This window comes from Chaetodon trifascialis, chromosome 17 (genome assembly GCF_039877785.1).
Source record: "Chaetodon trifascialis isolate fChaTrf1 chromosome 17, fChaTrf1.hap1, whole genome shotgun sequence".
Taxonomy (NCBI): Eukaryota; Metazoa; Chordata; class Actinopteri; order Chaetodontiformes; family Chaetodontidae; genus Chaetodon; species Chaetodon trifascialis.
The window spans coordinates 7,938,302-8,082,480 of NC_092072.1; the positions used below are offsets into that span (position 1 = coordinate 7,938,302).

The following is a 144,179-nucleotide window of genomic DNA, read 5'->3' on the forward strand; positions in this document are numbered from 1 at the left end:
CATAAAGAGACAAGGGTTGTAATTGTTCCGCTATGATAAGTTCAGCACAGCTCCCCCCCCCCCCGAAGCATCTAAAGAGAAAACTTTGTTTCTCATCATCACCACACCTTGCGATCTTGCCTCTCTTTACGTGAGTCCCAGCACAGGTGGATGCCGGTGTGGTGCTTCTTCCACTTGTCTAACTTCTGACTCATCTCCCAGCTGCATTATGTAGATGCATGTTTCCAGAGCAGTACACAGCACTCCTCTTTGTGAGTTAATGGGCTCTCAGCATCTTTAAGACTCAGGGTACAATTAAGAGGTGATAGTTTGATCTCCCACCTCGCAGTTCTATTTCTGAGCTGCCGCGTGATCATGCCGGAGGTTGATGGGCGGGTGAGGAATGGGCTCTATTTAAGGGACAACACGAGTGAACTCTTCTGGAAGAACAGACTACTTTTGCTGTTTGCACCTGACTGATTTCCATTCCAACCGTATTGTACTCCACCGCGGTTAAATTTATGACACGATCACAATGTGATTTTGTAATAGGCTGGTGCACATGACTGAAGGTGTTTACTGTAATTATATCAGAAGTTAACTTTCTCTTTTTCAGAGTCTGTGCTAAACCCCACTGATGTGAAAGAAAGCTTGTCTTGCCTACAGTTACTTCCTGGTCTAGGTCATTGAAGGTAACTGCAGAGGTCATCATGTAGCCACACTAATCTAATCCTAACCTATTTACTCTGGGGCTCAAAATACATTCTTCCATCTAAAGCTTGGTTTGTGATCATCAAGCGTGTTTTTGATGGTCTAAAATGTGTCCAGGCTATAACAGGCCAATTTACATATCATGTAGCCTAAATGAGCATAAATAAAACAGAACTGAAGGTAATATCCCCGAGGCGTGAATTAAATATGTTCATATCTTGCAGCCAACTTCTGTTTTAACTGAGTCGGGAGAAATGGCTGATACGGCACTGCCATCTGCTGGTGAAAATACAGTATTACATGTTTTGAATACGTTAAAAGAAAAGGTGGTTTTGTACTGCAGGATGACGCGAAGGATTTAATTCAAGTATGTGCAATTACATTACATGACCTCATTGATTAACTTCAGGTGACAAAACATCTGCATACTTTCTATTGCCTGAAGCGATTTCTCTCAACTTCTTGAATACTTAAAGCTCAAACAGTCGTATTTGACAACATAAATTACAGCTCTATTTTATATAAGCTGTTTTACACGAAATTCTTTTTTTCAACTGCTTGAAAAGTTACAAATGAGAACACATTTTATTACTGTGTTAATACTGCTTGAGTAAATACATCTTTAACAACATTTGATAGGATGCATTTGGTTGTTTTAGTCATTTCAGCCTGTTGAGGAACAGTGTGCCTGCTTTGGTTTTCCATCACAGACTTTGTCTTTCAGGAGCTTTAAAGTTAAAAGAAAAATACTTTTCATTAACGCTCTACTGTGCCCAAAAAAATTCACATATATTTCCATACATGACAAAACTTAGGCATCTCGTCTAGAGTTCAAAAGTTTTATATGTTTTAACAGTTCACGTGTGTTCAACCGAGGCTCGTGGATGTATAATTATAACGCTAAGGCCACATTTGAGATGATGGAAACTCAAGTCCTCCCAGCACAGTGAAAGAGGTTTAGAAAAAAAAAAAAAAAAAAAAAAATCATAACAAAAAAGCCCGCTTGGGACTTTGAGGCGACAAGGAAACAGCCCCCGCCCTCATCGTTGCGTTCTCACATTTGATTGGTTGAAAACGCCGGGTATTGAAGACGAATTGGCAATCAGTCACTGTCAATCATTTTAGAGGCGTGTCTACACCTCGTCGTTAGGGAAAACGCAGCCAGTCCCTAGTACACAGAAGTGTCACCCAACCCGGTCCCCTCCACACATCAACTGGGCAGAAATAAAAAAAAATAATAAAGTACTAACGATGTGCACGAGACCGGCCGCAGGTGAGATGGACGAACCTTCGGAACAAATGAGGCCCCTCTTGAGAACAGTAAGTACCCGCCCTACACAGTTAACCGCTGGCCCACCATTATATTTGTACGGCTCTTTGTCCGTATGCGTCCCCTGTTTGCCAAGCAGCCGTGGAAGTACGAGGGATGCTTGGAGTCAGATTCAGTGAGGCACCATCCGGCGGCTGCTATTGTTAGCCGGCTTCTACTTCTGACACGTGGCATGGGTACAAGTTGTGTTCAGGTCTCTTGTTAAGTCAGCGAAAGCGTTCATTCAGATATATATTTGACAGAAATTCGATTTTCTGCCCAGTTTGACCGCTTGGTTCGTCTTCATTTGTTTTCTGTTAGTAGCATTACTTGCTAACGTTAATGAATTAGCCGGGCACGAGCAAAGTACAGCGACATTATTAGCCGTACGTAACGTTAAATTAATGTGTCCTGTTAGCTTGCGAGTCCGGACATCAGTGTATGTCCAAACTAAAACGTACACATAATTAGCGTTAGTTATACGCTTTTGGTGTTGCCAGAGTAAGCCTGACACTAGTTTATAATGTCTAATTAATGTGACATGGCTTCGCATCAGCTTTGAACCGTTTTCCCCTGATGTTCAACAGGTTTACTCGTTCGTTACTGTCCCAGCTCGTCAGTTGATGAGATCTACTGGTACATTTGCAAAAATGAGAGGCTCATTTGCATATCAAATATGCCCAAAATAGATCAGCTTTGTGACATTTCCAAGTCAGGATATGCTGCTAATTTTACTGTGAAAGCCTGTGCGCAAGTGAAAGGAAAAGCAGACATGGAGCTGGAGGACAAATTAGCAGGCACGCACGCTTCAGCAGGTTACGGCCAACAGAGCCTCTTCAGTGTGATGTTTTAACAGAGTTATGGGTGAGAGTATGTCAGAGACCCACATCCTGTCTGTTGGATGTAACTTTAGTCTCAGCTGGGTTGATGAGCATCAAACACACAGCGGCGTGAACACGCCCAAATAAAGAAAGTGGCTGCAGTGCTAAGTTTAAAATGCATGCTGGCTGACATCAATGCTGGTGTAGGGTTGTCCACCACTGTGTGTGTGTGTACCTAGATGTGTGACTGTATGACCATGTACATCAGAGGAAACTTGACTCCTCGCTGCCCATTGGAAAGGTTGCAGATGACTTCTTCCTTGGCCATGAAAGTCAATGCATTCACTGTGACACACGACCTTTCAGGCAGTAATTTCACTGATGGCTAATTTCATTTGATGCCTAAAAATGGGCAAATTAACTGCAAATCCCTAAAACTGCACATCCCAAACAACACACCATTGTTAAGCTTTGAGTCTGACATTCAGCTTGTGCATGCATGTTTAAAAAACTAGTCTGGGTTTTAACAAGAGGCTCTTGTCATTTTCAGGCTTGCTTTTTGAGCAGTGCTATTGCTAGGGGTCTTTAAAAAAAACGTCACATTCAAAGAGAAACTTTGCTGTTAATTCGGTTGAGAATGAGAAGTTCGAATCAGAATGCATGGAAATAAAGCCAGGAAAGTCCACTCCTCAAAAAGGTTTATTTTTCTCCAAAAGGAATAGCATTAAGGAACTTAAAGGCTGTTGAATCTGAAAGAAAATATAAATACACAAAAGTTAACACACTAAATCAAATTAGCCTCACGTGTCCCTCTTAAAGCAATAAGGATAAAGTTCTCTATTAATCTAACATGGACATTGGACAGGAACTGAAGATTAAGATAAATTCCTCCTACCAGAACTGCCTCTCCATGCAAAGGTGACCAGGTGAGGGAGTGGGCGTGCAGTCTTTAAATAAGGAGGGATCAGGTGAACTTAATCAGGTAAACAAGGGGTGATTAGTAACGAGGAAAGGAATTGAGATAAAGGAAGGATTGCAGTAGGTGAGGAAAGATGTGAAAAAATAAAAGAACATGTGCATCTTTACTAGATGCCATTGATCTAATAGGCTTGAACAATGAGAATCTCATCTAGAAAAAGAGTTTAAGAGTCATACCAAGAATGAACATACCCTCACACCACCTGAGGCTGTGTTTGTGGTGTTGTTTAAGAGAGCTGCTCAGAGGACTCGACTTTTAAGTGACCTGTATTCGTGTTAACCAGTGTAAGGCTGAAGTTACACTTGCTTTTAACAACATGTTTGCATGCACATGATGGCTGCTTAGTTTATCCTGCCTCTGTTGAGTGTGAACATCCTCTGAAATTAACACCAAATGTGCTTGAAAGCAGAGGGTGACAGCAAGCCCCTCTGGAGAGCTGACTAGCTCACTGTGTGTTTTTTGGTGGACATTTTATAAATTCTGGTGGTATTTCTTGTTAGATTCTCACATTTGCGGTGAGAGAAACATACTGGCCATTGTCACGATATGCTTCAGGGCCTTGCAGACCATCTACAGTGGCGCCACTGTGGCTTTTTCTGCCATGATATCAGAATTACCAAAATAATAACCTCCAGTATCACCATGTTTTTTGTTTCCATCATGCAAATCCAGAAGTTCTCTACGGTCTGGTGTGTCTAGTGGTGGCCTCCAGTAACCTGCTTGTACAGAGGCAAGCAGGTGAGCAGTTATGTTCATTATACAGCCAGTTGTCCACACGAACGCATGCTTAAAACGTATTATAGTGTGATAACAGAATGATTTTAATGTAATACTCCTTCTTCAGCTATGTTTTTCATGTTTGACCTCTAAGATCAGGCCTGTTTCAAAAGTCTAATGAATGGCAGTCGTACGAAAAGTGCCATACCAGCAAACATCTTGAGGTTGATATGTGTATTTCATTTAAAAACAGCAACAAAAAGCCATAAAGTGATAATGATATTCAAAACTCACACACACCAATGGCTTACCGATGGACCACCCTTTTTTATGTTTGGTCCACGTGTTGGTCCATGTTTTATTTTGACAATCATTATGCACTTCCTGACATTCTGAACTCTGAACTCCCCTGAACTCTGTTTATCAGCTATACTAACTTGGTCCAACAGTGTCCAACAGAATTTTATCTCAGGTGTTTGTCGGCTTGCCAGGAGACGAGGGATTTGAGCGTCCTGTTGTTCCACAACTGAAAGAGGGTTTTAGTCCAGCCAGTGTTATTGGCTTAGCACTTACTGCCGGCGTTACTGAGTGTTTTATGAAGCTCACTCACTGCATGCATTATTGCTTTTAATGGGTAATTACACAGAATGAGCCTCTTTGCCAGTCTTACGGTGCTCTGTTCCGTTCTGCTCAGCTATACCATGATAGTGTGATAACAGATCCCTACTGAATCAGCTATAGGCTAATTGGTGTGCACAACGGAGAGCCTGTTGGTTTATATTGTACCCAATCTAATTTCTGTAAGACTGAAATGTACTTTCAGAAAGTAGGATGCGATTAAACAGTACAATAGGTCACAAGCTTTTAAGGGTTTTTCTGAGGTAATGATGGAGTCCACTAAATAAGAGACACAGTTGTGTATCACTGCGAGGTGGTTTGCTTTTGATTCAAAGAAAAAGTTGAATTTAGAAATTACTTTGCTTCGACACAGGAAAGCAACACAGATGGCAGCCTTTTCTGACTTCTCTTTGCCTCACACACTCATTTCAATGCATTTACACTCTGGAGCTGCTCCGCCGAGCTACAGACTTCCAGGCAACCAACTTGCCTTTATTTAGTTGCTCATCAACAGTAGCTGTGTAGGTTGGAGAGACTATCTTTCGTTTACCTTAGCCACCCACATTTCTCCAACTAGTGAGGGGATTCAAAGCAGCAACATTTGATCACAACCCTCCTTTTGTAGCCTCTAGATTACTGCTGGGCAATCTTTGATTTGAGCCCCACTGACTGCGGTTAAAACACTGACATTTTGAAGCTTGTGTGTAGACAGAACATTGCCCTAAAGGCCCATTTATAAATGTAAAAGACAGATCAAAGGGCCAAAGACTGCACTGATCTAAACGATGTTATACCGTTGTCTGCCATGTGTACAAAGAGGATTTGAAAGCTCATCCAATTAGAAGAAAACGTATCAATCCAATAATGCGTCTAAGTGTTGTCTGAGTCTTGATGGTTGCCGATAATGGGAGCTTGGTTTTCTGTTGTGTGGCGATGCTGTACAAACTGGGATGGATAATGGATCTAAAACATAAGAAGTAATCTTTGTTCCCTAAGCCTCTTTCTTCTATGTTAACAGTGGGAGGTGCACACGCAACCCAGTGCCAGAAAAATCTTTGTCTTACCTCACAATCCTTATTGGATGGCTGACTGTATGTATGAATGGATGTGCTTAGACGTGAAGCAATAAGTCAAGTAATTGAGAGGTACATTGACAAAAGAATAATGCAACTATTTTGGTAATAATTTGAGTCACTTTTGAAGAAAAAACGTTAACCTTTTTCCTGGTCCAGCTTCTAAAATGTGACAATTTGCTGACTTTTCTGAATGTCTTTGGGTTTTGGACTGCTCATCAGCAAAACAAGCAGGTTAATGTCTTTCATCTTTGGGTTAAAGAAATTGTGATTTTTAACATTTTTCATTGGTCAGACAAGTTCTTAGGCCAAACAACTACAAATATAAACTGGCAGATTAGTAGGTAATGAAAGCACAATTTGCTGCAGCCGTCCACATTGTATATGGATTTATAATGGGTTTAACTTGACACAAAGGAGCATTTTCATGGACAACATGAGCTCTTAAACTGATCAGTACTGTATATGTTAAGGCCCCAATGTGCTTCATCAAGACTGCTTGTTGGCTAGTTGAAAGGCTTTGAAACCCCTTCCTCCTCACACCTTTCTGACTGAAGATTTGGGTGGGGTTTCTTGCTGACACTGTCAACTGGACATTCACAGTCACTCTATGCAGTGATTGGTCAGGTGTGTGGAAGTAGGAAAGTCTAGCTTAAGTAACAGGATGCAACACTATGAATGCCTTCCAGGAGAGACTGAATATTTGCGCCATCCTCCCCATAATTAAATATCCCCCTCTCTATGATGGCCAGCTATTCATCCAGCCTTCAACTGTTTGGAACCGCTGCGTATAAACACTTTCATTTTCCGTGATTGTACAGCAAAGTCATGTTGTACGAACCAATTCTTTTCAAGCATAACCTGGCCCTTGCTCTCGTGAACAATGTCATGTGGTTTCCATTACAAGTTCTGTTCATTACAGTTACGGTAGGGAATGCGTTTGGTTTGGAGGCAACATGCTTTTCTTTTTTTTAATGGAAAGTGGACGCCTCATATGTTAAATATGCTTGTGGCAGGGACTAGGAATGCTCTTGGAAATATTTTATTCATGCTGTAGATGAAGAGAGGCTGTCAAAATCCTGTCCACAGCTTCCCACCACAGCGCGTCCACATGACACTTCTTTCTCTGCACATACAAAATAGGATGGCGGTAGTAAATCTTGCCAAATAAATTTGTCCCATAGATCTCCAGCACTCACACTAAACAGTGCACATCCTTGGGTCTTCAGCAGTACACCCGCCAAGTGAGTAGTCAATCGGATGAACAGCTGTTGAGAAAGTCAAAGGACATACAGACAGACTTCCATTTTACTTAGATACAGTTTGCCAGTATACAATACTGTAAACAGCTCTATAAAGAAGAGTTGTAAAGAGACAGCTGAAAGAAGAGTTCATTCATTTATCAAGAAAAATTGTCAAATATTTGTTGATCCCAGATTCTCAGATGTGAGCATTTGCTGCTTTTTTACTATTAATTGGCACTTGACACCAAACATTTAATTGATGAACCTAGAAAATTGTGAGATTAATCATTAATAAAAAGTAATGGTAAGATGCAGGCCCACTTTAAAGTTAAAGCTGTATAATGTTATGTAAATCCTTATTTATTTTAGTTTTCTGTAACATTTAACTTGGAGGTGTTTATGGCGATAGGTGATTGATAGTCATGCAAAAGGTCTTGCTTTTTTTGTTCAGTCTGCACAAGATCTCAGATTGCTCTGTCAAATCTGCCCGATGCCACAACTCAGCCTTTAGATGTCACTCTTGCTATTGAATTTCATGCCCTCTTTATACCCCTCATTGCTAGCTGTATCTTCATTTTGGGTTTGGTTTCACCTTTGACGTTATGGATTTGTGGTTCGTCTATTTGGAACTGTCTGGCGCTGTTTCGAATGCCATGACCACAGGGTATCTATGGACTGGACTGGGATCCACAGTGTCTCCTTGAAGTAAAAATTATTTACTGGTTAGGTTTCAGGAATATGTTATTTTTGCCCTACTCATGTAACTCGTTGTTATGGTGAGGAAACAAACGACCCACAGTTCTTTGTAAAATTACAGGTTGTTGAATGACAGGTCCAACCTTCAGGCTGCGATAAGGACTGTGAATGTCGAAGTCATTTAGAATTTGAATCAATACACAGATATCTGTTCTTTTTCAATTCATTGCACCCTCTGAGGAATGCCCAGCCCTCACGTGTGCTTCTATTTATCTGTGTTGGTGGGTGGTTCTTCATTTGTGACCTGAATACCTCAGCGGGTGAGCATTTGAATGTCCTCCAAATGTGTGTGTCTGTGTGTCCTCTGTGTGGCGGTGTGTATGCGTGTGTTTTTAGGCTCTTGGCTGGGCAAATGAAATATTCATGGTGGCATGGTGGGATTGGCTGCTGAGCAAAGAGCGGGCTGACAGGGTAGAGCAGAGCATGGTGCGTTCTGAAGCAGCCCGCTCCCTCTCTCTCTCTTCCTCTCTCTGTATAAAGAGATGAGCGAAGGAAGAGGTAACAGACAAGTGCGACAGGGTCTCTGGTAGCGTTTAGCTCAGACACACACACCTTCTGCAACAGATATAACCAGCAGAAAGAAGGAACTGGCTAACATCCCTGCTGCATTTGCTTTGATGTTTTAGTCTAAATGGATGAACAGAGCGAAGGGGAGCATGTGCTTACGGTACGTCTGGTCCTGTGCGTGTGTGTGTGTGTGTGTGTGTGTGGCTTTACGTGTGCTTGACTGTCGTGGTGCACTCGAATACGATCAAGTGGCTCTGTGTGTGCCGCTTTATTGGTGTGTGTTTGTGTTTATATTGGCTTGTCCTCTTGTGTTCTTCTATAGCAGAGTGTAGCCATGGTCTGTGCTAATGAATAGGGCAGGTGGTCTGTACATTTGAGGATGAGGGGGATAAGGTGAAAGAGGGGTGGGAAGATGTTGCCTTATTGGACATGCCTCTTGAAATGGAAACGCTTCCCTTGTACCCTTTAATCGCCTCGAGGAGCGGGACTGAGAGGAAACCGACACAGACAGTTATGGCTGCTCGAAGCAGTGGGACAAGGAGAACAGGAAGGAAAAGAGGAGAGAGATGAGGAGTGTTAGGGAGAGGAGGATGAAAAATTGGTCTGCCAAGGTAGCTGAGTCCAAACAAGGTGCATGCTGTCCATAAAGATGATGTTTATTGGCTGACGTGAGTGAAATTGTTTCCATTAAGACTAGCTAAAAGCATAAAGTGCAACATTTTCTGTGCCAGAGTGGGAGCAATGGCCAAGGAGACACAGTCAAAATCAAGTGCACATGGAAAGAGGAAAATATTTTGAGGCAGAGAGAGGGGATGGTTTCCATCTTTGTGTTTGTCTATGTATGTCTGCAAGGTGTCTGCATGTTTGGAAGTGTTCATTACATCCAATGGAGACCATGGTTACCAGTTTGTTTTTGTTTTTCAATGTTTCTGCAGGATGAAATATCTTCCCAGCCCTTAAAACTAAAAGCTAAATAGTTGAATGGCTAGTCAGCAACAGTCAGCTGCCTGATCAAATTCTATCATTATTTTCTCTGTATTGACATTTTTTTCTTACCCAGCACCTGCTAAACACCATGGATGTTTGTGGCTTTCTGAAAAGACATTGACCAAATTGTGTAAAATGCTTAATATGTGTACATATCAAGTAATGTACTCAACCACTTTATTAGCAGCCGTTTATAACCTCTCAATTGTCTGTCTCCATTATCTCTCTGTTTTCAGAAATAATTTAATTGGTTACATAATTTAACCTCAATTGGCAGGAAATATATGTCAATATTCTCATCCGTAATATGTAATTGTGCATTTGGCAGTGTGAAACAGAGAGATAAATAGTAATCTCAAGGGACAGGTCTCTCACTATGTAACACATCTCTTACGTCAGTCTCTATCGATTGGACCAGGTCCCAGTAAAGCAAGGCTGGCAAAGAAGTGAGATTAGAGGGAACCAGGCCTGTTGGCTTGTTGGGTGGCTGGTTGTTTCATTCACTGTCTGGTTGGCTGAAGAGGTGTTTGGCTGCTATGTGGTAAAATCACTCCCACACAAACATGCATCTAACAGAAGTGAGGTTAAGCTGCATGCTGTCAATGAATAAGAAATTTACTTAGTGTCAAAATGCAAAGCTGACACGATAAATTGGTCTCTAGTGGCACTGTAGAGCAGTTTATCTGTGTGTTGGTCCGAGTTTTGTTTATCTAGTCCGCTTGCATGAGGTCGTGGGCGACGTGATACACATTCCTGCCAATGTTGTCACACTATTCCGCTGATCTACAGGTGACGGAAATGCACCAAGTTATGCAGCAATGGAGAAGAGTGCTTTCTCACAAGCATGGATGTAAACAATGCTGGATTCAGGATTTTAAAGATCCTATGTGTGAGATAGTAATGGCATCCTGAACAGAGAGTGAAGTCACACTCCCTTTGTGTGCGTGTAGTCTAAGCCTCTCTGGTCTTTGTTTTGATAGTCGGTCTGGCCACGTGTGCATGTTAGTGCATGTGAGTCCTTCCATGGCAATCTGTTGGCCCTCCCCGTGATTATAAAAAGACCAAGAGAGTGACCTCTCACACAACATTGCGAAAGCAAGATGGCAGCGTGCAGTTTGAATCGTTCAGCTCAAGTGGCAGCCTCAGGCCCTGAAAAATTAATATTAACATGCCCAACTTTACAGCAGAGACAAACATGTTTACAACCTTGAAGGAAATGCCTTCATCATGTTTGACCTCATGGATACACGCAGTGCACTCTAGTGAGTGAATGTGGCCAATCAGTAACTTAATGTTTGTTTGCAAGAAAACTGCACATGGCACCTTTAACTGATTAATTGAACAAATACTGAGCATAATCATAGACATTGCTTTTTAAAGTATTTAAGGTCTTACATTGTGTTAATTTGAATATGTAAAGTTAAAAATGTTTTCCTTGGATGAGCGCATGCTAAGCCTTGTGTTTACTCTTAAAGGTTCATGTGAACGATAAATCCCAATCCCTGCATAAAACCCAACACATTGGTGATTTTACCACCTAAGCTGCTGTAAAAGCCAGCGAAAATCCTCACATGCTGACACACTTAACACAGTAAAATTCTTTCCAGCCCTTCATGGATACAGTATAGAAGCTATAGTATGTAGAAGAACATTTTGTATTCAGATTTTTTTTGTAAATATCTTTCCATGATGTTTTTTGATCTGTGTCGCTTTTGTATTAGTTAATGATAGATGGCGTAAGTCTGGCTTTCCACACTGTTTTCGCTGTCTCTCTGATGTCCTACCTGTTTCTCGCTCCTCTCCTGATTCGTTGAATTAAGGGTTTATTTCGACTAGAACCAGAGTTGCTGGTGATTGTTGGAACAGTGAAAGATGAGCCAAGAAGTTACACAAGACATGTCAATGTTGTAATAAATATACCGGTACAAGTAGTATGTATCTTGTATTGGTTTGCCCTTTTATGATTATAATGTGCATAAAGGGTTATTTGAATGGTTCAGACCTATCAGAACAAATAATCAAAAGTCAATTTTGGCCAGTCTTGAAAGCCCTACTACCGTGGGAAGCAACTCATGTCATGTCACTGAGGTGGCGTGCTGCAGACACAACTCCTGCATGCCCTCCTTCTTATTTCCGGTGACTTTAATCATGCCTTTCTGTCCTCCACTCTGCCCACTTTCTCTCAATATGTTACATGTTACACCAGAAACACTGAAATACTGCGTTTATTTTTTTGGCAGCACCAAGGAGGCATATGATGAATCACCTCTCCCTCCCCTGGGAAGATCTGATCACAACCTGGTGCACCTCCTGCCTGTGTACAGACCTCTCATACATAGGCAGGCAGCTGTCACTTGTGCAGTGAAAAGATGGTCTGATGAGGCTTTCTAGGCTTTGTGGGGGAATTGAGGCTGTCAAAATTGGCCAAAAATGACATTGACGACCATTGAATATCTATTTTTGACCATTATGGAGGGCAAACCATTACAACACATACGACATACTCCGCTATTTATTTCACCATAAGCATGTCTTTTAAAATATCTACATACTTACACATTACAAAATGAACAAGTAAAATGATGCCCCATAACTGTGTTGTTGAATTATTTGCTCATATCAGCTTGACCTACATTATATTTTCAAATGAGTGAGAGCGCTGCATCCAGCAGCCACAAAACTGACTGCAGTCTAACCTCTTTGCCTCTGACAGGCTCTGATTGTTTAACCAGAAACAGTTGATAAATTGTGCTTGTCAAAGCCACCAAACTCCGTTTACAGAAACAGTAATTTTATTATTGTAAAACAGACTTCATTCAATCTCGATAAGAAGCAAAGTGTGCAAGGAGTGAGAGAGAGGGCGGACATCGGAGAAGCAGCGGGGGAAAACAAAATATTCTCACATCTAACTTGGGAATTATTTTCCCGGGATATTATGACTGAAGGGATTCAAATATGTCAGATTTTTCTGGAAAAAAAACCCCAAAACAAAACCGTAATTTACTGCATAAGAGAAACTCTGTTTGTGTGACCCTTGTCCATCATGCAGTGCATTCAGTACAGCAGCCCAGGCCCACGCAAGAACAGCTGTTGGAGCAGTGCTGCCTTAAAATTGAATAGTAATTTTCACAACTGAGTGTCTGTTTTGTTTTTACAATTCCATTATGTTTTTTTGAAATATTCGTGGACAGCCTTACTGGAAAGTACTGGAGGACATTGACAGTATCACAAACTATATAATGAACTATATCAACCTCTGTATGGAGAATGCCTTACCCACCCTGGATTGCCCCAGTTTAAAAGCTCTCCTCAAGGCAAAAGGGTCTGTAAGTCAGGAAATAAAGAGGAGCTGATGAATGTGCAGAGGGGGCTGAGGAGGGGTATGAGGGAGGGAAAAAACAGCTACAAGATGAAGATGGAGGATCAGTTGGTGCAGAAGAAAGTCAGTGGAGTCTGGAGGGGCCTTAAACCCATCTCTGGTATCAAGGAACACAACTCCCAGCCTGTGGGGGACCAAAAGTGGGTGAATGATCTGAACATTTTCTTCTGTAGATTTGATCAGTCATCTGCCCCACCCCCTGTCCAGTCCTCCCTGCTGCAACCCCCTGCTGCTGCCCCCCCCCCCCCCCTTTTTTTTTACAACATTTACATCGACTGCATTTCCTGTCCAGTGCCCTACTCCCCCACCCGCAGCCTCCAGCACTTAACCCCCCTGGCCCAATTTGTCACCCACAACAAACCAGGGGAGGAGGGTTGGATGGCATGGCATCTGCTCAAGGCTACGCAAGTCCTGTATGGGCCAGTTGTGTGGTCTATTTGACTATTGACACTGGTACCAGGATAACATCCTGCCAAAGACTGCACCCAAAGGAGCTACACTGGCATTGACATGACACCAGTTGAAGACCCTGGAGAGGCTGGTCCTGGTCCATCTCTGCCCTGTGGTGAGCCCATCAATGGACCCACTACAGTTTACATATCAGTCTTGCGTTGGGGTGGTTGATGCTGTCATCTACCTCCTACGTAGATCCCTCTCTCACCTAGAAAAGGCTGGGAGCACTGTGAAAATTGTGTTTTTTGATTTCTCCAGTGCCTTCAGTACCATACAGCCCACGCTTCTCAGGGACAAGTTGAAGCACACAGAGGTGGACCACCACCCCACAGTGTGGAACATGCAGTATTGTTACTGCTGTAACACTGCAAATTTTCCTGCTGTGTGATTAATTAAAGGATAGTCTTATCTTATATACTATCTGAAAAGCACACAAATAGGTCTGCCAGTGTTTAGTAGCAGCTTTATTAATTATTAAGCGACCACCACCCACCAGTATTAGCAGTCTGAATTCAGCATTTCATGCAGCTGGCTGGTTGACCTTGTTTGCTGAGTGATTTGGTTGAGAGCAGATAAGTTTGCGTGATTGTAAAAATCCCATAGTTAAATAGATACAAAATATATTGAGAGAGCAGTGTTTGATATGTTTTCCATGGATCTGTCCACATTTTGTTATTGTTGTCAGGGAACAGCATTCCCACAAGGCACCCATGTGAAAGAATAGAGGATGAGGGGGCAGCAGGATTACAGAAAGATGAGAAATGATGAAGCACTTGTTGGCACTGTTGGCACTTGGCAGGTTGCCTGTTGGTGTTGTCTACCTCCCTTTGATTGTCATTTGGAGCCCACTCTCTGCTTGTCCACATTTGTCCCCTCTAAAGTGAACTGATCCAGGCAGGGCTTATGTTGTACCAGACACCATGCGTGTTTTCAGTTCTTCTGAACTTAGACTAGAGGTGACATTACACTACCCGGTGACATCGAGGGGCTTCTGATCAGAACTCCCCACTGTGCTCGACATATGTTGTCAGTAGCAGTGGGAGCAGAATGTGGCACGTGCTTTGAGTAATGCCTCTGTCGGGTGGCAGCGCACACGTCTCAGTGGGCACTGACAGGCCAGGAAACGCTGTGCTTACATTCACGTCTACAGACTTTTCTAGATTAAACTCGTACCACGGTTATGTTTCAATTTGTTGTGTCCATCTTTGTATCTCGGTTAATTGTTGGCATTTATTGTATAGTTTAGATGTAATATAAAAGACTATAGAATCATGATGGTTGCCACTAGATGCAAATGATTTCTGTGGATCCACAGGAAAGACAACAATGCGAGGCACATAAAGTCTGGCTTTCTTTACTGTGTAGATATAATCAGACACGCATCTGCCTTCTGTCGTTGATGTCACTATGTGCCATGTTTTCTTACTCAGCTGGCATTTTTTTCTGTGCTCCAAGCCCTCCCCACTGGCACAGCTCCTGCAGCCTAACTACAGCTGTGCTTTGTGGGCATAATGCCCCCCCCCCCCCAGCTTGAGGACTGCAGGGTTTATTTTGGACAGAGCTATGTGGCAGGTTGCATCATGCGTTCTCAAATGTGGGGTCTGGGGCACAACAGACTTTAACACGTGCAGATACTAAACTGGCATGACGACAACATATGTAGAATACACGATCATGGATGTTTGCACATGAACAGGTGTTTCTACAGTAAAATTAACAGATTTGTAGAAGTGGTATTTTAAGAAGCTTAAGAGTAAGACGATAGTCATGAAGCAGGAATTGTTTAACACTAGCTTTGTGTGCCCTGCTAGTAAACATTGGTTCATGTGATTCCTACAGAATGGGAAATCTGGCCAGTAGCCAAACTCTCCCTCTCCAAACTCTCTCCAGTAATTGATTTGTTCCAAAGGTCTTGTTCCATTAAAAGAAAAGTGGTATTGACACATCACAAGACATTTAATCTTATTTTAACCCTTAAGAAGGCCTTTGTTTTACACATACAGTTTAAAATAAAAGTAGTTCACTCACAATCAAGAAATCAAATACAGATGCCTGTGCCTGAACATACTGTATGTAAGATCTGAAACCCTAGATGGTGTTCAGCCCCCCTCCATCACTAATGACCACGAGGAAACAATCCAGTCCAGTCACTCTTGGTCAGTTTCACTCGCCCTCGTGGTGGGAGGGAAGAACTGTAGTTACTACAGATAGATTAATGTCTCGCTGCTCTTCTCCCTCTCTGCAGCTGAATTATTACTCTTCCTCATCAAGGCACTGTCAGAGAGCAACGTGCTCATTATCATGCAAATCCACCAGCAGCTGAGAAACACACACACACACACACACACACACACACACACACACATACACACAGGCTTAGAAGTGCGCACACAAGCACAGTCACAGATGGCATCATTCATTGCACGTGGGGTTCTAACAGGAGAATGATTATGGTAATATATGTGTGGAAATCTGAATGTCAGTGAGTGTGTGCCTTCCATCAGGATGAAACTTCAGTGTGGTCAGTGGCAGTGGCGGCATGTCTGGACTCAGATCATCCACATATCACGTATCCTTTCAGTATGTGCCTAACATTATCACCTTTTGTTTCCACTCTCTCCTGCTTGGCAGCAGGGCCTCTCTGTGATTGGTTGGAGGGATTGAAAGGATCCTCCAGTTGGGTATTGTGTAGCTTCAAAGTGTTTGTCCATGAGGCAGGAGAGCAGCACATTTGCATTTGCTGAAATGCAGTGTGTGATCATGTTATATTGCCTGTGTAAAAGACTGAATGTTAGATATTTATAGATTCATAGAAGTGTATGTCTTTGATTACTTTTTAGCTGTGTTGAAATACACGGAAATTCATTTTTAGTATCATAGAGTGCCTTCTGCAACGTGTCCCACCCTGTTATTACGACACAAGCTGTCAAAAAGCTGGACCAAAATAAACTCAAAGATCGGTTCCCTAAGATCATCTGTAACTTTTGCAAACTTACTCTTATATACCCCTCGTTCAGTCTCAATTCAGTCTTTTCAGCGTGGCAGTCAGGGCCAGCATCAGCCCACTGTGACCCTGTGGTATTTACACACCCTATATGAATGTGTGTCTAAAATAAGCTTTTCCATCCTGGTCACAATACATCATGTGTAGTTAAAACAGATACTAATCATGGAGCCAAGGTGGCCTGACTTCTGTTGATTCTGTTTGTGGTCTGGAAGCATTACTGTTATGTAAGGTGCGAAATTCAAATTTGTCACTGATAGGGTCTGCAGTGTCCCACAGGTGTACTGGTTGAAGTCATTTGACATGCAGGATTTATTTAATGTAATGTATTTGTAATCTAAGGGCTGGTTTGGGGGGTTAGGTGCTGTGATGTAATGATGTTAGCAGAAGTTAAAGATTCTGTTTTTTTCATTATTGTAGTGGTTGTGGCCTGGAGTAACATCAGTATCAGCTGCTGGGTGGAACCAGTGACTTCCTCCCGCACATTTAGATTTGACCACACATGCAGCAGTAATTGGAGACAGTGTCTCTGTGGCTGCTTTAAATGTTCTGGCACTTAAGGGCAGGGAGTCAGGGACCACTAATAACAGGGATAGCAATGGACCAACCCGAGTTTGGGTTAAGGAGGTTTATTTTGTCTGTGTGTGTGTGTGAGAGTGTGTCTGTGTGTGTGTGTGTGTGTGTGTGTGTGTGTGTGTGTGTGTGTGTGTGTGTGTGTGTGTGTGTGTGTGTGTGTGTGTGTGTGTGTGTGTGTGTGTGTGTGTGTGTGTGTGTGTGTGTGTGTGAGTTATGAGTTTGAAACGGTTTAAAGCTGTTCACTTTTTAAATTTAAATTTAAAGGTTAGATTTAGGACTGGACTAACTTCTGCTTAAATGTTGAGGTTAACTGTGTACCGCTGATGGTTAAAGCTGTGGTTTGGAGCTGGGGCATGAGTGTCCTCACAAGTAAACCAATTGTATGTGTGTGTTTGGGTACTGTAATAATTGTGTCAATGCAGTCTAATTTGATAGAAAATATTACTTTGCTGTTACATATCCTGATGCCTTTATGTCTCCTCTAATTAGATCTTTCTATCTGTCTGTGTTTCCATGACAGTGATATCAGGCTCATTACTTTCACTAAGGTCACAACCTCTCTTTTTAATGAATGTAGCCAGCCTCTTAATGTTGCTATGAAACTTGACCTTTATCACATGGACCATAACCAAATATTTTCTGATACAGACAAATTATCTTATGGAAAACACCCCACTAATACCTTGGTGCATTATACAGTACTTCAGGCTATAAAGGAAACCCTCAGCACCTTATCTGCTAGATAAACTATGCTGTTATCATTAACGTCTTCTGCTAGATTTCACCTGTTTGTCAGAGTGTGTAATTTTGCTCTGGACTATATTTCAAACCAGATTGATTAATTGTTTCCTAAATACACATAATACAATTTTATCCAGATATTGGTCTAAGCTGTCTCTATTGACTGCCATGTTTACGTGGTGTTGGGCATGTGCAGAACCAGAGTAGTTTGTTTGCTTCACTCCCATGCTTAAACCCAGAGCTACGGAGTGAAAATGGGTAAAAGAAACAGACAGGCCTCCCTATACACCTGTTAACCAAAACTACAGGTGATTAGCATATCTGGAGTGGAGGAGGAAATTGAAGCATCTCCATGCTGTGTTCCCACCAGTCTGGTCACAGCCAAGCCAGTCTTTGCCAGTCGACTCTGCTTCGTGCCAACACTATTGGAAAAGCTAAAGTCTGATAGAGTCAGGGTCTTTTCTCTGCCTGTCACTTCCCCACATTCCTCTGCTGCTTAACGACTCACTGCATCTCTCTGCCTCACCAATCATATATCTGCCACTGTTGTTCCGACAGGTGATGAAATGAACGAGATGTCATCAACGCGCAGCAATCTTACCAACTTTGATATCTATTTCTTTGTGCTGGCAGCTTGTCAGAGTTCTTAGAAGTTGGACTAAAGCTGTACTCACATATATTTTCTGTCATTGCACTCATGCCACATCATATTGAATGTCTTCTGTATCTGTTATTATTATCAAATGCAAGTCAGACATGCTTTCAAGGGGGTTTCTTTCCCCTTCGTCCACCATTAAAAAAAGACACCTGGAGAAAATTGGAAAGAAAATCACTTTGCACATGATACTCATGCATCTTTTCTCGCTTCCTCTCTCTCCTCTTGTTTTTTTCAGGGTCTAGACGAGGAGGCAATAGTTGACCACGGGAAGACCAGCTTCACCACTCACACAAACTATGAAAAGGAAGATTTGGAAAGTAAGTTTGTAGCCACTGAGACTTCAAGTGCTTTTTTTTAGTGGAAAGGGAAGGCTTCTAAGCTAGCGCACAGTGGGATTGCTTGCTTGCTCGCTAGCGAGATTTTGTTGCCTATTGCTGCTGATCAGGCTAAGTCTGAGACACCAGGCTAAGTGAACTTGAGACAGTCAGGGCCCTTACGATGGGATTTTGTTGCTTTGGATATTTTGTGATAGGACTGAGGAATGGTAGTATTATCATTTATTGACTGTCAGTACAATCACATTAATGGATAAAATGAGTTGTTGAAGTTTGTTATTTATATTTGTGAGGAAGTTTGGATTTAACTGCATTGAACAAGTTGATTTTGTGTTTTTATATATATATATATTTGTCTTGTTATGGTGTGCAAGGAAAATATTAATTTTGAAATATTGATTTGTAAGTCTGTGCTTGCAATAATAAAATAATTGGTCAGATGAGATAGTGGGTTGAGTGTAATGTCTAATAAGGTGTTCGCTCGTAGAGAAAGTGGCAGCACCACAATATCTCCCTCAGGTCCTCCTCCTCCATCTCACTACTCTGTCTTTATGTGGGTCCACTACACTTTATATCCTCATTCAAGAATTCCCCCTCTCTCCACTGGAGTCCTCTGCTTTTTGTCCAGCTAAGCTGTCAGATTTTATCTCTCCACCCTCTTTCATCTCCTGTGTCTTGTCTCTCTCTTCCTCTCTCTTCCTCTCTCCCCCTCTCCGTTTCTCTCCATCTGCTCATGTATGTCACTTGTGCGTTCCTCTGAGTGCTGCATCTTGGTTCCATTCCTCCTGGGTTCCCCCCTCAAATCAAAGAACGATGACTCATCTGTGAAAAATGAGTATTGGCAGAGAATGTAGGGCAAAAATAGGGCGTTTACATCTCAGAACAGGGTTCCTGTGTGGCAGTAACAATAATGAAGGGAAGTGGATAAAACACAGGAGGGGAAACAGAGGGGTGAAAAAGTTAAATATTGTACTCTGCTTCCCTTCAAGTAGGTTATCTAGAGCGCTCAGATGAAATGGAAAGAAGTTCTTTGTCTTCTGTCTCAAATGTTAGTGTGTGACTGGGGCTGTGATTCTGTTCTAATAGGCTTAACTTGTTAGTTGTACAATGTGGCCTATATATTCATTAAATCTCCTGCATTTGAAAATTGAATTTAATCTATTGCATTTGGAGTTCCGCTTACGTTATTGGTGTCCATCTGGGAACAGTTTGACTTAGTGCTTGCTTTTTCAGTTAATTAACTGTAGCTGTTAACAGAGGGAGAAATCTGCCGTGTGTGATTGCTGGGCATGAAAAAAGCAGGAGACTTTTTAAGTGACATTTTTTCCTGTTGAAAATTGTCAAAATTCGCCCTGCAGATTTCACAGCGTTTCTGGAGGGAACCTGTTGTAGAGCGGTCAGGAAAGGTGTCTGAATTGTAATTGCTTTTTTCCTTTTCTTTTCAACAGGCCACAGAGCGGTGTACGTAGGCGTCCACGTTCCTTTCGGAAGGGAGAGCAAACGGAGGCATCGCCACCGCGGACACAGACACCACCGAAAAAGGAAAGAGAGAGACTCTGAGGAGGGGAAGGAAGATGGCAGGGAATCCCCCACTTACGGTTGGAAACTCTCTCATCTCATCCTAAATGTCTTAATGCTCACATTTAGTACCAAACCCTACTCCATTTTTTCCCCTCTCTTTATGGATTTTCTATAACACAGCACTCTCCACCATGCAGTTAATATTTACATTTGAGAGCCTTCAATTGTGTTTATTCACACACTCACACATGAAAAAGCTCAGCAATGGATAAATGTCGCTTTTCAAATTCAACCTTGGTTGGCAAAGCAGTTAGAGGGCAGTTTTCTTTAACAATGCACAGATTTCCAGGTTAGAGCACCACTCTGCTTAAGCCCTCTGTGTGTCTCCACCTTTAAACAGTTCTGAATAAAACATTCAGCTCTTAATGGCATTAAAGGCCACAGGGAACCAGCCTCTGACACTGACTGAAGGCTATGACATTTTCAGCGATGTGTGAGTGTGTTTGTGTGTGAAGTTGCTACATCACCTCAACTACAAGGGGTAATCGCCCAGACAAAGCGAACCGTACAAGGGGTTAACTCGTCCTTTATGACAACAAAAACATCAAAGAAGATGCTGTCAGTCCTGTTATCATGTTAAGCATTGACTGAGGACACATAGTGTGAATTAAAAGACAAATATTCTGAATCAGCACTTTGCTCATCTCCACAGTTGGACCTACTGCTGATGCTTAACATTTTCATCACATATCCCACTTGAGCAGAGACACTTGTGCTGTAATAGGTCGCTTTAAACAGGATGAGGATGGCAGATGATGCTTTTTGTTGTGAATGATGAAAAGCTGTGAGTGTGCAGGTTTTTCCAACTACCTATTATCATCTACCCTTTTCATACACTCCATACATGAAATATTACAATTGGTTGAAGAATAGTCTGCCATCGTGTGTGTAGTAGTTCAATATGTACAACACTGTAAGGGCTTGGTTGGATTGACTAACTTTTGAGATGCTCCTCAGTTGAAAAAAACAAGCATGAGCAACTTTTGTAGTTTGTTTTTCAAATGAAGGGTCACTGTCAAATATTGTACCCAGGTTTCTGGCTGCCGGGTTTGACAGGGAGTGGACTTTGGAGAACAAAAAATAATGATTTCATATTTTTTTCATTTAGCCGGAGAACGTTTTGGGACATCCAACGCTTTATTTCTGGCAGGCAAGAAAATTGCCTTCTTTGCTGCCTCTTAATGGGAAATAAATTTGCATGTCATCCACGTAACACTGTTCCTGACTTTTGTGGGTCAGTAATGAACTATCAACCCAGAAAAATGTTTGATAGACAATCTTCATGCTCAGGTATTGGCGTGGAATAGCAGTAAGCAGATGCAACATCAGTTTAAGTGTCCGCACATGTACTTAATACACACCACAGTGTCCCCATGTGTTAACAGAAAATAACCCCCCCTTTTGTGCTTCCAGTCAGTCTATTTCTGCCTCCCTGTGGTGTTTAGTGTCATAATCTGCCACATCTATTTCCGTTTTCTCTCTGGTTCCAGATGTCCTGATATCTGCCCCTCTAATTCAATCAGACATGAAAAGAAAATTGCTGGAAAGCATTTACGTTTTCATTATTCTCTCCTGCACAGTTCTCCTCAAGATTTCTCAGCATCGAGCCTGCAGACGTGTTCCTTCTCATGTAGCAGAGTGAAAAGTCGTTACAGTGATGTACTTTTTTTTTTGTTGTTTGAGGTGCCCTGTGGAGTTTTCTTGTAAACAAACAAAAGTTATGTTTACGTTCAGCCTTACTCACCAAAATGCATTGTGTGTATCTCTGAGGTCTAGCCAACAAAATGCATTTCCTTCCTCTTAAAACACTTTCCAAGCAGATTTTCTGAACATTTTGGAATCTGCATAGTTTACACCCATGTTTACTAGCTTGCAGTCCTCTTCTTTCCTGCCTTGGCTGGCACATGGCTTCATTTCTTGGCACATTACAGCCACCTGTAGATCAGTGTAATAATGTGTTTGCAGGAATGTGTCGGGCCACCCGTGTGCACATACGTGGAGAACAAAGAAAACCATCCCTTGAGAATTTTGCTGTTATCACTGTAAATATTTTAACTTTGCGCACTCTTTGTGCAGACACACCATCCCAGCGGGTCCAGTTCATCCTGGGTACAGAGGACGATGACCTCGAGCACGTCCCCCATGACCTCTTCACTGAGCTGGATGAGCTCTCCTTCAGAGATGGCAGTGCCACTGAATGGAAGGAGACTGCCAGGTCAGAAAGCAAGTTAAGAGGCGAACAGCATGGTGACAGCCACATGAAGGGAAAGCAAAGCAGAACTCCAGTGTGTTGGCTTTTGGTAAAAATATTACTTTTCAGGGTTTAGTGTATCTCTGTGATAGCTTTGTAGCATAATCATAAAATAAAATCATCATTTTACTTCCATTTTTCTGTCTCAATTGAAGGTTTGGAGAGACCGACTGGGCTCTCGCTCAGCCTCAGATCACAAAACTTCTAAAGGGTTATTTTACTAAGTCCTTGGAGTTTGAAATTGTAATGATGACTTGGCTTGCGTTTTAAAGATTTCCCTCACTGATAAATGTTAAGGGACAGATTAAGAATGTGAATTACTGAGTTTGCACTGTTTCAGCGTGCACTCTGAGAAGTGAGATCTGAATTTGTCCAAGGAAAAATCTAGCCGGGAGATATGAGCAAGACCAACATGTCAATGAAATGTAATGCTGACAGCCATAACTGGATGTGCTATGTTGATCGGGGTGTCTGTCTGTCTGTCTGTCTGTCTGTCTGTCTGTCTGTCTGTCTGTCTGTCTGTCCGTCCGTCCGTCTGTCCCATTCTCATGAACGCAATATCTCTTAATTCTAATTTGTGGATTAAAGTAAACCATCCGTGTGTGTATCTGGTGTTCATCTACAGGTGGCTGAAGTTTGAAGAGGATGTGGAAGATGGTGGGGAGAGGTGGAGTAAGCCCTACGTGGCTACGTTGTCGCTACACAGTTTATTTGAACTGCGTAGCTGCATACTCAACGGCACAGTCATGCTGGATATGAGGGCCAACAGTATTGAGGAAATTGCGGGTAAATACTGCAGTACTCATTTAAATAACTTTTTAAGATACATGACATATTCATACCATTTCAATGGATTTCTTATGTGGCATTGTGGTGAAATATATGAGATAAATAAGACAAATGTGGTCCATACATGCAGTCATTTTTGTTTTTCTTGCTGTGTTTATGTCCCTGCCCCTGCCTTTGTATAAACCAGACATGCTGATAGACAGCATGGTAGCATCAGGCCAGCTGAAGGAGGATTTGCGTTCCAAGGTGCGGGAAGCCATGCTGAAGAAACACCACCACCAGAATGAGAGAAAGCTCAGCAATCGTATCCCTCTGGTGCGCTCCATTGCTGACATAGGCAAGAAACATTCTGACCCACTCTTGCTTGAAAGAAACGGTGAGATCCTGCGCACTCGTATTTCTTTTTCCTCCATATTTTCCACCACTGGGGAGCTGTTCCTAAAAATCCACTGTTCAAATCCCTCAATGCCAGCGTAGAAGGTGGATGGTAAAAGTGAGTAAAATCTAGGGAATGATCTCCTGAAGCAGCCGGTCCCCCTAGTGAAAGAGAAATCTGGGTGCTAATGACTGTGCTAACCTGTTTGGCTGGCCTGGCTTGGGGTTTGAATTAATGATTGTTTTCACTCCATAGGGTGACGTTCAGGAAATATTGCTTTACCTGCAACTGGAGTCAGCATTGTGTGGTTCTTTTTTGACTGGGCATGCCCACAGTGGTGTTAACGTATGGTGTGCATTTTATCTTGAAGCATTTCTTCTGAGGTTCTAAGAATGAAAAAAACATCACTTTCTCCACTTCTGTGCTTGTGGTTCTTGTTGGGCTTGCATTTCCGTATCATTAAAGCTCAAATGCAAATGTTAAAGGTCAAAAGTGTGTGCGTGCGTGCGTATGTTTGTATTTGTATATATATATGTGCGTGTTTGTACATATATACATACATTAGCTTTAGTGTGACAGACGTATGTCCTGTGTGGGATTTATGACTGGTAAGTTGTGATTGAGCACATGTTTGCTTACAGCGCACATCGTGCTAACTCATCTTCTCCTGCATGCGAGCCTTTTTGAACTCAAGCCTTTTGCCTTACCTCAGTCAAGCTGTGTGATTGGTTTGTTTGGTGTTGAATGAGACAAGTTGTTCGGCCCTTGCGGACCCTCCTACACGCCTCACTGAATCATTCCTTGTGTCTTCTGCACACAATCATGCTTTTTGCTCACGTTCTGCAAGCACGAATCTCTCTAACGACACCTCTGCCACGCTTTTGCTGCCCACCCCTTCTGGCTGCATCTTCCTCCAGATACCATCTTCGTGATGTACTCCTACTTCATATGTTTTTCCTCTCTGCTCCATCCCTTATTCCTTCTCCTCCTCCGTCTTCTTTCCCTCCTTTTCTCTCTCCCTTCTCCTCTCCCCCTTTTGCCTTTGTCTCCTCTGTTAGGAGAGGGCCTGTCCTCTTCACGTCTCTCTCTCCACAAGCCAGGGGCAGCTTCCTCTGTCTCCAACCTCTCCCAGAGACGAGAGTCCAGAGTCTCCGTCCTGCTCAACCATCTCCTGCCCTCTTCTTCCTCCAACACTGGCCCCTCATCCCTCACCATCCCTCAAAATACCCCTGATTCCTTCCGGTGCTCTTCCCAAAGCCTGTCACGCACCTATGGCGCGGGCCCTGGCCCTCAAGGCATCCCTGAGGTAGTGGTATCGCCTCCTGAGGATGACGATCCACCGACCTCTGCAGAAGAAGAGGCAGCATCACCACAGCTCAGACGGCGAGCGTCCTCGGCATCCCAGGGCCTTGAGCTGCTGCCCTTAGAAGGCAAATATCTGTGTAGCCTGCCAGTGTGAGTCACGGCTTGAACAGAGAACACTAGCACTAGCATGAAAGCTCTGCTCCGTTAACTTCCAACCCTGCGGCCATCTCATCTGTAACCCACAGCAAGGCTCACTCGCTAAGACGCTTTTTCCACTGTATTTATCCACAAAGTTTTTGACAACTACTCCCTTCTCCGCCTCATGATTCTTGTTTCTCCCCTTTCTCTGTTGCTATCTATTCCACTGACCCATTCTTCATCTACTAATACCTCTGGTTTTTGCCACTTTTTGCCATTCAAACTCTCCTTCTCTGCCTCCTTACACATTTTCAAGTCGTTCCTCAGCGTCTATGCGTTGCTTGGCCCCGAAACCTCTTTCACACCTCCTTCATTGTGGTTGCATGGCCGCCTTCCACAATGTTTGGGTCTGTCTTTTTCTCATTCTGCATCATGTGTCCAGTGATGTGTTATTGCCACATTTAGCAATCTACCCCATCTCACTCTTCTCAGTCGAGCTGTTTCATGTAAGATCTATTAGAAGGGATGTCTCGATCCTTTTTATTTTACCTTTCGACACTCACCGCAGTCTGAGTCATTAAGCCTTGGGTGTCTGCTACTATGTACAAGACAGCTACTACATACAACTTAAGCTCAAGGAAGCCTACATTAAAATCAGGGAAGTCAATCCAGATATGTTTAACAGCTTTATGTCTTCACCAAAATGTAACCTGCATCACTGCTTTCCTTTTATGGTTTCCTGCTAACATTCAAATGCACTTTGAGGTGCAATATGATAAAACCTGTAAAACGTTGCTTAGTTTTTTGTTTTCTTTTTACACCAAAGCCGCAGTTAGTTTTACTTTTCAGTTTTCTCTCACATTAGAAAAAGGTGCCTTCTGTTCTGTTCAGAATGCCTTGGTCTCCGATGCCGATCTCGCAGATGGGCTCAGCGCATCCCTTCCTGTAAAGTCCCTGTTTTTTTTGTTAAGGTGTATAACAGAAACTGACATAATGCTTCCTAAATCCTTTCGGCTATTGCTTGTTGTATCCCTGGGTAACCACCCCATGTCGAGTACATGCAGATATAAATGTCATGCAACTTGTGCTTTTCCCATTGCGTAATTTGGCACCCATGCTTTTCCTCCTCATCATTTCCTAAGTATAAACGTTCTTTTACCCGATAAAGTGACGGCAACGTGTGCCAGCAGAATGGCTAAATATAAGTCTGAGACCAGGGTGGGTGGTTTGGTACTGTATGTACCATCATATTGGCACCTACAGTGACTTTTTGTTCTTCCCGAACCAAGCCTTGTCAGTTTATTATTAGACCGTGTGTGCGTCTGTGTTTGTATCACTCTGGGAATGGCTCCATTTCAAAGTATGGGTCATTGGAACCAGCGATCACTTGAGGGAGCTGAATCTGAAAGGTTAGGGTGGTCTTATTATAGCTGACTGGCTTCTGTAATTGTACCCCCTTCTAGGAAAATATACAGTGTTTCCCAAGAAGCAAGCGTCTTGACATCAGTCTATGAGTTATTGTTCAGAGGGGGGTTTTAAGCCTTCATCATTACAGTTTAATAACACTGCAGGTTGCAGAGACTGCAGCTGTAATGTTGTGTTGACTTAAAATAGATGAACTATATCAGTGTGTATTGAACAGAGAGTTGGTGTTAGACTGTAAAATGCCCTTAATGTGTCATTTAGAGTCATTTGTTTGGACGCCAGGCTGATAAGGAAATAATTGTAGTCAATGATACACTGATATAGATGCTCTCACAACACACATGTACTGTAATGGTATTAAGTTGACCCGAGGCTATTTATACACATACATGGCACTGACCCACTGAGTATGAAGTCATGGGTGAAATACACATAGCATGCAGAGCATCAGTGTTACCCTCGATCCGTGTTATTCTAGGCCGTACTTAAGAGCTTTTCAGCTCTTCTCCGTGTCATTTAGCATCAACTGGGCTACCATTGATCAGTTTTATGACACAGAGGACATTAGAAAAATGGCTGCATCTAGACTCATGGTAATCTATTTTCATTACATGATTCCTGTATGTAGACATCTGCTTTTAATCTGAGTTTTTGTACAGAAAAACGTAAAATGTGGACAAAACTATAGGTTAGCAGCACTAGACCAAGCAATGCACACATACATCTGTGCAGAAAATCTGAACTGCTTAACATAAGAGTCAGAAAATCTTTGTAATTTCAGTTATTTATGTTCCCGTTTAGCATATGAATGAGGTCGGGCTGTGACGCCTCTGTATAAAAGGCTAGTATGGGGGAGCATTCCAGTGCTTAGCCTTCCTGAATGAAGTGTGTTGGCGGACGCAACCTAAGCTAATCCCTCCCTTATTCCAAGAGGCTTTGTTGGGTATGTGAGCAATCATGCTCCTGTTCAGCAGTCACAGCTACCCAGCATCCACTGGGGTTACTCCAGTGTACAGTTCAAGGATATGGATCACTGGCCAAACCACACGCTGATAGAAATGGCATAGAAATGCTGTTTATAAATGCGTTTTTATTTGACATTGGCTTGATTTCTTCCTGATGGCAAAATGAGACATGTGTCAATGTGGATAAAAAAAAGAAAAACCTGGTAAAAGAAGTGTTGCTTCATAATTTCAGAGGGTGGTATGCATAATCCCGTCCTTTGATTCAAGCACATTACTCCTTCATTTCATCTCCCACTCTCATGTCACCTCAAGTGCTAGCGTTTCCTGTATCTGGTATGGCTCAAATCACACAAGCAATGTTGAAGTGTGCTGCCAATTATGCACAGAAATACCGGGGCTTCAACACTTGAAAGTGCTGAAGTCTGAGGAAGGTGAACTGTCAGGCATATCAAACACATCCACTCACCTTTAGCTCAGAGCTGACATGAATTCAATCTAAGCAGGACTGACTTAAGCCCCAGAGTAATGAGCTCAACAGACGGGGAGCAACCAGCAACAGCGCTCTGTGAAATATATCGTCTTCCCTGTGGCGAGACATCACAGTGTTGCAGCTCTGTACCAAATCAACACATCCTGCAAGTAATGGTTGTGGTGGAAGAAATCATTTCACTTGCAGCTAAAAATGTGAAACATTAAACAGCAAATCCAACTGTTAAACATTTCAGCTACTTTGTATATTCTGAGCTCCATGGCCTGTCTGTTCTATTTTAGTCATTTTAGACCTGTGTGACTTCATTATTGTGTGTCAGGGTTGTTTGCCAAGAGCTGACCTCTGCTCCAAAATGAGCAAAACGCTTGTGGAATTGCCTCTCGTTTGATGAGCCCATGCCATAAAGTAGCAGTCTGTCACAGATAATAAAACAATTTTTCTCAGTTCTTCAAAGTGAAAATCTGTGTATGCAAAAAACAGACAAATGGCATTAAATAATGACATCGAAAATAGCATCTCATGGTGAAACCACACTGCTGCTCCGACCGGTCTTTGCTTCCCAAGTACTCACACGGTGTCCATCACTGCTTCGTCTCCTCTGCCCTTCCTCTCCCTCTGTCCCTCTCAGGGCCACTGGTGTCTCCGAACTCTGTCCCAAACAACCTGGATGGCAACAAAGCAGCGGAGAGGAGGCCGTCCAAAGCAGGGGTCAGTAGAGAAAGCAGCAGTGTCGACTTCAGCAAGGTAACCTAACCACAGTACTGAGCACAGAAACAGTCCATCATGGTGGAAGGGCCCATGAGTTCATCAGTGTCTTTCCTCAGTTGCTGGACTTCCGCAGACATGTCAGTGGTCTGTGTTGAAAACCGCCTGTATGAGAGCCACCATCACATACCCATCAGCCCTTTTTCTCCTGGGCTCAGTAAGAGGCATCTTCAGCCATCGCTAAAGGACTAAGAATTGATGATCAAAGTCTAACGTAGTTATGTAACTGTGTTTAGTTTTGAGAATTCTTACCTCGCATGGCCTCCATTCATCCCACCATTTTGTGGTTCCTCATCCATTAAATGAAATGGCAGGCCGCCATAAGTAGTTATCATTATAAAACCATCCATTATGACTGCCAGAAACTAAGGTGCAGTGTTTATATGAGTCACAGGACACAAAAGAGGGATGAAGGCACAACGTTTCGACACAGGGATAAGGAACTGTTGCCGTGCTCAGAGCTGTTTTAGGCAGAAATGCTTCACAGCAATGGACAATCTTTGCTCAGTACCTTGTAGTTGTTCATGTAGCTACTAACTTGCCTTTCATTTGTTATCATAGCATCCAAATGACCTGCTGCCATTTCTTAGACACACTATGCTTCTTCATCGCCGTTTGCATGTGTGTTCTTGTAAACTAGTCCCTCAGTCTATCTCACAGCTTTCTCTTTCTCCTTCCTGTTCTCTATTTGTTTGTTATTAGCAGTTTCCTGTATGTCTGATTCTTCAGTTTCATTGGTTCCGTTGGTTTCAGGTGGACATGAATTTCATGAAAAAGATTCCCCCGGGTGCTGAGGCTTCCAACGTACTGGTGGGAGAAGTGGACTTTCTGGAGAAGCCCATAATTGCCTTTGTACGACTGTCCCCTGCAGTCCTCATCACAGGCCTCACAGAGGTGCCTGTGCCCACGAGGTACAATCATTAGGAACTGAATAATATCATGATATTCAGTAAAAGTTGTTAACTTTGACAAATTATTATACTCTGGCAGCAATATACATTAAACTGACAAAGTCGTTTGTAAGCCCTTCTCTCATGGGACTTATCTAACCTGGGGATTTACTGTGGATCTGATGGTGGTCGTGTGTCAGCGTCCCTGTCTTTAATCTATTAAGTAACACTATCTATAGCCGCACGAGCTGTCATGTGAAGCTCTAATGCTCGTTGCACACCAGGGAACAAGACAACTTTGGTTTTCTTTTATACTTAAAAGATATATGTTTTTATCAGACAGTAACGTCAAGAAACACAGAGTTGTACAAAGGCAGTGAAGAAAACTTCTAGACTTTAGGGATACACACATTTCATTTTAGTGAGAAGCAATAAATGTTGGTTTATCTGTTTACAAGAAAACTCCCCAGGGTATCTCTAAGTGAATACAGTTCAACAGTGAGGTCAGTGTTATTCGTGGTGGATTTCATGAGTGCTTGTCTTGTTTTAAAGGTTTCTTTTCCTGCTTTTGGGTCCTCATGGCAAAGGGCCCCAGTACCATGAGATTGGCAGATCCATGGCCACACTAATGACAGATGAGGTGAGGGAAGGAAAGATTGATCCTTGGTGTAACTAATTTCAGCATGTCCTAAAACTGGAATGAAAATGATCTGGTTCAGGTTGAATTTAATCTGGATTTAAGATGCTTGCTGGGTACCCTCTCCTTGAAAATAAGGGGAATTATTGGCCTTGCTGTGAACAGTTGAACATTATATTGCAGAGACATTTAATAACTCCCAATTTTCATTACGTAGATTTTCCACGATGTAGCATACAAGGCTAAAGACCGAACGGATCTCCTCTCGGGGATAGACGAGTTCCTCGATCAAGTGACTGTCCTGCCTCCTGGAGAATGGGACCCTACAATCCGGATTGAGCCGCCCAAGAATGTCCCATCTCAGGTTCGTGATTCTCTTATTATATAATGTGTACTTGGTGACTAGTACAAAAGGTGTGTTGTTGTCTTAAACTTAATTCATTTTGTGTGTTTGACATAAGAGGAACACGTAAATTGCCATGCTCAACAAATATACAGAAATCTGTCTGGAGATGTTCGTGCACAGATCAAAGTCTAAAATTTGGGTTTTACAAACTGTAACAGAGAATTTTTTATTGGCATCAGTGTCTTCTCTGTATGTATAATTCTATATGCCGCTATAATCACACTGAGAGTGCCCCCTTATGGATGTAAAGCATCACGACAGCAAAGGTATTGAAACCTATGCAACTGTATTACATTAAATGTCCTTTGACCTGCAGATGAAGAGGAAGAGGCCATCTCATCCCAACGGCACTGCGTCTCCAGCTGGAGAGCTGGAAAAAGAGGAAGACCATCACGCAGGGCCTGAGCTGCAGAAGACCGGGAGGTGAGTTTTGCACCTTTTCTTGATGGACCATTGGCTTTAAATACTTATTGGTGAGAACATCTTTCTGATAAAGCTCTAAAAATTTGGTTTGATTCAATTACACTTTAATGTCAGAATATTCTCCTGAAATTTGACTTTCATCTCAAAAAATACACTGTTTCACATAAATAACAAAGCACAGCATTTAATTCATGAACAAATGGAGATGAGATGAATTACAAGACACCATATAAAGTATTTTGACAGCATGTGATGTTTCCTGAAACAGCAGACAGCAATCGTGCTTGATTTGTAAGTGAGGGCTCAGTGAAAGTACACGTGTCATATCATTAGTGGGCCACAATTTAAATAAGATTGTAAATTGTGAAATGAGCCGAACACTAATATATGTTTTCGCAGACACATCTCTGCTGCACTCTGTGAACCTCAGATGCTGACATTTATGGATAGCTCATGCTGGGTCTCTAGAGTGTGGGCCACACAGCGAGGAGAATGTGTTTATTTGAAACCTCAGACAGGCACACACACACACACACACCCTGCGCACATACACATCAGTTGGGAGGTGCTGTATTATTTACAGATTCACTCTCCTTTTCACCGCTACTATAAAAGGCTCATGCGATGAGTGAGCGACTGGGGGACAGAGGAGTGTATGAAAGTGCAAGAAGCTAACGTAAAGAAAGCTATCAGAAACAGGCTGAAGAAAAGAAACAGCGGGGTTTGTGGAGCCAGGGAATAGAGGTTATTCCAGAGGTGTTGGGGAAAAGAAAGAATATATATAAGGTGAGAAATAGAATCCTTCAAAGACAAAGTAAAGGCAGAAACAGAGAAGAAGGCTGTTTGGAGGGGAGTCGTTCTGAACAACGTCTGTATGAAGACAAATCCTGCACCTGTGGAAAAGATTTGGACTCAGCAGCAAGATCACTGTGCAATCCCGGTTTTGGGGTTGAATATTATAAAGATACACACTCACAATTTCACAACACTTCCTCAGCATTCACACTGCCAGTGTTCAAGCAACAAACATAGTAAAATGGCCTCAACACTGAGTAAATAACCATTATTGCAACATTACAGTTTTAATCACCTTCTAATCACATTTAAGCTGTTCCAACTGTAAAAAGAACAGATAGTGGTAACAGGCTGTGAGGATTATGAAGTGAATAATGAAAATAATAAATGTTTGCAGCCATTTACTCAGTTATCTTGATCACTGTTGCCTTTGCACATCTTTTACATTGAATACCTGAAACAGTCTCAGTGGAACTGAAAGATAAATAACTGCTTTATATTAATAGAGTTTATGTGACACTAAGTTAAATGTGTTTACTTGACTTCAGAATTTCAAAGTAACCATATCACTACTGGTTTATAATACAATCATGCACTACTACTAGAAAAATCAAACATTAACTGCCTCTCTCCTCTTGCAGGATATTTGGAGGTCTGATCCTGGACATCAAGCGCAAGTTACCGTTCTACTGGACCGACATCAGGGACGCCCTCAGTCTGCAGTGTCTAGCCTCCATCCTGTTCCTCTACTGCGCCTGCATGTCCCCAGTCATCACATTTGGAGGTCTGCTTGGGGAGGCAACTAAAGGCAACATAGTGAGTCAGAAAGCTTGGCACTTTAAAGTCAGTCACTTGTGCTTTTCTTGAACCCAGTGGGAATGAAGCCCCTAACCCCTGGCTGTCTAAGTGCCATGTTGCACAAAATCAGATATACAGAACATTGTACCATTTGGCTGACACGCAAGAGAATATGAATTGTGAGTTTTGTGCTGGTACGTTAAATGGGCTGACAAAAGAGACGTAAAGTCAACATAATCTTTCCCCCTCTTAACCGTGCCTTTACATACTCATTAATGTGGATATCTTCCTCTGTGGGGTCTTTATTCACTTTCCAAAATAAGATCTAATGATTATTCAGCCTCCCATGCACCAATGTGTCATCGCACTGCAAGCTATTCTGTATATATTGACTCTTTTGATTGCTCCTGCTTGCTCCCTGTCTGTTTGGCTCTCTCTCCTTTTTGCCCAGATGTCCTCACTAGGACAGCAGCCTGTTGGCATGGGCACAGTCTGTGTGCTGGTGTGTGTGATGCATCTGACTAAACTCAGCAGGCCGGGGCTAAACAGAGATATAACTTCGGACAAGTCAGCAGGGTGGAAACATTCAAATCGTTTGTCTAGCCTCTCAGACACGGCCCAGGCTGTCTGTTTAATCAAAACTCTCTGTGTTCTGGTCGGGGGTCTCTTCTTCGCCTCTCTCTTTTCTCCTGCAGCCTTTCCCTCTCTATCCTCCTTTGTGTGGTTTCACCTCCTCCATCCACCCTTACTCCTTCCCTCTCTGTGTCTACAGAGTGCCATAGAATCTCTGTTCGGGGCCTCGCTGACAGGAGTGGCGTACTCCCTCTTCGCTGGACAGCCCCTCACTATTCTTGGCAGCACAGGCCCTGTTTTAGTGTTTGAGAAGATCCTCTTCAAGTTCTGCAAGTAAGTTTCAGCAAGTTTGCTTTTGCTGCAACATGATGAAATAGTCAAAATATTGCTAAGACTAAATAACTGTATCCATGCTCCTCCGCATCACCTTTGTCTGTCTTTTCCCAGTGACTACGGCATGTCGTACCTGTCGCTGCGGACCAGCATTGGACTGTGGACAGCCTTCCTGTGCGTAGTCCTGGTGGCCACAGATGCCAGCTCCCTGGTCTGCTACATTACCCGATTTACAGAGGAGGCCTTCGCTGCACTCATCTGCATCATCTTCATCTATGAGGCTCTCGAGAAGCTCTTTCACCTGGGAGAACACTACCCTGTCAACATGCACAACAACTTGGACAACCTCACCCAGTATTCGTGAGTACTGAGGTTTAGCGTAGGCATTATCTTGAATTTGGAGGAAGTGGGTGCTCTTATTGTGAAGAAATGACAGGCTCTTATTGTTGTATGTCCCTTTTTTTAATACACTCTTCAGGTCAACGTGACATGTTAAGTGCCAAAGGGTTACATAAAGTAGTGTGTAATGCCCACCATTCTTAGTGCTGAAAACTGTAATTGCAGTGGCTTCAGCTCTTCCCCACCACTGAAGTGAAAATAATCCCCTTGCAAAATACCACTTTTAAAAACAACTGATTCCACCAGATTTGCTGCATCCTGTGGATTTAATTAACTTTAAAACAAACACAACCCTTTTTTCAGTTTAAGATAAGCATACATTCTTTGCTTAGCATTTGTTTTCTTGTCCCCAGGTGTCAGTGCTCTGCGCCAGTCAACGCCTCAGATAAGATCGTGCAGGAGTGGAACCGGACAGGATACAGCCCAGACTCTATTCCGTGGAGCAGCCTCAATGTTTCGGTGAGACCAGCGCACAATGATCTCCATTGTGATACGTGGGAATCACACCCACGTTCAAATGTGTAGGACGTGTTGAGCAAACAGACATCATCAGCCAGCTTAGTACATGCATTCTTGCACTCACGCAAACTCACTACACAACACATTAACACTAATACATTAATCTGCCACCAATAGAACCATGACAAGGCTGCCAAAAAAACCCAAAACTACTGTCAGTAGTGGAACAGCTTATCAAAATTCATATCACAGTACTCACCTAATGCTCCTGTTTCTCTAGATGTGTAAGACGCTCCATGGGGAGTTTGTGGGTGCTGCCTGCGGTCATCATGGGCCCTACATCCCAGATGTTCTCTTCTGGTCCATCATCCTCTTCTTCACCACCTTCTTCCTATCCTCCTTCCTTAAGCAGTTTAAGACAGAGAGATATTTTCCCACCAAGGTGAGATGTTTGCTGGATTAGTTATGTGTGCTCTGGTTATACTGCTGTTTACACCACAAACCCCAGCCTTTTAAGGAACATAAAGTACAGTAACTTCATATTTCAGGTTAAAATGTAAATATCAATAAATTCACATCTGAATAGGCGTTTCCTCTATGTCTCTGTATATGCAATAGTGTGTACATCTTGCTGAAAGCTGCTTACACTGTATAAATGTTTACACTAATATGCACTGTATGCATGAGCAAACTCATGTACAGAAAGAAAAGCTTGCTTCCTCCCACACAGCACCCGCTGTCTGTTATCACTTGGTGTTCTGTGTAGGCAGGTGCTGGTATTGTCTGAATTGTTATGCTTTTACTGTTGACACAAATGTAATTATTATCTACAAGAAGGCTACACTCCTCTGCACCCCATGCAATTTGTGGTCCGTATCCACCCTTTCACAGAATCAGCAAACTGTGTTCTTAGAAAAAGTCGAATGCTTACTGGGTAGGAGTGCCTGTGTCTGTGCTGTCTTTCTAAACTTAACGAAGGCAATTGATGCCTTCAGACACCGGGTGCCTTTATCTAAACTGACACAATTTTTCTGAAGGAGAAAGCTATACTATGGATGATATCATATCTATCCAACAGAAATCAATGTGTGTGTGTGTGTGTGTGTGTGTGTGTGTGTGTGCGTGCGTGCGTGCGTGCGTGCGTGCGTGCGTGCGTGCGTGCGTGCGTGCGTGTGTGCGCGCGCGAGTTCTAATGGGACCAAATTTCCTTTGCCTGTCCTGTAGGCGTCCCACAAGGCTCTATTCTTGGACCAGTTTTATTTACACTATATATTAACAATCTACGTAATGCATATCAAAACATCAGTATTCAAATATATGCAAACGATGCACTAATTTTTGTAAATGTGTAAATGATGTGATCACTCTTTACTGCATTCGTTGCATGATGTATTTTGTCTATCTTGTCTACATTTTATACTTGTATCTGTACATTGTTACTTGTAACGTCACTGTTTTAGTTTCCTGTCTAGGCACTACGGATGTAAATTAGCATTCTTGCTGAAATCCAACTTTTATACTGACGTTCATTAATGTGCACTATCCCTATCAAACAAACAAATAATAGATATTACTGTGATGGATCTCAGTAGCCTCAAGTGAAAAACTGTGGTTGTACTGGAGCAGCTTCTGTTTTGTGGCTGCGCGTGTATGAGTGACAGTAGAAAATAGCACGCGTGCTCAGTTGCAATTCATAATACATAAAGAAATAAAACTGTGTCGCTCTTATGTGTATGTGTGTTTTATAGGTGCGCTCCACTATCAGCGATTTTGCTGTGTTTATAACCATCATGATCATGGTGCTGGTGGACTATCTAATGGGGATCCCCTCTCCTAAACTGAATGTCCCTGACCGCTTTGAGGTAGGCATCTATTCAACATGTCTTCTTTATGTATGAATGTTCATGAATGTATTTATATATTTATATATTGATAATTGTATGTGTAATATACTAAACGTAGACCATTTCTGCCTTTTTCCTGCAGCCAACTTCAAAGAACCGAGGCTGGCTGATGGACCCTTTAGGAGAAAATCCCTGGTGGACGCTGCTGGTGGCGGCACTTCCTGCCCTGCTCTGCACCATCCTCATCTTTATGGACCAGCAGATCACTGCAGTCATCATCAACCGCAAGGAGCACAAGCTCAAGGTCAGACCTGCCTGCGTGCTTTTTGGCAGTGCTGTTGTATCCTAGAAGTCTTTGCTATTGCCTGAGGTGTCTATCCCTTCTTTAATATCCAGCAGTGCAAACAAAGGTTTTTGAGAAATAATCAGAGTTGACCTCCTGGAGATTGGTTTTATCCCAAATGCTGGATTGTGTTTCTTTACTTCCAAAAAAAAAACATCAAGCGATTGAACATGTCAGTGTAGAGATAAAGTTAGTATTGTAGTCCTTGGATGTAAAACTCGATGTCTGACTGCTCTGTTAATGCAATGAATGGACATGTAAGATTGACTCTGCTCTGAGTTTCCCTGCAGCTTTTGACCTGCATAGACTTGTTGTGTAAAACCTCACGGGCAGAGAGTCTGTTTTTTTCCTATTGCTCATTTGTGGCGCCTCCGGCTTGCTCTCTTTCTATCTAAACATTCAGTTCTTTGCTCCCCCTACACCTGTTTTCCTCTGCAGCTCACTCCCTCACTGTTCTCTCTCTCCCTCTATGTCATCCTTAATTACAGTCTTGTCTGTTCTTCTGCTGTTTTCATCTCACAGAATTGCTTCAGCTATAATCTGTTTCAGCTTTTTTCTGAGGTATTTTTATGCCTTGGGGTTCTCCACTGCTGCTATTTTAAAAATAAATTCAGTCCGCCTTAAAAATTCATAAGGCAAAGATTTGCAACTCAGGAATCCAAGTATGGAAGGGCAAATGAAATTATGTTAAGATTATGCTCCTGAATCTTTTTCTCATGACTGCTTGGCTGAATCTCAAACTTACTTGCTGTCTCTTGTTTCACTCTGTGCCCTGCAGAAAGGCTGTGGCTATCACCTGGACTTGCTGGTAGTGGCACTTATGCTGGGCGTGTGCTCCGTCATGGGCCTGCCATGGTTCGTGGCTGCCACCGTCCTCTCCATCTCCCACGTTAACAGCCTGAAGCTGGAGTCTGGCTGCTCCGCTCCAGGAGAGCAGCCTAAGTTCCTGGGCATCCGGGAGCAGCGGGTCACTGGATTCATGATCTTTGTCCTCATGGGTTGTTCTGTTTTCATGACCTCAGTGCTCAAGGTGAGATATGGGAAACGCTGGAATAATACTTGGGAGAAGAAATGACATCACGTTTTAATCACCCTAAATGAGAAGTTCATAGTAGGCAGTGTGTGCTGATGGGGTAATCTGTTAAATATATTGCACATGTTTTTAATACTGGTGCAACAAATGCTGGGGTAGCCTTTTCCTGAACTGTCAGTTGGCTCATTTATCCTGTTCTTATATATTCTCTGTTGCTTCATTTCTGCTCTTTACAGTTTATTCCTATGCCAGTCCTGTATGGAGTCTTTCTATACATGGGTGTCTCTTCCCTCAAAGGCATTCAAGTAAGACTCTACTCTGCTGGTCTTTGAAGATGATATGCCCTTTTATTCCAAACAGAATCGCAGTCATAAGCTGTTCAGTAAAGATAAGTTTTACCCTTGTAGTTCCAAACCTTTGATCATAATTCAGAATCCTTAAAAGCTTTTGTTAAATGAATAATGTATTGATTTTTGCCCTTTTCCTCCTCACCCTCGTCTTTCCAGCTATTTTTATTTGCATGTCTTATCTCTCTCTCACACTGCGCCGCTTTAATCTTGTTTCCTCTTTAGTTCTTTGACAGAATCAAGCTGTTCGGCATGCCCTCCAAGCACCAGCCTGATCTGATTTATCTGCGCTATGTGCCGCTGTGGAAGGTCCACATCTTCACCCTGGTGCAGCTCACCTGTTTGGTGTTGCTCTGGGTCATCAAGGCCTCCGCAGCAGCTGTTGTGTTTCCCATGATGGTAATGACCTCGAACTACAAAGCCTGTCGCACATTTCCACACATCTACATGATATGCTGGAGACATAGATTCAGCTGCACTCATTCAGTGTAGCTGGATGTAATTAGATAAAATCTCTATTATCACTGATACATATTAATATGTAATGTATTAATGTTCATCATGGTGTCAGATGAAAATAAGATATTTTCACTGTGTAATAAGTGTCTCATGAGCTGATTTTACTCTATTTTGATCCTATTTTGTGATATTAAATCTGTTACAATAGACTCTTTGTCTGTGTGTCTCCAGGTTCTGGCGCTGGTCTTCATCCGAAAGCTTCTAGACTTTTTCTTCACCAAGAGAGAGCTGAGCTGGCTGGATGACTTGATGCCAGAAAGCAAGAAGAAGAAAGAGGACGACAAGAAAAAGAAAGCACGTGAAAAGCTGGTAAAACTCATTTCATGTTTGTTCGTTTCTGTTGGCTTTTCTTTGGAGCAACCTGACAGTCGCAAGTCAGACTGGAATTAAAGCAGCCGTTTCATGTTCAAGTGTTTTTGTACTTCAAAAGAAAGAAACACACCGTGCTTAATGTTCAACTCACAATAACAGTATTTCTCTGATTTGCTCTGCATACACGTGTGTGCTCAATCAGTAGATGTTCAAAAATACTGTGGTGGCTTTTGTACTTGCAGTCCCACAGTGAACTGACAAACACACACACACACACACACACACACACACACACACACACACACACACACACACACACACACACAAACCATAAATTACAGAAGGCATCAAAATCCTCCATTTCTCTCTGTCTGACTTACAGTAAACAAAGATGGTTGAGCTTCACAAATCACATTATTTTCAGTCTGGTGACTCAGATTTCAGGTCAGTGTGATAATGTCACAATACAAGTGGTAGGTCTGGGGATATAAACAGTTAAACAGTGGATGTTAAGCACATTGCTGTTGGATAGTAAAAAAAAAAAAAAAAGCCAAACAGATGGCCAGACTTGCAGTCCCTCAGAGACATTTGTAATCAAAAGCAAGGCGAGTCTCAGAAAACCCGACTTAAAGAGTTGGCTATTAAAAATGTCGTGAATGAGAAGATATGAAAAGGACAGCAGTAGTTTTCCAGTGCGGTGCCTCTGCAGTCACGCCTGTTTGGTGGTTTAGACTTCCAATACTGTTTTCGTGCAGGAAGCAGAGTCCCAGCTGCAGGACGAAGAGGACATGGAGCTGAAGGTCAGCTTTGAAGGCTCGAACCAACTCAACATCCCTGTGAAAACGCTCTCAGGGAGGTGAGTGGTGCACCCCACAAAGCACACTTTGATGCCCAATTCTGGGATGAAAAGCACCTTTTTATAGCAGGTTCATAATAGTAGTGCATCAGGTGTAATCTATTTTTAATCATGCAGTCGTGTATCGTAACAAAAATCTGGTCTCTTCTGATGATATTTTATTTATTTTTATGATGGCTTAAAATGCTTCACAGACTACGCTTATTGTAAATAGTTCCCAAGTCGACTTCCTCCCCAGTCAATGTCTTTCTGGCTAACATGATCCAGGAAAGCAGTCCAGAAACGCTGAGAAAGAATGCAGATGTAGTTCATAGTAAATAATAAACTTTATTTTCTGCTGCATCGCATTGTCATGTACTACATGGAATGCTGGGATTCCGACCCTGGAAGTCAGCTGTGTGTTATTATGTCCATCTTGAACAGATCGTACAGAATAGGACTAGTGACCCACAGCCTCCCAGTGGATGACGAGGTAGCAGGGCTGTGTGTCTGATGCAGAACATCTGACCCACACGGCTGCGTTCTAACCCTGCTCACTGATACTCGGACAGTTAGCGCATGGCCCAAACTGTCAGTCCCAGAAACAGAAACCCTGGCTTTAAAGCGCTCTGCTGTGGGTGTTGTGTTTTCTTTTTATTTTAAGGGTAAATGGTCTGTGATTAGAAGTGTTTGTCTTGTTGAAATAATTGTATCCTTGTCTAACTAACAAATAATGTGTACTCAGTCAACTCATGCCAACTTTTGCCTCTGATGCAAAAGGCTCACGTTTCTTGATACGTGCTAACATGGAGCATACTGTGTGTGCCCTGTCTGGTGGGCCTTTGCGTGCTGTTAAGTTGTTTTAACCTTTCATTTATGTGCATGTTTGTGTCTCCTTGTTTGAACTGTCCTGCACTGAACCTCTCCTGCTGATTTGTTGTCTACATGCCTGTCTTCTCTTTGTGTTTCTGTCTGTCTGTGTGTGTGTTTGCATTTTGGCATGTAGTTCTGATTCTGACCCCTTGGTTGTAAATATCTCTGATGAAATGGCCAAAACCGCAGCGTGGAAGGCCGTGAATTCCAGTGCAGAGTCATGTGTCCAACCTGTGAAGCGTAGTGGAAGGTAGCTATGCCATCTCCTGGAGTTTCCCAGAGCCCCCGCTCCCAATTGCATTACTTTAATATGATTATCTGATGTTGAGAGTAAAAGATGACTTAAATGTTCTCTGAGAGGGATTAAAGTATCAAAAAGTAAGTTTCAAGAAAGATTATTTCCTACTGTAGTGAAAGAAATAGGAGATCAGTTGAAGTGCTTGTGAGTGTAAGTCCATAGAAAAGTGTTAGGTATCACAGTCTAAACCTGTACATGCAAAGATAAGGGTTTGTTCTCGTCTCCTTTAGCAGCTTAAAGTGTTAATTTGAGTGTCGACAGCCACACTTTCGTTCCAAAATCTAATTAATCACATTAGTTTGACTTTAATGTAGAATTGTCCCGTATTTTAGCGCAGTCCTCATCTACAAGGTGTACTGTAGGTGGTAAAATGTTGATAGTTGAGCACTGTCACTCCTCTGCCTGACAACACCCTCACCCTGGCTCTCCACCCTTTGCACCACCATGAATTTGCACCAGCGCTCACCTCGTCTCTTGTCTTCTTCACTCCTGTGCAACAGCCAGGAGAAGGTGGCCTGCGTTAGAGTCGACGTCAGCCCAGACGCGCCAGGAGGGGGCTCCACTTCCGAGACCTTCCTGTGATAAAGCGAGGCCCTCCTTACCCTCCTGATACCTTCTCCCGCTCAACACCTTCCCCCGCTGACGGGCACCATCTTAGTGGCGAAGGGGACATAGAACTGGAGCAGCACGACCTGCCTGCAGTGTTCCCCTCTACAGGCCAGCAGGCGAGCTCCCCCAGGGCTGTGAGTCCTACTCCACTCGAGTCTGGAAGCGTGCAGCACATGTACGAACGGCTGCCGCGATGCTCTGCACAGCGCACGTTCTCCGAGGAATGAAGGAATTCTGCTGTTATTGCCCACCGACGCTCATTGTTAAACTCTCTCAGTCTAATAATTTGTCAACCATTCAAACCACAGATGCCAAAGGAACGGGCCTCACTGGTGGGGATCTTGGACTGCTTGAATTGAATTGAATTTTAATTTTAATCCACTGCGTATTTTAATTTCAGTTTTACCGTCTTAGCTGGTTACAGTACTGTACATTTTGGATTCTTCGCAGCTCCTACGCGTGAGCTGCCCTGCACTGTCTGTTTCCATGTGTTTTAGGTCGGACTGCGACCTTTCACCTAACTACACCAGCTTCAAAAACTCATTCGATTAAAGCCATTCAGGTATTGTCAGTGTCAGGCGATTAGATTGCGTAATCAGTCTGGCACAGTAAATGACACAAACCAAAACAGAGGTACATTCAGACACTACGACACCACAGTTCTACTGCATACGTGCATCTATGTAGAACCTGCTCATGCATCATCTCTGCTGTCTGCAGGGGAACACTCAGTATTTATATTGCTGCTCATGAGTCGGTCAGTTGTTTTCACTGTAAACCTCACTGTTCGTATTGTATGTGATGTTATAGAAATATTGTAACATTGTAGAGAACCTACTTCAGAGGCCATATGAAGTCTGTACTGTACAGTAAGCACTTTGCCAGTATAGTTTCTTACTTAAGATGGATTATAGTGTATCAGTAAAAAGGTTACTCTCCCTCCCACCGTATCTGTAGAGCTGTTGTTCAAATGTCGGTCAAACAACTCAGGAATCTTGAAAGATTTCTGACTGTGGTCACCTGATATTTTTCTCACAAGGCAGTGATAATTAACTATCCCACTGTATCCCTCTCGTCGCCGGTATCACCTATTTTAATAAACGCTCTGAATCATAATCTATAGTAAGGTGCAAAATAGAAAAGAGAATATTCATGACCCGGTTAGCTGCACCTGTTTTTATACTGTCTGTATTATTGCTGGTAGTTGTGTGTGTGAGCGTGCGTGCGCGTGGTGTAAAGATAACTTGGTATGTTAAGCGTTGCAAATCATTTTATGCAAAATATTTCTACAGTAAATGTAAAAACTATTATATTCTATGAAGTTGTTCTTATTTTGCTAAGTGCGGTCTCTGTTTTAGCAATAAACATCCCATACCGTGCAATGTACGGACCCATGAACCTAGCTAATATTCAGGCAAAGAGTAACTCGTGGAATGGTTTTCGTGTCTGTTTCATTGGCGGTCTGTGTGGCTACAGTGACTCTGCGGACAATAGCTTACGTGCCTTGTCGACGCTCTTTATGTGCAAGTCTTGTACTGATAAGTGTTCAGAAGAGGTACACACATACACACATGGTGGCACACAAATCCAAAGTCAGACCATCAGAGTGAACCAGAACACGGCTCATTTGCAGAGGCTTGCGTCTGTCGCAGTGTTATTCCACACCTGTGTGAAAGTCAGCCTGAATACCGTGTCTGTGGGTGTGTGTGTGTGTGTGTGTTTGCTCACGGCATTAAAGCTCTGTAATCTGTATTAAGCTACTGCTTTTTTCAATGATCAGTGAATGTCAAATTATTGTACCGTCAGCATCAAACATGAAGTCCGTGACATTTTGCCAAACTTGTATTTTGTAAAATCGAAATCGTAAGTTTGAATGGAGTCACAGATGTGTCACACGTTACTTCCCTACACATGCTGTATATTTGATATAAAGGTGTGAGTTGTCTGATCGGTGGAGTCATCACAATAAACTGAACATCCACCAACTAGGTACTTAGAATGTCATAATAATGTTTATTTTGATGAAAAATACCCTATTTTCACATGACATCAGTTTCAATATCAATATATATATATATAGATATATGTGTGTGTTTTCAAGGTGGATAAACTGCCAACAAAAAGGTGGAGGTTTTACCCTCCATCATCACTACGTAAACATGCATTCGTCCTGATGTACAGACACGTGACATCAGTGAGGCATCGTGTTGTTAGCTTGAATGATGACTCTTCTGTCATTGCCGATTGGTGCAAAGCAATAAAAGTGGATACATGGTGATTTTCTTCTGTCTTCATTTTACGTCACTCACGACGCTCAGACTGGAGTCTAGAGGGTTCAGTAGACTGTTAGTCTGCTGCTTTCTCCACCTTCTTCATCCCAGGGAGACCGTGCACTCACGCAGGGGCAGAAATTAAGACTGCTGGGTTTGAAATATATGAAAAAATCAAATAAAACAAAAATGTTTATGTGATTACTGAAAAGGGAAAATATTGATATTGGTATCAGCCCTTAAAACTCCAGTGTTGGTATAATAGACATAATGAGGAGGTCCTATAGCTTTTTAAGAAGCCAGGGGTGTAGTTCACGTTAAAGACAACAGGTGGCAGCAGAGATCCGTGTCGCGCCCTGCATCGTTCATTCTACAGACGTCTCAAGTTTCTGTCACCTTCACTGCCTGGAAAAGCCTTTCATTTTACATTTAAATCAGGATTTTGAGGAGCTTTTTTAAAGCCTCGTTAGACAAAATGGTTGACGTGCAGGTATTTCCACTTGATTCATTGGACCTCCTCAGGAATGTGCGGCCATGAGTGTGTTTGATTGGCATTTCACTCAATGTTCAGATCCTAAGAAAGTTGGCACGCTGTCTAAAACATAAATAAAAACAGAATGCAGTCATTTGCAGTCAAATTGTGTTTACCGACATCACTTTCACAAAGTGTTCCTGAACTTATACAATCATGTGTTCACAAAGTGGTGAACCTCGCTCGTGAGCGACTGAGCCTTTCCCGGAAGTCCCTTTCATGCCCAATCACGATACTCTCACCTGTTACCAATCAACCAGTTTACTGTACCTGCGGAATGATCCAAACAGGTGTTTTTGGAGCATTAACCATCTTTCCCAATCTGTAGTTGCTCCTGTGCCAACTTGTTTGAAACGTGTTGCTGCATCAAATTCATAAAAAGCAGATATTTACAAAAATCAATGAAGTCGATGAGTTCAAACATTAAATATATTGTCTTTGTGCTGTTTTCAGTTGAACATATGTCAAAAGGATTAGCCAATTATCACATTGTTTTAAGTTTTACACAGCATCCCAACTTTTGTCAAAGTTTCAATAAAGATAATTATGGCCAAACTTTCACTTGTATGGTGATGTCAGCTTTGTAATATACTTCAGACTTTTGTCAGACTTAAGTTGTTTGATGCTCTTGATTGCTCATTATCTCTGAGCATGTGATCTCATTTGGATGAAGCTCTGGCTTCACCCTCATGCTTCCTCCGGCTCACACAGCAGAGCCGGAGGTAAACTGACTGTTTTCCTTCCACACATCCACGGCGTGAGTGCTCTTTGAAGTGAGAATCAGGAGGAAACTTGTGTAAAATCACGTGACTCCATTACCACGAGTGACGTTTTAATAAACATGAATATTATTATTGGTACACAACATGTTAAAGGTAACAGCAGCAGCCATTCTCAAAAGTTTCGCCCTCTGTGAACTGAATCGTGGCAGTGCTTCATTCAACAGTAGGACATTTTAAAGCGTCTCTCGCGCGCTTGATGCAGCACGACTGAAATCCACAACACCATCCGTCCTGTTTGATCTTCCATTAAAGGCGCAAGATCAAAACTCCAGCCCGGCTCCGTTCTTTCAGGCTGTCAGAGAGTTAGTGGTACATTGTTTCACTTCAGTAAAAATCACACTTCTGTCAGCCGGCGTCACTCTGGGTTACACGTCAACGCAGTACAAAATGTGTTCAGACACATTCTACGAGCTCTGAGGCCAAAATCACTCATGTCACTTATTGCAGACTCTACATGATTCAGCATTATTCTCTGGTGCTCAGCTTCTGGCTGAAATGTCTTATTTGGATACAACCACCATTACAAAAAACATTACAAGTCAAAGAAAACTATTTCAACAAATATTACAGCTTTTTACAGAGAAAAGGTTCAGGTTGTGAAACACGAGTCGAGCTGTGGTTGTTTTTCTTTAGAAACGTGCCTGCTGTCCTTATTTTATAAATTACAGAAACAATGCATTAGCAGACATTATTATTATTATTATTATTTGGGTTATAATTACAAGGTATCACTAGCAATTCTTGTATATAGCAGTTAAACTAATGTTCCTGTCATCTGACAGCTTAAAACTTTTAAACTTAAAAAAAAAAAGCTCCATACAAAGTGACCCATCTTTCTCTTTCTGCTTCAGTCTTCTGTGTTTTGGCTCAAAGTCTTTGATATGTAGTAACGTAGACGAGTGGGAAACTATAACACTGCAGTTTCCCTAAGCAGGCAGGATGTTCGTCCTCCTCTTAAAGAAAGGGTGCGCTCCTGTGGAGAACTGCGGCCCGGCTCGTGGGTCAGTTAGCAGCGTTTGGTGGTCCCTCTGGGATGAGTGACATGAAGAAGGTTATGATGAAGGACCACGTGGAGGACAGGAAGCCCGTGTGGGGGGCGCTGTTTGGATCCTCTGCCCCTTCCTCTCCGCTTTCCCCTTCATCATCCGAGCCGTCGTCCGCCACTCCTTCCTGTGTGGGACAAAGTCAAATTAGGATGGGGAGGCTCATTCTTCTCGTTCTACTCTGTAAAAATCCTGGAGGCATCTGGAAGCTGGTGCTTCAGCGAACGGCTCGTACTGCAGACACAATCTTTGCTACGCATAAAATCAGCCCATCACGCTCATGTTCTGGGTTAAAAACAGTGACGGATGAGAGGCGGCTACCATTTCTTGTAAGTCGTGGTTTTGCAGCTCCCCCTCCACGTCGTCCCGATTGGCTCGGTCTCCGGGAAGCTGGAGCTCATTCTCCAGGTTGAAGGGAAACCAGCCAGCCTGATGCCTGCAGACAGAAACGGCAAAGTGACACTACAAACCTACAAGCCTGCCAATAACAATTATCAATATCTATTCAGTCAATTCTGAATAATCTGCAATCTAATCACTTTATCCTCAAATCCAAGTGGACGTTTGTGTCAGATGTAACGGTTTTACATCCATCCTCCATCATTACGGGAGGTGGATGAGATGATGCAGCAGAACTCCACTCACAGGTAAAGCACCAGCATGGCCATCATCACCATGACAAAGCGGCTGAAGGAGGAGTAGAAGTAGACGACGCTGAGTAAGATCGCGGCGCGTGAAAACGTGTACACCCAGTCCAGCCAGTCCCGGTTCAGCTCCTCCTCGTTCAGGATCTCCCCTCCCTGGGCGTTCATCTGCACTTCCGGGTTGCCGCGATGATCCGCCTGAGGCCGCTGGCTCAGAGGATCGGGCTGGTTAGACTGAGTCGGGGGCTGGCCTGGCCTGAGGTGTTGAGAGGAGGCAGCCAGTAACTGACTGGAGGGAGAGGGAGGCACAGAGAGGATGGATGGTGACACCATGGCTCTAAATATTCAGCAGACATGAAGAGGCGGAAGCATGCAGGGACTCACTAATGCATGTAGTACTGTCGGGCGTACAGCTGCTGCCACCACATTACAGTCATGGGGTTGTAGTAAGTGGGCATCATGTTTGTGGGAGGTGCCGACTGTGAGGAGTACTGGTTCCAGCTGGAAACAGAGAGAGTGCATCCAGAAACAGTCACATTAAACTGTAAGCTAACGTGAACCACACAGGAAAGAAGTCCTGTACCTCACGTCCTCGTCAAAGAGGCTGTGACGTACAAAAAATCTAACTTCGCAAACAGACTAAACTTAACCGAACTAATTATTTCAACCCAAGAGGGAGCGGCGAGCTGACAACTCATGATACGCAGGCGGAAGATTCTTCTGCTTGGGCTGCGTCACTGATGGCTTTTGAAACGTACTTTTTCATTAAAGCTTTAATTAACGTCCAGTGTGAGCGCAAGGGATGCTCGCCCACTCCTCTGTGAACGATCTCCTCATTTATTAGATAGAGAATCCTGCAGCACAGCAGTTAATGATGTCCCACAGTGCACAAGCATCACAAGTCATTTATTTGGGACTCTCGTTTACTTCCCTTTTGCTCACATGCTGCATAAGAGCCTTTTGCTGGATACTCAGGATTTTTTTTTTTAACTCTTTTGTCCCACATCAGGTACTGATGTGGCTTTCACCAGTCCAAAAAGCTTACGTGTGCATAAACTGTAGATACGTATGGTGGTCAGGGAAGGGTGCAGGTCGCTGTCTGAGTCCATCACCGGCGTCTCCTGCAGATGACTGACTATTCTGACCAGTGGAAGGACTGACAGAGGTTTGAAGAGGCTGTAACCACACAGAAGAAGTTCAGAGGGTTAGACATGATGGTCCATCTTGAAAAAGAGGCAAGCAATGTTTTGTTTAAATCCGCAGGGAGGTGCAGATTGCAGCGGCAAGCCGGATGATGAAAGGAAATGTGCTGCTGATGAAATGAATGGAAAGGTGTGAGGAGCGCGTGGGTGACCCACCGAGGGACCGGCCGAGCTCTCCTGAGGCTTGTTACTGTGGCTGCGGGGGGGCTTCGGGGAGCTGGGAGGAGTTCGTGAGGCGCACACCAGATGGAGCATATGGTACTCATCCTGCTGTGGAAGCAAGTACAGCTCATTATCAAGCAGAGTTTACGTACTGCATGTTCAAAGGAGGACAAGAAGGTTCTGAACTTCATGGATGTGCAACGCATCAACAAATCACTTCAAAACGTTTCGAAATCTACTTTTTGGACACCTGCTTTAATAAAATAAAGTGAGTGTTATATTATATATTGGTAAATGCTACACTGATAAATAGGTAACAACACGCCCAATTGATTATCTCAATGAAATAACACCCAATAACTGGAAAACTTGAGATCCCATTTTAAAGTCATTTACTTTGATGGTGAATATTGCTGCGTCCCTCAGGCGCAAAACAAGCAAGACATTGGAAAAAAATAACATTTTAAGCTGAATCAATACAAAGATAAACAGATAAACTCCTCTCTTTATGCTTGTTTGACTCATGTTTTCTTATTTTTGTGCTGTAATACCACTCGTCACTCTTGATAATAACTTTTGTGGACAGCAAGTCTGCATCTATCTAACAGTTAAATACGAAGTTACAGGAGCCTGTCATGGTATGTGCTGCATTTCAAAAGCGAGACAAATGTTCTAAACTTCACGCGTTCCCAAAACAGTATGTAGACACCTCTACTTTACACTCCTACGTAACCGAACACCTCATTCCTCAAACCATAGCAACTCGTATGTTGATATAACTCTTCTGGGAAGGCGTTCCAAGAGGTTTTGGAGCCTGGCTGCGGGGATTTACACCCATTCAGAGAGCATTAGTGAGGTCAGCAAGTGATGCTGGGCGATAAGACCTGGCTCACAGTTCACGCTGCACTTCCAGAGGTGTTGGATGAGGTTGAGGTCAGAGCTCTGCGCAGGCCAGTCAGTCTACTCCAGACCAAACTGGGAAAAACATTTCTTTGTGCGCAGGACCTTTTCCAAACTGTTGCCACAAAGTTTGAAGCACACTGAAGCAAAATATGAGTTCATACCATGAGAGGTTCGCACGCTTAGAGCCTCGTGTGCTTCTTGTTAGCTTTACAATTATTAAACCAGAATTGTTCTAAGAAATACAAAGTCTGCAACAGAGAGAACCTACCTTTCTGAGCACATCTTTTAAGGTAAAGTGATCCAACAGCAGCTTCCCAGAATACACCAGCCTCTGGTCTTTGGAGCTCTAAAAATCCAAAATTAAAACGATAATGGGGTCACAGGAGAGAACAGTACATCAGGAGGAACGTAAAGAATACAGTTTGCCCTTCTTAAACATTTTTTGCCAGTGTCAACAATGACAATACAACAATAAACAGGAAATAGGGCTGTGCAATATGACCATAGATCGTAATCAGACTCTTTATGGCTGTATTTTTCATCGTTTGGATGATGCCTTCTTTTGCACGACGCGGATGCAAGCAGGAAATCTGCATGAAGGCAACACAAACAAACCGGCTGAGACAACATGAGGAGCTTGTACCTAAAAGAGGGGCCGCTTCTATCGGATGTGGTTTGAGTATGAAAAGTCTGATATGGGCCAGAAATCTGTGCTAACTGCAGACCGGTCCCCACAGCAGACTCAAACACCACTAACCTCTTTTACCACTTACGCAAGCTTAAGTGAAAATCTGCACAGACGCTGCGCAGAGACTTGGGTCATTTGGCACAGCCCGAGCAGGAAAACAGCAAACTCAGAAATGTAGATCACGACACCAAAAGACAGAGATTTTGTGTGAGTGAATAATGAGGATGAGATCATAGTAACCTCAATCTGTATAAGTGGGTCTTAACGGTGGATTAAACTAGCAGTGCAACAAGGTCAGAGTGTGTCCTCTTAAAACCTACACTGAACGTGCGACCATTCAGGAATCTAAATATTCCAAATCCTGGCCAACTTGCCACTGCGAGCCTTTTAATCTAGGTTCAAGGTGCTTCATTGTTAAATATGCCGCAGTTAATGTTTGCTAGATTACGCTAAGTGCAGCCCTTTCAGAAGTTTCACAAGGGAGCAGTTTGTCCCGGCCTGCGTTTACAATGATTGCATCAGAACAAGTCCCGAGCAGAGAGGAAAGGGAACAAAGTCAGCTTAGCAGAACAATACAGCAGGAATCTAAATGCCTTCCTTTCACTGTGACGTCAAATGCACAGATACCGAGGCTCTTTCAGCTACTATGACTCTGGAGACACAACGTCTTCCACCTCAGAGGAGAGATCAAGGTTAACGGTCTGCACCACTTTTATGACAGTTCGACAGTAATGTGATTAACAGAAGACGCTTTGCAGAGTTCAAACAGCAAGAGTTCAGCTGGAAAATGTTGGCTGTGTGCAACTCCTGGACTCAAATATAGTCTAAAGCAGCAGCCATTTCTTCTGCACAAGCGGAACCTTAAATCTGACATCAAACACCAGAAAGCAAAGTTTGATCCTGTATCGCAGGGCATCCTGGTGAGCCAGCTCACCATGTGTACCAAGTACATGATAGTCTTACATGTTTTCACCATCACTTTCTGTCTTCCTGTCACACTATGCAGCCAAACAGGTAAAAAAAAAAAAGGAGGAAAGCAGGCAGTAGCAGCTTTAAGTAGACTGGAGTAAAATACTCACTGGTTTGCTCGGGTATACATCTGACAGGTGTGCTTTGAGCTTCTCCACAGTCCAGTTCTGGTAGCAGTTGATGGTCTGGTCATCGTACTTCTGGTTGGGTGCCCTGATGACAAGGGTAACAGGACTGTCCACAACACCCTGATCCATGACTCAAAACCATTTGTGTCCAGTGGAAAGCTAAAGGAAGAGCTGGACTGGCCTGTCGGGGTACTGGCTGCAGCCCTCCTAACACTCTTCTAGTGGGTTCTTGGCACCATCGGGGCAAAACTTAAATGTCATGTGAAGCTTGATGTTGCTAATCTGCAGCTGCAAGGTGTTTCCTATAATTTCGCACAGAGCATGAGGAGAGACAGGAAAGCATAGGGTTAGCATGACCTTAGTAACATATTAATTGGATATATTACGGACGACAAATTTGCGCCACAGTCAACCGAGCAGGGATTTGGCGTTGCATGTACCGTTACGATAATATTTCACAGCTAATTAACCATTACTGGGTTGAATGCGGTATGTAGTGTGACACACAGTTAACTAGCCAAACGTTTAATGACAGCCAGTGTCATACTATTATCACGTTATAAAGAGCTCGTACATACAGGGACATAACGGCACGTATGGGATAAAATAACATTTGGACACAACTCGCCCTGGTTAGGAGTATTTAACAACTGGCTAAGCTAACGTTAGCCGCTGGGTTTTAATAGCTACTAATGTCAGTCAAACCAGGCAGGAAAAGTTGTTAGCTAGCATTCTTAGCTAGCCGAATTAAAACGATCCAGTTTTATAGAGATAGGTGTCTCCAACAGAGGACATTATATATTGTTTACTCACCAAGTCCACTCCCTGTGACCGAAATACACAGCCTACTTACAACTCCAATCCCTGACTGAACCTGTCTGTCCGTCTTCTTCGCTGGATGTGAGCATGCCGTCGACATTCAATGTTTATGGTTAATTACCGCCACCTACTGATAAACGTGTTCATTACAGCAAAGACATGATAATAAAATCCAGTGTGGGCTATAACAAAAAGATATCTTTATGTACAGTCCGTGGCCTTGACAAATATAAGAAATAAGCAATTAGAAATATGATAATAAAAAAGAATAAATTGTTTCTTAGTATACAACCGAAACAGCCTCCAAAATAACCATGACATTGTATCAACACCTCTAAAAAACAAGTCACTCAATTACAAAGACCCAACTTTATGAAGGTGAGACTTATTGTAGGGCTGTTGTGTTAGACTGTATTCATTTCAGCTTCTGTATCTGCACATAAACTGGCAGCTGAGTCTGTTTTCATAGGCAATTTTTGGAATATATTGTATGATTTTTGCCATAAATCAGGACCAAAAAAAAAGAAAAAACAGGACAGAAAACTACAAGCATGTTCATAACTATGTTAAGATTTGACCAGTGATTGAATGAGTGGTTCACTTTGTAGTACTCAGGCCCATTGAAGTGATTCCATTTGACTGCCATCTGGCGGTGGTAGCACAGTATAACACCCCTGTTTCACTGTAGTTTCCTCTGATTTATCAAACTGACAAAACCTTTGGTGGCCTTTGGCAGATTTCTCTGTTTGTTTGTTGTTTTATTAGTTTTGTCCAAATGTTAAGTGGCACTCATTCCTTTAAGAATCAAGGCCAGCACTGCAGCAGAAAAAAATTTAAATAAAAGTCCAAAAAATTGGAAAGCATTAAGTGTTATGCCTTGGTATATCAACAGATTTGTAAAGGACAGAAAAAGGAACTTTTCACGCAAAGATGACTCAAGTCATTGGTGCTATGTAACGAAAATGTCATTAACTGACCAGATGAAGTAAGCACACATTTGTTTTACTTACTCTTAGTGTTCATTTTCATTTTTAGTGTTTTGCCTTATTATTATTATTTTTTATTGTTTGTTAATTTATCTTTGACATGTCAGCAATGTACAGTGAGTGTTTTTGTGTGGTTTTGTGGTATCATTTGGAAAACCAAAATAAAATGCTCACAAAAAGTGAGCAAGCAACAAACAGCCTCAGCATTAGTGTAGGGAGAGCATGACTGAATAAATGCAGATTTTTTTCATGTTTCATTACAATTTATTGTACAAATGGTTAGCGTAATTATATGCACTACAACATTATGGAGGTACACATGACAGTGGGCTGCTCTGCATGGAAACATACAAACTCTTCATCAAAACACACACTATCACCTGAAAACATGCTTGATACATCGTATTACACCTACACCACCGAAGCTACAGAAAAATACAAGCAAACTGATCAAGTTGAGGCAGAACATGAAGTTCAGCACAAAACTGTGCATGAATGTGCTCAGCCTGCTCTGAAAGTGGGTTAACCTACTTCTGCTTGATTCATAAAACTCAAGAGACCTTGCAGGATCTTGTGCAGACATTGCAGGCTTCTGTACTACTTCGTGAGTAGACAAGAGCATGTTCATCCTGTGTGTGTGTGTGTGTGTGTGTGTGTGTGTGTGTGTGTGTGTGTGTGTGTGTGTGTGTGTGTGTGTGTGTGTCTCATCCAAGTGACCGACCAAAGTGACGACCTGTCCTGGGTGCGCCCCAAAGGATAGCAGTAATAGATAATAATGTGATGGATGGACCCTATGAATCATATCCTACTTCCTTCACGAGGTCACCAACCATATGAGGACTTTCGGCAATAAAAGCACCTCTCACACAAGAGGAGCACTCTCCCCGTGACGTCCATCATGCTTGTTTCACTGTTAATACCTTTGACTGCTCATGTTAACAAGGTGATGTACAGTATGGCAGCAGTACGCATGTCTCCTTTAATGGCACTGCATTAGAGATGTTTTTTTTCCATTTCCCTCTTCCTGTGTGTTCATCCATCTATTACCCTGCTTAACAAATGATAGTTTTTCACATCCTGCCTCAATTTAGCAGAGGCTGATATTGTAATATGGGACACTTCCGACCTGCTGTCACTGTTTATGAGATTTTAAAAGTGGAAGAGGTTGAAATGAGGTCAGCGTTAACCTCAATTCTGATGTAATTCTCCATCCCCATAGAAAATGATGTTTTCAGATATCTAATTAGTTGCCTCATTTGATTCAGTACTGTGCTATCATGAGTTTTTTGGGGGATATTTTTGAAGATGTGTCTTCTTCTGCTCATTAGCGGTGTCTCTGTTCCTGCTGTTGTCATCATGTTTACACTTGGTCTATTCAATGGGCTCTTGGTGCCATCACACTTCCCTGAATGGATTTTAATAAAACCTGCATTGAAGTGGGTTGGTTTTCATGCAAAGTAAAGATTTGTTTGTACGCTTGCATCAGAAAGGGAAGTGAAAGAAGGCTGCAGATCAGTGATGCTCAGGGATGATTAATATCTTGTGAATGTTAGCTGTGGTCAGATTGGACATGTGTGCTGCTACACCAACTGAGTCGCTCAAATCACCCAAAGACGCAGGTCGAAACTGCACAAGAAATCCAACAAATTATTATTTCCAATCATTTTATTTCCTTCTTATACATTCACAGCAAGTCTAACAGCCCTTAGTGGCCATTGGGGGTCATGGCAGTGTCTTTATACACTGAGCTGAGAGAAAGTCTTCCTCCTGCAGTACAATAAATAAGCCTGATAAATGATGCTGTTGTATGAAAAGTTAAAGCTGCAGGTTGCACATTGATGAATGTTAAAAAGAGAAAATGCTGAGAACTTTCATCTTCTCAAATCCAAAAAGTTGTTTAATTCAATAAGGCCTCTTTCTCCCTTTTACCCTTTGACAAATCAATAGACAAAGCAAATTAAAAAGCTGTTATTTATTAAACAATGCTGCGAGTTTTCCTTTTCTCTTGAACTGAACAGACTCAGAGGCCCTTGTGCCGCCTCTCTTCATAATGAGTGCCTACATTAGTGACGCACTAGTGTGAAAAGGTCACTGCCTGGAGGAGGTTTTAATTAAGCAGTAACAACTAGGGGTGTAACACAGTTTGTTTTTGTGGTCGGGGTGCAATTTGGTGTTCTTTGTGTGCTAAATTGCATTCATACTGCAGAGCTCTATCTATACATCTATGTATCTGAGAAACAGTCAAAATCCCTGTCCCATTAAATTGTTCATCTAGTGGTCGTCTGCCAAGATACTGAACCCCAAAACTGCCCCCGATGCTGTGCCATCGTTGTGTGAATTCGTATGTACATCGCTTTGGATAAATGCATACATACATGAAGACTTTTGTTGAACAGTGTGGAGCTTTGACGCATCATTTAGAGCTTGGTTTTGGGGACTTCGGGTCCCAACCTCAGCTTTTCTAAAACCCGGCTGAAGCTATACTGAATGTGTAATATGTTAATATTTTACATAGTATCTTACAAATAAGCTAAGAAATAAGTAACATCTGAAATATGCTCGGTAAAAGCTCGGTCCTCTTCCTAGTTTCACAGCATCTGTACACCTCAGGTATTCTGTCTGACTCTAGCATCTCAGCGCCGTCTTTTGCCATAAAATATTAAACAAGGACGACTTACTTACACTTTGGCTGCTTTTTCTACCTGCAGTGATCTTCAATGTATTAGAATAGCAGTACACACAGACACGCCAGCAAGATTAAGTTTTAATGTCGGTATGCTTATGCGTGGTTTAATTAGATAACTGGGATTTATGTTTTACTACTGCGGACGATAAATTAAACCGACTCGTGCATGTATCTATATGTCTACACAGGAACTTGAAGCTAAGCTCTCGCTCAGTGTTGGAAAATCAAAATGAAATTAATGAAACACTGACAAATCCTCTGTTCAGAGCTGGAATGTTTATTTCACAGCTCTACTGTTTTCTTGACACTTGCCCTTTGAAATATCATTAGTCATAATAAATAAAAGAAATCTATTGGTCAATGCTGTCAGTTTGTGTTTTCATTTTTATTGTGATGAATAGATTCTGAAGCCCTTGTGCCCCCTCACTGTAATTCATGATGGGAACTTACAATTAGTGACTCACTGTTGGCTGAGGAAGGATGAGGCTTTAACTCCGGTTTGACTGCGTTAAGGACCATGTCAAGATCGTTTAACCCTCAATTATGCGATAATGATAAGTAGAGCTCCTTCACACTTTGGGGCCATTAAGAACATCCTGCTGCCTGAATGAGTCACCTTATCATTGAACATTGCCTGAACATGATGGAGTTATTCGCACGCTATATGTTTAAATCGGTAAACATATGAATTAAAGTAATTGACAGCACACTACCAACGATGTAAAAGCAAAATTTTACAAGTACAGATAGTTATGAGTCATACGCTGACACTGTTCCACACACCTGGTGCCAACACTGGGTGGCAGTATGCATTCATTTTTACAATGAAGTCAAGTTGAATTACACTAAAATGAACATCATTTCTGTACTCCCTGCACCTAAAGCTCCAACATGATCATGATGATATTTCAACAAATATACATTTAATGCTCACAACATTTGAAAAATGCAAATGCGCCCAGTGATCCGGAGCCTGACACCTTTCCCACGGTGGTCCACGAAACGTGACTCAGCGGAAAAAGTGCTGTGACTTTCTGCAGCAAACACGTGTGCTGCACTTCAAAACATGCCACCACAGTGCCGAGCTGTGTCACTGCCAATGCAAAGTGCAGCACTGCTTTCACATACACATGCACGCACAAACCTGAACTTGGCATCAGTGAGTCCAGAGATAGGGTTCAGAGAAGACCTATTGCTCAGTCTTGCGTGGAGGTACCTGTAACATTGACACTTTACTGTATCTCTGATGCAACAGTTTGCTTAACGTTGTGCACTTTGATCCACTCTGCAGCTCTTTGCAGTAAAGCTCTACAATTTAAACTCTCAACTGATGCTATTACACTGGAACAGGCCATTGATTAATTGGGGTGAAATTTGAAGATTGCTTTCAGCAATTCATCTTGCGTCAGTAACTAAAGATATCAAACTGAAAACTTTTCTTTTTGAGCCGCATGACTGTCTTACGCACACACGTCTGTCTAGCCAGTTTAAAAGACAGCAGTCCCCATGGAAACAGGTTTCCTATCTGCGGGAGCTCCATAAACAGATTTCCTGATAGAGAGGGACGGGAGGGAGGGAGAAAGAGAGAGGGTGAGAGGACAATACTCAAAATGTGAGGTCTGTAATATCCATGGCTCAACTGTGAGCAGGACATATAGTATCTGGAGACACGGTACAACCCCGATTTCAAAGACGCTGTGCAAAAGGTAAATAAAAACAGAATGCAATCATTTGATAAAGAACTGTGTTTACTGACAGCAGAGTTCCTGAGCCCATGTAGTAATCTCCTTTATCCAATCATGTGTTCACAAAGTGGTGAACCTCGCTCCATCCTCGCTTGTGAGCGACTGACCCTTTCCAGGAGGCTCCTTTCATACCCAATCATGACACTCTCACCTGTTACCAACGAGCCCGTTTACCTGTGGAATGATCCAAACAGGTGTTTTTGGAACATTTGGCATCTTTCCCAGTCTTTAGCTGCTCCTGTCCCAAGTTTTTTGAAATGTGTTGCTGTCATCAAATTCAGAATAAGCTTATATTTATAAAAACAATGAAGGTGATGAGGAAAAATATTAAATACATTATCTTTGTGCTGTTTGAGTATATGTCAAAACGGATCAGCAAATGATCACATTGTGTTTCCTTTATCTTGCACTCAGCATCCCAGTGGTTTTGAAATTAGATTCATTTATGGGGAGCTCCACATGCCACTTGTTCTGGTTCTCCCCTTCTCTGTATTATCAGGTACTCATGACTCACCTGCTAAGTTGACGCAACTGAGGTATTTTCTTGCAGTGCACCATTAGCCTTAAGTTTTCCCTGTGAACCAGCATGAAGTATGGGAGCGGATGAATGAAAGCAGCCATCAGACAATAAGGATGACTCAAACCTTTCTCTATATATGTCAGTCCTCTCTGCCCACAGGATGGAAAAATGTAGAAATTAGGAAAGGTCAATTGCACTCTATTTGGCTAATGAAACCCCTTCCATTAGTGCTAAAAATTGATGTGAAGTTGGGATGGTAGATCGCCTGTGTAGTTTCCTTCACAGTATTTGTCTCCTCTATCAGCTTGTGGTGGGTTGTTAGGTTGCACACATCATGATGACCCCGTGCCATGTCTCCACAAAGGGCCCATCACTGATGCATGTGCCACCTGTGGGTCTGTAACACTGCGTTGTGTAAGTTTTATTTCTGGCGAGCTCCTAATGGCCCCATACAAACCATGAATAGCATACTCAGCAGACACTGCGCATGCATTGTTGAGGCAGAAACATCTTGGCGGAGGCATTGTGATTAATGATGGTTCCCCATGTGGGTTAATTATCTGTTGCATCAACCAAAAATAGTTCCTTGGATCCACTCCAGAGCGTTAAAGATAGTTACTGGTGGTGTACAACCAATGGCTGGGTTTAAAGAGATGTATTTATAGGAAACTGTGATGTAAAATGGAGCTCAGGAGAGCTGGAAGTAGTACTTTGGAAATCTGTAATTTAAAGAAAGATTTATTTGCCACACAAGAAAGTGTATGTGGAAAGGAAACAAAAATGACTTGTTGCATATGACCTCCAGGAAAGAGAGGTTACTGTAGATTGATATGATCTCCCTGCTCCAAACCAAATGAAGAAAAATAACTATTTGTTCAAGATGTTTTTATCTTCCCAACAGGTGGAACAATTCATCCATCCATGTCTCCTCATGTTTAAGCCAAGGAGCTGCAGCACTTTTACAATTAGTTCAAAATTCAGTGAAATTCTCTGAAGCACTTTCTAACCCTGATTTAAAAAGTGCTATGAGTTTTACTGTTTTACAAGAAGTGTTTATATTTAGATATTAGTAGATCAGTGATGGTTTGACATACTTTCAAGCACTGACAGTTCAGCCCACTAAAACACAATAGATGTTCTGTTCTCCCTGACGAGTGCCAACTTCTGTTTACCACCCACCTTACAACAAAACCAACAGCAAAACCTCTACTTTTTTGACAGACTTAATGATTGCCTAAAGCTTATCCGAGACTAATTTTGATAGATTAACATAAAGTAACTAACTTAAAAATACCTTTTTCAAACCTCAAAAAAAGTTGAGGCGCACCCAAGAGAGCAAGCGTGACAGCTGGTGTGACTGTAGGGTTAGTTTTGCACAGAAAGCTTTGGTAGAAGAGTGTTACAGGTTATTTTGGGGTGTTTTTACCTGAACACTTGACTTGCATACATACTATTCTGTATAATCACGGCCCCTCGACTGGCCGATGTAAAGTCATTTTTCCTTTCCAGACCTCATTTGTTCTCGGCAGGGGGGTTTGGTTTGCCAACACTCAGACATCACAGCAGTTTAGTTCGGTTTTAGCACTTGTGGTTGACCCGACAGCTTCGGGGGGACACTGAGTTACAGTTCTAGAAAATACCATATGGGAGGCAAAGGAATGTAAATCACAGACATCTTAAGGAATTTCTGCAGCTCTGCTTGCATTGCATCAATCATATTTCCCTTTTTTACTTTTGGTTTTTCAATTCAATCAAAAAACATATTAAAAATGCACTTACACCCTTTAAAGGAAACAGTAGGTAACTGCTGAGAGAATATGTAAACGTGTATGTTTGAATAAAAGGTGCCATGCTTGTGCAAAGGTTGCCCAGAGCTGCAGTTCTTGTGAAACCGTATTCTGTGTGAAATCACATCCCATTCACGCTATCTTCCTCCTACAGTTTGACTTAATGAATAACATTATTACACAAATAAACGTGTTTACTGTCATCCCACTAAAAGGCAAAAATAAATCTTAAAAGAAGCAATAAGTGCGTTGGTAGTGTGAGGCTTGACAACCAGTAGACCTTCCTCTTCTTCATCCTCCTCCTTTCTACGAGCCCAGAAACAAAACATGAATGGAGGTACAGACTCAGGCATGTCAGCACTGTCAATGGGTTTGACTACTCATTCAGAAAGAAAAAAAAAAAACAGCGTATACAAAGTGTTGAAAACGGACTCTGTGTCTATCATTTTACTGTCTATCAACATTGGGATAATGGGTGCAAGGCCTCTGCAATAAGCGAGTCAAGCGGAAAGCTGCACTTAAGTAAAAGTGCTGTGCAATGCTCAAAGTGTGTTGTATTGAACAAGTTGGCTCTCTGGGATGAGTTTCCATAGCTACGGGTTCATCAGCATGCAGGACACGTATAGTCTAACTCCACTTGAGATGTGAGAGAGGGGACAAGCAGGTTGAATTGATGCACTCTGTAGAGTCACAAATGGTACCATTAAGTTCAATTAGCAGGCGTCCATCCGATAACTTCAGGCTGTTGTCTGGATAGTTACTCCAAAAGGTCTTTTATACCAAACAACACTGTATGACTTCTGAAAGTTAACTACATGCTATATAAATCATTTATCTGTAGCCAGAGGTGGAGGAAATGTTCAGATCCTTCACCACCACGCTCTAAAATCTGCACTGTATGCATAAAAAGTTCTTCAAGCACTCCACTACAAACAAGTCCTGCATTCAAAACCTTTACAGAAAAGTATCAAACTATTATCAGCATCAAGTATTAAAAGTAAAAGTACCCATGATGCAGTAAAATGGTCGCTATCAGTGTTTGAACTGTGTTATTTAATCTACAGCAATGCATCATATTCTGTAACATCACCATATGTTTGCAGCGCCGCTGCCCTGTGAGAACCACACATCTCTAAAAAGTCAACCTTTCACGCTCTCAGAAAAACATGCTGTTTTCAGCTTTGTGAGCACTTACCAGCTAATCCTTTCAGTAGTTCCTTTATCTTCAGAAATATCCCATAGAGGAACGCTTAATCCTTCAGTTTATCAGAACCATTACAGTCAAAATCATCAAATTTTAAGATATTAGGCCATCACTGGACAGGAAGGGTATGAAAAATGCAGAGGGGTACGAAGTACAATATCTGCCTCTGGGATGGATGTTACGGAGTAGAAGTATAATTTATTAAGCAGGATGCCACCATATGGAGGTATGACACACGTTTGGGGAATAAGCATACATTATGTATGCAGATGATCCTAAATATTTTGTTGCACATTTGCAAATAAATACCTGAACATAAACATATATGTGTGCGTGTGTGTAGTTTGTAGAGCAGTACTGTAGTAGAAGGTGTGTGTTTGGATCTCAGTAGGAAAAATGTTGTTTACATTTCTAAAACAATGTGGCCGAGAACTAATTTATGTGTTTCTCTCTGTCCTCCGTGTCCTGCTGTGTGGGTGAGGGAGGAGTGGGTGGAGGCTAACAGTCTACAGCTCTGCACATAGACTGCATAAAACAGGAACATAGCCTCCGTGATGTCCTCCTATGTTTCTGAAGAACCACTGTGAAGGTCAGACTTGCAGACCCACCCATCCCCCACTGTGACCTCCACCTTCACCTTCACCTTCTTCCTGCATTGCACGCTGACATTGGATGCAAATCGCAAGATATGGAATAATCCAATATTTGTAATTAGGCTGACCAGTTGCATAAATTAATAGCCTTTTACCACTTGGATTGATTGATAAAAAAAAGTGCTTTGTGCTTCTCCAAGTTGCATGCTTGTCTCAGTTTGCAGAAGAAGAACACAACTTTTCTTGTTAGATTACATATTCTGACCGCAAAGGCAGGGTCAGATCCTGCTAGGACAGCATTTCAACAGAGGTGGGAACATTCATAAGTGGTTCTCCTGATTGTCACAGGGAAAGCCTGTAATGATCCTGCGGCACTTGACCTTGACATGTCCCTTTAACCTCCCCCTCCCTGTAGCCATGTCGGTCAGTGCAGCCCTCAGCAGTGCCCTACTGTTCCAGTCTTCCTCTCAGGTCTTGGCAGAGAGCCTGAGCCACCTGACAGCAGCCACCAGGGCTTTTCAGTATCAGAGTGATGTATTCAGCTCCATTCTCTCGTCTCCCCTCAAGCGCAGCCAACTTCCTGTTGCTGGGTTACACTAATTGCAGCATTAGTATTCTGTATTGAGGTGCTGCCGGAAGCTGAGTTTTCACCAGACACCGATGGCCAGTGCAAGCCATTGTAATTACAACACCACAGAGACCCTCTGTCGTCTTTGCCTGAGTTTCTCAAACCCATGCAGCTTCCGCTTTGATTGCCTTTGTTTTGCTTTTTCTCCACGTCTTATCCTGACCTTTCAGTTAAATGGGTCCTGTTTCCTTCTTCAGACCACATCTACACTGGAGGTGTGCCTTTTGATGCAGGACCTCCTGTTGATCTCGCAAGCCAAAAAAAAATTATTCTGCAAATTTTATGTTTGTAAAGTGCCATCAACCAAGGAAATAGTCATTTAGACTGGCAGAGTTTGAGCAGCAGGACACGGCTGTGCCAACCGCAGTATGAACTCCCTTTAGTTACGACGATTAACATGTGCGTCTTGTCACATTCAGTGACATTCTGTGTTTGTGCACCAGTGCTGAAAAAATTATGTTAACCAATGTTCATTTCATTGCCACGCTGCCTTCACTGTTCACACTCTTCTTGTCCAAAGTAATTTATTCCAGGGAAAGACATCACCACAGCAACACGGCCATCGCAAGCTCAGGGTTCCTCCATATGTCGGGCTCAGTTACCGTGACAACATGTTTCACGGTGAAGTTCCAGTACAGAGGATGTCCCTGCATCGTGATGAAGAAAACTCATCGTGCAGTCTAAATAAGAAAACAGGAATTACTTTTTGTGCGATAAACATTTTTTTAAATTTGGTATTTACTTCCGGCAGCTGCTGTGTCAAACAGGGCACGCACGTGCTCGTGCAGAGTGTGTGTTTGTGTGCTCCAGCATGCGCCTGTGAGAGCATGAAGCATGCAGAGGAGTGGGCGAACATTCAAAATATTGGAGTTGCTGGTGCTCACTTAGTGACGCAAGAGATCTTTTGCAGGCTGCGTTCATCCCTGACCTGGCCAAAGGCAGATGGAGGATTTGTGTCATGAGTGTGAGGTGCTCATCAGACATAAACAAACCTTGTTTTTTTTGTTGCTTTTCTTTCTTACGTGCAGTTTAAAACATTGACAGTGTGCACAGAAATCTATCGCAGCTGAACCTTGAAAATTATTGCTCTTTTGTAATTTTGCATGCAGACCATGATTCTGCCCTTCTGCACAGATCGAAACAGAAGAAAGCTTCACTGATCTGGCATAGCATAGATTTCACATTCCTGCTGTTCACCTGCCTTTCTCCCTCACCCGGCATGCTTCTTCTTTTTTTTTTCAGCCTGACGTGCGTCATTAGACCTGTGTGAGTCTAAGCTCTCTGCAGTAACATCTGTGTCTCTATCAGGTGCAGTCACTACGTTCCTATGACACTTAAGCTTCTGCATCTCAATGGGAATGAAAGACGCAGAAACATTTATAGGTGAAGAACATTTATATTTCTTCCTGAAAGAGAAGGTCAACAATTATGTCATCGACAGCTGACAGCAATAAAACAATAAACAGAGAAAAATGATTCAGTTACAAATTACAGACATTGCAGATTTCAGCACCCCAGGCAATATTAGTCCTGTGCAAATAAGGCTTAAAGCTGCATTAATGTGCACTTACTTGTACTTGCTTGCCCTGTCAATATAGCAGTGCTTTCAGTGTTCTAAGAGGAAAATCAAGTTCCCTCTATCTTTTCTTAAAATTGAAGTCAAGTGTACTTGTGTCGCCCAATGTCTCCATAGGGCTGAAATGTCTAGAACAGCTTCTCAAGGAAGAGACTTCAGGAAAAGCAGCTCAAGGAGGGACCCTAAGTGGCTGCAGGTAGGAAAAGGACAATTATGGTTATAGTTAGTAGAAACACAAAATTCTATCCTATAATCCCAGAAAAGGTTTATGGGCCCAATGCTAATGTTGAGCAAGGATTAAGTTCCTCAACTTTCACGTCAGTGGTTACCCTGTGCAAAGGTACCATGCCTTTAACTGAAACTTGAAAATCATGACCATTATGCAGCCTGGCAGAGCACCGAACACACAGACTCGCCCTCAGGAGACTTTCCCCACCATTTGTTCTCTCAGATCTCCGAAAATCAATGCAACTCCACCAGAAGGACTTCAAAGGACGTATTTTCAGGTGAAACAGCAGCACTTAGTCTTTTCCAGAGAGGAAACATAAGCATTCAAATATAATTTCTTGCACTATTTGAAAAAGCTTCAGACAATGTTTGTGACATTTATTGTGCAGCGAGGCGTTCAAACAGACGGTAAAGGGTGTGCTTATCGAGAGCGACACCTTATGCTTCTGTACACATTGAAGCCACATTGCGGGGATTTCTGTATTAGATTCTCTCATTGTTCTTTTCCAGTTCAATTAAATTCAGCCCCTCGTTTGGCTGAAGACTTGGTGTGCAGACATGGTTGCCTTTGCTCTCGTTTCACACTTCCTGCAGAGTAATGAGGGCAGTTTTATCGACATAATTTTAAGAGTTTCATCAATCGTCTCTCAGTGCACATTTTGCATTGTACTCGTGTTTGAGATCCTACCTGCACTGACAATGAATTAAATCTACCATCACTTTGTTTCATTGTCTTTGTATTCCACTCTCCCTCTCTCTTTTTCCATCATCAGTGTTCAATGACGTCTGTTCAGCTCAGATTGTTGGAGTGCTGTCATTCATATTGTCGTGTTCAATAACTGCAACCAGCCCACTCGCATTGCTTTCTCTCTCTCTGCTGTACCTGTGTGTCATCGCGCATGTGTGCACAGTTAAATTGTGTCTCACTAGGAAGGAAAAGGATCAGGGAGATATTGTTGAAGCTTGCCATGTTTTTTTCTCTGTGTGTGTGTGTGTGTGTGTGTGTGTGTGTGTGTGTGTGTGTGTGTGTGTGTGTGTGTGTGTGTGTTTTTTTTTACTCCAGTGACGTCAATTACATTTTAAGGGAGGCAGCAACCATAGAAAATTAACACCTACAGCAATCATTTACTTGGAAGCACCAGCTCACCGAAGCAGTTAGAATGAAGTGTTGAGCGATTTGACGAACCTTCTTAAAAAAAAAAAAAAAAAAAAGACCTTTTCATTCACTATAATTGTCAGAAGGCTTTTCCGGACATCAGTGCCTTTAGTGGCTGCCCCTCTGTTAAAGGATTTCCTGTCTGCAAGGTACAGCAGCACTCGGTGATTCAGCTCTGTCAGGCACAGAAAGCATTTAACCAACTTCTCTTCCTCCACACCAATCACCTTGCTTGATGCACGCTAACTCCTTGAAATAAGCATGGTTACGCATGTTCATGCATTGACCTGAAACCATGGTTATGCATGCTTGTTTCAGTCAGATGCCTTTCATAGCAAAAACTGGATTACCAAAGCGCCAACCCTGCAGAAAACTTGAACTGCACTGCTACACTCGCATACTCTACTCACTGCAAACATTTAGCAAATTCAACTGTATATTGTCTATCCAATGCACCCTTTGCGAGATGGAGGTCTAGTTAAACTTGCAGTCCTTAAGATTTCGCTCCTGATTTGGCGACATCCATGACAAACACACAGAAAAACACTCCTTGAAAAGCCGCTTACAATAGAGGAGCAGCTCGTGTTGACAGTGCAGCCGAACAAATGCCCATTGTTTTAATAAACAAGTTGATATGATTTCATACTGCGCATGGTAGTAGTTTTCCATAAACAGCAGGGCATTGTAAAGTCAGTTATCTTGCAAAGGAGATGGAGGTGTGCAGCTTGTCACCTGCAACACCTCACTGTGGCTGCTCCATTACTCACAAAAAATTGCCACAAAATGCTGTACAGGTGTATTTTTGATGATCAGTGATACCCTTGGTGACACACACATTGTGTCACCACTTAAATAAAACAGGGACAGTAGTAACTTTAAACAGCTGAGCTCTGTAGGAGAGCGAACAGAAAACAGTGAGGCTGATATCGATCAGACTGAATCATAAACTGTAGCTAACACTGGATTACATGCATGTCTCGTCTCCTGTGAAACCCCTTGTGCACATGAACGTAATCTGGATCCTGAGCAGGAATGGCAGAGAGTAAAATCAGTTCACTGTTGCCTTTTTGCTCCTTTTGCTGCTGTTTCACTGCTCAGTTTGCAAACACTGAACCTGCTCATTTTACTCATGAGCTCATTACACTTCAGCAGGGCTCCCTTCATTGTGTAGATGAATCCACATGAGAAGACAGGAAAGTGATCAAAAGATAAAAAAAAGGGGGAGGTTGCGTGTGAACGTGATGCATAGTGAGGAGGGCAGAAGTCTCAAAGTGAAAATGACTCCATGGACAAAACATTCATTTTGACATTTTTGCACAAAAGAATGTGAAGCTTTTTCCTGGAAAGCACATCCTTGCGTGACAAATTTACTGTATACGGAGGAAAAGGTACTTCCTTCCTTGGTAAAACATTTACATATGTGCTCAACATTTTATGCATCAGAGGAACTGAACCTGTCATCTAAAACATGTGTCATCATCCAACATTTCGGGGTTGAAACTCTTCTAACATGTCATCCAGCTACTGAAAAGAACCTTGGCCTTCATCGGAAATGAAAACTGTCTGGAAGCTTATTGATTTCTTCTGTATGCCACTGCAGACAAGCAACACAGGGCAAGCACAAAAAAAACCTTTTTCATCACTTTGGCGTGTAATAATCTTGAGATCTTCAACTGAAAAGGAATAAATGTAAGCTTAATAAATTTCAGACAAAGATGCCAGAGGTGAGACGTGCAGATCGCCACGCGAAGGCTCGGTTCTCCACAGCGGAAGTGACCATTAGAGGCTCAAAGGAGCTGCTCAGTCATCGGCGTTCCTGTCTGCTACACCAACAGGCAGGTGAAGGAGATCAAGGCGAGTCTGTTCAGAGAATCACAATGGGACACTGAATCCTTCGAAGCACAAGCTGCCGACATTAACCTGCCAGTTTGTATAGACGATATGGCCCAGAGCAATCTCACCCACTGTGCAGATTTAATATTTAACCCATCTGAAATTGAAGGCTGTCACTTGTATCTTCCTGGAGGGCATGTCTGCCGCTTTGAAGCCTCTCTATGCCTCACAGAGACACTGTTGTTTTCATCTTTCTACAAGGCCTTGCTACGAGTAAACAGCATCATCTCAGAAGTCATTTTGCAAAAATGTTCATTGCTCATTATTTCAGAGGACAAAGCACAGCTGAGGCTGAGAGAACTGTGATTAGTTTTTCAGGTTTGATAAACTGAAATTTTAGCCTGATGGTGGTTTTACATGAAAAGCTAAAGGTCCAGTGTGTAGGATTGAGGACGATCTATTGACAGGAATGGAATATAATATTCATACGTATGTTTTCATTAATGTATAATCACCTGAGTGTAGAACAGTTTTGTTTTCGTCACCTCTTACCCTTTCGAAAACTGTAAATAGTTGATGTCATGCTCAAGTAATCAGCATTAAATATCAGCAAGCAGTTAAAGGATGCAACCAAAATTACAAATAGTTTTCATAATCAGCATCGACACACATTTATAGCTAAGAGAAGTTGCAGAACTCCAAATACTGTACACACCATCATTTCTAAACCACTAACATGTAAATCAACAGTACAGCTGTTTAAAACTTCCAGTTAATGTTGCTGTTGGGCTGTGCACCGTGTGGTCTCACGCCTCATAGCTCTGCTGAAAGGAAAACAACTGACACACACTGCATTAAAGCTCAGTCATTCACTGAGCTGATCTTTACAACAAGTTCAAATACCTGTTTCCTGCAAATTGACTGGTAATAAATGGCAGCACTTTCCCTGGAAACCCGTTACTCAAAGAATGCTAATTGACAGCTTATTGTGAGGATATTTCCTGGCTAATTTAGAGCTGCGCTCCCCACTCATTTTGATCCTCTTGCCAATAACTCAGAGTTGCAGCCTGAAGCTTGTCATTATCACAACTATCTGCACAGCTATACAGGGAAACTATGTCAGTTCATTTTACAACAGTCTGGCTGATTCAATTAACATGTGCCTTCTGAACCTGGACATTGACGTCAGTACACTTATTGGATTTCGATTTGGGCTTCAGTGGACTGATATCTGTCACTGCCAGCCGTCGCCTCCCCTGTCTGCCCTCGCTCACTGTGAAATAGGAACAAGTACGCAGGAGCCCTAACAAGAAAAGCACAGAAGGAAGAAACTGAACTCACAGAGATGTTAATATTATATGTGCGCACAATTTATATGACCACGCTTGAATTAGGAACAGAATACAACTGTATTTCAATCAGGAGAGACTTGGGGGAAAAAATGAGTAATTAAATTGATTTAATTGACACAATGAGAAAAAAAAAGAAGGAAATATGAGAGGAGTCTTTTGCAATCAGACCCCATTGCGACAATCGTTATTTCAAAGGGGTAGTGACGCTAAAAGCTGTACAGGAATATCCCCGGAGTCTAGACACTGGTGGTGATGAAGGGGTGGGGCAACGGATGGAGATTTCAGTGCAGTTGAAGCAAAGCGTAGCTCCTGTTGACCTCAGAGGAAAGACTAGTGGGCTCTGGTTGCGATGAAAACTGGAGGTGAACGGTGTGCAGGAGGGCTGCACTGATCCGCCACTGAAATGACAGCCGACAGCAGCAGAGAAAGGAAGAGTTTTAAAGTTTGGCAACAACTTTATGATTGAGTCTGAGAGGCTGTGGCGAAATCTGATTGCTGTAACTCAGGGGTGAACGCCCTCAGTCAGCTGATTGAGTTGAAGTCAATAAGAGAGTAAATAAATGAGTAGTGTGAAGATGGTCGTCCTGATTGAACTTCAGAAACTGTGCAAAATTGTAGAGGCTTGTGGTGCAGGTGCAGGGGTTTATCAAGCTGTCACTTGACAATTCTGGAAATTTCTCAGAGGAACCGGAAATGCATTGTAATACCGTGCCCGATTTCCTTTCATTAGTACATTAATATGAATCTCCCCATCTCTTTGCATGAGCTAATTAAAACATTGATTATGCATCGTTTGATCTCATAATGAATATGGAGGAGGTGGTGTTGGGGAAGGCCTGTGCGTCATAATCTTCCTCATTCTGTTTGGGTTAGACTGAGGACTTGTGAGGTGGCAACCGCTTGCTGCATACAGTTTGGATCTGTGTCACAGGCGCCCACCTGATGGCTCTACAATAGCTGCCTACACACACATTCACACGCACGTTAATGCGCGCACACACATGCACACATACACATTAGGTAATACTGACTCATTTTGAAGTGTGAGAGCATGAATGATCTCATAAAAAAGAGCAATTATATCACTGGTAGTTGTTGCATGCTGAAAACAAACACAAATTAGTATATCTATTGTCGTTGGACTGGGAAATGACGGTCTGTCTCATTCTGGATCAAATCTGTCTTCAATTTGCTCAAAATCATCGAGTTTTGTTATAAAATAGGCCCTGGAGCACAGTAGAGGAAGTGATACTGAATCATTATTTATTTATCTTAGATTTTTATAAGGTCCGGGTGGGACTGCAGTTTTGATATTACACAACAGATGTTGTGACATCAGAGGATAAATGGATGGGCCCTATTAGAATACTTAATTATGATACTGACATAATTGAACGGGAAATGGAAATGACGCTGACAGGTTCTTTTTTTTTTTTTTTTTTTTTTTTTTGCATCCCTGGATGTTTGGGACATATATCTGAGTAGGACTTTATTAAAGCATCCTTTGCCCTTGAAGCAACTGCTTGAACCTTTGGCCAGAAGGTCAACACATCCTTCCTAGGAGGCAATTCAAGACAACACTGTGGGCACCAGAGAAGGAGGAAGTACTCGTCCTGAACAGGCCGGCCTTGTGGCTTTGGTTAGCTCAGGAGTTTCTGGAATCAGCAGGCCAAAAGGACTGCAGCTTCTGCGGCCACAAAAGCAAAACCATGCTGCCCAAAGTGAGGGAGTTCATCTTTTTCATGGGTTAATGTCAGATGGATGGGTTCTTTATCATCACAGACTCCAGTGAAACGAAGTGCTCTCAATCAGCACTCCAGTCCTCACTTGGTGTATACTAATGAGTTCTGGGCGGCGAGTGAAATGAAGAGATTATAGATATAAGTGGTTGAAATCTGCAGTTTTTAAAGAATTCCCCCAGTCACAGTAGTTCAGGCATCTGGTGTGGATCTTCCTGGCTACCTCCCTCATGAGATCTGGGTAAATACAAACAAGAAGGAAACCTTGGCCAGACTCCCTGAGGAGGGAATAAATACTCCATCTGGTATGGAAAAACTCTGGGATATGTTTGTGACTGTGTGCCATGGCCCGATTCTGCAGTAGCTTGGTATCCTAGACGCTCTCTCTTGTCAACACTGTTGAGATGGTTATCCTCAGGCTCCAGCTAATGACTTACAGTATAATGCATAATCATTGATTTATTGACTAAGATATACAATATATAACCCTGCCAGAGCTTCCTGAGTGCAGTCACAGGGGTTAGGGTTAGTTAGAGAGTGATAGACAGCAAGCCACTTCTCATTGGTAACCAAGTACTGGTAATCAACTCAATATAAACCTCTACTCGCAGGTAGCACTAGCAAAGCAACCAGCTCTACTACTAGGCAGTGGAAACAATCAGGCAACGAGTCCTCTGCACTCCACAGTCTTTATGCTGTGCTTGATTGTGATGAGTCCCAGCTGTGTTGGAGCCGGCTCCCGAGCCACCTGGAGAACCACGCCCAGGAGGACACACAGGAAACCAAGCCCCACGCCTCTGCACAGTGCACAGAATTTCCCAAACCACCACAAATTCTTCACCAAAAACTGCCCTTCTGCATCAAGGGCTGGTCTTGTTAGCTCGCTATTACAGTGCATATTATTCCATCTGCACAATCCCTCAGGGTGCTTGATCGTGTAATTGGATATGATCCTGCAGTCGTCCAAGCAACTCTGCAGCTGACTTCAGAAACAGGGTTATTTTACTTACATAATCATTCACAATAGTTGATTAACACAGAGGCTAACACTCAAGGAATATCAGTGGAATTCCTTTAATGAAGCTGCTGTCAGCTATTAATTAAGGTTAACTTGAATCAAGACAGAGTGGGTGTTCTACATATTAACGGTCAGGTAGTACAGATTAATAGAATTCCCCCTGTACACAGAGCATTGCGGACAGCACAAGTTCAACCTCTCAGCCTTATGTGTTGAAGTACATTAAATAGCATGAGTGTCAAATGAAAAGAGGCTTTATGAACACATTAATAAAAGTGGGACAAAAAAGGGCTTTTAGGCATGAAATCCTGGCATTAATGACTTCAGCAGTTGTGGAAGTGCTTTTAACATGTTAGATCTAGGGCTGACAGGAAAACCCTTCTATTAATTACACATTAAATGAGATGGTTCCTCAGAGATGTATTATAATTTGCTGCATAATTAGTCTTATCCGGTGCAACATCAGGGTCAGGATAAAATGCATATCAGGTACAAAGTTTGAAATGAAATCAGTAAATTGTGCAGTTGTGGAAAAGTTACAGAGATATTTGTATTCACAAAAAATATTTCATATTCACAGGCAGTTTGATCGACTCACAAAACCTATGCAGCACCACAACAGAAGGCTGTAATGGTTCAGCGAAGGCTCAGAATAGATAATGACACAAGAGAAAATAACCACTTTTCTCCATGATGGTCAACGACACCAAGTTCTGCTGCTTCCTCTGTAATTGACTTTTTAAAAGGATGTCGGTTGAAAAATTATTCAGCACGGTTATAACTCATGTCAATGTCAGCGACAAGCGAGGGCTGTCTACCAATCTGCTGCAACAATAGAGTAAAAATCCCAACAACTACTGGATGGTGCCATGAAGGGATGGTTGGCACAGACAGTCATTAGCCAGGTTCCCATCCTCATGTGGTGCATAGCTTGACCAGTTTTCCAGGAAATTGACAAGATAAAATGTCAGCATGCACCTGCTCTCCACACAAGCAGCAATTTTGTCAGACTCGTTCCCCGAATCAGCAGATACCATCTCGCATGCTTTGACTTGTTCCTCTGCCTCTGTGTTTGCTATAACAACCAACTGATCTGCAACTCAGCTGATGTGTGTTGTACTTTATCCTAAAATGCTAAATTTTAGCATGCATGATATACATTACTGCATTTGAATGCATGCAGGAAGTAGCTAACCTGCTAATGCTCCAGCATGCACTTTAGATATAGCCTTATTCCTTAATCACTGTGATGCAGATCATACCATAATCTCTTTTTTAGTCCACTTAAGCTGCACTTCAGTTGCAGTGCAGCCTTGTCTTTGTTTTGTTTTTTTTTTGTTTTTTTTTGACAAATCACTTTGCCCCCTTAAGGCACTGGTTTAGCTACAGTGCAATTAATGTCGACTCTCAAGCTGTTGATTGACCTCAGCTGAAGAGATTCAGGAAACAGGTTGTTATTAGAGAGAATATTTCCTCTGCTGTTTAAGAGTATTCTTTACATTTTAGAAAGAAGCCTCCATTTCCTAATCTGTGCTCCTGCGTCTGTTAATGTACACTGAAAACTTTGACAACTACTTGTTGTCAAAGGTAAATGAGCATAATGTAATTAGTGCAGCATCGTCCATCAGTATGACAGCACTTCTCACTGACAAATACTGCTCTCACTCACTAGTTCCAGTCAATCATTATCCTACAGTTGATTTTTAAGCCAAGTCAATTTTATCTATACAGCCCAAAAGCACAACTTATTTTTGGAGTTCTACATGTTTTACCCATTGCGAGACTTGGTTAGTGACGCAGGGGCCCAGCAGGTTTTAATCCTTTGTTTTAAATGTTGTGGCTACCCCTGTTTAATGTGGTTCACGCTTTAAGCTTTTACACTGTGCCTGTGGCGCAGGACTGAAAATGGGGCACTCATTATGGCTGCAGGCGCTCTCCGACCATGATAATTACCTCCACACTGAGCTGATGTTGTTGGTTGTCTGTTTGTGCAACGTTGCACCAAATTAACAATGACAAAGTATTTCACAACTTGGAGAGCTAATATGTCCATGTTTGTGTTACTTCAAAAATAAAGCGCATACCAGCAAAGAGTAAGTAACTTGGATTCTTATTACAAAAGTCACGTGAACCATCAGAGTGATGGTTCACGTGATGATCAAAGTAATCCTGAACGCTGGTGCCTTACAACATTTGCATTTCTAACAAACACATTTTGACATTTTCTTTGTTTTATATTAATGCATAAATAAATTTGATTCCCAAAGCGAGTGTTTTAATAACAGAAAAGTTGGAATGCATATACTGTGCTTTTGAATAATGAGGATCTGGCATCTTTTCAAGCATAACAAATATGGAGTAGAAGTACATTATTAAACTTCTAAGGACATGAAGCAGCTCTCAGCAAGATCATAAGCAAATGGAATGATTATGATCAAATTCTGTGTATTTCTTGCTTTTTATGTTTTTATTTCTGCTGGAATATTGTTATTGTAGCCAAAGATTATTTTCATTATTAACAACAATTCACTCAGCCAGCTCACGTGGAACATTTTATTAGTGTGTGTTATTATGCATCGTCTTTGCTCTGACCTTTACTCCCTGCAGCATGAACTTTGAGGTATCTGGTGGAGTTTTCATTCCAAGTAAATTCATTTTGTTTATATTCAGCAATTCTCAGCAAAGAAATGAGGAGTGCGTTTGTTGACTTGTTGTTGAGAACAGCAGAACAACTTATTGAAAGTTTTATTGTAGTTTTTGGACATTGGACTTCTATAAGAGAGACCGTCACGTCTGTTCAGCTTCAGCCAGCTGGTTAGCTTAGCACAAAAACCAAAGTATCAAAATGACACATTGTGGTTGTAGTGAGGGTTAGGGAGTGTACAGCTTCCTGGAGTCTCCTTGTCTGTCACAACATGATGTTTGGTTACCTTTGGACAGAGCCAGGCTAGCTGTTTTCCCCTGTTTTCAGTCTTTATGCTAAGCTAACCAGCTGCTGAATATAGCTTCATAATCACCACGCAGACATGAGTGTGGTATGGATTTCCTCATCTAACTCTCTGCAAGGAAGCAAATTAGCATACGTTCCCCAAAAAAGGGCAATTCCATTGAAAACAGAATAACCAGTTTTACCTTTTTTCATCTGAGCGTCTTTGTGCAGACATGAAGTTGCCACTCTGCAGTCGGACCTACTGTAAAAATCAAATTTATTATGGAGGTCTGCATATTTGATTAAACTATCTGCACATGTTTACATGCATGTCTTGCTTCTTCCACTTCATTAAACATAGAAATATTTTTGCCACACAACTGATCTGCAAACTACCACTTTAGCGAGTGGAAGAAGCAGCTGAAAACTGATTGAGTCATACTCCTGTAATGGCAGTTAAAGTGTGTGAGCACACATTGCACCCAGACACACTAGTTAATTATCCCAGGATTCCACAAGCATTTTTTCTGGGAAACAGCAGAACATTTTGGTGAAGATTAACATGAAGCACCTTAATCTCAAATCCTGGTATTCAACCCCAGTTCAAAGGCTCTGCAACACCTACATGAGCTGCTAAGTGGAACTCTTTGCCTTATACTCCTATAGATTTATGACATCACTCACAGTTTGTGTGTTTACACATTACTCATACAATGCAGTAAGAAAGTACAAGGAAAGTTTTTTTTTTTTTTATGGTTTACAGCATCTCTAGTAAAAGGGTTCATAATAGTTTAATAACCTCAGAGCACAATACTGAACTTGGTTATGTTTCACTTCTCCTTACAGTATACCTACAAACCTCTGCTGTGTTATTTGAAAGTTCACCCTGTCAGGTACAGTAAATTCTTGCCATTTGAAAGCTGTGCAACAATCATGGGAAGTATAACTAAAGCAAAATTGAATCTAATAAAAGCTGAAACACTTTATTCTCGTGATGAAAAGGACTTAAATGCAGCATTGATCATACTGATTAAATGCACACCTGGAGAGTGTGATTGAGCGGTATAGAATGAAACTCCACATCTGCATGAACAGACGTACTGCGCAAATAACAGTTAGGTCTTCAGCCACATTCTTTATTCAGGGGGTGTATTTATGTCAGCTTACACATTTTTACTGAACTATTCCCCTAATTATTCTCTGTGACCACTATGACATCAGTTAGTGTGGGTAAAGGGCTGGATAAAAAAGAAAAAAATGAACAAAAGAACAAAAGATCGAAAACTGCCTTTAGTGTTCTGCACAATGTATTTCTCACATTCAGGGAATCACTGTGAATAGGCATTTGAACTGGATCTAACCGCTTGCTTTTCCCCACGCCCCTTGTGGTTGCAGAGAAATACAAAGCAATCATCCACTTCCTATGTGCCTTTGGAAACCCGAGTCAGTAATGGCAAACCATGAGAAAGGTAGTGATTCATAGTCACCCCTGACCCCCCCCTCAACAGGGGAGAGCTCCTCTGCTGGTGGCCTCCAGTGAAACAGTGACGGTCTACGTCACAAACTGAGAAAGTCAGCCCTGCAGCACAACTATGAGTTCATGCTGGCGTAGGTGGGGAAGTGTGTCTGTGCGTAGATACTTTGTCTGGCTTTGAGAGCAGGTGTTAATGCACAATTGATCAAATGGTATCTCAGTTTGTGTTTGAGTGTGTGGGGAGGGGGTGAAAGGAATACTCTTTTGTCTTTGTCCTGTTTGTCCTCTGTGTACGTGGGCAGATGCTCCATGTGGCACATGACTCAGTTACAGTATAGTTTTCACAGCACTGTATATATGCATTTGCATCACTGTGTACGTAAGCACAACCAGTGCCAAGCCAAGTGTTTCTGTACTGAATGACTCCTTCGCAACATTCAGAGTTATTTCTGTTGCAGGATTTCTACATTTCTGCTGTCACTGCTCATTCTTTTTTATGTGGTTGACAAGATTTTCATCACTAAGAATTTCCTTTTGCTCCTGCCTCTGCCAGCCCAAAGGGCGCTGCTGTCTGTACAGGTTGTCTTTCACATTCTGAAACAAGACTGTGAAAGAAACCCCCCAACCCCCAACCCCCAATCTCACACAAGGCTACAGGCTAAACAAATCCAACAGGGAGCAGAGTACAAAAGTCCAAAAACTGTGGAAAGGGCTTGAAACACAAAGGGCAACGACAAACTGGTACTGATTGTCATTTTAATGAGGGGCAGGTGTCAAGGTTCAGCAATCCCAGAGGCGGGAAAACACACAAAGACAGGAAGTGAAGCAAAAGGATGAGACATGAGGAGACTCTTCCAACAATACTGTAACTAGAATGCAGAATTAAAACCCAAAAGCACATCACTGTTTAATCTTTACACACAATCAAATGATACAAAGCTCAATCAGGGGGTTTTATAAGGAGATATGTGCTGGAAATATTTTGTGGAAAAAATGCATCCAGATGGCAACATTCGTATATCTGAACAACTATGGAATTTGCACAGAGGTGGTGGCTCCAATCGGAGGTCAGCATTTTCACTTATCTTGTGGAATCTCTCTACATGCGCTGGATGGATCGGCTCAGAATCTGTACAGATATCTTTGGTGCCCAGACAGTGAATCCTCCTGACTTTGGTGATCTCCTGATTTTTCCTCGAGCGCCACAATGAGTTTGATATTTCTGCTTTTGAATGAAATGTCTTGACAGCTACGGTATGGATTGCCATGAAATTTGGTACAGTCAGTCAGTCATGTCCCCCTCAGGATGAATGAATCAGTGCAGAATATGACAGATTTTAAAATATGCTGGGGTTGGCTGGGATAAACAACTTTTTCACCCACGTAATCTCGGGATTGAAAGATTTGCTGTGCCTTGTGTTTTTTAATAAGCACTGCCTTGTTGAAAGGTGCTATAAATAAAAGTGCCTTACTCTATATAGGAAAATTATGTGCTCACAGAATCTAGTTGCTTACACTAAAATTTATTGTGTTTAATGCCCAGAAATTTCATTTACAGTGAAATGAGCAGAGGACCAAAGTCTCCCTGCAAAAGAACAATCTGTGCTGGTTTTACATTTAATTACTATCCTGTTTTATAACTTTACTTTTAGAAAGACTGAATTTTAGTTAGTTGCAAAATAATAAAGACGCTGCAGAAAAATGTGGGAGATCAGACAACAGCGTTGCAAATTACTCAAAGTATTTCTTGTAAAAGCAATAAAACTAAATGGTACAAACCCTTGCAGGGATAATTGTATAAAAGGAAATGTACCGAACTGAAATATCCCTTCCAAACTAATAGTCTCACAGACGTAAGGGCTGGAGCAGGTTTGGATGAGGAACACAGACAAAATGAAAGCTGGTTCATTCACAAAGGAACTGAGGTTATGAAGGAATCTGTGGGGGAGTGTTAAGGTCATTCAATGTGTCACTTCCTCTACTAGATGAATTCAGAATGAATAAGAGCGATGATAAAAGGGGCGATAACCTCATCTTTGGTTCCTAATACACATTATTAGCAGATGAAATTTAAAAGAGCTGGGACTTTGATGCAATTCCTGTTGTAAACAGGCATCTTTGGTAAAACAGCAACATTAATGCAGGATTCATACAAAATTAAGTTTGAAATCTGAAGTCTTGTTGAGTAAAAGCAGGAAATTCCTGGAGGAAAAAGAAAAAGAAATTGACGATTTTTCATGTATGTCATCTATGTCAGCATGAAGCTTTCCATGTGAGAGAAAACAATTTCCAAGCACAGCCACCAAGCAAACACCAATGCCATTTGAAAGCACAGACAATTGGTCCACCTCATAATGCTGCACCGTTTAGAGGCCAATTACCTTTGGGACACTTAAGGCTTGACTTAAACATCAATACTTATGAATCCAGTATGAGTACCTGTGAAGCTCAACACAATGGATGCTTCTAAACAAATTACGTTAAGGGTGGCAAACTGACTGCATTATAGTAATGACAAGAACAGAAAAAGAACATTTCTGCACCAAGGCAGTGACTGCTCTTGGCTCGTTCTTTGCAAATGGGCCAGAATTTCACTTAAACTTATAATATGTTGTCTGCCACAAAGAATTAATGCACAGATTAATGTATTAATGTGAGTGAATTTGCTCGTGAATTATGCTTCATGGTATCAAACTATTTATATTCAAATTACGAATAATAATAATTTTATTTTCAATGGGGGGGGGGTCACAGCTGTTGTTTGTTGTGTGAGCATTGTCAGACTGTGAATCTTTAAAAATTACCCCTTAATTTATATTGACTCTAGTTTCTTATCTACTGAAATTTCTTTTTGGACATTTAGTGACTTGTACCAATTCATGACACTACACAGTGCTGCTGTCAACATGGCTGCCTCAGTTTCCTCAGTCCACCTGTCTCTTCATGTCTCCCACCACCTCTCACTTCCCCCAGGCCCATGCATTTCTTTCCAGACCTTCCATTCTGCGCCCTGTACCAATCCTGGTCAGTCCTGGTCAGGTCACCTGTTCGCATGCCCAAATCATCCCAACCTGCTGACACACCTGCCTCTCATTACCTCATCAGGCCTTTCCCTTTTCCCAGTTCATGCATGTTGTGCATTTGTGTTCCAGCATTTTCTGAATATGCTGTATACAAGTCCAAGGAGTGCTCCTAAAACCTGGATAATATCAGCATGCGTTAACTGGGATAGCGTGCATGTAAACATAGTCACTGCGGCTGAACGCAGCACTTAAACTGGATTCGATTTCACCTGGGTTCTTATTTTTCTGCAGGAGATTTTTCTGGACGCAATAATTACATAACATAAAATGACACAGATTGTGGTAGAAAATGATATCCTTTGTGTAATTTTGCCTCAGCTCTCCTCTCAGACCACTCTGAGTGTTTAAACAAATTTGTCTGCTGAAGTAGGTCAGTGTATTACTACATGCTGAGTGCTGCTCAAATATCAAGCCAGCTCTAAATGCATGAATAACGGTGCGATATATGCCTGAGCTTCAGCACATGGCAACACACTGCAGTTTGCTTCTCCTGGTCAGTAATTTGTGCAATGTAGTGTCAGTTCTCCAGTTGTGCATTTATGTAGCAGAAAAGTTTGGAGAAACCAGTAAAACTCTTTGACAGCACCCAAACTCCACACATGAGTTTTGAATTTTTCTGACTTCTCAAGCTGTGTGTCCCCTAATAACCAATGCTATGTTTAAATAATATGTCTAGTAGAAAGATGTTTCTTCTGCCCACAGAAAAGCAACAAGAAGAGCATTTCATCCTCCACAATCTTTAAATAGCGTCTCCGTGAATCATGATTCATTCAATAAAGGATCGTGTCACTGCTTCTGAGACTGACATGGTGACAGCAGAAAACATGAAGATGACAAATTTGGGAGCGTAGGCGGTGATGGAATATTAATGAGTTAGATGTCTTGATTTTGCTCTAAGTTTATCATTCTGGATGTGTCAAAATAAAGTGGAAAAAACAACAACAAATCAGCCTTAAAATTCCAGTGTAGAACTATGTTGAACTTAAATCTCTCACATTTCTGTAGGAGGTTGGACTTTTTATTTTCTTTATCTACTTTATCTCAGTTTCTTGCTCCTTTAAGAAAGTACGTGTTATTAGAAGGCAGTATAACTGTGGAGAGTTGGCAAAATATACTGCAGTGCATTATGGGGTTTTGATAGTTTATTAGCCGGCTGAGCTGAGCAGACTGCTGTTGCCATGGTGTCCAGACCATTGAAATACACCAGTGACCACTGACCTGCAGTATATTTTACTGTACAAGTGAAATATGACATGAATAAGTCCTGGTGAGACACTGGATGTTTTCTCCTCAGGATACACGCTTTTTACAATGACAGAAAAAGTAAGCATGAGGACATTTTATAGAGCAAGATCCAAATTAATAAAGCTAAAGCGTTTTGATCGGATGATGTTCCTCCATTGTTTCCTGACTTTGGTTTATTCCTGCTGCAATAAAAGCATTGCACGTCAACAGAACGTTTGTTTAATTATTTTCTCTCTTTTCTCTCTTGACTGTGAGAACACTTGCCGAGCTTCATTAACTTTTATGGCCATCACTTTCAGCTCATCGTCCCGAGAGGGACAGGGGATGACGCTCCTCTGATGTTCGGGATAGAGGAAGACGTCACACACAGTCATACTCAGGCCTCTGCTTGTTAAAATTAAATGAGCAGAATCAATAACAAACTCATAACTTTGTTGCTCAGGATGTGTGAGTCAATTACAACCACCTCCCAATGCGTGATCCATCTTAACAGATACAAGTTCTGCAACTGTAATAAACACACTGGAACACTCTGGAAGTGAGAGTTTGTGTGGAAAGTTGAGGTGTTAGAAAACATCATAAATCACAAATATGATCAACAATTGTAAATACAGGAAGGGAAAAACAATATTTACAGGAATCTTATAATGTAACAACCTGCTTTGATTGTGGTTTGCGTGAAATCAAACCAGGAACTTACAGCATCAGCTCTCAGTAGCTTCTAACACTGCTACTGAATTCATGCTCAGTAAAAGTCCTTATTATCACCAGTTTCTTATTATCACCATTGTTATAAGCAGAATTTATAATAGTAGGGAAAAGGGGAAAAAATTAGTAGGATGGCTCTATTAGTCCAGGAAATAGATTTTCAGCTGAACTGCTCTACCTCTTGACTCTAATTACAGCTTTTCCAGCACGGGAACAGCGAAGTGTCCTCTGTAGTGCAGAGTAGGAGCTCATTCAATCCCAGGGCAGCTGTGGACTCTTGGCTTGTAGACATGATGGTAATGCTGGTGTTTGTGTCGCGTACACACAGATGATGGCCCATGATGGCCATGAAGACTTGACTGACTGATGTCTCCTCCTGCTGCTCTTTGTTTGATTGAGCTGGTGACCTCCTTGTCAAGTGAGAAAAGCCTGACACAGAAGGACCGGAATCACTCTAAGCTTTATTATCACTGTCATCTTGCTGTCGGTTAACAACAACCAGCTCCGTGTTTTGAACTGTGCATTTTGCCTTTATCACTGCAACACAGCTCTCCAATGCAATCTAATAGCTCCACCTGTTTTCACCAGACTGGCTAATATACTAGCAGTATGTATGCCACATTTGGCCAAAATGTAGCGCATAGTATGCAGCATGCAACCAAGAGCAAAGCATGCAGAATGCCAAAAATACCCGGATGTCGTGCAGTTCTTTAAACGGATATACATCACACTACTTTGTGCAAGTAGAGAATTCAAGCATGCATGCTTTTATATGCACCATTCAGTAGTTTGCGGGAAGCATACCATTACTATTCCACACATCAGTGAGATTTTACTAATTAAAGGATGGGAATTTTGTACATTCAGTCAATTAAAATTTCATTATTTCTGCATATTTTTGGAGCATCAGCATAACCCTGCTCATGTTGCCTGCAGCTGAATATGTTTAGCAAGGTGTAGTGCAACACCCCAAGGTGAAGAAAGTGAAATGTTATAATGCTGAGCTGTGTTCGAGTTTATGCTGTGGTTGTCATAAAATGAGGAACAGGTTAGACTTGAGGAGCTGCCCCCATGCTGTTTATTGCCAGAATTACACTGTGTTAAAAAGACAATTTAGGCTTAAGTCTGAATTATGCACTGCTGGATGCTTGTAAAAAGCACTGAATGGTGTATAAAGGACCCTTGAGGACCTACAGAGGAATTTCTAATACTAAGTGACCAGCATGGTCTGACGCTGGCTGAAATCGAGGCGATCGGCCTCTCAGATGAAGTAGCTTCTGTGGAGAAAGCTCCAGTCCCTAACCCATAAGACGCACATGCCATTTCTGTGAAAAAGCATTTGAATATGAAGTAAAAAGTAAGTGGTGGAGTGAACATTCAGCACACTTGAAAGAAGTTGCATGCTGTTATTTATTCTCTCATGTCATAGATCTGTTTGGTGGCGAGAGAGATGATCATCAGCAGCAGTAAATAAAGAGAGCTGCAATTTCAATCCTTGCAGTGACATGAGGGTTTACTTTAATCTCACAGTTTTACCAAACAGCATACAAAACAAGAGTCTTAGTTTCCATTTTGGCAAAAATACAGAGCATCCTGATTGGCAGCAAATACTCATTTATGCATTCACTGTTTCTATGGGCTTTCTGTTCAGCTGTGACAGCTGAATTCAAGCCAACCATAGTCGCTCTTCTCTGTATAAGAGGAAAACATCACCTGACACACCCGCCTTTTAAATTTGTACCGTATACTCTAGCACCGTATGGAGTTATTTTTCTCGGCATGGGTCCCTCTTTTGTTTATCTCATGCATGCACACAAGGACAGGTGCTTGTGTGTGCACAGCTGTCATGATTCATTCCAGCCAATGGTTTGCCGCTGTTCCACAGATCAACAGGTGGCCAAAGATATGCAGCAATGCGCAAACAGCCGCGCCACATTCATCATGCACCGCGTGGCCTTGATCTCCTGCTCTCCGTTGAAATGAATAGGATCTGTCGGTTTGACGCCTGTCAGAGGATCCAGTGTGTCTGCACCTTTGGATCTTAAGGATTCCCAAAATACAGTTTAATGAGTAAATATAACTTGAATATAAAAGAAAAAAAAAAAAAAGCACATCATTTTTGTCCATTTTGATATTTCTGCACATGATAAAATCAGTTCTGCACTGAACACTATTATATGCAACAATGATTATTTGCTCTTAATTAAGCTGTAATTACCCCATTTTTATCGACTCTGAGCTCAAAATGGCACTATTATCTGCTACCACTGAATCCCAGTGGCTGTATTCCATTTATATCAGCTGTTTGCTGCTGTCCAAAGCGATAATCTTCAGTAAAAGAGCCATTTGTGCAATGAATAAAACCAAACGTAACAATAAAATGAACACAAGCATGCATCAGCATGATATGAATAGCTAAATACTCAAAGCAGCAGGCTAACACACTATGACAATGCTAACATGCTGAAGGTTAGTCGCTATAATGTTCACCATCTTCACCATCTTACAATGTGTGTAGGTTACTAAAATTCCTGGAAAACCATCGACCAATAGGTGATTTTTCGCAAACTGCTGGTGGTGCAAGATGAAGTCAGAAGATCACCAAAGTCAGTAGGATTCATGTGCTGGTGACCACGAATGTACTGAAAAGAACCACACAGCTACTGTGGCTAAAACTTTACAGCACTGGAGAAAAGAAAACTGGTCGGACTTTAATATCAGATGAAATCTCAATGCTTTTATTCATGAGAGAATATTTGTTTTACATCAACTAAGGAACAGCAACTTTGAATGTCATTGCCGGTTGTTCAAGGTCAGTGGATATCACTGACTAATGACAGTTTTTATTAGCCCGTTTCCTCGTTTGCAATGTGCTTTACTTGCTGAAGCACCCCGATGCCTCTGACTGCTCAGCTATGCTCACGTTTCTTTCCACAATCCACTGAGCAACAGAGTTATCTCATATGAAATGTGTGTGTGTCAGGCACATTATCTAAACAGAAACAGGGAGCTGAGCCCATTCATACAAATTACAACTTGACATGATCCAACATGCCGTGGCAGAGGGTGCGCACAATTGCTTCATAACTTACTTGAACTTTAATTAAAAGTTTAGAGTATAGATATAAACATATTTATAATTATTTAGTCTGTAGAAACCGGGAGACATATTTAACTTTGAGTTGTAACATGAGTGTATGTATCTGATATTTCATTATGCTTGTGTTATTCCAGTCTCTCCATGTATATTTATTACTTTTACTGTCTGTCTCTCTGTCTGTCTCTGTCTTGTTTCAGTTTATTTTCTTTTCCAGCAAATTGCAACGCCATCCACCCACTACTGTCACCTTTCTTCTACCCTGTCCACAAATCACATCTTACATTTATTTATTAAAGGCTGTATCAGCAAGGGAGAGGAGGAGGAATGCCGTGAACCCGTGGATGGCTTCAACATGTGCTGCAAAGAACCACGTGCAGCTCAGTTTCAGTCAGACTAAGGAGCTGATCATGGATTCCCAACACAGCAAGGCGCCACCTGTCACCATCCGGGCTTGAGGAGGTGGAGCTGATGCAAGAGCTGCCGGCGTTGGACCCGGGGATGCACACATGTAAGCAGCAAAATAGACCAGATATTGCTAATGTTAGGGCAGAATAAACTTTTCTTCTTGTTTATTCAACACAGTAACACCAGGCTGTTGTGCTTGACATGGCGTCTGTTGTGTTTGCAGAGGTCCTCTCAGGATGCAGCGCCAGAGTGAGGCTGCACTCTGCTGAGTGTGGAAACATCCAAAGCACAAAGGGGAGGATAAGGACTGAAGTAAACTCCATCTTGGAAAAAAAAAACAAAAAACGCCCGCCCACTTCACCTAATGCAGGCATGGATCATCATCAGAGCCGGCTTTATTCCCCTCAAGGTGTGACACAGAGGGTTTTAAGTAGTCTTTTGTGTCAGATTGTGCAACACTTCCTGTAGACAGCTGAGTGAAAAGCTGCAGAGCATCTGCAGTGTGCGCACAGATGAGTGATACTATGATGCAATGAATACATTTTGTACATTATACACTTGATATCCCTGAAATTACATGTGCTTTATTTATAGGCACCTTTATGTGCATAATGGTTCATGTACAGAACATCTGCACATTGCACGTATATGTACAGTACATTCACTACGCATTTACAAAGGAGCACATTTTTAACATCCACGAAATGAAGTTAACCTTTCACACAATGTCTCATGATATCCATCCATCCATTATCTATACCGCCTATCCCTTTCGGGGTTGCGGGGGGCTGGAGCCTATCCCAGCTACAATGGGCGAGAGGCGGGGTACACCCTGAACCGGTCGCCAGCCGATTGCAGGGCCACATGAAAGGACAAACAAACATTCACACTCACACTCACACCTACGGACAATTTAGAGTCATCAATTAACCTAATGAGCATGTTTTTGGTCTGTGGGAGGAAGCCGGAGTACCCGGAGAGAACCCACGCATGCACGGGAAGAACATGCAAACTTCACACAGAAAGGCCCCGCCTGACCCGGGGATCGAACCGGCAACCTTCTTGCTGTGAGGCACGCGCACTACCTGCTGCGCCACCGTGCAGCCCTGTCTCATGATATGATAATGATAATACATTTTATTTTTATAGCACCTTTCATACAAGAAATGCAGCTCAAAGTGTTTTACAAAAGAAATCGTGTGCACGTGAAAGACATGGAATGAGAAATGAATAAAATCCTCTTGATAAAAATATGATAAAATAATGGTGAGAATGGGCTGCACGGTGGCGCAGCAGGTAGTGCGCGTGCCTCACAGCAAGAAGGTTGCCGGTTCGATCCCCGGGTCAGACGGGGCCTTTCTGTGTGAAGTTTGCATGTTCTTCCCGTGCATGCGTGGGTTCTCTCCGGGTACTCCGGCTTCCTCCCACAGACCAAAAACATGCTCATTAGGTTAATTGATGACTCTAAATTGTCCGTAGGTGTGAGTGTGAGTGTGAATGTTTGTTTGTCCTTTCATGTGGCCCTGCAATCGGCTGGCGACCGGTTCAGGGTGTACCCCACCTCTCGCCCATTGTAGCTGGGATAGGCTCCAGCCCCCCGCAACCCCGAAAGGGATAGGCGGTATAGATAATGGATAATGGAATGGTGAGAATAGAATAAAGATGATGGCTGTTTCATTGTTATATATTTCATCTTCATTAATGTTGAATATTAAAATTATTTCTCTTTTCGTAATACATATACTGCCTGGGTAAATCCTCTCATTCTGATCCTGCTGCAGCAGTTCCTCACGTCACTTTTCATTTACTGAAGGTGTCAGCTGAGCTGATTTCACTCCTACTCTTTTTTAACCTTTGATCTTCAGTTTCCTGTGCAAAAGTAATGATGAAATGAGCGAGGAAGAGTAATAAGATGTTACTTTGCCCCCTTTCATTCTGCTATGACACGCTCTTTGGCCTCAAGAATTTTGCAAAGGCTTTCACATGTGCATCTACAAGTGTATTACTTCTACAAGTGTATCCAGCCTTTCTCCTCTAATCTACAAAACTTCACCACACATAATATAACCAATCATTTATGTGGCTGTGTGTGCAGATGTCTCTTCAGTAAAAAGCTGGAAAACTGAGAGAGGGAGGAGGACTGCACCATGAGAGGAATACAAAAGATGAGGACAACCGGAAGTGCTGCTACCCCCAGCTCAGCCTGAGGGGGGCAGAAGAGAGCTGGCGATGCCTTCTCTGAGCAGGTTTCATGCACACTGACTGAGGAAAGTACAGACTGTGAGGTTACTAAGGGACATGTCAACTGTTTAGTCATACAGCTGCAATTCAGGCATTGATTCTAGTAGTTTCCTCTGGCTTGTCTAGAAGCTTCTATACAGCCGTGATGATGCTAAATGGCATTAAGCCTACAATGTGATACAGTTACTTTGGTTAAAACTTTTCATGCAGTCTGTCTAGTATTTTACCCTCACTCTGCGCATGTACTTAAACACACTACAGTTCCAAAATTTGGAATTACCTCTCATGATGTTTTTCTTCTTTCCCTTGCCAACAGCTATTTTTTTTAAAAAAATACATGAAATACTTTGGCTCCAAAAGAAGAAAACTTCCATTTGATCGATGTCCCCACAGTGTTGCATGACAGGGGAGAATACTGCTGAAGCCATTTTTTTCCCTTCGATTTGAAATGTTTTCCAGTCCAGAAAAGTGTGAGTGGCCCAAGATCATTACTGAAATATTTTGGGATCTCATTTTTCTTCGGGCCCTCTGCAGTCCACTCAGTGGTTAGACTGAACTGGTTTAAACTGTGATTTATCAGTCCATAGTTTATTCAGCTGATATTCAAAAATGCAAACCATAGACTAACCTTCTGTTTCTATTTTGAAGTTTTAAGAACAGCTTTGTTACAGCAGCACGCCTGTTAATTACAGCCTGTTATTAGCATTAGTGTGCACTTAACGCTGAACCTGGAACCTGCTCCGATTCAAACCTGCACAGATTTTGCGCTAAGCTACAAATTCTTTTCACCAGTGACTGCTGATTTCTTGTATTCTTATTTATCTGTTGTTCAGATGTGTCAGTTGTAAGTCTGGTTCAACCATTGTGCAGTGCTTTGTTCTCCATACAAAACATTACTTTTTTTTGCAAACCCTTCACACAAAATAATGTCCTTTTGTAGAGTGGACTTTCCACAAGCTAAAAACATGAAAGACCATTCAAAAACATAGCGTAGTCCCCTCAACCATCCGCTGAATCATGCTTTTGTGGCAGCCAATCAAAAAACTTCTGAATGGTCGTGCACGCATACGTAAAGGCACGTGTGCTCGCGTATGCCGCACGCCAGATGTTTCTGAGTAAAACATTCATCCCATGACGCACATTTTTCTCCATATTGAGGATGACATCAACACTTTCAACAAGTCACACGCTGGCCTGACAGTGATTCATCACATCAAGGTCTTCTCAATAATCAGGAAAGAAACAAGAGAAAGCTAGATTGAAGCTATCTGTCGGCCCACTGCATTACATTCAATAGCTTATGACTGTATGTTTAAGTGGTTGACCCAACTTATTTATTATATTCACTTAAAAGAAGCTGTTTAGATCATTCATGTTGATTTGAATTGGTATATAATGTTTCGATATCATTGCAGAGACTGCTGATATGTCCTGCTTACCTGTTAATATTCACCAGTTAAAGTTAAAATTACATTTACCTGAATCATCACGTTCTGTTGGTAACACAGTTCTCGTCCTCTGCATACAAACAAAGCTGCTTTTAACTTGAAGGGGGAGGATACAGTGAGGGGGAGTGAGTGTGTGATGCTGGTGGGTGCGAGGCTGCGCCATCTTTGTGTGGGGGTGTGTGGCAGTTTTCGTTGGTCGGGCAGTAGGTGGGAATCATTTTTAGCCCAGGAGCCTCGTGCTTCAGACCTGCCCATGCCACAGCCTACACCCGGAGCCGGGGTGGGAGTCGACGGTGTGTCAGCGGTTACTCATACTACGACTTGTAGTGGTGGAGCGATGATCCAACAGAAACATGACTTCTGGTTGTCTTTTGTCTTTTTTTTTGCAAACCGTGTTCTGCTTTTCCCCCGCATTTCATCTCCAACTATGAAGCAGTGATATCGCAGTGGGCTGGTGGCAGTGCTAATGTTTGTATGAATAGTGGAAGTGTAGGAATTAAACTGTCTGGTGCTTTGGTTCATTGTTACAGTAGATACTGAGTATTACTTATCAGCGCTACTGAGAAGAACATCACAGAAGCAGGCGCTGAGTTAATGAACCATTCTGCTGCAGAGGCAGTGGCATTACGACCACCTAAAAACAAGGGAAAGCAGGGGGACACAGGGGAAATTGTAGCAGGATGAAAGAATAAATGGTTTGTTTTAAACACTTTACTAAAATGTTTCACTGAAAATGAAAGAGTGACACAGCCACTGGAAGAGGCCGAGCTCCAAGCTGTGCATTTCCCACTTCAGTGAGCACACTGGAGCTGTTATTGCAGATGTGTCAGACACAGCTAACAGAGCTTTTGTTGCCAGTCCACCTGTAGTAGACTGGTGCTGCCTGGCAATCATCAGTCAAACGGCCTTTCTGGTAGACGTGAAAACTCCAATCTACACAAAGATAAACACAAATGTTGTGCAACTACAGGACATGGCAGTTCTGTACACACGACAGAACAGTCTCAGCTGACTGACCATTAAGCAGCTGCGCTGGATGTTTTGATCATATTACAAGATCTTCCTCACCAGATGGAGTTTGTCCAGATGTCAAGAAATTATAGATGTTTGGATTCCCACTTGTCCACGTGCAAGGTTCACTGACTAGTTTTGAGCTCTCCATCATAACATAGAGACCCATAATCAAAAAACAGCTACTAGATTGCCCTTACAGTGGTACTGATTTGTCAAATGCACAATATGTGAGAGGAATGAAGTTGTCAGTGTCAAGTAATGTCTAAAATTGCTTTTGCATACAATGTAAAAAGAAGCTAATCAATCCTTCAGCAGCTTTGCATGAATATTGCAATTGCAGTAGATGAATCCACTGCTGTTATACAGTATAATGTGAACACAGAGTGACTTTTTAAAAATTTGCGTCATGTTTATTGGCAGTAAAGCGTGAAAGAACACACTTCACATTCGAAGTAGGTAAGATTGTCTTGACAACTCTGGGCAAGAAACTCTGCCTTCATACTGGCACTCTGTCATGACATAATGGGAAATGTGCCAAGACATCTAGTTTCCCTTCTGTACATATTCTGAGAAGTTGCACTGCGAGTGTGTTGTCACTGGAAACATTCTGCCAACTGTGTGGATTAAGAACAATGCAGCCGGATCCCTGCAGTCCTCCCCTGTTTGTGTGTCTGTCTTCACGTATACTGTGTCAGGACATGGGGTTCATCAGAGGGAGTGTGCCAGGAGGCATGCTCACTGTGGGGACAGATGGCTTACAACTCTTCAAAGACATCTGTTAACTGTGAGTTACACCATCGGTGCCAGATGCTGAGCAAAGTGGGTGATGGACAAGTCATCACATCCATCTCTCCCCTTCTGAAGGGCAGTTGCCGTTCACTTAGCCTCATGGCAATGTTTGATGCTTTTCCTAATGACATAATGCTTTCCTCTGTATGGCTTGATGTCATAGCGAGCTATAGTCCTAATCACCTGTAAAAATCTCCTTAGGTATAACAGGATGTTTTGATGTACTCAAACCATGTGTTTCCATGACATACGGGAGTCAGAAAATCAAGACGTGCTCATTTAAGCTTGAATTAGCAGATGTGTTTCAACTCTATCAGCTAATTCATCTTCAGTGAACTGTCCATTAATGCTAAGCGTCACTTTCACGTTCCTGGCAAATAAGCGAAAATACATATTTTTACTGAAAACCAGTATTTAAAGCTGCACTTAGCAGTATTTTAATATTAACAATGGATCAAATATCTATGTGTAAAGTGAAGGGAGTCACTCATAATGATGAACCCACAGACAGTTACTGTCTGACTCTGCGGTTCCCATCAGCTTTGTTGAGTCTTTTACTTCATTGTTTTGTTTTTATGGCTCACAGCTTTACTTTTAAATCTCACTGCTCTCACCGCTTGTTTCTGGATGCAGCAGGCAGCTGTTTTTAGTGAATCAGCCCCACTGAAACCGTGTGCACCACTTTCTAAAGCACCAAATGGCAGACAGACAAAGTTAGTGACTAGCTGGTTAACACAGTGGAGGGTTTAGCTACTAAAGAGCCATATATGTCCCTCAGGAGCTGGTGGACACCAAAACAAAGCTAAAAGGTGAATGTATACTGTATTTGCATTCATCAGTTGTCCAGAGATACCACTACAAATACATGTTAAAGTTACAAATAAATGCTAAGTCAGTGTCCACTGAGCTGCAGTAAGATCTAACTACAGTATATGTTTTTACTGTAATGCATGTTTGGGTTGAATAACATGAATCATATGAGCAAAATAGAAAACAAAACAGTCAAGTACAAATAAGTTTACTCATAAATATTACATAAAGGAACAGGCAAAGAAATCACAGTAATTTGAGTTCACTGCATGCTGTTTAAAATCTATTTACTGCCACTGTAAACTGTTGCAAATACTCCCTGTGTCTTTGTTTTTCTAGTTTTCATGTTGAAATGGACAGTCAAGCAAAAAATAGCTCTGAAATTATGGGCACCACTTTGTAATTCAATTTTCAGAGCACAATCAATTATGTTACATCTATCTTGGCTGAGATTGTTTGATGCTAAATGAAAACAAATACAGATGTCAGTCAGGCTAGTGCTTCTATAAGTGGCTCAATCAATCTGTTTTTCAAAGTAAAATTGTGGTGATATATACGGACTATTTTCTTCAAATAAGAGGTCCCTTGGATGAGAGGTAATTGGATGTCATGAATTTGAAAACCCTCTCCCATAAAACCTGGCCTGGTAAGTGAACTCTATTTTTTGCTATGTTGTAGCAATGGCTGCACCTGAACTGAAAGCTGATGGCTGTCCTCATTAAGCAAGATCCATCTACCTCATCCAAGAATAGCGTTTTAATGATGGACAGTTCATTCTTGGATGCAAAACACATATAAACATTTACTTGGCAATCACGCTTTGGTTCCCATTAGCAGCTGCAAAAAGCCAACAATACTCTTTTTTTCTCACAGAGGTCTGATCAAAGCCGCTGGATTTGGACTAAATCCAGCATGTGCGTGAGTTTAGCAGACAAATTTTCCTTTGGTATGATGTCAGGATCAAAGTGTAATTTGCTGGTGGATGCATGGTAGTAAAAGGAGCAGTTCCCAGGATGAGTCACAGAGACTTCAGTTTGCTGCTGGATCATTGGTATGGTACAAATGGGATAAGCCAGTATGAATTGTTGTGAAGAAAAAGCCCAATAGCCAGCTGTGTGCAACTTCCTTTTTGGAGAGGAAGCTCCATTCTTGTGTAATTCTTCCCAAACTTTATCCACTTCTGTGAGTGAGAGAATACAAGTATGAGAGGCAGACATGAGGACTGGTGTGGGATTTTGCAGAGCTATCATGCAATGTGCTCTTCAGTATTTCAATTTGCATAAGTGTTTCTTGGATCTCTGCAGTAATTTACTTCAAAGCAGCGTTCTTGATAAACAGAGCTCCAACAGCTGAAAGACTTTGCTCCCGATAAACCAGCAGAGGCTACAGCTGAAATATTTCAACCGTCTGTTACTCAACCTTCGAAGATTATACTTCCACATGCATCATCTTCCATCTCCGAAGATGTCTGGAAAAATTTGTTGCATCACTGTCGTCATAACAGAGGAGCGCTTTCAACCTTGACAGCAGTTTAATGTTTGGGGCAGTCACATAGATAAAATGTTAAATTGGCTGAACACGTGGTGCTGCTTCAGCCGGGAGATACACGCTCCCCGGTTTGGTTCTGCTGAAGTACAAAAATTCTGATATTACAGACATTTGCAGCAGCACTTACTACCGTTTCACATGAATTCACACTGTGGGCTACACATTGTCTGTTCAACCAGGGAGGTACACAAAGCTGGATAGCTTCCCAGTGAGGGTCAATACTTTCTCAAGGTACGTATTGGATTTGCTGTTCGGCATCAAACACCAACATTCTTCCCTGCAGACTTGAGAAACTAATGCCGACAGTAATCCTATTTGTGCTTTGAATTGAATTTCATTTTATGTTTTCTTTTTTTTAATCTTATTGACTTGAGATTTTATGCTTGACCATATTTGTTTTATTTAGTATTTTCAATTCAATGATGCTTCCAGTTAAATTTTGTGTTGAAAGCAGTTTAATCAGTTTTGGCAAACAGAAGATATATTTCATTTGTTCATCCATGGCTCATATAATAATAACAACAAACTTTATTCGTACAGCACCTTTCATGCAGGAATTACAGCTCAAAGTGCTTTACAGCAAAGAAATCTTCACATGGAAGTGCTTCACATAGAAAAGACAGAACACAGGACATAAAAACAGGGATAAAACATTTACGTAAAGTAAGATGGACAATAAGACCCACTTGGTAATGATAGTAAAAGTAACATTAAAGATTGAAGATAAAACCACAGAATAAAAGAATAAAATCTACGTAAAAACTGAAGTAAAATACATCAATTTAAAAGAAGTGCAGCACTGCATGAGCGCAAGGGGAGGAGATACGTTTTTAGCTTTTCGATATAAATAAAGATATAAAACATTCCTCGTTTGCTGTAAAAACAATGCGTTATTGTAATTTCTGCATTTTGTTACCTTCATTAAAGACAGGAAACTGGTTGTTTTTTGTGTTATTATTATTATTATAGAGGACTCAAAATGATGAGGAAGTCAAGTCAATGTCAACAAAACGCAAGGATTAAACACTTAAAACACATACAACAAAGCATGTCCTCATATGGTTGCTGATGAGCTGGTCCTTTAATGCTGGACTAGTCATTTTTTTGGCGTCATTGGGCAAAAATCCCATAATAACCTTTCAGCATATTGGAATTCATGTGGTCTGACAGAAAACTAGACTTCTGCACCTCCTCTATGCTCTGTTTTCAGGCTTGGATAAACTAGCCCTTAACAGGAGACTTTGGCCAATCACAGAGAGGCCGTTCCCATTGGCTGTTCCAGAGGAGCAGAGGCATGTGCACGTCATCTCAGAGGTTGACAGCCTGATTCAGTGGTAGAGAATCCTGCACTCTCCCCTGGAGAGGGGGTCCTACGAGGCATGTTCTGTGCAAGGTTTTGCATAAAAGTCTGCACACGTTTTTCCTACTGTGGCTTTAATCAACTTGTAGTAATGGATTGCATTATACAGTAAAGTACCTCACATGTGGTCAAAGCAGAGAAGCAGCGCACGTTCACCTGTGCTATTAGCATTAAAATAAGCAATATTGCCTCTGCATATATTAATGTAGATCGTCCACAAACAAAGAGAACGTTCCTTGACTTTCCTTCCGCCTCTTTTGTCTCCCGTGCTTCCTGTGAGACCTGATTAACCCGACGGAAGTGGAGAATCCACTTTGAATGCGAGTCCTTGAGAATTCACCACCTGCCTATGATTTCCTGTCCCCATGGAAACCTAATCAGCTGAGAGAGAGAGAGAGAGAGAGAGAGAGAGAGAGTGGCAGAAGTGTGTGAGACAGAGAGGATGAAAGAGAGGCGGAATGCTGATGGTGTTTACGGGGTGTGAGCAGAGCAGTCATGGTCTCTCCCTGCATGCTTTTAGTTCATTTATCCTTCATTCAGCCTGTTCCAGTTTTGAGTGAAAACAATGATGAACGTCAAGGTTATTGTCTTCTGTTAATCAGGAGGAAGTAATGCATTAGTGTCTGCATAATGAAACCAACTCCCCCATCTTCACTTACTAATTAGAAGCATGTGATTAGAAAAATATTAAGTTGTTATACAGAAAATGTGCACTACGGCTTCCTGTCTTTATATTACCAATCACTGAATTCCCTTCAAACTTTGTCATTGTTATTTTGATTTTCTCAATTGTCTGATAGATTTAAAAGTTGCATAATCACTTGCATTAATTAATTTTTTTTTTTTTTTTTTTGGCCCCTTAGCTCTTGGTTGCGCAACAAGCTGCAAACACAACACTGACATTTTATCACATTATGTTTTTATAGTGAGTGTGTGTCCAGCAGACATGGAGCAACATTAATGTTCATTTGGAGTCATGCATCTATAAGTCCAGTATAAACCCCCCTATTAGCTCTGTGATGTGCTGGGCAGATAATTCACAGGAGGTTCATCAGAGCATTTTTGCTGAAAGCAGCTGCTTCCTGCAGCTAGAAATGTGGGTGCACCAAAACATGTGAGCCATGAAATCAAAACAAGCTGAAATGCTGTGTGTTGCTGAGGAGAGCAGCAGCGTTGAGTGTGAATTTTCTGTGGGTTCATCACTATTAGCCATTCAATTAATTGTCCATATAAAAATATATATATAATAGTGCAGCTTTAAGTGTAAATGCATTTGGTTACAGTGTGTTTGTCTACACACTTTTGCCACCAAATGCACATCTGATTGCCTCAGAAGTCATAACACAAGTGTTGTCTCTACGCAGTGACTCTATCGTCAGTATTCCTTCAAACCACACATTATGTAATTTGGTAACATCAAAACCACATATTACAGTCTTATCATGACCCTTGAGAGGCTTTAGAGACGTTCATGCCTGCAAGACATTACATTCCCTGCCCATCTCTTCTTTATTCAATTGATGTCCGTGCATAATGCATCGGTTGCAGAGAATGACCTCTCCGCCAGTGTGCTGCTCTCTCGTCCTTGATGAGCTCTTTGTTTTGATCCCCTGACACCAAATTCTAGTCATCTCTCACTACAGTTTTCTCTCTGAGTCTCACTCCACGTCTCTCCCTCCTCCTCTACAGCAGCTCTCCATTTCTCTTATCGCCGCTTTTCTATCAGTCTTGCACAAACTCAACATATTGTCTGCCTCACCCACCACTTCCGCTCGCTCCCGGTTACTCGGCCTCCCTCCCTCCCTCCCTGTGTCTCGCTCTCTCTCTTTTAGCTTCGGCGCTTGTCTCACAGCCAGGTTCACGTCAGCATAATGTGAGGCTGTTATGGTTCTACCCACCGCTGAAAGCTGTTTCTATCCGCTCTGCCATTTCTCTTTTATATTGGCCTGTCTCTCACTTCTGCCTGTCTGTGGCTCTCTTCTTCACTGTCTCTCAGTCTCTTTGACAGCTTCTCCACTGATATCTGGACTTTTTTTTTTCTTCCTTGTGAAGCTGGCCTCAGGAGTGGCTATCAATCTGTATTCATGTCATCAACACTGACTGCTTTCAGCCAGGAAAACAACAGTTCATCATGTTTTATTGTGTGCTGAAAATATGCAATGAATTGTGCATATTTTTGGTAAATGAATGGCCTTTAACTTGATCTAAACAGACTACCTTTTGTGTGAAGAACTCTATAATATAATATAATATAATATAATATAATATAATATAATATAATATAATATAATATAATATAATACCTGTTAAGCTATCTCTCTGCAGTCTGAATTTGCCACCATCTTTTCATCTGCATGCAAGCAGCAATGACAATGACAGATTTTTTTAATAGCTTTTATATCAATAGCAATAATACTCAAAATGAAAAACACATTTTTATCAGCAGGATAACAATTTTATGCAAGACGATTACTCATTTTGTCTTTAGAGAACGGTTATTTTGATGACATCTGGTGCAGTTGGTGATTTTTTTCAGCAACTGGACATCAGAAGAACATAACAGTCACGCCTCATGCATGCTGGTTGCTGCTGTCGCTGGCTCTATGCCAGATGAACAAAAGCATAATAACTAGAAAAAGTTAGTCCAAGTATACTCCAGTGCATAACAGGTAATAAAGGACTGGGAGTGATCTGCAGCCTGTGTGTGTGTGTGTGTGTGTGTGTGTGTGTGTGTGTGTGTGTGTGTGTGTGTGTGTGTGTGTGTGTGTGTGTGTGTGTGTTTGCCGAGGTTTCATGAATGTCTTTAACATTTAATCTTACCTGGACTCTGATAGAGATTAAGACAGGGGTTGGACAGAGACACCTGTTTGTTCTCCTTCAATCCAGCACAATAGACCTGAACATGTTCTGCCTCTGCAGAGTCATGGTGTAATTTTTGTTGTGACTGTGTTGTATAATACCGCAAAGTGTTGCTTTTGCCCTCCCATCCCCACTTGATTCTCTGCTAATTGCAGGCGGTGGCACAAATCGTGTATATGATGGTGGGCTACTGAGTACAGCTTTCAACAGAGTGTAGGATCGTGAAAAATATCATAAAGCCGGGTTCAGTCAACACCATTTTGTAACTGTAACTCTATCTTATTATTATTAGAAGCTTGAAAAGGAATCACGGCATCTGTGGGGCTACTGCAATTTATTGCATAACATTGTGCAGGTGTTTGTGATATTGGAATGATTTTGGGGGTTTTTAAAAGATCATTTTGATTCAGCTGTACAAACTTTCTCATTGTACAACACAGGCACAACAGTACTTTAGCTGCAGGTGCTTCACAGTTTCAACAACACCAAATGTAACATCTCACGCACTCTGTTTCCCCTTGCTCATTCAGGCCAAATATGATGGCTCGCAGGAGCAAAGAGAAACGATGTTTGATGTGTGTTGAAACAGCATGGGTGTGTCAGCTGCCATGGGAAAAGATCAGGAGAGGTTTATACTGACATATTTCCTCCATGTGTTCCATCACCGCCAGCCCATGTTGCTTGTTATTCAATCACCTCTGCCTCAGATCTTAAGTAACTTGAGTAAAAGCAGGAACCACAGCGTATAAATACTCTGAATCCTGTAACTTTCAAGTAAAAGTAAAAAAAAAAATGCTAAAAGTAGAAGTACTCATTATGCAAAATGGACCATTTCAGAATGGTTGTTACAGCTGGTAAAGATTGAGCAAATTTTAATCAGTGAAGTCTTCTTTTAACCAATAATAGTGCAACATAATATATTTAATGGTTGTATTTTGTATTGTGAATCTGTACCTGCAAAGTAACTAGTAAGTAAGTCAATAGGGTGGCACGGTGGAACAAGTGGTAACACTGTTGCCTCACAGCTAGAAGGTCACGGAACGAATCCCGCTGTGGGTGCCGGTGGTGTGTCCCCCACCATGCCTTTGGTGCCTGCTGCTAGAGGAAAAAGGGTCTTTCTGTGTGGAGTTTGCATGTTCTCCACGTGTTCACCTGGGGTATCCTCCTTAAAAAACCCCTAATAAAAACATGCAAGAAGATCACCACCTGACCAACGGTGACAAGAAGGAACTTGGTCCCCGGGCGCCGCCGTCAGCTGGAAGCCCACCACTCCTGGTCTGTCGCTGAGGAAAGACTGACCAGGATGAGTTAAAGGCGGAGGAAGCAATTTCACCGAAGCATGGCGTGTGCATGTAATGTTGTTGTGTGCACCGAATAGTATATGCATGTTGTGTTGTGTAGGTGATTAATAAAGGAAGGATCTTAATCTTAATCTTAATCTTAATCTTAATCTTAATACAGTGGATTAAAGAATACAATATTTCCCTCTGAACTGTAGTGGAGTAGGAATATAAAGCAGCAGAAAATACAAATATGACATGAGTAAGAAGTAGACGCCTCAGAATAGCACCTAAGCACAGTGCTTGAGTGAATGTACTTTGTTACTTACTTTGCATCACTGGTGGTCACTCCCTTGTATCTCTGGTCTGTGCTTTTTTTTTTCGAAAGTGGCATATTTTGGTGCCCTAATGGATCTCAACAAGGTGCTATTTACACAGTTGTACTTCCCAAACCACTTTCATGGGCTGCCAAATGGGGGAAGGAAGATGAGAAGAGTTCACATGAGCTTCATTGATATAATGGAGCTACTTGTTGGCTTGCTTCAGTTATTAATAGCTGCAGTACAGTATGAATAGGATGACATGTAGGAGAGGAGGCTGAATGAACGAATGAGTCCTTTATTTAGGCCTATTTACAGTTTTGTGTTTTACATTCTCTCTGACTAAAATGGGGTAAATATCTATTTTGAGAAAGCATCTGAAGATGAGTCAGGTCCTTACGACGGCTGTGTACTGTACATGTCTTCCTCTGCCGCTCCCCACTTTCTGCTCAAGAACAAAACCTACATTCTGTCTCTGTGAGTGTTCATGAGTGGAAAACTGAGCACGGCTGACGTCAGTAAGATTTACACCTCTATTTCTGTCCAACTGGCCACCCATCCTAATCACTGCAGGCCTACTGCATTGAGGAAATAATGTTTTTTCTTTTCTTTTTTTTCTTGGATCAGGATTTTTAGAGACTCCTCACAAAGTATGATACAAAATGCAATCCAGCGCTGGTGGGTAGAAATATACAGCACATGTGTGAAATTTTGCAATTAAATGAGCTGACCTGTCACTGCGGCTGACACTCACATGAAACGACGCGACACTGTGACGGTTCCCTGCTGTCATCCACTCACGGGGGGGGGGGGGGTTCCAGCGTGGATTTGTTCCTGCAGGGAGGAAAGGATGACGGCGAGGGTCTCTATATAAAAGGGCAAACTACAGACCACTAGAGCACCATAAACATCTACAACCAGAATCCCAAACAGTCTGCCTCTCATCTCCTGTTGAAAGTGGGTCGGCACCTGTTTCCTCCATATGTTCTGTTTCTGTTGTCATCTGACAAGAACGCCACTTTTTAGGGCCGGAAACATACATCTTAGTGCATGCGCTCTTGCATGATGCACACCAGCAGTTTATGAGCATGCAATTAATGGTTTATAACACATTATTTTGTAGTTGTAGCAGACATAAGGATATTTTCAAGTGTTTGTTAATGCATTTGTGCACAACTCCTTTGTTAAAATGGATGCTAGCGTATAAACTTGGGATGTATATCTCCACCACTGAGGCCGATTCAATACGCATCTCGATACGCAGCCGCCGATAGGATACATTAATGATACACTTAAGCCTCTGTCGATGAGATGCGATTCGCTCCTGTTCACGATACAATGCGATTCAAAAATAATTTGATAACGATATGACTTGCTTACAAAGAGATTCGGTTTGATATGATGTGATCCGGTTCGATACAATAGTTGTGGTACAAGAGTGAGCCCATATCAGATTTCTTAGAGCACAACTCTGCTTTAATCTCTGTATCAATTTGAGAGATGCATGTAATATTTGGTTTGTTTTTACTGAGGAAACCAATAAATCCTATTTTTTTTAAAAAGACATAATTCAGTATGTATAGACAGAGCATTAAATTTTATTTATAATAAGCAATCCTTACTCCGAATTATGTACTAGAACATGAAATAATCGATTTAACCATGGAATTTACCGATGCAGACAGGCTAGAAGAGATGCACCGTAAATTCACCCCTAAATTATATCCGATGTACCTTGAATCTACCGGTGTAGTCGCATCGCAAACGTTTGTATCGGATCACATGAAGCGGTGAATCTCGTCATCCCTAATACAAACAGATAATATAGTAATAGTTGCAATGTGAAATGTATGTATGTATTCACAGAAGAAGTTCTAATTATTGACAATTACTGTAAACCCTTATAATGTCGCCATCTATGCATACAACTACATTATAGTATGTTATAAACTATATATTAAATGTTTGCATAGTGCTTATAAATCTAAAAAGGAGGGGCTAAAGCAAAGGGTCACCCATTATGAACTCTCCGGTGTTTTGACCTACATGTGGAGAGTACTTTGCCTGCTTTTATCCATAAAGGTGCCCAGATCCCACACTCCATATCAGACTGAGACAGAGATGTTTTATGGTATTACCTGTTCCCAGGTGAAAGGGCGAACACAGGCAGCGGATGAGAAATGAACCACTTTTATAGACAGAAACATGAACACACAGTTTTTCATTGCCATTGCTAACACTGACCACCTGATGTTGATGATGTGAAGTTTACACCTTCTCCAGAACCTGTTCGTGTTGTCTCTGTTACACCCTCTGATGAAAAAAAACTGCTAAATCTGGAAGAGTTATAACTCTACCGTGAAGCGATTACAAAGGCCTGGCACACAATTCAACACCCACAACTATTTCACTCGTCTAATATTTTTACACCATCGGCTAAAAGTACTTTTGGCGCGAACATGGGCAATAATTTTACAATAACTTGTCAAACTAATAATAGGTTGATTCTCAAAACGCCTCTTCATTTTCAGGGACGTGTTACAGTTTCAATTGTAGTTATTTAGGGATTGTAGATCACAGGAAGTGCTTATTATGGACTTTTAATTGCAAAACAGTGTAGCTTGTGAATGAGTGTTTAGCTGGCTATCATTATATTGCATGAGCCAAATGGCAATACATCAGAAACTATTAAAGGCAGCACTGTTACTCACTTGTATTCACTTTATTAATGATGTTTGCTCCTTGCCTGGAGTAGAGGTTGTGTGTCTAGTAGTAACTGTAATATCATTATACCAATTAAAGCGCATAAACTGAATGCAGTTTTTGGCAATAATCTCAGTGTAAAGCTGTTGTCTCTGTTAAACTATTCCACTTTGAGGTTGACATCTCTAATCATGATTCACAACTCTATTTTTGTTTTTGTTTAGTCCCCCAAAAAAACACTTTGCAGAAGTGTAATTTAGTACAAGATGCATTCGTTTCTCTTGTTGTCACTGGAAGGGAGTGACAAGCAAGTCCATTTGTGAGTAAGGTCGAGTGGATTGTGCAAACAATGTCACAACAACACACTGATGAGAAAGGTGCTGGATGATAGCCGTTCAGCTGAGAGTGGATATTTGCTCATTCAAATGTCGAAGATCTTTTTGTCTCTGTCAGACACCCACATGTGGAGTTGGCTGTCAGTCTGACTAACTCCACCTCTGACAAGACGAGGCTGTTGCTGAGGATGACTAATCAGCTGATAAACAAGCTGATGTTTTGACCTTAGCAATGCATTGTAAACTGAAGGCTCTCTTGTTCTGTTTATTAGAAGTATGCAGCACTTTATATTGTTTACGATTTTTGTGCAGGATTCTTTCTTCATCTTTCTGGAGGATTTGAACTTGGGGTTCATCTTATGATCGTATCATCTTGCATCTGCAGTAATATGGAATATTAATTTGGTAAATAGAGCCACAACTAAGCTATTTACTGTAGAACAGAAGGCATACAGTACGCGTCAGGATTTTCACATATGATCCATCTGAACTTTTGCAGCTGGGGAGGGTAGAGCACAGCCTGAGAACTGCAAAGAGTTACTCAGTGGGAGCAGATTGGGTTAGAGGGTGTGTGTGTGTGTGTGTGTGTGTGTGTGTGTGTGTGTGTGTGTGTGTGTGTGTGTGTGTGTGTGTGTGTTCTGTGCTAGTCTGCACACATATGTACATGGTTGGCTATAGACGTTGCTCCAGTCATAATCTCACACATACACTGATACACACTGATACACACTCATGGTCTGCTATACCCCTCTTTCATGCACACTCATAATGTCACTGACACTGTCAGTGTTCAGACTATAAATTACACCTTCCCACACACACAGCTGTACTTTCACAGACACCATTATACCCCCTTAGCAATGTATGAGTGAGAACAGCACACGTGAGACAGGGCAGTAATCTTTGACAGAAAATAGTGTGTAAGAGAGGAGAGCAGTGGACTATATGTGAGTTTTTAAAGTAAAAGTCCTTCATTGAAGTAAATGTGTGCAAGTTTAATCATGAAAATTTACTAAAAGTAAAAGTAAGAAAAATGTCCCCTGTCACTGTGACACTATTACATTTTAGATCATGAGATTATTGCTTGCGCGTTAATATAAAAGCAGGATTTTATTGCTGTAGGTGGTTGAGGTGGAGCTCAGATTTAATTATTCTGTGTAGGACTGCAACTAATGACTATTTCCATTACAGATTAAGCTGCTGATTATTTTCTCCATTAATCGAATGATTGTTCAGTTCATAAAAAAGGAAAAAAGGTGAGTCAAGATTATCTATTGACCAAAATTACTGTCCAAACTGCAAAATTCTTAAAAAGAAATTGAAATCATTAAAATCATTCAAAGGAAAAGCAGCAGATGATGATGATTTACATGATTACTGACACAGTTGGCACTTTAATTTTCTGTCAGTCACCAGTGATTGATTAGTCAACTAACTGTTTTAGCTTAACTTGCACAAACTGGTGGGTAGTTTAATTTCTAAGAAATCATCACATTTTATTCTGTAAACTCTTCGAATGCTTTGTATGCAAAAATCTTGATTTGTAGAGTAACTAGTAACGAAAGCTGGCAGATAAATGCAGTGGAGTACAAGTGGGGAGTGGCATTAGCAGAAAATACCTCAAATTTGTACTTTAGTGCATCACTTGAGTAAAAGTACTTAGTTACATTGCAGCACTGCAGTAGGCCCTGTTTTATTTCTGTCGTGCTTGCATCTGCAAAGGCACAGCAGCTTTACTGTCAATCCATCCATACAGATGTGCTCAGTAGGAATGAACATCTGGGAATTAGCTACGTTTATCATTCAAGCAGTGCAAACGAGGCAGACAGCATAAAGTGCAAAAAGACATAATCCAAGACGATACAAAACAAACACAGCGCAATAAATGAGACAACACTTTAATTAGACCTTAGAAATGCTTTTTGGTGAGAAACACTGACTGTAGACACAACTCTTTTTTTATTTAACAAGGAAAATCCACAGAACACTATATAGTAAAAAGGAGGGCGGTTTGACTGAACACGAGGTTTTAAATTCTCATGTCCTCACGGACATCTTCAAAGCAGAGCTGCTCAGTAGCCTGCTAGCAACATTTTGGCTCCGTGGACAATTTAAGCCAAGCTACAGCAGCTTTTAAGGATCACTTAAAGTTTTACGTTTCAACAAAATTGCCATGATTTTTGGATCATTTGGGAATTAAAGCCAACCGGGGACTGAAAACTCATTATGTAAATGAATCAGCTTCACTGCTGTACACAATATAATGGTGTGTTTAAATAGTGTGTGTGTGTGTAAGAGAGTAAGTGTATGTCAGAAAGATTTATGTATGTAGTGTCAGAGTGTAAGAGAGTGCGTGTGGGAGATTCTAGCAGTGCATCTGTGAGACTATCATAGTACGTGCAAGTAAGACAGTTAATGTAAAACATGAATCAGATGAAAGCACTGAGAAACGCACAAACATGCCGTGAGGGGTGATGGAGAGCTGATCAGTGGAATGTTTGTTTGTGGTGGCACCTTGATACAACAATGCAAAGCATCATACATTTCATACATCAGTTATCAGGGAAGATAAAGGTGGAAGCACCTGAGGCCTTGGCTGCTGTTTTGCCTGAACTTCTGACATTAGAAAGCCTTTTTTGCACCAACTTTAATATGTGGTGGGAAGTGTTCTTACAAAAGTTTGCTTTATCTTGATTGTGCTCTAATGGGTTGCATAACCGTCACCTTCTCATGTTGGTTTTATGGACCCAGATGGCTTCGGGAGATGTAATCTCTCCATCAACTCCCCGAGTGTACTAACAAACATGGCAAAAGGACAACGCCGACTGAGCTTGTCTGGATATGAAGCCAATTCTCTGTTGACACAAGTGGCTTTAACCTCTCCAGAACACTCAGTCCTGCACAGCGGTCCAAAACTCTGCACTGGCAGCCTGCAGCCCCTTTGTACAACACATTTGTTTCTGCTTTTTTTCTGCTGTTTTGCTCATTCCGGAAAAATATGTACAGAGCACACAGAACATGATTTTATACAAGAATTACTTCTGTGTGACTCACTAACACGTTACCAGGGTGAGAGGAAGTTTCGTTGCAATGGCGGTTTTGGGAAGGTGACATTTTAGAGGCTGCATTGCTAACATTTCACAGTGTCAATTACATCCAGTTCCTTCCTATGTTTTATTTTAGAGGCCATGACAATGGTACAATCTACCATATCCCACTCACTAAGTGATTCAGGCATATTTATGCATATTTATGAGGGAGTAATCCCGTTAAATGTGGCAGTATCGCTCTGCAGAGGACTATTTTGAAGAAATCACAACAAAAAAGCTGCTTTTCTTCAAAATATGCAACCTTTATTTGTAATGAGAGCAAATACAGTCAAAGGTATCAGGCTGAAAATGACACTTGGCAGACTCAGCAGGCAATATGTTAATGGTAGTAGATTACACAACAAACAGCACGGTGCTGTCAGATAATGATTTAGTTTTTAACTCAATTACATCTTCAGAGTGATGACTAAAACTGTAAGCATGCAGACCTTTCCATCAGTTCCATTTAATGACTTTTTCTATAGGTTGTTAATATCTTTATTTTCTCATTGCTGTCCCTTCATGCCAGTGACAAAACAGCACAAGTCAAAACTACTGTAATGTAAAACTGACTGATCTGGCAATTAAAACATTAACTCACAAATGTTTGGTGAAAGTCGGTTGCAAATGGTGATGTCTCGTGTTGCAGCAGGCCTGCCACAGTAAGGCTCTGCATAACTGTGTCGAGCTGTCTGGCTCCAAACCTACACCAGTGTCGAGTAACTGTGCCGCTATAGAACAATTAGGCTGCATGAATAATGTTCATTATGTATTTGAGCAGCTGTAGTGACAGCTCAGCCATTTGTCAGTGCATTCCAGAATGACTCATATTAGCATTTTGCTGATCTGGTTTCCCATTTGTAGGATGAAGACGCACCTGCACTGCGTCTTGCGCTGCAGGAGACAGGGCACAAACCTCGGTATCCTGTCATAAGCGTTCAACTTTTACCCATCCAGCCTGAATTTATACTGAAACGATTTTGCTCTGGTGTAAGATTCAGTGCTTTGCTGCTAAATCCTAATATGTTTTAAGCTGTTTGGACAAGCTGTTCAAGGATGGCAATCAGTCTAAGTTATGTTAACTCCAAGCGTGAGTTTCTGTGTGTGTGAATGTGTATGAATGCATGTGTGTGTGCATGCATGCATGCATGTGTGTGTGTGTGTTTGTGAAAGGAAAGCAGTAATGACGACAGAAAAGAAAGTGAAGGCTGGCTGGCAGTGGCTTTTTTGGGGGGCTGACAATGAGTCAACATCATCAGCAAATTCAACAAAGTCAAATGCTGCTGCGCATGAGCCCGTAATGCACCTCAGCCTCTGAGTTAATTATAAGCCCTAAACACTACCATTCAGACCCCCAAAAAAACAAGAAAATTGATAGTGTGAGCCTAATAATATGACCCCAGCACTCAAACGAACAAAGTGGTCGATGATCCTGTTTTTCTGTAGAGGGCAGTGACTGGTTGCTGAGCAGCAAGAGGTTATTTGTCAAGAAAATATAATTATGGGTTATTTGAACTGTTTTAACAGGCAGCCAATGCTGGAGAGATCATGAACTATGTTTGATCTTGTTAACATTAATAAAGATGCCACTATTATCTAACTACTTTATACGTGATTTGTTGTAAAGTGGCCTCTATTTGTAATAACTGGAAAGAAACAGAAATGTAAATTTAATTCAGACATGACTTACTTCGAGCATGAGTCCTTACTGTCTCACTCATCTTTAATTCCCATTGGACGAGGCTTTGCCTACATCAATCAGCTCTCGCTCTGACGCATGTAACCTCCGTAGAACAGTGGGGGGTTGGCAGGCTGCTGGTTCCCAGGCTTTTAGTGGTAGCCAGATTTTTTTATTTGACACAATCTATTTCCAGTCTCCAAACCAGACAACATGCGCATGTGTGAGGATTTAAGGGAGATGATGTAAAAATGTGGGCTACAATGTTACGTGCGGTTCTTGGCTAAATCCAATATCCTCTTGGCAGGTATTTGAAACAGCCACTAAATAGTAAATAGGATGGTTCAGGATGCAGCCAGATGACACATTAAACTGTCAGACATTTTTCTGTTTTAAAAATTTCTTAACTGGAATTGCACTCAGTCATTTTCCGTCATTTTCCATTCTGCAGGGCTCAGAGGACATTATTAGTCATATCATCAATGGCAGTCATCAGTTTGATTGATATTGACTTGAGTGTACAGTAAAGCACCATGATTTTGGAAAATTAAAACATTTAGAGATATCTAAACAGCTCACTACCAGTTTGATGCCCCGGAGTGCACAAAAAGAACATCATTTAGGAAAGTAAATCAAAACAAACATGCAAATGAGCCCTTCAAGAACTTTATCTGTCCCTCAAGAGGCGATTTGTTTCTTACAATATGATTGTTGTCAGCGCCAGGCTTTATTTGAAGAACTCACTGTTCCCATCCATTAACCAGAAGCTGATTTTTAGGAGAATAGCTCACCAGGCAGCTATCAGTTTCTTTTCTTTGCAGCATTTAAGAGAGGACGGTCTTCCCCTTTTTATCGATCAAAATCTTCCCCCAACTGTGCATCACATTCAAAAAGAAAAGCACACAGAAAAATCTTCTAACAGTCCAGAAATCCATCTGTAAACTTGGCATTGTCTTTTATTGCTTAACAACTGTACTTCAAACATTTTGGAACATCCTGTAGATGTGCATAAAACTATAACCAATATCTTCTTCTCTTACTGTGCATGTAGATGAACAGCTGTGCAGCTAGCGAAGCACTCCTGCAAGAGGACGGGATTTAGCCTTTTGTAACTTCTACTGGAAGAAACAAAATAAACTGACTAGCATGGACTGTCAATGTGGCTGCATTGTCCATCCTGCCAGGAAGAAGCAGTTAACCGTTGCTCAGCCTGTTGCACACATTAGCCTCAGCCAGCTAGTGTAACAGGCAGCTTGGTTAGCAGTGAAATGACTGCAGACTTTGAAGTCACAACTCAACAGGCTGTTGATGAACATCTGTAATTTCTGCAGATAATGCTCCAACGTAATCTGTGTGTGTGTCTGTGTGTGTGTGTGTGTGTGGGGGGGGGGGGGGGGGGGGGCTGTGAATGAGAAAGAGTGAATGAAAGAGGCCAATTGTATGGCACTTTGTCTATTAAGTCAGAAAAGTGCTACCTAAGTGCCGTCCATCTACCATCCATTTACCAACAGGGGCATTTGGGGAGTAGTTAGAAGATATCTGTCAATATTTTCTCGGTCTCAGATCTCACAAAAGGCTGAATGTAACAACTGAAACCAGCCGCAGAGTAGATTAAGTGACTTTTCAGGTGCAGCCATGATTTGTACCCAACTACATGATAATTGCAGGTTTTCATACCTAATTACCAATATTACATTCTGACCAGGCAGCCTACAGCGCAGGTGCTTTCTGCTGTTGTTCTTTATGAGACAAGTTTTTCTGACAAATTCTGAACAAAATCAACCAAGAAGTTTCTCACATCTGGCTGCCATCATTGTAGTGTTTCATGATTAAAGTCTCATGTATAAATTTACTTTATTTTGCAAACACAACAGCAGCTTAACAAACAATCAGTACTGTGCGCATGGTGAGGGATGCTTCCTGCCAGTGCTGGATAATAGTGACAGTAATAGTTCATGGCCTCACTGTTAATGCAGGGTCCTGCACAGCTGCGACTGTGACTTCATGCAGAGCGACACACAGTAATAACTGCTGATAAAAGGGATCAGGTTGTAGTGTGATCAATACTGGGCTAAAGAAGTGTCTGTATGTTGATTTCCTGGAAACCAACAGCTGCCTGAAAGGTGGGAAGTCATTCTGAAAACATGCAGTTTTGTAAACTTTAGAAAATGCATGGGGTGCATACTCTACCAGGTGAGCTAATCTTTTCGACTGGTTCTGTAATGTGAAGTTTGCTTATTATCATATAGGAAGTGATTATATACAACTTTTTTACATGAGTTTGTTTTTTTTGATCGCAACAATCACAAAAACATTCATACAGTATATTGTAAGAGAAAAACACACATTTAAGACTTTTTTAAGACTTTGTGCGAGAAATATTTTTCTAAGTTGATTTAAATAATCAACGTAAAATAGTTGAGTAACTGTGACTGCCTAACTACAAATAAGCCTACTAAAGCAGGTGAATGTAGTGGAGTAAAAATCTTTGCCCCTGAGATGTGTTCCTGTGAGGGACACGCCATCTCCTGGTGACACCCTGCAATTGAATGAAGAGGCGTGTTTATAGTGGATTCTGGGCATACCCCCAAGAGGAGGGGGGGACTGGTAGCTGGCTGGCAGCCGGCTGGGAGCCGGCTGGGAGCTGGATGGCCTCTGGCTTGGAGGGGAATTTCGAGGCTGCTGCATCTGTAGGGCGCCCCTCCTTGCTATGCTAAGCTACAAACAGGAGCGTACAAACATGGCAGTGTATTGATCTTGTCATCTCTGCAAGAAAGTGAATAAGAGCATTTCCCTAAATGCAAACTATTCTTTTAGCTAAGTTCAGGAACAGACAGGAAGTAGAAGATACAGATTTTCTTCTGGATCATTATTTTACATGAGACACAAGGACAGCAGGCCCTAAGATACAGTTCAAAGGAGCAGTATAAGACATGCTGTGGATGTGGCTATGATTGGCTTTGAGTATTATATCTCCTCTGTGCTCCACACATGTCCTAATGCTAATGGTGGAAAATGGTAACTGACCTTTTTGATCAGCCATTCAGATTCTTCTGCTTTGATCTCGGTACCGCTGACCCTCCCTCCCCTCCCTGTGGTTGATCTTGCGGTCTGCCTTGTTCCTTCCCCTCCCTTCCTCCACTCCATGTACTTCACCCACATTGAGGGCACTGTGTTTCCCCCGCTTCTGAATCATCACATGTCCCAGCTGTGTGTGAGTGTGAACAAGTACAGGGTATGCATATGAAGTATCTGTCAAGAGAGGGATCGACAAAGTCCACATGGCTGCCCACTCTTTGTTAATAGGTTTGCTTGTTGACCTGATGACAGCAACATTACTGATGTGTCCACTGAGAGAGGCCTGGGTACCACAAGTGGGACAGCGAGTGATAATGAGAGAGCCTGGCAGAAAGAGTCAGAAAGACATATTCAGACAGACTGGTAGAAAGAGATGTCACATTAGAATCGAGAGAAAGATTGTGAGACAACGTGTTCATCACTGTCACTCTCTGCCCCCTCTGCCACAGTCATAATTAGGCAGGAAAGATGGCATAATGAATATAAATTGCAGTGGAATACATTAAGGCAGCCCATTTATCCCACACACTCCATTTGCTGGCCAGACACACACACAATAATGACAAAAAGAAAAAGGTAGTGGTCTAGTGTTTTGTTTTGTCAGGCCAGCGAGCATGTGTGGGGCGTGGGAGTCGGACATTGAAGAGCCTGGTCTTTCTGAACCATGTGTTATCTAAGTGTCCAAAATCATGGAGCCTCCAACAAACTCTTCCATTTTAATGCCATCTAATGTGATCACCTCTGCAGTCTGAATGTGCTGTGGCACGACAACTAAAGCTGCTGCGGAGCACATTTGCTACCATATTATTTCATACAACGTCTGCATTGCATCCTGATGTGATTTAACCACACTGCATCTCCCCACTTTGCATAATTACACCAGTCTGATTGCTCAGTAATATGTTTGCTACGTTCAAATCTATCACCCAACAATTGTTCCTCATTTTCTTTCATTTTCTTAAATTTAGGGCGAGAAATCAACAGTGCACAGCAGAAAGCGGGTGGCTGCGGTGTTTAATGAAGCTGTGAGCATGTTTTCAGTCACAGTGAACTTACTGTCAAACGGTTGTTTGAAACGGTGCGCAGTTTAACAGTGTGATCACGCTGCATTTTTGTTAATTAGAGAATAATGGTCTTCTAGAGATCACCTGATCCAGTCACCTGAATTCCCAGCTCCTTCGCATTCACAGTCAGTGTCCAGCCAGACTTTACTTTTCCCATTAGCTGCTGTGGAGGTTGTGTCTGTTTCCTGCCTGCTCCCTGACACCTGTTCTGGTTTCCTGCTGCTGATGTCCTGCCTGTTTACCGATTTTTAGAGATGTTTGTCTGGTCTTGCCATCCCACTGGCAATTGTGGACCTGTTTATTTGACCTCTGAACTTTTTTAAAGCACTTAAGTGTCTCAGTGTCTGCATGTGGGTCTTCATTCCTGTTACCTGTGAACTTTGATAAAATTGTTAGTGAAGCACAAAACAAAAATTACGTAGGTGAATTCCAGAGGTAAAAGAGTCAGTCCATCTGATGACTAAATCTGACATTTGAGGAAAAATCAGCTTCATGCTTGCAAACTTTTCACACATCAATCTATTCAGTCAGAGATTTCTCTGAGTTTGAACATTGTAGGAAATATGTGGGATCATGTAAGTACACAACTCACCAAAACATTGCCTATAACATGTCTAGTCATTTTGAGACACAGTAATGCAGTACTTTTACATATCATGCCTTTAAGAAGAAGAAGAAGAAGAAGAAGAATTGGAGGGACAATCCCCTTTATTTGTCACACAATTATACATGCAATCACACGCCATGCAGATTGGTGAAACTTGTCCTCCGCCTTTAACCCATCCTGGTCATCCTTCCTCCGCGGCAGACCAGGAGTGGTGGGCTGCCATCCGACCGGCACCCGGGGACCCAATCTCTTTCGTCACCATTGGTCAGGTGGTGATCTTCTTGCATGTTTTTAGTGGGGGTATTCTTATGAAGGATACCCCAGGTGAGCATGGGGAGAACATGCAAACTCCACACAGAAACGCCCCTTTTTCCTCAAGCAGCAGGCATCGAAGGCATGGTGGAGGACACGCCACCAGCGCCTACAGCGGGATTCGATCTGGGACCCTCTAGCTGTGAGGCGACAGTGTTACCACTTTTCCTCCCTGCCACCGTTAACTGCATACAGTACAAAACATGACACACCAAAAAGCAACAGAAAACTGCAAAACAGCAGCTTTCAAAAAATGCCTTTGACTGTTTATGACTAGAAGATATTTCAACAACTTTTTAATTTCTGTTTGTACCTGAGTAGAATTTTCACAATTTCAGTCAAAGTTGAAAAGTATTTTTCCAGCAGCAAAGCAGCACACAGCGCTGCTACCCACTTTTCCCATCTAACATTTCAGTACTGTACTCCTCCAACTCCTCCAGCTTGTTTACCACCATGCTTACCAAGCTGTCTGAGAGATTCTCATCTTCTGCTTGAGCCATCTGCTTTCCATTCATCTCCAGCAAACCCTGACAGTCTGAGCAGGCTTAGCGAGGAGCTTCAGTGATTAACAAAGGTTAAAAAGTAAACAGGTCTTGTGAGCATAAGCTGGAAAAACTGTGTTCATGAGTGAGTGCTTGCATAAGCACATGCATGCTTGAAATGCAGAGAGGGATGAGACACAACAGAGGTCAACAGAGGTTATGATGCTTGTTGAAATCTACTATGTATTTGTTGTGGGTGGATTTTAAATGCTAATCGAATAAAAAAAAAAAAGCGAGTCATAAGGTGTAGAAAGGAAGGGGCTATGACAGCTAACGAATCAGATGATCACATTTGCAATCATTCACAGGTCAGAACGAGGGGGACCTGAGTTGTGAGTTTTGACTGTCAGTCTGGGGGTGGGAAGGGTGTTGGTTCTACCAGTGAGTGTGAAGGGTGAGTACACTGAATATGCAGGCGGAGTGTGAAGGTCCTGTGGGAGTGTCCAGATGTTACTGTGAGAGACGTGAGCCAACCCCCCCAATTCCTTGACATTTTCTAGAAATTGATTCTTGCATGATATTCAAAGGTCCAATAAGCATTTCTCAAAGGATGATGATAATGATTAAAGCGTATCTTTTCATGCACGGTCTTTGAGTTCATGTGCACCGAACTCTTCTGGATAAATACATGTTTAAAGAAAGCAATACAAGACACATACTGTTGGCAGAAAACATCAATAAAGCAACAAAAGTGCAACAAGATCTATCAGTTACAGATGGCAACTGCATCAAATATTGAAAAAGTGTCTGCGATATTTAGCTTAGATGCTCAAAAGTCATGAAGGCCTCTTTTACCCTCTTATACCTGGATCATTACATTTAAGTGTTGCAGCTCTGCCCCTATAGGATGACTGAAGCCCCTCTCAGACACGCATCTCTTGTGTATGTAAATGTAATGGCTGTCTTTCCTGTTGATCTCATGTCTGATGCCTGAGCCAAGTCTGAGTGCGAACTGACTGCACTTCAATTAACATAAAGGTCGCAGCAGAAAAAGGTTAAATACACAGAGAGAAATTAATTGCACATTTCATTCGCCTGATGAAGATCACTGGTAGATTTGTTTTTCCTCAAGCATCGTCTTTTAGACTCAAAGAAAAGAAAATCATATGAACTATGAGACACTGAATGAGCCAGTTTTACGTTGTGAGGTGGATTTATTGCATGAAAATCATGTTTACCCATCAATGATGCAGCCTGTCTGAAGACTTCATTGATGTTAGTCAATGAATTCAGGTTTTGTGTATCAATTAAATATCCTCAGTGAATAAATCCATTAGGAATGATTATGTAAAAATCTTGCATGACTGAATTAAAAAGACATATTCCATGCCTGAAAAGAGCTAAAGACGCAGCAGACATCGCTGTTTGCACTCAAAATTACCTGAAAACACTCCCTGACAAAGTTAATTTAGATGACCTGCTGTATTGTGCAGCAGTTTGTTGGGATTAGCATGAATTTCAAAGTACAAAGAGGATACGAGTTGATGTCTCTTCATCTTCTTCATCACTGAGTCTAATTAAGACGGACCCATTCAAGCATGCAGGTTACCGAACCAAAGCTCTCAAAGAGACTCTTGTCCACCCATAGACTCCCCGAGACTCCATTGTCAGAGACCACAACTCACCTGGGAGTAAACGGTCTCTGATTACACATTCAAATGTGCCGGGTAGAGCTGAAATGTCAGTGGAGGAAAGAGAAGAAACACATTGTTGTTTGATGAGAGGTTCAAGGTCCATTTGCACCCAGGTGCATACTGCTAATAATCACTGTCCACAAATTAAAGCAGCAAGCAGGGAAGGAGCAGGCTGGATGGATGATGAAGGAACACCTGAGGAGTAAAAAACGGTTGGTTGAAAATCACTGCGTCCATTAAATCCACTGTCACCTCACCCATCACTTTAATTTCCACGCAATTTGTCTATTATTTAACAATAAGGAATAAATTACTGTAAGGGATTAAGAGACAATACGAGTGACTTTTTCAGGATTACTCCACAAAGGATTATGACAGCTCTGGAAATCAAACCTCAACAGCTGGCCAGAGCTATTTGTTATTGATTAGGATTACATCAGCTACTTGGAAAAAGGCAGAGTGATTCCACAAGTGGTCCAATCAGACCAGAGGAGACTGTCATATCCTGTTCCTGACACTAAGAGCATAACATGACTCAATCTGAAGGGCAAGCTTTCCTTTCCTTTGATTTACGGGGGGGCTGCGAGGCTCAGGAACATAGTTGACGCCATTCCGACGCAGGTGAATGTCGTTGTCATGGCAATAAGGGGATTTCCTGTTCCACTGCTCGGAGTGCAGCACATATTACCATCTGATGAGCTCTGCACCTCCACAGGTGATCCCCGAAAAGTCTACTCCCACATCCACATGCCAGAGAAGAACACATGGACAATCCCAGTTCGTTTCCATGGACGTGATGCTGCTGACAACAAGCACTTGTTTGAATGCGTTACCTCCTCCCACCACCACCTGTTAGACCAACGTTCAATAATGAAATAATTGTGAGCTTCGCTTCAGTCATTCCTGATGGAAAACATTTAGTCATCTCCATTTGTCATCTCTCATTGCTGCATCAGTTATTACTGATCTAATAATGCAACGTAATATATCACCGACAGGGGCCATTTTTCTGTGAAATGAGCACTTGTACTTTTAATTCTTTAAAGTGGCAATCTCGAAGATTTCAGTCCAGGTTAATATGGAGACTCCTGCAGTTGCTGGTGGTACGTGCGGGTTAATACGGCAGGTCAAATAATTCTGGGGGTAGCAGAGCAAACAAATTTCACTGAAGGAGTCAGGCCTGGAGTGGTACAATTATTGAAAGAGTCCCATGTTATAAAAGGAGAAAACCTGCATTTCTTTTTATTTATTTATAGGGGGCGTCTCCAAAAATCTCCAACACATCTGACTTAACTTATTAGCTCAGGACTGCTTAGAGCTGCATGGTCCTAGGGTTAGCACAAATCTGGGAAAGACATGCATGTTGCGTGTTTGGAATTGACTTTTTTATGGTATTCGAGGTATTATTTTAATCATTCACAAATGAATATTCTACATTTTATATTGTTTGATTCAGCTCTGGTCTCTCTTGAAAATGAGATATTGATCTCAGCAGGACTCACCTGATTAAATAAAGGTTGAATGAATAGAAGTCAAGTTAAGTTTTGCCCGTTAAATAAGCTGCAGCTGGATGAAATGTTTAGTTTGCATCAACAGTAACTTAATACAGCATTTGTTCTGGGACTGTCAAGTCGACACTGAGTTCACAATACTGCAAATATACAAATATTGCAGTACTTTCTTCCGCGGGCCATCAGCTCTATCACCATTGTGTTACATTCAGTGGTAGATAGTGACTTCACAGACTTTTATTTAAATGAAAATCACAGCGTATAGCTGGCACTGTACTTCTGCTTTCACTTGTAATGGTTTATGTTCAGATTTATTTTATTACTTTTACATAAGTAAAAGATCTGAGTACTTCTTCACTCGCTGGCATTGCTTCCTCCCCCAGAGTAAAATATTTGGGCTCGCTTCAGTGCATTTCTCAAGACGTGTCGGCTAAATTAACTAAAGTAATTTCAAATTGTTTCAGCTTTATGAAACATAGCTTTAAAACCCAGATCTCTCTATACTTGATGATGTTTCTACTCGTAAGAAGCCAATCGTGATAACTAACAGGAAGTGGGTTTTTGTATGCAGCTGGATTAAACATAATTTGTTTCTCTATTTCTGAGCCCTGGGTCTTAGCAGCAGTTAATTTATGCAATAATTGTCAGTCTGAATATTCAAATTGGAGATACAGTATTCAGTATTCAAATCTATTTCTTGGCGTATGTCACATATGGTAACCAGGCCTTACAATTACCATTTCTGACTGACTGTGTGATCCCAAATTTTCTGCTCTGCCCTCATTTTGTAACACCCATTAACATTTAACTGAGAGAAAAAGCCTCTTGTGACATTTGGAAGCATTGCATAAGTATGTTAAAAGGCCAGGGAGGCGGTGTTGTGGAGTTTATCAAAGATGTTGATTTTGTGCCTGTCGGGGCGTAGGTGTCAGCAGGATGCACGCTGCCAGAAGATCAGAGATGCTGAAAACCAGACTGTGATACCAAACACTAGTCTGCAACCTCTCACCAAGGCGCAAGCAATTTATGGCACAAACACAGAAACAACTAATGACCTGGCAGAAGCCAGGCCTGTCTCTCTGCCCGCTGTTCTCATTAAAGACCGTCTCGCTTTGCCTTTGCCTCTTTAACACCTTCATCTCACTTCAGTTCCTCAGTAAACCATGTCACACTGTCCTGCTCTGGTGCAAATTCACCAGCAGGCATTTTAAGTTTTTTAAGTCTTTGAACCACATAAAAGTTTACCCCTGTGCTGCGCTGTGCTTTTCATTCGCTGAGGTTGCACCTAATAAAGATATCATTGGAAAATTTCATTTTATAGCTGTAAGCTCTAAATTCAACAGCATCACGTCTGTTCAGAAACAATAAAGGAAGTCAGTCAAGGTAAAAAGACAGATGTGTTTGTTTATGATTTGGGTGAACTGACCTTTTACTCATGCATGTGCATAGTGGACATGATTTATTGTGGTAAGTTTAATCACAAGCTAAGTTAAAGCAGCTATAGGTTTGCTCTCAATGCTCTCACCAAGTCCAGATGATGCAGGGCAGCTGTTTACAGCAAAAAATGATACCTGCCCAGCACCAAACAGCAGACAAACAAGATTAGGGAGTAACTGATGAATGTAGTGGAGCATTTAGCAGCTAAAGAGCCAGATATTTCCTCAGGAAAACAGATGGACAGAAGCATTACTCTAATTTCCATATTAAGGGAGGTTTAAGTGGGATTAAAGAATGCAAATTTCGTTTGTTCGTTTTAGTTTAGATCTCAGTGAGAACTATCAAACTGATTCGGCTTAAATGAAGATAACACTGAAGGTCACCCTCATTGGACAGGACAGTGCATTATTATGCAAGTATTAGCTGCCATTGCAGGGCTTTTTCCTGTTGACTGGACATAAATTTATTTTGTTTGACTTCATTAACAGCGGCCTGTTTTTCCAAAGCCTGGCGAGGTCTTAGTTATTTTGAGCAGCCACCATGTTTACCTGAATCAAAGCGCTGGGTTGTAAGAATCATGTGAACCTTTCGTATTTTTCAGAAGTTAACTTTTCTGTTCCAGGAAGCTCTCCCGCTGATTCACCTCATCATCAAGTTTTATTTTTATATTATTTTTGTCCCGGTTGGCTTAGCAACTGGATCATGAATAACATCCCAGCAGTTATTTTAATGGACTTAGCCCAATGGCATTATCATGTTGCCTAGCAAGAGGTTTATAAAAGGGCCAGCGAATCATTTTCGCTCACCAGATGAGATCTCTCAAGAGTCTGAAGTTTCCAATTCATAAATCTTTTGTGTCAACCAGTGCATCCAACCAGCTCTGTGAATGGAAAACCCTTGCTAAAAGACCAACCACAATATGTCTGATTTTAACACCTCTGTTTATGCAAATTCCAAATTTAAACACAATATTTAATTATAATATCTGAAACTGAACAAATGAACTCAATATCGCTGCCTCCCTACCTATAATGGGTCATCCAGTAACCCCAGGCTCGATCCCCGGTTCATCCTGTCCATGTGTCAAAGTCCTCCTCTACCTGCTGTGGCTGCAAGAAAAGTTTCAGTTTGGAGGGCATAAATAACAGATTACAGAATTCAATTGCAAAGTGAATAAAAGAAGAGATGTGAGTGCAAGCCATTTTGGCAATAAGAAATCATTTGATAAAGTATAAAAATACTAGGGGAACAGCTTTTATGGGATAAAACAGCCTTTTTTGAAGCCAACACTTTTGAAGAAAGCAGCTATTGGCAGACCAGACACTGGTGCTTTTTGAATGTTTTTAATGAAAGTCTCAATTCACACGTGATCCTTCTGATAAATATGAGCTGTGAAGGATGATTATTCTAAAACGCCTTCTGGGTCTTTCCCACAACATGCTGCCAGGGGAGACCAGAACTTATTAATTCTTACTGTAAACTTGCCAGTTCCTTCACATTTGCCACACAAAGACCCTGTTGTGAGGAAAAAAGATTAACTATTACATTGCATATGAAAAGGCTGAAAAGGAGTAACTATTTCATTGTATTTGAAGTTGAAAAAGTCCACGTTCCACATACAGAACATTAATTACAGATATCAGAGGGCATGGCGAAGGAGGTTGTTATGAGTGAATCACCAGGAAGTCCCGGTTCTGCTGCTGGCTGAAATGTGCTGCGAGAGTGATGTCATTAAGGAAGATGACATCAGCGGGAGATTCCATGACAAACTGCAGAAGGCCGTCTCCCCCTCCCACAGCCTCTCTGTCTCTCTTCTCCTGTTTCAAGTGGTTCTCCACACTACTTGTGCTCCTCCACGCTGATTGCTGCATGAGAACTTAATCACCATACCTGTATGGGCCCCCATCATGGCAACGATCACCGTCTCTGATTCCTGTTTTGCTCTCCCTCACATTTGCAGTCCACCCTCCACATGCTGATCTTCAATAGCCCACAAGAAACTTGAATTACCACCATGCAGTTGTTTGCCTACGCCAACAAGTCAAATTGCAGTTTGCATCCGTGTCTGTCCAGACTCATACATGTAGCGGACAAACAATTTAATATAAGGCAGTAAGTGTGTTTTTTGGTGAAATGAAAGTTATCACTATGTTGGCATGTATGATTCCAGTGAATCATTTCCAGTTACATGCTGTCTTCACTTAGAGACTATTTTTACAGAGTACACAGGACTGATGGAGAGCTCCATCACGTGGTGCAATGACGCTCACCTCACGCTCATTATCAGCAGAACCAACGAGCTTGAGGTGAACTACAGTGCTTCAAATAGAGATGCTGCTGCAAAGAAGCTACACATCGTAAAACACAGACACACCGAGACACCACACAGAGACACCCAAGATTGGAGTTACCAATTTAGTATTTGACCAAATGTGAAATGTGGTCACAATCTCTCCTTCTGTTTTTCTGTTTTTTGAGTTATGGCCAAAATTGTCTTTTATACGGTCACAAAGACCTTTGATAAAATGTAATCAGTTCATCCTTGAAGCCAAGGGAACATTTGTGCCAATTTTGAAGATATTCCCTCAAGGAGTCCCTGAGATATTGCCTTCATGAGAATGGGATGGATGGACAGATGGACAACCCGAAAACAAAATGCCTCCATCCACAGATGTTGTTGTGCAGAGGCATAAAACATTGTAATATTCTGCATCTGCGTGCCAAATTGGTTACTCCTCTAGAGCTGCCAGTGCCAAATGACCCCATCACCTCTCCTCTTAACTCCTCGCCCCCACCAACTGCTCGCTTCATCACAGCAAGCCTTTGCTTGCCCTCACACTGCATAGTGGGTATCACATGAAGGAAACCCACTCATGAGCCCAGATATAGTTTGCGCATATCTATGACAAATCGTGCAACAAACCTAAAGGCCCCTCATGATAAATGCATGAATGGAGGAGGTGAAAAAATAGATGTATCACCCTGGAATTGATAAGAATCTGCGCGAGCCAGATATCTCTTTGTATGGCTGGGTCTCCTACTCACATTCTGCTTTTGAAAACAGACTCGCATGTGTCTGTGTGTGGGGAGGGATTCCTAAGTGCCTATTTTAAGCGTGTGCATCAGATAAATCACCAACTCTCTTACATGAAGTCTGGAAAAAACAAGTTGGGGTATGTGATGTAAATGATCTGTTGACCTACAGCAAGTAGGATGTCCTGACGGAAACATGAATGGTGCTCATGGCTCTTTCTATCACATTAGCTGTTTCCAGGGAACACAAACCACTTTGTTTCTGGGTAGCACCCTGTACATGTCTATATTTGTCATTTACCTGTGTTTTTGTGTGCGTGTGTTTTTTTACAGATGGCACATAATGAAAAGAGCAGAGTGCAATCGAAAAGGTACATCGATATATGGACAAGATATAAATTATTAAGTATAAATACCTGAAACAGTCATTATGTGTGCTTAAAAAGAACTTTTCATTTTTGAGTGTTCAATTCAAATGAAGCTTAATGAAAGTTCAGTCAGGAAGACTTTTTTCCCGCTAACTGTAAACTCCACAAGCACATTTTTGTCTTCATCCAATCACAGCCTGACACGCTCACCTTTAGCCAATCATCTTCAGGCTGTCAAATTTTAAAAACGCTCTCTCTCTCTGATGTCATTCAGCTCCAAATCAGCACCACGATGCTCGTGTGACCTACCTCATTCACCACCTCCACTGTGGACGCCTGGCTATCGCTAATCAAACCCTCCGATCAGAAGTCGTTCCCATCTCCAGCTCTCTTTACCACCAGCAGTGCTTTGGCTCCGGGGAAGTTTCCTTCTTGTTGGAAGCACCCAATCCATCGGACCACTTCCGTTGGTGATCTACTTCCTGCCAGAGTCTAAGCGCCAAAGTCTGTTTCTTTTGTTCACAATTTCTCATTTTCTTTTGTTCCTCTCCTGGTGGAAATACAATTATGTGATCATGTGTGGAAGAAGTATTCAGAAAAAAAATGCCTCAAGCAAAAGTATTTTCATTTAGTCAGTACTGAAAGTAAAAGTAGTAAGTTCTGCAGTTGTTGCTATTAAATATGATGTTTACTCATTGACATTACTGTTGCGGTAGCATCTATGTTGCATTTTACAGCTGTAGATGTTTAAGGTGGAGCATGGAATGGATTTTAATCCATTTCCAGTTCTAAGATGGCAGTGTTCACTGTCTAAGCTCTAACAATAAGAAAACTTTTGGCAATGTCTCTATCAATGGACGTCGTTCATTCTCAGGTCCTCCACGAAGCATTTGATACAGTCAGATCCATTGTGAATAATTAAGCAATCGCAGATGCATCAGACGTTGATTTGGCGAGCACAAATGAATTTGAACTCCCCGCAGTCATTAGATGAATGACTCATCTTACCGTCATAATGCCACAGTCTGTGGTTTACTGCTGGTTAAGGCAGATGGGAAAAGTGACTGTCAAATTGTGCTTTGGATGACCTGAGCACAGCTTATCTCAAACCGTTAAAGATGTTATCTCTACACCCACAACTGAAAACTGTGACGTTTGTGACACAGCTGGAGAGGAACTTTCATAAAGAATTAACGTCGTGGCATGACGTGGCAGAAGGACTCACATCTGAGGTCCCACTACTGATCGAGTCGCTTCATTCGACATTATGAAATGGGCCATTTCTGCTTTGGCATTTCATTCTTCACCTTTCACCCATTCACATATAAATTATTTTGATTACATGACTGTTTTCTGAGTTGCATTAAGATTATGTAGTAATAATGAACAAACATCAAATTCTTCTGCTAATAAGAATTATGTGTGTTGGCACAATCTGATGTAGTTGATAGATTTCCATTGTCAACCAAAAACTAATAAGAACCCACAAAAGAGACTAACATATCAGGCTGAGGCTGCACAGGCAATATGTGGAATTAGGATAAATTCCTTGTTGGTTTACGTCTCCTCTGGGTATTTTCTGATAAAACAATACAAAGTAAGGGAAGCCCAGTGCTTTAATAAAGAGCTTTGGGTTTTCTGCCAATCAAAACAGAACAGCGAATGAGCCACACTGACCCTGATCCAGGTTTAGAGTTCAGTCAAGTCATATATCAAAGCTGGAGGAAACAAAGTCACTTCTTTGTTGCAGTTTGCTCTCTGGGTTAAGTTGGATTCATTAATAACAGAATGATATCCGGATGCCTTACTATCCTTAAATCAGAACTAGAGTCAAACACTGGGAGTGAGTCAAGGTGACTGTAGATGACTCAGGCAGCGGTCAATGGCACATTATCATGTTCACTGCCGCTGCATTTGGTTCCCTCATTAGATCTTGTTAGGACAGACTTGTTTTGTCGATCAGACAGATCACATCACAGCGCAATGATAGTGTTGTACGTCACATATTAAGGGCTTGGCTGTTGGTTTGTTGGTGCACTGACAGCAAAAATGGAAAAATACAGCAGCCAGGGCCAGATGGAAAGTACCACCACCAAGGCTGGACTGTCAATCCATGCTGAATTTTTAGTTGCTTCGTGTAGAAGGCCAGTAGTACATTATTGCTGATATATTACACAATTCCCAGAATAAAAGTCATTAATGCAAAAACTTTGTAATAAAAAGTTAAATAAATCTCTGAGCCCTTAAGAAAAAAAAACAGCTGAAATGAGATTAAGACCACTGTCAGACATCCACTTCCCATGGAAAAGTGGGCCGTGATTCTCGGTCGGAAGTAAACAACTCCATTACAAAAGGACCATGTGGGCAACACAAAAAGACAGAAGTCACGAGTCTGAGGGAGAGCAGGGCCCAGATAGCCAGGTTTCATGTCGGCACAGGTTTTGATATCAGCACCACGACCTGTAATTTACGCACACAAAAGCTAAATCATTACAGGTAATCTTGGTGTAACGCTGAGGAGGTCACCCTCGCAAAGCCCAAATCCATTGACTTACATACATTTGATCTGCCTGGGAAATAAAGCTAATTATATGAATTATTTGTCTTGAGGTTATTTGTTGCATCAATTATTTTGCACTATGAAAAATTCTACAAAAGATGTGTAATTTCAGGCTCAGTTGTAAAAAGTAAGCTGTTGCAAATTCAAAGAGGTTCCAGATTTATTACCAATACCCCCTTCATTACATCTGCTAGCAACATTTTTTAATCCAGCCACCTATACCTGTGAGTGCAGAAAATGTGATAGCTTCTTGTTTAACAGAACAATTTAAAAAATCAATTCCCATCCACACTTGAATTATGATTTTGGAAGAGAGGGGAGCGCAAGAGAGAAAGCAGAGACCGATCGGCAACAAGACAGAGAGTAAATAAGGGCAGCCAGCTGTGGAAGAAGCCGAAAGGATTAGATAGATTATATTGCTAAGCTGAGTCCAACTGGTTCTTCTCCCAGCAAAAACAACTGAATCAAAACTAAGTCTCTTCAGCAATGGCCTTTAAATCTCTGCTTCGGTCTTTGTTTGAGTTTACTTTGTACTCTGTGTGTGGTTGGCTGCGTGAGTGGGTGTAGGTGAATCGTGTGAATATGGTTGTAGGTATGGAGGTGTGCACAGGTGTGGGGGTGCAGGTGGGTATGTTTGCCTGGATCAACAACTTTTTCTTTCAACACAACAAGACCAAACACAGGCAGCATCCCTTTGGAGATGGGGAGGGAGGAGTATTTCTTATTATTACCTTTAATTATTTAATAACATACATCCCTGCTTGATTACACTGCTACTTTAAAAGTAGGCAGCCATCTTTTTAAGAGGATTTAAGAGGAGGATTGACGTTTTGGGAAATGCATGTATTCACATTTCTTGCTTAGAGTTAGATGAGAAGATTAACCCCACTTTCGTGTCTGTATGGTAATATGCAGGCAGTTAGCTTAGCATAGCACAAAGTCTGGAAACGGGGGAATTAAGCAGCTAGCCTGTCTAATGTCTTGTTTGTTTAAAAACCAAGTGTAGAAATGTGAAGTTTGCTGTTTCCCCCAGTTTCCAGTCTTTATGCTAGCCATCTTTCTGCTAAGCTAAGCTAATTAGCTGTAGCTTCATAGCCGCTGAGGTTTTAACTCTTGGCAAAGAGCCAATTAAAAGTATTGCAGAAATGTAGAATCGTCCCTTTTACAGTTTAGTTGTTTACAGTGTTGTGCACTTTACATGGAATATTTGCGATGTCAATCTAATATTTATCATAAATACAAAATATTACATGTGTATATTTATTTAATTTTTCATTGTACTAGCAGTCTGTGAAAGCTCTACATCCTGCTTGCGTCCCAAGGGCAGAACAGCAGGTGGTAAATGGATGACTCCCCTTCAGATAACAGACTCGTGTCTGCTTGGATACAGATAACATCACGATAAACTGCAGGAAATACAGTGCGTGGCTCCCTGTGACGCCATGTCTACTCAAATGGGTCCATATTGGAGCCACTCATAGTGATTGTGTGGGTGGGAGGCCCTGCCGTTGTTTGCTAAACCTGCTCATGATTCAACCCTTATGGCACTTTCCACAAGGAGGAAGACTAAGTTAGAGCTGTCTCTTATAAAGGGGACCTGCCTGTCTCTTCTGGGCATTCGTCCGAGGCATCAGTCACAAACCACGTGTGCGGACTGATGGGTGCCATGTGATGTATCATACAAGTGGTATTCTGGCTGGGACTGACAGTGAAAGTTAGGCCTGGGCCCTGTGCAGTGTGGGAAGAAGTGTAAAATAAATCATCATTAACTCCCCGCTGTGGTGTTTCATCACCACACACAGCCTCGCGGGGCAGACTTCTTCGTCACTGGTTGTCTGAACAACACCTCCCAGCACGGGTATGTTGTTATTTTGGGAAGTGGTAGAAGAATATTGCATTTACATACTGCATAAACAAAAACAGCAGCAATTAGGAGGAATAAAAAGGTAGGACAATGACGCAAAAACAGTCCGAGTAACCAAGGACATCACAGCGAGGGTCAGACAAACCCAAGCCCACTAAAGTGTGTCAACAAAGTTTTTATGGCCCTGAAATGCACATTTAAACAAATATATTTGTCTGTTACATTTCACACTGTTTAATTAGGTTTGTTCAAAAGCTGCGCGCATGTGGTAAAGTTTTTGTCTTTGCAGACTAAAACAAAATTGAGATTTAATTATCAATCATTCAAATTAGCACCACTTTCGAATGAATAAAACTTTATGTAAAGGTTAGTAAAACTTTATAAAGGGTTTATAAGTTGTAACTAATGCCTTTATTATGAGTAATTTTCATAACAGATTATGAAACAGTTATAAGCCATTAATACAAAGAGGGGTTGTGTTTGGGTTGTCAGGTTGTGAAAAATCCTCCTCTTGTGTGATATTTGCTTTGTCTTTGTCATTTTTTTTTTGTCTCCTTAGTTCATCAGAAAGAGAGTCCCATAGGCTGTTTAGCTGCAGATAGATCTGATTCAAAATCTATATATTACTGCAGACTGTTGTACAGATTGTTGAAAAAACCCTTTATTCACAACATTTAAACATTTACTGCATTTAAAACTTTGCCAAACGTGGTTAGAAAGGTTGCTCTCATTAAAGTCTTATAACAGTTCTATAAAGCATTAGTCATTGATTTGTTAACATTAATAAAGCCATTTGTTACAAATTAAATTCTTTAGTTAAGTTGATTTAAAATTATGCCTCTGATAGGAGAAGAAATCTTCTGTGTTTGTAGAAAGTCTTTTTGGTTTGTTGGTTTCATTCTTTCATTATTTTGCACAGCAGAAAAAACACTTGACTGAAGAACACTGTGCTCGGGTCACCGCACTTTTTGGCCTTACATATATATATAATTGCTTTCCTCCATGAATGTGGATGTGCACACAAAGGCAAAGCTGCATGGATGGAGCAGCCTCTTCAACCTCCCTCTCAATTTTTCTCATTTTGCCATAAGCTGGATCTCTTGGTTGACTTGGTGTTTGGACAGGTGAGAGCATTTCTTGTGTCTTGACTCATCAGTTGCCTGCAGATAAATTATATTCATTACAATAAATCAAAGCTTTGATTTATATGAGCGAATCAAACATGTCGAGGACAACTTCCGAGGTGTACCACGAACCATAAGTCCAAAAATAGCCGACCCCTGACTGAGCTGTGAGCATTTTTCATTGTACCTGCAGAGAGCAGGCACCATCGTCCACTGATTGGAAACACTTGAGTGATTTGTGCCAAAAGACAGAAGAAACAACACTTTTTTTTTTCTAACACGGACAAAAAAATCCTGTGATGAAATACTGCCACATCCAGTGCCTTCAAGTTTCCATAGAAAAGGGTTCAAGTGGTTCCCACAAATACAGACTGTGAAAATAAACACTGGTCTGAGATTGTCTATCAAATTGTTTCACAGTTTAACACAAATGTCTTTTTTGGTCTGTTTATGTTTCCTTTGGAACAGGCTGAATTCTTAAAGGACATACTGTGTTTTAATTAAACACCTCGTACACAAAACACATACTCTGAATGCACAGAGCCACAAAATAACTAAAGGGCTTCTTTCTTTGCTCAGTCACAGTAACTGCATGAATACGGCTTTATGCTTCATATTTCAGCAAAAGCAACAGACAGATCTCCCCCTGAGAAACTATGAGAATGATATTTAAGTGGCACACGTGTCTGATATTGACCCACATCAGGCTAGCCTAGTGATCATTCCTGTGGTCTGTTTATGTTTGAGAGGATAAAAGCATTTTTCAGAACCATGGTGGTCAGGCTTTTATAATCGTTGGAGTGTGTGAGCGTGTATGTGAGTGTGTGTTTGGCATGTATTACTCACATTGTGGGGACATAAATCTGATTACACTTCGCACTATACGCTGCCTTGATTGTGCAGTGCACATATGAGTGCATACTGCATGTGTGCGAGTGAGTGAATAACACAATCATCACTCAGAGTAAAGCCAGTCGCTGCAACATTTAAGAGATTCTTGCAAAACACGTGTTAACTATAGCAAGATAACGAATAGCTTCAGAAAACCGCTCCCTGCACACCTTTCTGACGCTGGATCGGAGGAGCTTTGTCTTACATGACTTACGTAACTTTCTGAACCGACAATCCGTCATTCTCATGCACTTCATGCCATGATTGGTCATCTGTGCAGAGGTGAGAGAGGAGGTTTTCATTCTATGACACAACTATTCCCATCACTTTCAATGTGGGTGCAACACTGGTGCCTCCACCTCTCCGTGGAGGCCAGATGTTCAGTCCGCCTTCCGGTGTGGCTGATCTCAACACTTCGAAACTCTTGATTTGTACAAACTGCCTCTGGTGCTTAACCCGACCCTTACTACGCAGACATGAGAGTGGTATTGATGTTTTCATCTTAATCTCCACAAGAAAATCAATAAGTGTGCTTAACAAAATGCCAAACTATCACTTAGTTTTGCCTCGTAGCTCCACATTCCTCAGTGACACAAAATAAAATGAGTGGCATTATAAACTTGGTTGAATTCATCCATCCATTTTCTATGCCGCTTATCCCTTTAGGGGTCGTGGGGAGGCCGGAGCCTATCTCGGCTGTCAACAGCGAGAGGCGGGGTACACCCTGGACCGGTCGCCAGCCGATCGCAGGGCACATACACACAACCATTCACACTCACACTTAGGGGCAACCTAATGAGCATGTTTTTGGTCTGTCTGTGGTCTGTTTTTGGTAGGAAGCCCAGAGAGAACCCACGCATGCACGGGAAGAACATGCAAACTTCACACAGAAAGGCCCAACCCGGGAATAGAACCTGCGACCTTCTTGCTGTGAGGCACGCGCACTACCTGCTGCGCCACCGTGCAGCCCTGGTTGAAGTCATGTAATTAAGAAATGTGTATTTTCAATGACGCACACAGCTCCATGACATCAGCGATAAGACCGGTTCTCCGTCAAGATCCTTTGGCCTCCATATAATGTGTACATCTCTCATATGTTTTTGCACCATCCCTGTAATCGATTACCAAGAAGAACACTTATGCACAAAGAAATCCGCCCTTGATGGGATGTCATGTATGCTCTGACGCACATCTCCACAAGCCCACGGTAACCTTTAACATGTACAGTCGTGGTGTGCTACGTCTTGCTGCTGAAGTAAATTCCCTCCTCTGCTCAATTTGAAGATGCTGTTGTATCGCTTATCGCTTCTGCCTCAAACCGGAGGGTTTAATGGCTGCACTGACTCTGCAGGAGTGTATGAGCAGAGGAGTAATTGAATGAATTAGCAAGGGAGTGAGAGAGCCATTGAGCAAGGAGGAGGACGTACATTGACATTAAAATAAAAGGATTGTCCAATATTTTGTCCCTCTGTTTATGCAAATGTGGTCAACAGAATATTAAAAACACCTTTCAGTGTAAAGGCTGTTGGAAAACTACTGCACAGCCTTAGAAGATGCTGCAGAGTTAAATGTGATCCTGTCTCATCCAAAACATTTTAAGGTTCATAACAACAGATTAATGGCAGGGCTGAATGTCGTGTTGTCATTCTCTGCGAGTCACTGAGTGTAAATTACAGTGAATAAGTCAATTAATGAATCACATTTGCACAGATAATGACATTATCACCAGGTGTTGGATAACCACACAAGAAAATCATATTCACAAATTTAAAACCAACTGAACAGTCATCTCATTCCTAATGAATAATAAACATTACTGGCCAGTTATTGACGTTCTTCTTAATAGCAAGCGCAAATACTCGAGCCACCAAGAAACCTGACTGAAAATATCAAATCAAAGGCAAAATCTGACAGCCCTCTGATTTCACTGTGCTTGAAAACACTTAATATGAGAAATTATACAGATTTTAAAATAACTGGGAAGAGAAAATGAAGGCACACTGTCTGTTGTTAGCATCAATCACAGTTTATAGACTGACTTCCTGGGTCTGGTTCAGTTTCCCTGAAAAGATATAAATTGAATCAAGAGAGGGCCTTCATCCAGAATATTTAATCCTGTTTCAAAAACTGCTGATGATCAAAATAAGTGGGTCCGTGCATGTAGTGTTGTTCTGATGCTCATAAACTAGAAGGGATCATAAAAAGTCTGCCATTTGCTGGAAATGGAGTGATTTTCAGTGACATTTTCGGTGAAGTCTCTTTCCGTTTTACCTCAAACAAGTAGTTTCAATAATCCACATGGTCTCATCTGATTCATATCCTTATTACTTCAGCATAGGTGATTGAACTAGACTTGATGGGAACTTGGAGGTGACAGAGTGCGCACACAACACGTTTCAACACTACCACGTCCTCATCAGAGCCATATTTTCTGCCCTGGGGCCCGTTAGCAGGTTTAATCAACCACAGGTTTCAGCAGTCAATTTAAGATCTGCTTCTGGAGATCTTTATCTATTGCATCATGCTGATGTGTACTCATACTGGGGCTAAAAACGAAATCATGCATGTGCATTGGCAACCAGATCTCCTGGTAAAACTGTCTTCTCTGCTCTGTCTCCATTTTCTTCTCACAGTGTGAATGCAGGCTGTGCAGTCTAGATTGCGCTCACAATGTGAGTTAATGCATCCTGACACGGCTGAATGATGAAAAGCTGCATTGAAATTAGCGTAACAGTGGACTAATGAATGCAATTATACTCATTTCAAAACAGATAGTGAAGTGAAACATTGTGGCACAGCGCATTTCAAAGGACTATGACGTGTTTTATTTTATTAAAGCAGTAGCCGCCAAGATTTTAAAACCACATTTATTCACAACATTTAATTATCTCCAACATCTCTCCTGTGGAGTATCCAGAGAGAACATGAACCAGGTTGTTTTGACGCTTTCATTTTTTGCAGATTATAAGTCTAGTGCACTGCCACTTTACGCAGGGGTATTGTTCTTCACTGTTTCACAGACAACATGCTGAGACGGAGCAACAAACAGAGACAGATATCTGACATAAACTCCTTTGTTAAAATCAGATGCACTGTCCCACAATATTTTCACATCCGGTGCTGGCTGATGTAAGAGACCACCGCCACAGCTTTGCTACTCTACCAGCAACCCTCCCGGTGCTTGTTGTCTTGTGTTTTGTTCCTCTCTTGCATCACAAATGCTGTGTTGATGTCCTAACAGTTGTCTTGTTTTGATGGTTTAGCATCTTTTCTGCAAACTCAAACATGTTTTCTGTTGTTCCTGTTTCAAGGAATATGTCTCACTCTGACAAATAAGTATACAGAATAATTGAATTGCCACCACTTTGTGCCATCAGGAGTAATGTTTGTTTTTGCGTCTGTAAATAGCCCACTTTTAAGACGGCAGAACATTATGAAGAGTTGTGAGCTCTCGACATCACAGTCAAGTTCACCCTGACTAAACTGACCTTGGATCAGCTAGTCACAGGTAAGCAAGTCAAATGAGCCCAAGCCTACTTTTGCATCTTACTCATATCAGTCAGTCTATGCTTCTGTTTGTCCCTCTTTTCCTCAGTCCACTTAATTCGTGCACATTTGAAGATAAATACAGCATATGTAGATTTTTATATATTTGTTTTTGTCTTTGCAAAAATAGATGAATTGCATAGACAACACCCAAGTTATATACGGCATCAAGGAACTTGATGGTTAAGTACATGTGATGTCAAATCAATCAAGCCAGCAAACATGAAGTCACAATGACAGAAAACCCAGCTGAGCAGGGGAAGCCAATGACAACAGAACGCAGCAGTCAGTGAAGGAGGAAATGAAAGAGACCAAACAGGAACATGATTTGGCAGCAGATACCTCAGCCTAGTCTTCATCAGTCTTTTCTCTTTCACCCACTTCACACCAATATCTGCGAGTGGGTTCGCCAAGTGACCGAGCCAATCCAGATTATATTTTTACCACACAGACGCAATATGATCAGATGACTAAATGTGACATAATCACAACCCGGGAAATGATGAGTTAAATCCCAGGATCGAGTGTTTAACAGTGGAAAAGATGAAGTGAGTACAGGAATTTTGAATACAAACTGCAGTTCCCCTCAGCTCTGCACAGTATTTTAGCATCTTTAAAGTGGTTATTTTTGTTTTTACAATGAAAGAGACTAAAGGAGACCAAAACAGGGTTAAAAGGAGCGTAATTCTTTAATTCACTGGATGGAGAAAAACATGACTCCTGATGGATGTGTAAATACATGGCTGGTTGTTTGTCATTTAGCAACTCAACAAGGTGAAAACATGTCAGTGTTGTGTTTACAACTTGCTCAGCTGACCCCAAACTTTAAGTCACAGATAGAAGTTAGTTAGAGTTTTTATTTCTCTCAGACACCTACTGTTTTTAAAAAATTGTGAGGGCATGTACATGCAGTGTTGGCCTGATGCTCATAAACCAGGAAGGTTCATAAAAGGTCCATAATTTTGGTGGAACTGGAATGAAAATAGACCAAAACTTGAAGAGTGCATGCGGCAGATCAGGTGTGTCTGGGTGCATGAGTGTGGGGAACAGGGAGTGCAGGGCAGGCTGTGTGTCCACTGTCTATGCATGAGAGGGCATGCAGGGTCCAAAACATGTCTGGTGGAGGTCAAAAAAAATCTCACAAATATGATAAAAGTAAGACATGCATGGACAGACAATCCCACAATCTATCTTCACGAGTGACATTATCTCCAGGATGCAAAGACGGTCGTGTAAACTGACACTGAAAATCAAAAAGCTGAAAGTCAAGTGAGTTGTTCCTCTTAATAAATTCTTGTCTTGGTTGTTCTCCAATCCAAGTGCCTCCACTGAGAGATGGCGTTAATCTGCCACCTCTGAGATTTGATTTAAACCCCTAATTAGTTGTGCAGAAACTGTCATTTTTCCTCAGGAAATTCATTCAGTTAATTAAAGATGAGGCCGTATCTTGGACTTCTTCAAACCCTGTCTGAGAAAGCCTGTTCGAGTTAATGCGGTTTAAAAGGCGACTTTAATCTAGAACCAGGCTTAATCCCTGTCCTGGAGACTGGCCCAAAATGTTTGAGAGAAAGATGAAATGGAAGTACATGAGGACTCTCTCTTTCTCTCTCTCTCTCTCTCTCTCTCTCTCTCTCTCTCTCTCTCTCTCTCTCTCTCTCTCTCGCTCTCCTCAAGATTAGTTTATTCATTGTGCTCTGCTGCTTATTCCTGTGCAGGTTGACAGGGAGGATCCAATATGTGCTGACACACAGATACAAACAGGTAAACACATTATGAGCAATTTAACTCAAGTCAAGTCAATTTTATTTATATAGCCCAATATCACAAATCACAAAATTGCCTCAAGGGGCTTTACGGTCACACCATATGACACCCTCTAACCTTACATCCTCATTTCATGCCCCAATTTGTCTTTAGACAGTGGCAGGAAAGTGGCGGAGCTGGAGTAAACCCAAGGAAAGAGAGAAAATGCAAGGCTCAGGACTGAACAAATCATTTTGCATCTGGCTCATAGGAGACAGCGTAGCCACCCCGCTGCAGGGTTGAATGAATTAATAAGCCAAGATGAAGCCTTTTGTGGTTCCTTCAACTCAGCATACTGTAACAGCTCTGTAAACATCAATGCACGTCTGAGAGGGCAACGATCAAAAAAAAGGTCACAGATTACATAATTATTATTATTCCAGCAACGATTCATGCCCACCAGCGTAGAGTCAGAGGCTGCCTTTTCCGCTGCAGGATGTTTGTCACAGCAGCAGCTTGTGTTTGTTGGCTGCTTGTTGGGGATGTCTGAAAGCACCTGGGAGCTGATGAGCTGCAGGAAGTAGGGCAAACCTGCAGAGACACCATGCAAATTGAAAGCATCTAAACAAAGAGTTACTCTGACACAATGTCCTTCACAGTGGACGCAGGGAACACCAATGTACACCACATATACGATGATAAGCCAAAGGTGTGATGACAGCATGACAGTCAAGGAGGACAGACTGCTGGGAGAGGACGTCTTACACAAAATGAAAACGACATTCCTGTGTGTGCATATGTCTTCCTTTATCTATGGGCAAATAAAGCACCTGCAGACCTGGGAGCTTGGGATGATTTTGTCAAATTGTGGATCAAGATATAAAAATATGTGTTTAAACAAAAGGTAAGAATACTCGACTCTCTCCCTGAAAGAAATCTAGTCTATTTATTTCTATATTTCCTTCTTTCTTCCACGTTATATCCACTGTGTGCGCAACCGCTATTGCAGCAACTTTTATCTTTCTCTAAGTAATATACCATGTTTTCAAAAACCTTGATCCACTGAATGTGACAAAAAGGGAACATTGACAATATGGACATCCTGTTTCTTTTCTTGCTTATCTGCCTAATGAATAGAGTGATTCAAATTTTGTATTAGTTTATCATATCGCACGTGCGTGTGCATGTACTGTGCTCCGTCTTGATCTGTATTCATGCATGCGTTTGTATCTGTTTGTGTGAGTGAGAGAGAGAACACTTATGCATATGCGTATATCCATGCTCTGAACAAAGAAAGCCCTGATGTAGACATGCAAAACTGGAACCAATATTTGTCCTTGTGATGATGAAGACACCTCAGAGCTCATATTAGAGGTCCTTGTTCTGAAAAATAGTACAGAAGAAAGGAGAAAGTGGAAAAGAGCTCATCTTGTCCCTGCATTGCCTGCTCTTCTCCACTACACAAGTGCAGAAAAATCGATTTCCGGGCAGCCCAAATATGGTCAAGCAACGATGAGGTGTGCAACAGATGAGTCATCCCTTAGACTCCCACACTCGCCAGCCTTGCATGTGTGCAAGACAGAGAGGGAGAAAAAACAGAGTGAGACAGCAAGAGAATAAAGGAATAAAAGCATTGCAAAACCTGTGTAAAGCTAACCTGCAAACCAAGTAATGGTGTTCACATTATGTCAGCCACACATTTCCACTGAGGAAATAACGAGACCGACAAGCAACAGCAATGCCTGTGCATAACATTACTCTCTGCTCTCTGTGATAAAAGCCCTGCTTCTCTCTTCAGATCGCTGCTCTGTTCTACAAACAACCAACACACAACACCGCTGCCTGTTCACCCTCAGGCTTTTATGTGTCATGCAGCGCATTAAGATGCCGACTGTTAATTCATTTGTCTTTGGTTAACCGTGCAATCAAGACTAAATTGCATATTTAATCTGATTTTGAATATTGATTTTAAAAAACGAGTTTGATGTGCAAATACTGTAGTAAAGGTTTTAGCCAAAAGCTGAAATTTGCATGCTAACATGCTTACAGCTAGCATTTGAACATGCTAACTTTTATGCGTTTTAAAGGAATAGTTCATTATGGGAGCAAGGTTAACAGGGTGCTGGACTATTTCCTGGCTGGGAGCATTAAGTTCCCATTTGGGTGGTTGCCTGGCAGCCTCACGTTGATGACAAGGCTCCAGTTTTTTGGACTGATTAAATTAACAAGATAGTGAGCTAGAGGTGATGGTAGGCAGATTTTGGTACCTTTGGATAGAGCCAGGTTAGCTGTTTCGAGTCTTTGTGCTAAGCTAACATAACAAGGTGCCAGAGGTAGCTTCAAACAAACACAAGAGGGGTATCAAACCACTCATCTAACTCTCAGCAAGAAAGTGAATAAACATATTTTCCAAAATGTCAGTATGCTGCTTTAAAATCAGCTCCCTGGGAAACATGGATGCCTGCAATGCAAGGTTCAGGTTCAGTGAAGGTCATGCAGCTTCAGATCACAAACTAGATACAATAGAACCCAGAACAGTCTGTAATAATTATAATGAAACACAATCAAAACATTACAAAATCACAAATTGCCACCCATCATTTTGAGCAGCTTAGAGACAAATAATTTAACTTCATAGACTTTTCAATTTGGAGGGAATGAGTGTAATCCCCTTTGAGCCAGAACAGTGTGTCTCTGCTGTTTGTGTGCCAGGAGACAGGGTGTTGCACCAACATGTTACCTAGCTGGGGGACATTTATCCATTGCAGGGCTTCTCTCCCAAGAGAGGAACTGAATTAGAACATGGAGGGAATTCACAATTTGATTAAACATCTTCCTTTAGCTCCGGTTCACTTTAAGATACATATTTATTCTGGAAATCTGTCATAACACATCATATTTTTCTTTTCTTGCAGTGATGAAACCCAAGCAACAAGAGTGCTAATTTTAGTCTTTGATGTACAGCTAGTCACCCTCAGAGAGGTGAAACTGTGTGGGAACAACTCCACACGTTTAACGTCTAGATATGTCTACATTATATTTTTAGTATTTCACAGTGTTAGCGATGCTCACCTTTACACTATATATTTTTAATTTCCTGAGAACACACTGTAAAATGTCAATACTCTTATGAAATACTGGCAGCCATGTGCATTGTTGGAGTCCGAAACTGCAGAATCAGTTATTAGAGGTTGGTTTCTTTCTCATGCCTTGTTTTCTTAATCAAATAAAGGATTTTTTTAAAGTAAATGTTCTGCATTTGCTTGTTTTTGCTTTCTGGTGGAGAGTTAAATGAGAATATTGATACCACTCTCCTCCATGGTAAATGTATTGCTGAGCCTGTTAGCTTAGCGAAGCATAAAGACTGAAAACAGGCAGAAACAGCAACTCTGGTTCGGTTCAAAGGAAAGAAAATCTGCCTAGCACTTTGAAGCTCACTAATTAACAATTACCCTTGGACAGACCCCTTGTTTCAAGTCTTTGTGCTAAGCTAAGCTAACATCTGCTGGCCATAGCCTTATATTTAATGGACAGACAATAGAGTGGTATCAATTTTACCGGCTGAATTTCCATCATAAAGCAACTGAGAGGATCTCCTACAATGCTTAATTGTTCATTTATATGTTGAGGTGTGTAATTTGTCAATTCAGACATGTCCTGTGTTCTTGCCAGGGTATGACGTGGTTTAAAGTAAAAAGCAAAAGGCAGACTTACTGTATCTTGTTTTCTGTGATCTGGAGAACAAGTCAAAATGTGTGTGTCAGAGTCTCCTTGGTTCCTAAAACTTGTGTCATCCTTTTCAAGGCTTCAAGGCCAGTCTGACTCAGTTTTGTCCAAATTTCTACTGCACTCCCTGCAGTTGTTTGGGATTCACCAGACTACTCATCCACAGGTAACACCATGTATGTCTTTTCCTGCAGGGCTATCAGTTTTCTCTCCGGGAAACTGTTGTGGAGAGGCCTTCCTTTGGCACTCAGAGAAGTGAAACTCCTGTGAGTCATTCTGCTACATGCCTACATCTCTCTCTCTCGCTGGCGTTTATTAAATTCACACCACCTGCCCCAGCGATTCCTAATGAATTTTGGCACTTTCATGGACATGAAGATGACTAAGAACAGTTCGATGTGTGCTAATAGCTTGCTGTTGTTGTTGTCATTGTTGAAAGTGATGAACAGCAGGGAAGCCTCTACTGGATTAAAATGGGCTTTGTGTTCTTTGGCAAAGCCTGCCCTTCCTGTTATGAACCAACACACACACAAATTAATATAAAGCATTAGCCTGCACACAATGTCCTGTCTTGCCCTGTTTTTCTTTACAAAATCAACCTTCTTGGCATGAACTACGCCTGATCTTTCCAGCATGACCACACACCAGAGCAGGTGAACTCATTCCTGCTCTTAAGAAAGAATCAGGGGGTTCAGGAGAGCTCTGCTGGATGTTGCATTAGAAAAAATCAATTTCCTGCCTCAACCCAAATGGCAGAACTTTTTCTTTTCTCTCTTTGTATCGATCACCAAAGCAATTGTCCTGCCACCCAGGATGTTCAGTGGACACGGCGATAAATGGGAATCAGACACAGCGGCAGAGTTTGTGACCAGTTGATGAGCCCTGTGAGACATTGATTACAAGAGAGAGACCCCAACTTACTGTATGTCCTGCCGAGTCTGAAAATGTATGAATCTTGGGACTAAAATCTATTTAATGCTTAAAATACTACACCTCATTCATGTCAACCCTGATTTTGCATGCAGACTTTCTACCACTTGTCTATGAGTCTGCAGAGGGGGCATGGCAATCCTCCTCTGACTCTCTTGGCCTCTGGATACCTGCTGATTATGCACACTTGCTGAACCTGCCCACCTACTGTCCATACTCATCAACCCAGCAGTGGTTCTGTCGTGGCTCCTCACCCACTCGCAGGCAGACTGTTAGCTCAGCTTCAATGTAAAGCAGACGTTGTGTCTCCAGTGCGGTGGATTTCCGAGTGTTCTCCGTGTCAGTTCCTTGTTAGCAGTCTTGTATTGTCTCATGTGTCAGAGTGGATCATCCCCTGTCTGCCTACCACCGTGCACCTTCAGCCCACTCCCAGTCTCAGCTGTAGTGGATCATCTCATGCCTGCCTTGCTCATCCTGTCTGTCTGTCTGGCTCGTCTCTGCAGTCCACCATCGCTGTGTCTGTGTCCTCCATTTGGGTCCGCCTTGCAAAACCACAAACTCCCAGATTAACACCAATAAAATGCATTCAGTGCTCAGTGTTTGCATCTGGTTTCACCTTGTAGCAAAGCTGTGTGTTCAATATACAGTATGCTGCATCCAGCAGAGTGCTTCATGTGTCTAGCACCTAGTTTTTATACCAAACTGACAGGTTTCAGTTAATTTGAAGATTTTTTAAAGGTGTGACGGAGAGTGATGTATGGCCAAAAGACTGGCCTCACACATCAGACTTAGATCAGACTGAAACTTATTCATTCAGCGTCAGTGTCTGAGCTCTTGTCAGTCTGTACACGAGGGAGGGAGGCTAGAGAGGCACTCAGAGAAAAGCAAGAAATGCGGAGGAAAACACACCGAGACCGACTGGCTTCACTGAGATAAGAGGTGGAAGGTGTCACAATATAATTTGGGGAGACTTTTGAAGATATTCTCTCTCTCTCTCTCTCTCTCTCTCTCTCTGCTTCGGGTTATTAAGAGGTTGCCTTTTTGCCGCTCAAAGTATGTTCCCATATTAAAGAAAAGCCATCTTAGCTTGTATTTGTAAATACTTTGTGCCTTCTATTCTGTCCTCTTTATTTGTACATGCAACGTAAATTACATAATTCGATGATGTTTCCTCACGTCCTGCTCTTTCTTTCGCTTTCAAAAGAGCTCTTATCTTGCAGTGAAGAGACAGGGCAGCTCAACCTGTACACCCAATAATACTCATGAACCTTTTACTGTGACTCCTGCCACACGTGGAGTAGGGTGACTATGGGTGAACACAGGGAAAATTAATCAGGGAGGACTAGCAGGAGGGTGTTGTAAGTAAAAATCTTGCCATGAAATTGGGCTGTGGCTCATTGTCTGCATGGTGTTACAGCCGAATTGTCTCTTGGGATGGAAAAAATGGATTTTGTACATTATAAGTGGCCTCCACCTGTTAAAGTGAGCAGTATAAGTAATGATAAGTAAATGATGCATCAAAAATATCATAAAAGACATTTTAGTAGCACTTTAAATCCAAGCCAGGCAAAGAAGTTGGAGGACCACAGCATCGCTCACGCCTGCAAACACCCACCAAGAGTTCTGTTTTTGTCCTTTGTTCCATGCTCCGTCTTCAGTGGTTGCTATGATATCTCAGCCAGCACTTAACATAAGTACACAAAAACACATGAAACACAGCATATTTCTGCACATGCTGAAAGAAAAGATGAAACGATAAAAGCACTAAAAACCTCTCCTGCTAATTGCTAAGATTAAAATCACTTCACAAGATGCCACATACACAGAATTATGGTGTCCTAAAACCTCAGTAGCTATGTGCCAGTTGCCTGGTGTGATGCTGAATGAACTCTGTGAGGGGTGGAAAAAATGTGTATTTAATGTGGACATAATGAGAGGGCTGGGATTAATTATGCACCATATAGAATTTGAATGAGTTTAATCAGGAAGACTTTGTTCAGAAAATGGCCAAAAATAGTGTCTAGGAATTGTTAGACACACACATTACTATAATATCTTGCTCTCTGCTCTTAAGCACCTTATCATTGTCTGAATATATAGGTCTTGATTTGGAGGATTTCAAGAACAATTTTCATTCATCAGCAGTCTGATTTTCTTATATTTTCTAAAATTCGATATTTGTCTCACAATAACTATGAACGCTCTTCATCTTTTCCAGGTGACTCGGATGCATTTGAGAAACGAAGAGCTGCTGCAGTTCATCCGTGTTGTGCTACCAACAAGGTAGCACAACACGGATGGAGTGAGGGGGGCCTTGTTTGTGAGCAGTGATTTGCAGGCACAGGTCATAGTAATTGGACAAGCATCAACTTGGCCCTTTTTTCTCCCTCTGCCCTGTCTGCCCTACTTCTGCTCTGCACCGCTGAAAAGGAAGAGATCCACAATTGCAGAGAATTGAAGGAACCAACACAGAAAAACTGCCAAAATGAAAACTCAATCTCCCTCTGTTAATCTGCCAGTCGTGCAACAGGTGTGCAACATGAAAAAGACGCGTGGGGAAACATCTCGTTCTATGTTTGACTTTCAACAATTCAACACACTGGCGCAGCTGACTTCCACTTATGAATGCAAACACCTGTAGGATACACCAGATGCTCTACCATGAGGCATGAAGACAACAAATGAGCACAGATATCTATCGTTTTAGAGCGTCAATGGAAAAGCCTAAGTGCTAGCCAGGTCTGCCCATCGCTTACATCACACAGCGCATCGACATTGAGGTTCAAGCCTCTTCAAGCCTCTTTGTAGGCGCTTGAACTGCAGCAGGGACAGCTTTAAGTGCTCTTCAGCACGTGCAGCCCTCAATTCTCGTATTCTCAGCCACCCAGGTCATGGTTGTCCAAGAAGGTCTGAAATCAAGGGCAGCTGGACTTGGTTGTACATACTTGAAAATGTTTTGCTTCTCATCCAAGAGGCCTTTTCAGTTCTGAAGAAGCTCCTTGTTCTTCAAGTCAGTTCTAAAGACCTTCAGTCCTTGATTCAACCCTCCGCTCTGCCTCTACAGGTAAAAGTGAATCCAGTATTCTCCTCCATACTTTACATTTTACAGAGTTTTTGCATGTTTCGTGACTGTGTAATTATACACATATTGTTATTGTTAATTATCTGTTTCTGTAAAATTGTTTGTTTCTTTCTCTAATCAAGAGCCCTCCTTCCTTTCTCTGCTGGTTTGCACATTAACAGTGCACAAGCTCAACCTCCTGCAGCCTCAATGTTCGGTCAGACTGAAAACCATCTAAGAACAGCACCATCTAGAGTCCAGATGCCCTCATAGCTGCAAGGAACATGGCCCATGAAAGCAAAGCAGGGATGAGACAACGTATCACTCATTGTGATGTAAGTCAAATGTGCACTGAAGCACTCATAGACCATAGAAAGAAAAATCCTTTATTGTTACATACAGCCATACTTAGTTCAGCGCAGTGAAATGTGTCTTCTGCATCTTAACTCATCCCTTGAGGAGCAGTGGGCAGCCACTGTGCGGCGCCCGGGGACCAACTCCAGCTTGCGAAAAGCACCCAGGCACAAAATGTCAAAAAATGCCAAAAAATAAAAAATAAAAGCTGAAATGATGGAGAAATACTTTTCATATTCATTGCTATGATTGTTAAAACAGTAGCAAATGTACCCCGTTGCAGCCTTTACACTAAAATTAAACAACCCATGAAACTCTCTCCCACCTCAATGAGAAAACTACATCCTGTGAATCACCTGCATGCGGGGCTTTGCCTCTTTTTGAAGTACACCAATACCTTTTTCTGGGCCCATGAGCGCTCCATCCTGCCTCCAAAATACCTGTGGAGTGAGAAGGCTATCCTGACTCCTGAGTGCGGAGGCGACGAGGTGCAGAGGTGCACTGGTGATTCCTCAAAACTTTTTTCTCTCACACTCACTTATATGGGCATTTGTTTATGTAACCATGCCTGCCGCTGCCCACGCCTCCCTCTTAAATGAGCTACTGGCAAAGCAGAAGGCATATGAGGTTCAAGTGAGCAGGTGCAACAACTTGGCTGTCGGTTTTTTAGAATGTGATTATTGTTTATTTGCTCATGGAGTGTATTTTTAATTACTCCCACATTAGCTGTATACATGCACACGTGTCTGGCCACTGAATCTCCTGCAGCCTATGGAAGTTAAATAAACTTGCTGAAGGGCACACACAGCAGACAGTGAACACAGAAACTCCCTAGTTGTTGTCTCATTTTCCCAGACTGCCTGGAGACTTTCACCTGACTGACATGCTCAACATCAGCTTGTCATCACAGCTCATTATTTCCCCTGGTCCCTTCTGCTTGACATCCCTGCTGCAAATGCAGATGGAGGCAGGAAGGTCCTCGAACATCAGGTCAAACTTGTCTTCAGCTTCTCACCTGCTGGGCCTCTAATAACTGCCATAAACCACTGGGGTTTTTTCAGTCTCTTAAAAGAAATTACACATACACTCATCTGTTCACTGACAGATCATGGTCACTTCACAAGCAGAGGTTAACGTGTACATTTATGACTAATATCTATTAAAAGCATGTTAATGACAGGGTTAGAGTGAACTAGAAGGACTATACTGTGTATCTTTTGATGAAGAGTACCAATGTGTGGGATCACATCACGCCGTGTGACGAGCAGCTCCACGTATGTGTGACCTGACTTATTGTGTTGTGATGCACAGGAAGTTGTTTCATAGTGACACGTTTTACTCTGGGGGGTGAACACATGCGTGAAGTAGTACCAACGCTGTGTTCTTTGTTCTGGTGATGCCAGCGTCATAAGCCTGTTTGTTGACTCCAGTACAAACAACTGATGTCGCTGCAGCCGTTCTTATAACTATTGAAATGTTCTGAAGTCTAAGTCACTGAAGGGATTAGGGGTCGGCTCTCTGCACACTCCAATATCCATGCTGCAAGGATGGTGTTAACTGCAACTGCATCTATGATATTAAGTAAAAAAGAAGAGCTTCAAAAGATTTTTCTCATCTGAAAATCAAATGTCATGTTTGGCCCACAGTCCATAATCTATATATATTTAATTTGAAAAGATGTAAAACAGATTAAAGCAAAAAATCTACAGTCATAATAAAGTAGCACAACCTTACATTTTATTTACTTCCAAAAGTAATTCATAAAAAGCTTTAAAACAGCTTGACACCTACTTGGCTGATCCCATGAATAATAGAACAATTCTTTAGGGCGTTTGATGCAACTGCCGAGTCCCCAGATGATAAGACTTGTACAGCCTTTAATAACTGCTGCTGATGATCATTATAAGTAATTTCCCCCAAGAATAGATCTGACGCCTGTTTTTGGAACAAGACGCACAACAGGCAGGATATTTACTGCTGACAGGAGTAACCCAGCTCGGGCCACATTTATGGCTCTGTAATAGCAACTGTGAGGTGTGCTCAAATTTGGCCCATGTGCTCAAAATAAGGCATATTTTCCGGATGACATATACAGAGAAATTTCAGTCTTGCAGGTCACCTTAACCGCCAAGCTATTAGGTCAGCTTATCCTCCACCTTTGATGGCTGCATGCTCTGAATCTGTGACGATGCACTCCCTTAAATGTGCCTGGCCGGCTAATTAAAGCATGAGGAAAGTACTTTTTTAATTTGTTCTGTAAAGTGCACAGCAATTTCCTCAACAAGACGTAGGATCTAAAAATTCCCATGCCACCACAACACAGCACAGCATGACTCCTCACTCCCACCGGGGTCTGTTTTCTGGAGGAAAATGAGGGGCAACACTGAGGGAAGACAATGACTGATGATCACTTGTAATCAGTTCTTCTGGTTTACGCTTCCTGAGTCACGTTGTTTGGGCAGTTACTTGTTCAATCTCTCTCTGTCTTTCCCTTTCTCTCTCTCTCTCTCTCTCTCTTTTTCCGAGCCAGCATTTCACTAACAGGCAGACACCCACACTAGGTTATCCCTTTCACACTCCGAGAACTACCCAGATCCACCCACATCCCTAGAGCGAGGGAGACTGTGTGTGTGTTTGAGAGAGAGAGAGAGAGAGAGAGAGAGAGAGAGAGAGAGAGAGAGAGAGAGAGAGAGAGGAGGAAGTTGGGAGGGATTGAGGGGTGACGCCTATTCCTGTGTGCACGCGTGTTTGTGTATGTGAGTGTGTGTTTTTGAGAGAAACAGGGAGGGGGGGTCGCAGAGAGACAGGCAGACAGGTGGGGGGGGGGGGGGGGGGGGCGCCCATGTGTGTTTCCTCTCCTGCATTACTGCACAACCTGCGCCTCACCTCCACTTTTAATTGGATGTGAAGACACCGTTACTGTGACAGCCGCCGGAACAGTCATGCCTTCTGCGCGGCTGAGTTTACAAAACACCCCAAGTGACCGTTTAATAAATTTGATTGCCTTTTAATTAACCCTGAAAATGAGATAATCCCGTTACGCCCTCGGTGAACTGGCGAGTGAGCCTGAATTCAATACTTCCAGTGAATCTATGTCTCTGAATGTTGCGTTAAATGAAATGCGCTCCACATGAAAGCAGAGCTGTTGCTAATTAATTAACAAATGTGTTATCGTTATAAACCCGTATCACCACGCTGCCATGGCTGAACCTTTCTGTGCAAGTCTCAGCGGCGTTAACATTCAGTGGCGGACTTTTCATCTCTTTGGTGCATGCACCGATTCCGCTGATCCTCTTTCCGGTACCTTTGGCTCTGCGTTGATATGTGCGTAGTTTGGTGTGCATAATCGTTTGTCTCTGTCTCCCTGCGCAGATCCCTCCCTTCTCTTCAGATTCCTCCCTCCTCCCTCCTCCGTGCGCTGACACACTCACTCTCACACTTCCTCACGCACACGCGCGCGCACACAAACAGCTCTCCCCCGCACACGCTCCCCCCTCCCTCTCCCGTCTTGATGCTGTCTCATTCACTTCAGTACGCCATCCACGCACTGACTCCAACGTGGAGCAGGGGGGGCGGGGTTGGATATATACTTCCAGGAGCAGGCCACAAGCTACACTGAGACTGGATCCACTTGCAGTGCAAAGACCACAAGCAAGAAGACTCCGAAGCCGGGAGTAGAAGTACCAACATTTATCCTGGAGCTTAGAGAGAGAAGACGAAGCTAGACCACAACGTTTGGTTCTACGGACCGTCTGCTGGAGCTCCGATACGACCAATTTGTCATTCCGCTATAGGCCAGTTTCTCTGGATATAGCAGCTAAACTAAGTTGGTAGTAAACTCTTTGGAGTTTGGTTAGAGTCACTATATTTTTTCTTTGCTTGTGAGAGTGGACTGCACTGAAACTTGGGATCGACCCGCCTGGGGTCGGGCTTGGACCTGGCGCATCCTTTCAGCGGCTTCAAACACTGCGAAAGTTTTGGCCAGAGCGCAGATCTGAAGACTTCGAGTCGAGTCAGACTTTGAGCACGCACTCAGCAGCTGCTACCCGAGTCCAGCTCCGCAAACGCAACCTGGGCGACCGGATAGAGAGCCACTGACAAGACTTCAAAGAAACCTTTTCAAGGTGAGTCAACAATGTCTTTGCTTTTGCTCTTAAATGTGCGTTTTCTGTCAAGACGTGTTCGCCGTCTGTGTGTTTCATGCGGAGCCATGTGGTCATGGACCATCTGGAGTGATGACTGATTGTTTGTGGATGTTGTCCCGCAGCTTCTGAGTTTGTTCCTGCAGGGTGGACCGCTTCTGGTCTGTCGCTGTCCGTGGTGCTGAAACTCTCTCTCAAGTCTCTCAACCAGCCTCTCCTCTGCTGAAACCTTCGAGCAAACGTGCATCTACTGCGTTGCTTTCTGCATGCATTTCAGCACTGATTGCTCCCACAACGTTTATTTCCTCACACATTTGCTCGAAAGTTCCAGGACCATGTTATGCAAGCTGCTCTGAGCGTAGTACTAATAATTCCATGTGATGCCTCTGGGTGAGGCGGCGTGAACGATCAGCCGCAGAAAGTTAGATCGTGGCAACAGGTTGCTCGATAGAACTTTCTGGTGTGCTTGTATCTCTTCGATTGCACGATAGTCTCTGAAAGAAGTTATATTACGACCTGCGTGATGCAAATCCAAGTTTCAACTCAGGCATCTGCTGTCAAATGAGGATGCTTTTGCAATAATGTCTTGAACAACTGCAAGGATGAGACGACTCCCTGTAGGTGCTTAAATGAAACAGTGTCTGCTTGAGGCATGGTTTTGACAAACTTGCACAGCAATCAGTCAACATACAGGATGCTTGTTTCACATTTCTTTCAGGCAGAAAAGACGCCTGCATCCTAGAATTCACCACATACCGATCACCAATTCATTTACATGCCTGACAATGATAACAGCTTTGCAGTGAAATCCTTGTCTGCATCTGAACACACACACCTTCTTAAAACTTGGTCCCACGACGCAGAGTGTTGCTGTCAGCAATCAGCAGTGATTTGTTTAGCTTTGCTGCTTGTTGTTTTTGCTCTCACACGGATTTGCAACAAAGCTACCAAGTGGTCTGGCTTCTTGCACATGTGTGCAAAAATCTACACCGGCCACAGCAAAAGAAAAAGTGTGAGCAAGTTCTGGATGAAGGATGACCTTTAATGGCTGCAAAAAATGGCTTTTCTTTAGTTTGCTTCAGCAGAAGAGAGCAGCTGGCAAAGAAAAGAATGAGATCAGAAAATCATGATCGACTGCCTGTCTTTCTGTGTCTGCTGCACTCACACACACATGCACACACAGAAGGCAAACTAACCGACCAGCCCTCAAGGTGTATGACTCAGATGAGTAGTTACCAGTTTGTCTCATATATCTTTTCTCAGCCTTCATGCAAATTACTTACTGCAGCCAGTGACAGTCACATCTCATCAAATGCCTGCACATTTCTTATTGCTTTACAATGCAGCCCTGATTCTCTTGATTATACACCTGAAGCTTTCTGC

At 42.0% G+C, this 144,179-nt stretch overlaps 3 protein-coding genes across 8 annotated transcripts in view; 2 read left to right on the forward strand and 1 right to left on the reverse strand.

Moving 5' to 3' along the window:
* The first annotated feature begins 1,883 nt into the window (after positions 1-1,883).
* Positions 1,884-43,936, forward strand: LOC139345772 (sodium bicarbonate cotransporter 3-like). Of its 5 annotated transcripts, XM_070984585.1 has the most exons (26): positions 8,728-8,874; positions 18,748-18,829; positions 20,296-20,445; positions 22,505-22,643; positions 23,305-23,465; positions 23,656-23,844; positions 24,903-25,274; positions 28,796-28,911; positions 29,686-29,843; positions 30,375-30,462; positions 30,677-30,823; positions 31,182-31,288; positions 32,725-32,899; positions 33,654-33,787; positions 33,902-34,147; positions 34,540-34,645; positions 34,926-35,087; positions 36,394-36,507; positions 36,632-36,793; positions 37,611-37,862; positions 38,102-38,170; positions 38,438-38,611; positions 38,903-39,040; positions 39,799-39,899; positions 40,885-41,001; positions 41,550-43,936. In XM_070984585.1, the coding sequence occupies exons 1-26, from the start codon at positions 8,839-8,841 to the stop codon at positions 41,629-41,631; spliced, it is 3,777 nt and encodes a 1,258-aa protein (XP_070840686.1). In that variant the 5' UTR covers positions 8,728-8,838; the 3' UTR covers positions 41,632-43,936. The 5 variants fall into 5 exon arrangements, with proteins under 5 accessions (XP_070840689.1, XP_070840690.1, XP_070840688.1 ...); XM_070984588.1 differs by lacking the exons at positions 8,728-8,874; positions 24,903-25,274 and adding an exon at positions 1,884-2,010; XM_070984589.1 differs by lacking the exons at positions 8,728-8,874; positions 24,903-25,274 and adding an exon at positions 1,884-2,010 and having other exon boundaries at positions 28,796-28,875.
* A 1,343-nt stretch (positions 43,937-45,279) lies between these two features.
* LOC139346317 (homocysteine-responsive endoplasmic reticulum-resident ubiquitin-like domain member 2 protein) lies at positions 45,280-51,869 on the reverse strand. Its single transcript, XM_070985338.1, has 9 exons — positions 51,795-51,869; positions 50,964-51,283; positions 49,465-49,542; positions 48,288-48,401; positions 47,975-48,105; positions 47,314-47,430; positions 46,931-47,218; positions 46,607-46,721; positions 45,280-46,412 (listed from the first exon to the last, which is right to left on the reverse strand). Exons 2-9 carry the CDS (start codon positions 51,108-51,110, stop codon positions 46,245-46,247), a joined length of 1,158 nt encoding a protein of 385 aa, XP_070841439.1. The 5' UTR covers positions 51,111-51,283; positions 51,795-51,869; the 3' UTR covers positions 45,280-46,244.
* A 90,397-nt stretch (positions 51,870-142,266) lies between these two features.
* LOC139345641 (adhesion G protein-coupled receptor B1-like) overlaps positions 142,267-144,179 on the forward strand; it is a 23,385-nt gene continuing 21,472 nt past the window's right edge. For both annotated transcript variants that reach the window (XM_070984387.1, XM_070984388.1), the window contains exon 1: positions 142,267-142,778. The gene's annotated coding sequence lies outside the window, so the exon portion shown is untranslated. The remainder of the gene's footprint in view (positions 142,779-144,179) is intronic.

Coding starts and splice junctions, on each gene's coding strand:
- LOC139345772 (XM_070984585.1), top strand. CDS start 8,839: ATGGATGAACAGAGCGAAGGGGAGCATGTGCTTACG. Junction 22,644..23,304: donor GAATGGAAGGAGACTGCCAG/GTCAGAAAGCAA, acceptor GTTCATCTACAG/GTGGCTGAAGTTTGAAGAGG. Junction 39,900..40,884: donor GTGAAAACGCTCTCAGGGAG/GTGAGTGGTGCA, acceptor TTTGGCATGTAG/TTCTGATTCTGACCCCTTGG.
- LOC139346317 (XM_070985338.1), bottom strand. CDS start 51,110: ATGGATCAGGGTGTTGTGGACAGTCCTGTTACCCTTGTCATCAGGGCA. Junction 47,219..47,313: donor CGACAGTACTACATGCATTA/GTGAGTCCCTGC, acceptor CTCTCCCTCCAG/TCAGTTACTGGCTGCCTCCT. Junction 46,413..46,606: donor ACCACGACTTACAAGAAATG/GTAGCCGCCTCT, acceptor TGTCCCACACAG/GAAGGAGTGGCGGACGACGG.